The 131336-nt window shown below is 33.6% G+C and overlaps 14 protein-coding genes, 1 non-coding gene and 4 pseudogenes across 67 annotated transcripts; 5 read left to right on the forward strand and 14 right to left on the reverse strand.

The window, feature by feature from the left end:
- Window positions 1–1034: 1034 nt before the first annotated feature.
- On the reverse strand, window positions 1035–4397 carry LOC146932097 (thioredoxin M3, chloroplastic-like). Its single transcript, XM_085703753.1, has 2 exons — window positions 4084–4397; window positions 1035–1712 (listed from the first exon to the last, which is right to left on the reverse strand). Exons 1-2 carry the CDS (start codon window positions 4277–4279, stop codon window positions 1393–1395), a joined length of 516 nt encoding a protein of 171 aa, XP_085559879.1. The 5' UTR covers window positions 4280–4397; the 3' UTR covers window positions 1035–1392.
- Window positions 4398–4434: 37 nt separating this feature from the next.
- On the reverse strand, window positions 4435–4507 carry TRNAR-UCU (transfer RNA arginine (anticodon UCU)). Its single transcript has one exon. It is a non-coding gene; the product is annotated as a tRNA-Arg (tRNA).
- A 211-nt stretch (window positions 4508–4718) lies between these two features.
- MCCB (3-methylcrotonyl-CoA carboxylase) lies at window positions 4719–8921 on the reverse strand. The gene is made up of 9 exons (XM_085703751.1): window positions 8553–8921; window positions 7140–7574; window positions 6882–6972; window positions 6538–6779; window positions 6148–6312; window positions 5707–5781; window positions 5355–5486; window positions 5214–5270; window positions 4719–5117 (listed from the first exon to the last, which is right to left on the reverse strand). The coding sequence occupies exons 1-9, from the start codon at window positions 8808–8810 to the stop codon at window positions 4914–4916; spliced, it is 1659 nt and encodes a 552-aa protein (XP_085559877.1). The 5' UTR covers window positions 8811–8921; the 3' UTR covers window positions 4719–4913.
- A 5891-nt stretch (window positions 8922–14812) lies between these two features.
- Window positions 14813–15865, reverse strand: LOC146932100 (uncharacterized). The gene has a single exon (XM_085707725.1). The coding sequence runs from the start codon at window positions 15848–15850 to the stop codon at window positions 14813–14815; it is 1038 nt and encodes a 345-aa protein (XP_085563851.1). The 5' UTR covers window positions 15851–15865.
- Window positions 15866–17287: 1422 nt separating this feature from the next.
- Window positions 17288–20927, forward strand: DJ1C (Class I glutamine amidotransferase-like superfamily protein). Its single transcript, XM_085703754.1, has 6 exons — window positions 17288–17904; window positions 18117–18296; window positions 19206–19286; window positions 19377–19577; window positions 20173–20310; window positions 20393–20927. Exons 1-6 carry the CDS (start codon window positions 17359–17361, stop codon window positions 20603–20605), a joined length of 1359 nt encoding a protein of 452 aa, XP_085559880.1. The 5' UTR covers window positions 17288–17358; the 3' UTR covers window positions 20606–20927.
- Window positions 20928–21666: 739 nt separating this feature from the next.
- ABF3 (abscisic acid responsive elements-binding factor 3) lies at window positions 21667–24894 on the reverse strand. 3 transcript variants are annotated; one of them, XM_085703755.1, is made up of 4 exons: window positions 24801–24894; window positions 22415–23509; window positions 22101–22172; window positions 21667–22004 (listed from the first exon to the last, which is right to left on the reverse strand). In XM_085703755.1, exons 2-4 carry the CDS (start codon window positions 23378–23380, stop codon window positions 21912–21914), a joined length of 1131 nt encoding a protein of 376 aa, XP_085559881.1. In that variant the 5' UTR covers window positions 23381–23509; window positions 24801–24894; the 3' UTR covers window positions 21667–21911. The 3 variants fall into 3 exon arrangements, with proteins under 3 accessions (XP_085559881.1, XP_085559882.1, XP_085559883.1); XM_085703756.1 differs by having other exon boundaries at window positions 22415–24116; XM_085703757.1 differs by having other exon boundaries at window positions 22415–24126.
- Window positions 24895–43269: 18375 nt separating this feature from the next.
- LOC146932103 (membrane insertase, putative (DUF1685)) lies at window positions 43270–44566 on the forward strand. Its single transcript, XM_085708359.1, has 2 exons — window positions 43270–43957; window positions 44322–44566. Exons 1-2 carry the CDS (start codon window positions 43579–43581, stop codon window positions 44435–44437), a joined length of 495 nt encoding a protein of 164 aa, XP_085564485.1. The 5' UTR covers window positions 43270–43578; the 3' UTR covers window positions 44438–44566.
- A 7839-nt stretch (window positions 44567–52405) lies between these two features.
- On the reverse strand, window positions 52406–56231 carry LOC146932104 (F-box/LRR-repeat protein At3g59190-like). The gene is made up of 5 exons (XM_085708360.1): window positions 56173–56231; window positions 54792–55730; window positions 54487–54687; window positions 54061–54327; window positions 52406–52744 (listed from the first exon to the last, which is right to left on the reverse strand). Exons 2-5 carry the CDS (start codon window positions 55692–55694, stop codon window positions 52727–52729), a joined length of 1389 nt encoding a protein of 462 aa, XP_085564486.1. The 5' UTR covers window positions 55695–55730; window positions 56173–56231; the 3' UTR covers window positions 52406–52726.
- A 2948-nt stretch (window positions 56232–59179) lies between these two features.
- Window positions 59180–60643, reverse strand: LOC146932105 (UDP-glycosyltransferase 73C5 pseudogene; annotated as a pseudogene).
- Window positions 60644–64590: 3947 nt separating this feature from the next.
- On the reverse strand, window positions 64591–71940 carry LOC146932106 (uncharacterized; annotated as a pseudogene). Its single transcript, XR_015006927.1, has 14 exons — window positions 71710–71940; window positions 71539–71562; window positions 70959–71055; window positions 70635–70726; window positions 70116–70556; window positions 69849–70015; window positions 69651–69797; window positions 69357–69482; window positions 69015–69136; window positions 68333–68723; window positions 67760–68246; window positions 67237–67513; window positions 66163–67162; window positions 64591–66036 (listed from the first exon to the last, which is right to left on the reverse strand). The product of XR_015006927.1 is annotated as an uncharacterized LOC146932106 (transcript).
- A 3959-nt stretch (window positions 71941–75899) lies between these two features.
- Window positions 75900–79286, reverse strand: LOC146932107 (mediator of RNA polymerase II transcription subunit 14-like). Its single transcript, XM_085703690.1, has 2 exons — window positions 79064–79286; window positions 75900–77136 (listed from the first exon to the last, which is right to left on the reverse strand). Exons 1-2 carry the CDS (start codon window positions 79096–79098, stop codon window positions 76335–76337), a joined length of 837 nt encoding a protein of 278 aa, XP_085559816.1. The 5' UTR covers window positions 79099–79286; the 3' UTR covers window positions 75900–76334.
- Window positions 79287–79979: 693 nt separating this feature from the next.
- LOC146932108 (mediator of RNA polymerase II transcription subunit 14-like) lies at window positions 79980–83798 on the reverse strand (annotated as a pseudogene). The gene is made up of 6 exons (XR_015006921.1): window positions 83448–83798; window positions 82083–83160; window positions 81412–81506; window positions 81149–81323; window positions 80137–81014; window positions 79980–80038 (listed from the first exon to the last, which is right to left on the reverse strand). The product of XR_015006921.1 is annotated as a mediator of RNA polymerase II transcription subunit 14-like (transcript).
- Window positions 83799–86303: 2505 nt separating this feature from the next.
- On the reverse strand, window positions 86304–86906 carry LOC146932109 (uncharacterized). Its single transcript, XM_085707726.1, has one exon. It carries the CDS (start codon window positions 86904–86906, stop codon window positions 86304–86306), a length of 603 nt encoding a protein of 200 aa, XP_085563852.1.
- Window positions 86907–87673: 767 nt separating this feature from the next.
- On the reverse strand, window positions 87674–89402 carry LOC146932110 (putative protein FAR1-RELATED SEQUENCE 10; annotated as a pseudogene).
- Window positions 89403–89950: 548 nt separating this feature from the next.
- LOC146932111 (uncharacterized) lies at window positions 89951–93505 on the forward strand. 2 transcript variants are annotated; one of them, XM_085703758.1, is made up of 5 exons: window positions 89951–90186; window positions 91165–91341; window positions 91443–91725; window positions 92783–92886; window positions 92973–93505. In XM_085703758.1, exons 1-5 carry the CDS (start codon window positions 90046–90048, stop codon window positions 93120–93122), a joined length of 855 nt encoding a protein of 284 aa, XP_085559884.1. In that variant the 5' UTR covers window positions 89951–90045; the 3' UTR covers window positions 93123–93505. The 2 variants fall into 2 exon arrangements, with proteins under 2 accessions (XP_085559884.1, XP_085559885.1); XM_085703759.1 differs by having other exon boundaries at window positions 91171–91341.
- Window positions 93506–96669: 3164 nt separating this feature from the next.
- LOC146932112 (putative protein disulfide-isomerase A6) lies at window positions 96670–98142 on the reverse strand. Of its 3 annotated transcripts, XR_015006922.1 has the most exons (6): window positions 98049–98142; window positions 97837–97864; window positions 97588–97727; window positions 97248–97486; window positions 97120–97164; window positions 96670–96977 (listed from the first exon to the last, which is right to left on the reverse strand). XR_015006922.1 is itself a non-coding variant. In XM_085703691.1 (5 exons), the coding sequence occupies exons 1-3, from the start codon at window positions 98126–98128 to the stop codon at window positions 97366–97368; spliced, it is 333 nt and encodes a 110-aa protein (XP_085559817.1). In that variant the 5' UTR covers window positions 98129–98136; the 3' UTR covers window positions 96670–96977; window positions 97120–97164; window positions 97248–97365. The 3 variants fall into 3 exon arrangements, 1 of the variants encoding a protein (XP_085559817.1); XR_015006923.1 differs by lacking the exon at window positions 97837–97864 and having other exon boundaries at window positions 98049–98136; XM_085703691.1 differs by lacking the exon at window positions 97837–97864 and having other exon boundaries at window positions 97248–97478; window positions 98049–98136.
- Window positions 98143–100221: 2079 nt separating this feature from the next.
- On the reverse strand, window positions 100222–106014 carry LOC146932113 (SH3 domain-containing protein 2-like). 46 transcript variants are annotated; one of them, XM_085703706.1, is made up of 16 exons: window positions 105832–106014; window positions 105250–105413; window positions 104873–105028; window positions 104536–104648; window positions 104151–104363; window positions 104016–104065; window positions 103644–103848; window positions 103466–103528; window positions 103002–103336; window positions 102739–102776; window positions 102587–102609; window positions 102310–102515; window positions 101741–101846; window positions 101183–101298; window positions 100851–100978; window positions 100222–100411 (listed from the first exon to the last, which is right to left on the reverse strand). In XM_085703706.1, the coding sequence occupies exons 5-9, from the start codon at window positions 104250–104252 to the stop codon at window positions 103037–103039; spliced, it is 720 nt and encodes a 239-aa protein (XP_085559832.1). In that variant the 5' UTR covers window positions 104253–104363; window positions 104536–104648; window positions 104873–105028; window positions 105250–105413; window positions 105832–106014; the 3' UTR covers window positions 100222–100411; window positions 100851–100978; window positions 101183–101298; window positions 101741–101846; window positions 102310–102515; window positions 102587–102609; window positions 102739–102776; window positions 103002–103036. The 46 variants fall into 46 exon arrangements, with proteins under 46 accessions (XP_085559832.1, XP_085559836.1, XP_085559847.1 ...); XM_085703710.1 differs by having other exon boundaries at window positions 101183–101210; window positions 101741–101899; window positions 103644–103844; window positions 104016–104083; XM_085703721.1 differs by having other exon boundaries at window positions 101166–101210; window positions 101741–101899; window positions 103644–103844; window positions 104016–104083.
- A 4349-nt stretch (window positions 106015–110363) lies between these two features.
- FUT11 (fucosyltransferase 11) lies at window positions 110364–116353 on the forward strand. Its single transcript, XM_085703761.1, has 7 exons — window positions 110364–111119; window positions 111672–111832; window positions 112364–112605; window positions 113564–113668; window positions 114446–114602; window positions 114854–115081; window positions 115817–116353. The coding sequence occupies exons 1-7, from the start codon at window positions 110751–110753 to the stop codon at window positions 116070–116072; spliced, it is 1518 nt and encodes a 505-aa protein (XP_085559887.1). The 5' UTR covers window positions 110364–110750; the 3' UTR covers window positions 116073–116353.
- Window positions 116354–117635: 1282 nt separating this feature from the next.
- NIR1 (nitrite reductase 1) lies at window positions 117636–120384 on the forward strand. Its single transcript, XM_085703760.1, has 4 exons — window positions 117636–118040; window positions 118507–118861; window positions 118984–119272; window positions 119447–120384. The coding sequence occupies exons 1-4, from the start codon at window positions 117674–117676 to the stop codon at window positions 120185–120187; spliced, it is 1752 nt and encodes a 583-aa protein (XP_085559886.1). The 5' UTR covers window positions 117636–117673; the 3' UTR covers window positions 120188–120384.
- The last annotated feature ends 10952 nt before the right edge of the window (window positions 120385–131336 follow it).

Consider the following 131336-nt stretch of genomic DNA (forward strand, 5'->3'; position numbering starts at 1 on the left):
CATGTAAATAACTTTTAACACAATAGCTAAAAAACAATATTTTTACTGATTTTTTTTTACTAAAACTAAAAAGGAATGGAGCTATTATGTCAACCAAATCAAATTCATAATAATGGAATTAAAATCCTTGAGGGACCCAGTGAGTACTTTATCATCCGTGTGATTTTAATCTCTATAATTTACGTGAACATAACTGATGTATATAAAAAAGTAAAAAACACAGACACATCAAATTGAAACAGATATCTTTTTGGTTACTAAGTTAGAAAATCCATCCTAGTCTCTTTGAATGAATCCATCCTAGTATCTTTTTAGTTATAATTGTCAGTAATAAAGTTCACTTATTAGCTAATTAATCACCGTTAAACTAGTAGGAAGTTATGATAGTAATTTCGTAACCATCAGTTGTGGATTCTCTAATTAAGCTTAGTTAAATAGTAATTAAGCTTACTCAAGTGGCAGGAGATGGTATTATATCAGTTTCTTTGCAAGGTATTTGTTAGTTGCCCCTTCTAAATCGAGTTTCTGCCAGGTTGTTCAATTGGATAAGGATTTTTAATCTTAAACAGTCGCAATAACTAGTAATCTGACCAAAATTAATCCCACAAGTTTCACAAAATGAATGTTTTGATGCATATATTCAGATATTTAGGACAACCATGGCTGTTGGATTGAGATCCGACGGTTCATATTTTAAACTCGGTATTTTTAAATAAAAACAAAACAAATTTTGTATTGAAATGTAGACCGTCTTATATCAATACAACGACCACAATTGTTGCACGCGTGAATGCGACAAATTTTGGCAGTAAGCTGTCACATCGCTGTATATGGGTTTTGTTGCATTCTCTAGACAATCACTTTAGTCCCCGATGTTAAGATACTAGCAACCGTATATTCCAAAACGCTACAATTTGTTGTTTTGTTATGTTTAAATCATCGTTATTCATAATAGTTGCTCAATTGAACATGATAATTTGAATGAATTCATTTTATTACATTACTTGAACACACATGCTTGATCAAGACAAGAGTCAATAAACAAGGGAAACATGGTTGAATAAGGGAAATAAGAAGAACATGGTAATCAAATTGTACTTTCAGAACAACAGATGCTGTTGAAATCAGGTACCAAAGAAGCAAACAAATTCAAAATGTATCTAAACAATACTTTTCAAAAGAGAACAGTTAAACAGGGCGGGATATTCATCACTAAAGTAGACTCTCAAGATCACATCTATTGTGTGAAAAAAAATACACCAAGTATATACAAGAACTCGGTAATGTTGAGCAGCCTGACAAAATAACCTAAAAATTTAACTAAAATTCAACATGACCTGTAAGCACAAAAGTTTATCCCTTTACTGAGATTTTGTCCACACGGATCCATGTTTAAGACTTGAGCATCCTCTCAATTGCAGTCACATAAAATTCCTTTGGCATGGTACCAACTACAGCATCGCATTTTTTGCCATTTTTAAACAATACAACCACCGGTACTGCCTTAATTCCATATTCTTCAGCAATTTGCATATCGGCATCTGTGTTGAGTACAAAGCACTTGAGTCTCCCAGCATACTCTGTTGCAATCTCGTCAATAACCCGGTGTACCATCTTGCATGGACCACACCAATTTGCATAGAACTCAACAAGGACTGGAGTTTCACTTTTCAGAATCGATTTTTCCCACAGATCTTTGTTAACTGGTGTAGCTGCCAAGTGACAAACTCAAATAAATTAAAAGGCCATCCAATGTTTAAAACTATAATACACATTGATATTTGCAAAGTTCGAAAATCCAAAACAAGAGGACTGGCTAAAAGTAAGAAACACCAGAGAAAAAGGCACGGGCCTTGCACTTGAGTGAAATATTTCCCATAATTCCACAAGTGAGGAATATAGTTCACATAGACAGAAAAACTGTCTACTCATTAAAAAATACAAACTATTTCAGATGCCGCTTCCATGTGGTTGGCTCTAAGCTTTTGCTTTTGCGGCAGAATGGTGAAATGTTATCTCAGAACTAATGTTAGATTGCATCTTCATGGACAAGCTGAAGTTTGTAAAAGAAACATTTATACTTAAATATACATCATGGAGGTCATTTTGCGTAAGCATCCAAACCTATGCATGAAACAAAAGAACCAAAAGAAAGAGAAAAATAGGAGGGGAAGAGCACACAAAGTAAGGAAAAAAATTGAGAGCTTCTCCCCATGTTTTCATTTCTTCATACACACAAAAAAAAAAATGACAATTCGAAAATATCAAATTGTAGTCAAAGTCGTAAAAGGATACAGAAGAAAAAATATTATTGCAATGCAGCTAGGAACTCAAACCAAGAATCAGTACAATGATCAACTAGGCCTTGCAACTTCCAGAAAATTATTATTTCATTAAGCAAGAGATAAAAAGATAAAACTGATCCTAAGGTTTACAACGATCATAATCTATAGTTAATTGAGTCTGGGTATGCTCCATTTAGTTAGAAAAATACATCATTACAGTGGGTCATATTCCGGGGTTTTAGGTTTGAGCAAAATAATTATAGGCCACAGACCATACAAGCTATTTGGGCAAACACAATTTACAGCAATCAAGTTTTGCATAACTCAACTCAAATGATTAAATCTTTTATAACAGCAATTTCAATGAATATAAATTTTCATTTATGCGAACACTTCTCTGGAAGAAAAAGAAAAAACAGAAAGACTGAGAGACAAGTAAAGGAAACCCTCAGTTCTTACTGTAAACATACCACTGGCACTGACCTCATAATGAATGTCCATGATCCAAAATGACAGTCTCATCACATTCATAAAATTTACCCAATTTTTTTAAGCAGAAATATTTCAAGAAAGTTGTTTGATCTTAGCTCTTCAAATTATAAACAAGTATTTGAGTGACACCTAATGACACTTAAAAGCTCTCTGTGCTAAAATCACAAAGCAATGTATTTCAAACACCTTAAAAACTAACAGAAATTGGAGAATGCGATAAAGTATGAAAGTCAAACAAAAAGTTTGAGTGGAAATAAAAAGGGAAAATACATAAATTAAAAACTTTTCGGGTCATGCTAACCGGTGCCTTTAAGCCATGCGTTAAGGAACTAAAAAAGGAATTAAAAGAAAAGTTTTGTATTAAAAAGATAAATTTTTAACTTTCAAGATGTTAAATGCACAATTTCCAAAATTATATTATTATACCAACATAGGGCACAAGGTAGCATTTCCCAAATCTTTCAAACATTACCAACACAGGTTATATGTACCAAAATAAGGCACATACTAGGGGCCTGTTTGGATTTGCTTATTCGGTTATTTGAGCTTATCTCCTGCCAAAAGTTTTGTGTGACTGTTTTGTAGAACTTTTGAAAACAGCTTAAGACAGTATTCATAAGCTTCTCTTAACTTATTTTCATAAGTTCTCCAATATAGCTTATAAAAACAACCTATAGCATATACAAAAACAATTTAACGTTATTTTATCTTTTGCTATAAAAATAGCTCATGCAAGCTTATACACAAGTGCTTATCATGATAAGCACTTGTGCTATAAGCTGCAAATAAGCTGATTATCCAAACAGGCCCTAGGTCTAATCTATAATCATCCAAAAAATCAAAAGCAAGAAAGCATTATGAATGCAATTCAACCAATCCTATATTTTTCAAATCTATAACCTGACAAAATGAAATGATCTGCTAGAAATTGTTACTGTAACTAGATACTCTAAAGCATTGGATCTCGAATGCACCCTAAAACTATAGGCAACGGATTAGATGCAACAACACAAACACAATTTTGATCTTGATCCTGCCTCTAAATAAAACCTAATCAGTTCAAATCTCGTGTTTAACCCTTTTTGGACCAAAACAAGAAATCCCACAACCAAAAATAGAAAATAAAAGAAACCATCAATGAAAATGCGTAAAATCATGAATAAAAGATATAAACTTTCTCAGTAAAATCAATAAATTAATCATATCACTTTCTATTACCTTACTATTATTATTTTTTCATAAGAATCGGCTAAAAGAAGAAATAGAAAGTATAAATAAGTGAATAGATAGATAGATAGATAGATACCTTTGATTTCTTGACGCAGAGAGCGAATCTTGGTAAAAAGAAGAGGGTTTTGATTTTGAAGGTGAATGGGTTTGTGGGTGATTCGGGGATGGAAGGGAAATGAGGGAAGAGGATTGAGACGTGAAGGGGAAGAAGAGAATGTGGGTGTGTGAAGGTGAGAAGAAGAGGTGAGAGAAAGGGAAGTTGAGGAAGCCATTGGTGATTGATGAGAGTGAGAGTGACGAGTGAGAAGAAGACAAATGAAAACAAAACGATGGGATGGGACCGCACAAAACTAGCAAGAAGAATACTGCTCCTATTTAATGAAACTGAACCTTAAACAAAAAAATAATTAGTCAAACAAAAAAAAAACACACCCGGTGGGACTCGAACCCACAATCGCTTGATTAGAAGTCAAACGCCTTATCCATTAGGCCACGGGTGCTGTTTGATGACAACGAAGCATGTGAAAATTATATTAAATTAAATAACCAAACTCATCATAAATGCATATGTTATTTTTTAGGGAACTTTATATATATGTTATGTTATTCGTTGTCTCGTATACATATATAGGTGCAATGCTTAAACAAAAGTCAAAAGGTGAGTGAATATTGAACGAGAACAAAATTTTGGAGTAAATGCAATGTGTCTTGGCAAGAAGCATTTTTATTATAGATGTTGCTAGTTGACATGATCAGGAAGGAATTACTTTTCACTCATTCCTTTTACATATTTTTGTCTGTCTTGCCATTCAACCCCTCCCCCCTCTCTTCCTATGTAAACAAATCTACATCAGACTTTAGGCTTTAACAACATTTAGTGAACAACAAAGTTTTATCATCACATATTCACATTCTAAATACACCATATTTGGTATTTTCTGTCGCACGGTTCAAGGAAGCAGAGACACATAGACCAATCACTTTTCTTGTATCAGCTGGATCGATGATTCCATCATCCCAAAGCCTCGCCGTTGAGTAATAAGGACTTCCTTCTCTCTCATACGCCTCAACTACTTTCGCTTTGAACTTCTCCTCTTCTTCCTTGTTCCACTGTATTATAACCATGATATACATTGAGACAAATGAGACAAACCATTAATTTATCACAAGATAAAATAACCTTGCTCCCAATAACAATATTTTTACCTGAATTCCTTGCTTTTTCTTATTGCCTTTCTCTATTTGAGACAGAACACCAGCAGCCTGATGAATATTATCAACTAATGATCAATCAAATGTTCCAAGTCCAGTAATTTGTAAGGAATCATGACTTGATAGATAAACTACCTGAGCACCACCCATCACAGATATTCTAGCATTAGGCCAAAGGAACATGAAGTTCGGACTATAGGCGCGACCACACATTGCATAGTTTCCAGCACCAAAGCTTCCACCAACAATTATAGTGATTTTAGGTACCTGTAGCAGATATTTATGCGAAGCAAAAATGATCATTAATCCTTTATAAATATACTACAATTTGTTTCATTTCTCTTCTAGTATCTTGTAGTCTTCTGAATGAATGGATTTAAGTTAACAGCCTCACCGTCACTGCCCCAAAACAACACATGCAGCGAACAAAAATGCAATGCAAGTAACTGTAACGAATGTTATAAATAGTGTGCTGGAATCCACTAACCTTTGCGCAAGATACAGCCATCACCATTTTTGCACCTGACTTTGCTATGCCATTTGCCTCGGATTTTGAGCCCACCTACCAAATAGACATGTGTTATAGTTTCATTTTTCATCAAACTACTAGCAGGGTAGTTTTCCAACATCTTAGCTCAAATTTGTTTATAGAAAGAATATCTAGGTTTAACAATTCTTGATTTGAGGGAATTAGACACAAACTAATTGTTAACATTTTCCTTCACCATTCTAATCATTTCCAGACAACAACTATGACTGTAATTAGGACACCAAATGATGGATGACATTAACTGTATTTGTCAATCACTTAAGAAAACCAATCCAATGATGTTCTGAGGAGAGAAGGAACCAATCTTCTCTGAAGTCAGAATATAATCAAGCAATACATCATAGTCAGAGAAACCAAACAAATTTTTTTAATTCATACCATGAATCCGGTGATGTTCTGAAGAAAGACCAAGGGAATGTTACGTTGAGTACATAGTTCAATGAAATGAGCCCCTTTCAGAGCCGATTCATTGAATAAAATTCCATTGTTTCCAATAATTCCTACAGGCTGTCCAAAGATCTTTGCAAAACCTGTTACAAGAGTCTGCACATAGATTTCAAATAAGGATATATTTTGTGAAACATTTACAGGTTGCTGCATATACTTGGTGTACTCCAAATATTCATTGTGAAACCCGAAAACCAACAACCGATAAAGGTCTGTCAACTCATCAAGCTTCAGGCAAATATAAAAATAAAGTTCCATGGCAACACATTCACATAAATACAATGATTAAAACGGTAGAAAGTGAAGTGAATAAGCCCTCACAGTGCCATACAGTTTCTTGAATTCATCAAATTCACTTCCGTCAACAATGCGAGAAATCACTTCTCGGATATCAAACTGCTGCTTAAGATCGGTAGGGGCAATAGAACGAAGTTCATTGACATCATATAGTGGCTCCTTATACTCATAACTTGTATTTTGCAATCCATTTGTCGAGACATCTCTCCCAGCCATATGCAAATTCTTGACGATGTCCCTCCCAAGTGCAAGAGCATGAAATTCATCTACAGGAAACAAAACATGTACAATGTCACTAATACAGACTGGTTTGATTATTAGCTGTCACGTTTTCTATCCACTTAGATGTGCATATCCACCACAAATACCTTGAGCAAAATAGTCTGAAACACCCGAAGTCTTGCAGTGTACTGCAGCACCTCCCAAATCCTCCGCAGAGACTTCTTCTCCAGTAGCAGCCTATAATGTCAATCAATTAATGTTAATTTAAGTCATAGAAACGCAGAAAATACATTATCACAAACGGAGACACTGTTTAAATCTACAGAAATTTATGAGAAAAATAGTAGCCAGATAGTTTCACATAAAGGATATTGGAGCATAAGATAAGAGTGTCTGGAGCTGACCTTAACAAGAGGGGGCCCTGCTAAAAAAATAGTGCCATTTCCCTTGACCATCACACTTTCATCGGCCATAGCAGGTATATAGGCACCACCAGCAGTGCAAGAGCCTAACACCAATGCAATTTGGGGAATCCCTTGAGCAGACATTATAGCCTGGTTATAGAATATTCTACCAAAATTTTCCTTATCCGGAAAGACATCAGCCTGCTTGGGAAGGAAAGCACCACCACTGTCAACAAGATACACACACGGCAATTTGCATTGAGCCGCAATCTCCTGTGCTCTGAGATGTTTCTTAACTGTAATAGGATAATAAGTCCCCCCTTTAACAGTAGGGTCATTTGCCACAAACATACAAAGTCGGCCATGCACTGGACCGATCCCAGTCACAACCCCACCAGAAGGCAAAGGCTCTTCATACAACTCGTGTCCTGCAAGCTTCATATTCACTCAAAAGTTCAGACCTTTCTTGAGATAAACACACAATCCATTTTTGTATTTCTCATTTCTAATTGTCTACTTCATTCAAGTTATGAGCTTTCCACAAACCCAAATGAATGGTAAATACAAAGAGTATGTTTGGAAGTGCTTGTTTCAGTTTATCATAAAATATAGGCACATAATTAAGTCTTTAAAAAAAAACCATAAAAAGAATTTGATGTATTATAAGCTGTTTGCAGCTTATTTTATAAGCTCCTAAACAGTTATGTGTAGCAATATTTAGACAAACAAATTTGTTGGGTCATGAGGGGAGCTCAGGGGATCATCCACATTAGGCCATGAGCAACCACACAAGTTAGTTTAACACCACATCTTTACCTAAAACCTTGAGACATTGGGTTCGCGAGTCCTCTCACTTATATATTGGTCAACTGTCAACATTCATTTTTCCTCCAATGTAGGACTTCAAACTCACCTCACACTTGCAACAACAAAATTGACTAAGCACTTATAGCATAAGCACTTCTTATATATGATATAAGTGTCTATGGATAAGCTTTTTCTATAATAAAAGATAAAATAAAGTCAAAATGTTTTCCGTAAGTTATAAGTTGTTTTCATAAGTTATCTAACATAATTTTATGGAAATAAGCTGAAAAGCTTTGAAGCATGAGCACCTCTAGGATTATGAGTGTCCCTGCGTACATCTCAGACAAATGTTCCAAAAACACTTTTTTTCGACATACCTTAGATATTAAGGCAATGTCAGTGCCATGTCAAATGTTTGTTGGATTCTATGCTTCATAGCTGAAAATAGCTTATGGACATGCCATAAGGTGTTTTTGAGAGCTTTCCAACTAGTCTAATAGTTACTTGCGCAAGTAAATAATCTCAAATAAATCAATTCAAACACTTAATTAAGCCATAAAGTTAATAAAAACATAAAAAGTAGTAGTAATGGAAATGAATAAGAACCTGTGAAAGCTCAAGGAAAGAAGAACCAGGATCAAGTAGACGATCAATTCTTTCTCTTGGTAAAAGCTTATTTCTACTACTATTCCTTTTCACAGCTTCGGGTCCACCACCAGCAAGAACCTTATGAACATGAGATTGGAGTTGAGTGATCAAGTGTTCCATAGCTCCGCCATTAGGAAGGGCACCCAAACACAATTCTCTTCTTGACGGTAAATTGGAGGGTATCCAACTTGATTTTCTTCCAATTAGTTTAAACATGTTTTCTCTTCTATGGTTCAGTGTTCACCTTTCTTCTTCTAAGTAAAGGCAAGAATTAATAATAATGCCGTGGAGTCATCGAACTCTGCTAGACACGTTCCAGCTAAGTATGTCTATCGGATCGGAGGGATGGAGATTATAAAATAAGTTGATAAAAGTCATTGGATAATCTTGCCACGTACTTTCTTATTTTTTAGAATTTATTTCCATATACAAACTATTTGGATAAATTAAATGGAGCCATGAAATTATAAAATCTTGTAATTACTCTTCGAAATTTGAAAAAAGGGTAAAAATATGTTTTAAATTGTCAAACTAATTTGTCCCTTCTATATCAATTAAACGTGGCAGTTAACTACCTACGTGGTATTGCTATATCATGCCACATATTCAAATATCATAGTAAAAAGTAACATAAAAATCAACTTAACTAATAAAAATATGGTTATGGCATCAAAACTTAATACAAAAAATGGTATAGAAATAAAATGAAACTAAAAATGAGTTGGGACAGCAATGTAATTTAGCAATTTTGTTCTTCCTTAATATCAAGTGAGAAGTGGTGAGAGTGAGAGAAAATAACTTCTTGTTAAAGATTTAGATATTTAAATACTTATTTTATGATATTAGTGAACTAATAAGATGATATAAGTTACTACTTTATAATCAAGAGAGAAAGAAGTAGGATGATATATTTTGATTTCTCAAAAATGGTGTATTTTTACATGAACCAAAGTGTGGTATTTATACTACTAAATTTACCACTATTACATGTGTGAAATTATTTGTTTCACTATTCTAATTTGACATTTACCTAGGCAATGGATAATTATCACTTACTATTGTAAGTTGACAATTTGGATAGATATTTCAACTATAATAATTATGTCTATATTTCAACTATAATAATTATGTCTATATAATTTATTATAACACTCCCCCTTTGAAATATCTATCATGGTGCTCCATTGAAGTCTTGTTGAGGATAATTTGATTGAAACATATGTTGCCTCGTTAAAAACCTTATTAGGAAAAACCCATTGGGATAAAAACCTTAATAAGGGAAAAAGAGTACAACAGTATGCTCCCCCTCAACTAAACACATGTTGTTCTTTTTTAAAGAACTAGAAAATGACGCATTCCAATATTTCGTATGTGCTTCTTGAAAACTGATGTAGGGAGTGCCTTTGTGAAGAGGTCTGCCACATTATCACTCGAACGAATATATTGAATATCCACTTCTTTGTTTCTTTCAAGTTTTTGTGTGAATGAGAAGAACTTAGGAGGGATATGTTTGGTTCTATCACTTTTGATGTAACCTTCTTTCATTTGAGCAACACATGCAACATTGTCTTCATACAAGATTGTTGGATTTTTATCAACTGTTAAACCAGACGCTCCTTGGATATGTTGCGAAACCGAACGTAACCATCTACACTCTTTGCTTGTTTCATGAAGGGCTATTACTTCAGCATGATTTGAAGAAGTTGCTACAAGCGTTTGCTTTTGAGATCTCCATGATATTGCAGTGCCACCATATGTGAACACATATCCTGTTTGTGATCTAGCATTATGTGGATCTGACAAATATCCTGCATCTGCATAGCCAAGCAAAACTGGTTTTGTATTGTTAGAATAAAACAAACAAGATCAGATGTACCTCGTATATATCGAAATATATGTTTTATTCCTTTCCAATGTCTATTTGTAGGACATGAACTGAATCTCGCCAGTAAATTTACTGCAAAAGCTATATCAGGTCTTGTATAGTTAGCAAGGTACATGAGTGCCCCAATGGCACTTAGATATGGCACTTCAGAGCCAAGATCCTTTTCATTATCTTCCTTAGGTCTAAAAGGATCCTTTTCAATGTTAAGTGTTCTTCCCATCTTTGGAGTACTCAAAGGGTTTGACTTGTCCATGTTAAACCTTTTTAACACTCTTTCTGTATAATTTGATTGATGTACCAATATACCATTTTTAGTATACTCAATTTGTAAACCAAGGCAGAACCTAGTTTTCCCCATATCTTTCATTTCAAATTCTTTCTTTAAGTACTCTCTTGTTTCTTTAATTTCTTTAGTAGTTCCAATGATATTTAAATCATCAACATAAACAGCAATTATTACAAAACCGGATATTGTTTTTCTTATAAAAACACAAGGGCAAATTGGATTATTCTCGTATCCTTCTTTAAGCAAATATTCACTTAGCCTATTGTACCACATACGCCCGGATTGTTTTAATCCATATAATGATCTTTGCAACTTAATTGCATACATTTCTCTTGGTTTTGATGTATCATGCATCTTAAGTCCTTCTGGTATTTTCATGTATATATCATTATCAAGTGAGCCATATAAATAAGCAGTAACAACATCCATAAGATACATATCAAGATTATTAAATACTGATAAACCAATTAAATAACGAAAAGTAATGGTATCCATAACAGGAGAATATGTTACCTCATAATCAATACCTGGTCGTTGGGAAAAACCTTGTGCAACAAGACGGGCCTTGTATCTTACAATTTCATTTTTCTCGTTTCGTTTTCTTACAAAAACCCACTTATACCCAACAGGTTTCATACCTTCAGGTATAGCCACAATAGGTCCAAATACTTTTCGATTTTTAAGAGACTTTAATTCAGTATCTATTGCATCTTTCCAGTTTTTCCAATTATGTCTATTTTGACATTCATTGACAGATCTGGGTTCGGGATCATCATTTTCATTTGTAATTTCACATGCAATGGAAAATGAAAATATTTCATCAATATTTATGTCTTTTCGGCTCCACAAATTTCCCGTATTAACATAATTAATTGAAATCTCGAGATCAGTCTTATTTTCAGTTTCATTATCAATGATCTCATTATCATCATCTTGTACTTTTTCGAGAGCACACTTTTCATTGTCAGCTTTATCACTATCAAGTGTCTTTTCAAGATCACTTTCGATCATATTCACCTTTTCTGTTCCTTTTCTTTTTCGGGGAATTTTGTCTTTGGAACCTACAGGTCGACCACGCTTTAAGTGTGCCTTAGATGTACTTGCTACATCATTTAGTTTTGATATATCAATCCGAGATGGGACATTTACAGCTGGTACATGTGACTTTGTCACCTTTTTCAAATCAGTAAATGAATATGGCAGTTGATTTGCTAAATCTTGTAAGTGTACTATTTTCTTTACATTTTCTTCCCATGATTTATTATATGGGTCCAAATGTAATAAATGTGGTACGTGCCATGATATTTCATTTTCCAATGGTTTATTTTCTCCCCCTAGTGTTGGAAATTTTGTTTCATCAAAATGACAATCTGCAAATCTTGCCTAAAAAACATCACCTGTTAAAGGTTCAAGATATCTAATAATTGATGGTGATTCATACCCCACATATATTCCTAACCTTCTTTGAGGACCCATTTTTGTCCTTTGTGGTGGAGCTATTGGTACATATACTGCACAACCAAAATTTTCTAAATGAGAGATATTTGGTTCCTTACCAATAGCAAGTTGATAAGGGGTATGTTTATGATCAGCACTTGGCCTTAGACGTATGAGTGCTGCAGCATGTAAAATTGCATGACCCCAAACTGTAACTGATAGCTTAGTTCTCATTATTAAAGGTCTAGCAATATATTGAAGACGTTTGATTAATGACTCAGCTAAACCATTTTGTGTATGTACATGAGGAACAGGATGCTCAACATTAATTCCAATTGACATGCAATAATTATTAAATGATTCAGATGAAAATTCACCAGCATTGTCAAGTCTAATTTTCTTTATAGTATAATCAGGAAATTGTGCCCTTAATTTAATTATTTGTGCAAGAAATTTTGCAAATGTCATATCACGACTTGACAGTAAACAGACACGTGACCATCTACTAGATGCATCAATTAATACCATAAAGTACCTGAATGGTCCCAACGGTGGATGGATGGGTCCACATATATCTCCTTGGATTCTTTCAAGAAATGCGGGTGATTCTGTCTGAATCTTGCCTGGTGAATGTTTTGTTATTAATTTTCCAAGAGAACAAGATTCACATGGTCTATCTTCTTTTGTAAGCTTTAAACCTTTCAATGAATGACCATGAGTACTTTCAACTATTTTACGCATCATTGTTGAGCCAGGGTGACCTAAGCGGTCATGCCATAAAGTCATAGTTTTGGGATCTTCTTTTACCATTAAATTACATTCAATTTCATGTATATATGTATAATGTAATCCAGAAGGTAATTTTGGTAGTTTTTCTAAAATTTTCTTCTTTCCCAAAATATTAGTAGTAATATTAATGTATTTCATATTACCTTCGGTTGTAGTTTCAGTATCATATCCTTGACTATATATGTCATTAAAACTCAACAAATTTCTCTTTGATTTCGGAGAGTATAGAGCATTATTAATGACAAACTTCGTCCCATTTGGTAATATGAACATAGCATTACCTGTTCCTTCAATTAAATCTGCTGGACCTGAGATTGTGTTTATTACACCTTTAGTAGGAAATATTTTGGTGAAATATTTCTTACTTTTGAGGATCGTATGGGTAGTTCCACTGTCTGGAATGCAAATGTCTTTGTCATGATCCATTTCTATCCTTCTTAAAATAAAAATAAGATTAAATAAAAGAGAGGGTAAGATAATACAACATATTCAACAATATTATTTTATTTAGATCATGAAAATATTACATAGTCACACAACATGCAAATTCTTAAAAATATACACAACACACATTACATATATATATATATATATATATATATATATATATATATATATATGATGACACCTTGTCATCTTAGTTTTTCTAGGCTTTTTGATGACATTTTGGATCATTTTCACTGTAATTCTGGGAGCTAAGAGCCACAAAAGAGCAAAAGAGAAGGTTTCATGGAAATCAGAAATCGGTTACCGAATTTACTATATCGGTGACCGATTTTGCTGCTGATTTTAATGTTGCCATTGCTGGAACTTTCGGCCACCGAAGCTTGAGGATCGGCCACCGATTTTGCGATTTGCTGGAGCGCGTCTGGGCCTTAATTGTGGATCGGTTACCGATTGGATGCCATCGGTAACCGATTTTGACTATGTCTATTTAAAGGAACTCAGTCTCAGACTTGAGGATATACGATTTTTGGAGATCAAAAGACCTAGAAACACAGAGGAGAGCGATCTGGAGCGTCTTGGAACACCATTGAAGGAGTTTTAACAAGGTTTATTCATGAATTCATCTTGTAATTCTTCTTCTTTTGTTTATTGCTCAATTATGTGTAACTAAACCCTCCTTTGTTGGGGATGAGTAGACCTAGATGAACATCATTGTTATGACCTAGTTTAATATTATTGATTGAAATTCATATGATTGTTTCTCTTATTTCCGTTCTTAATGCTTTTTATTGATTGATCACCTTTAAATTGATTTACGGTTTATTTTGTGAAACGGAAGTGGAATTGATAAACGCTTTGAAATAAGAGATCCTTGCCTTTGTAATCTAGGAATAGATACAAACCCTTGGAATCATTAAAAGAATTCTTGTTCGTAATGCTTAACCCTAATATTCAAATTCACTAAGGAATTAGGTTTTTATTTTAGGTTTAAAGTTTTTGTCACTAAGGAATTAGGGCAAGAATAAATTAGATGATTCGATAACAATCATACGCGTCGATTCAATAGTTAAAACTAGGTTATTAGCTTTTCATGGTCATCTAGCGAAACTCATCCCTGACATCTTTCTCTCATTAATCTTCATCACTTTAATTTCCGTTATTTCCAATATTGCGATAAAACAAACAACTTAACCTTTTGTTCAATTAAGTCATAAATACAATTCAACTGTATAACGCGATCCTCGAGTTCGACACTCGGTCTTACCGTTTTATTTACTACTTGAACGATTTCGTACACTTGCGAAATACGCCATCAATATATATATATATATATATATATATATATATATATATATATATATATTAATTCATTATTTAATCCATATTAATATCTTCTCCTATGAAATCAGCAGCCTCAAGACAGGTAGTATCATTCTTGGGTTCAATTTCATTAAAATTAACCTCCTTTTCCTTTCCATCAACAGATTCTTTGTATCTTTTACACAGATACTCTGGTGTCCTACATGCTTTAGACCAATGACCTTTCTTTCCGCATCTATAACAACGATCATCATGATTTCTAGAGGGACCTTCCTGGATGCTTTTACCTTTGCCTTGATGATTCTTGTTGGTTTGGTCATATTTGAGAGGCCTATAATTCATATAACCTCTTCCACGGCCTCCACCACGAAAATGGTTTCGACCATGACTTCTGCCTCGACCACGACCACCAAAACGAGCATAGCCACCACGTCCTCTTTGGCGATTATAACCACCACGCCCTTGATTAAAAGTTGTAGCGTTTATTTCAGGATATGCCATTGTTCCTGTAGGACGCAACTGGTGGTTTTTAATGAGCAGCTCATTATTTTGTTCAGCCACTAGAAGAGCTGTAACCAAATCAGAGTATTCAGTAAATTCCCTCATTCTATATTGTTGTTGCAATATCACTTGAGATGCATGGAAAGTTGAGAATGTTTTCTCCAACTTTTCCTTTTCAGTTATAGTTTTGCCACAAAATTCTAATTGTGCAATAATTTGATGCATAGCAGAGTTATATGCAACAACAGTTTTATAATCTTGGAACCTTAATTTGTTCCATTGATCCATTAATGAGGGCAATAAGACTTTCTTCTGATGCCCAAATCTTGCCTTAATTTTGTCCCATAAAATCTTGGGATCTTTTGCATTCGAATACTCTGTTTGTAATCCATCATCAATGTGGTGCTTGATTATACGATTTACTTTTGATTTTTTCTTTGCCAATTCCTCTGGGACATCTCCCAAATCGTCTCCCTCAAGAATCTTGTCGAGTCCCTCACATGCAAGATACTCAATTAAGTTGTTGTTCCAGGTTATGTAGTTGTCTCCAGTTATGTTTAAAATTTTGAATTGGTGTTTAACATTTGACATGATTATATCTAAAATACAGAAGAACATAATCAACATTTAATATATATATATATATTATGACGAAAATAGAAATATCATTTTATTTAATAGCAACGATTACAAGAACATGATAATATTTTAATCTAAGCCTCCACGAAAACAAAAAGTAATCACACAAGCTAAGACTAATAATGGTAAAACGCTAATTATAGCTAATCCTACAAAATCTTTTCCTAATTCTTCAATATGGGTGAAAAAGAAGAAGAACACAATAACCACAAGTAGAGTGATGCATAGTAAAAGGATTTTAGCCATTTTGTAAGTATGGGTAAATATTTTGAGATGTAAAAATTATGAATGAAGGTGATGTATTTATAGAATGAGTTTTGTAAAAATGACCGTTACTATTACCGTTAAATACATTGTTCATAGCCGTTGAAATCACTGTTCATGACCGTTGAAATCACTGTTCATGACCGTTGATTTTACTATTCATTAACGTTGGATAATGAGAAAAATATTTTAAGTGTTTAAATATCATCTAAGTTAGGACACATGAGTAGTATAGAAAATCACAAGACAACATATAAGGTAAATGAATATATATGATAATCATATTAAATTTATTTATTTATATTTAATAATGTCTCATGAATCAATATTATAAATGGGGTTTTAGACCTCCATTAAATATAAAAGTTAGATGAGGTTTTAGACCTCCATTAAGCATGAAAGTAAAAATTATATTAGATGGGGTTTTTAGACCTCCATTAAGCATGAAAGTAAAAATTAGATTAGATGGGGTTTTTAGACCTCCATTAAGCATGAAAGTAAAAAATAGAATAGATGGGGTTTTTAGACCTCCATAATAATAATAATAATAGTCAATCTAGTTATAAATCACTTGACAGATTGCCAGTTTTCTATAACCGGGGCAGATAATAATAATATTAAGATGATAAAGATAAATGATATACATAGCAATATTAAGTAATGATTTTAAAGTGATCAGAATAGATAACATACCTAGCAGTAGTGTAAACTTCCGGTAGAAACGATCGTGCTGATAACGTGTTAAAGATTTAGATATTTAAATACTTATTTTATGATATTAATGAACTAATAAGATGATATAAGTTACTACTTTATAATCAAGAGAGAAAGAAGTAGGATGATATATTTTGATTTCTCAAAAATGGTGTATTTTTACATGAACCAAAGTGTGGTATTTATACTACTAAATTTACCACTATTACATGTGTGAAATTATTTGTTTCACCATTCTAATTTGACATTTACCTAGATAATAGGTAATTATCACTTGCTATTGTAAGTTGACAATTTGGATAGATATTTAAACTATAATAATTATGTCTATATTTCAACTATAATAATTATGTCTATATAATTTATTATAACACTTCTGAAGTTATTTTCACTTTTCACTTCACTTCATAGTTCATAACTTCATTTCACTGCTGAAAGAAAACCATTATCCTAACCGGAATTGTGTTGCGGTAACAGACTCCATGTCGTTGCTGCTACTTCTTCTGCCTCAACCTTCCACCGCCACAACAAGACTCTCTCCATTCACCATCCCCACCTCCACTCTCACCCTAAAACCCTCACCCACCCTTTCACCTCCACGCTCCACTCCAAACTCCACCCTCTCCATTTCCACCTCTCCACCACCACCACCCACAAATGCACCCCCTCCAAAGAAAGTCCTTCTTCCCATCGGTTTCGGCACCGAGGAAATGGAAGCAGTTATCTTAATCCACGTCCTCCGTCGTGCTGGTGCTCATGTCACCGTAGCTTCCGTTGAGCCTCAGCTTCAAGTTGTAGCTGCTGGAGGCACTAAATTAGTTGCTGATGCTTCTATCTCCGAGTGCTCTGATCAAATATTTGATCTTATTGCTTTACCTGGAGGAATGCCTGGTTCAGCAAGATTGAGAGATTGTGATGTGTTGAGAAGAATCACATGTAAACAAGCTGAGGAAAATAGGTTATTTGGTGCTATTAATGCTGCTCCTGCTGTTACTCTTTTGCCTTGGGGTCTTTTGAAGAGAAAGAAGGTGTATTACCTTTTTGTTTCGTGCATGTTTGAATTGACAGTGAGTTTGACGAAATCACGCTGACATTGTGATTTTGTTGAAGCTCGGAAGTAAACTTGCGGTGGTCCACTGTGATTCTGACAAACTTAATGTCAATCCAAACACTCGCTATATTGTTTGTTTATTATTTTGGTATTTGGATGAGGCTGATTTTTTCCAGTTTGTCTTGCAAGATAACATGTCACCCTGCATTTTTCCACAAGCTTCCAACGTTTTGGGCTGTTAAGTCCAACATTCAGGTTTCAAACGGGCTTACAACAAGCCGTGGCCCGGGAACTGCTTACATGTTTGCTTTAACCTTGGCTGAGCAGCTGTTTGGGGAGTCTGTTGCAAGGGAGGTTGCTGAATTCTTGGTAATTTGCTTTGTTATAATTGAATTTTATGCATTTTTGCGATTAGGGAAGAAATGAATATTTAGGAATCACTTGAAGTCAACATTATAACTGGATTCACTTGCTGTTATTATGTATTGCTAAATATTCATGTGGTCAATTTGTAAGCCCTGAATTGGTGTGATAACGCATAAACCGGAAGCCATAGTCTAGCTGGTCAAACAGAAGAGTCAAATAACTAACTACTTACTGTTACATACTGAATTAGTTGAACTGGAGAGTTTACGAAGGGTGGAAAACAAAAATCCAAAGGATTGATGCAAAATGATGAATTTTGCTTGGAATCTAAAAGGCCTGTTTACTTTTAATAACATTTTAAGTTTTCTAAAATCTGTTCATTTTAAATTAGTGGCAAGGAGATGAAAGACTAGTGTAGTAAATAATTGTGTTCGAGAGAAATGGAAGGCAGGTTAGGAAGAATGCATTTCAAAAAACAATGAAAACGGTGTTTTGACATTTTCACTGTTAAATGGGATTGGATCCCATCCAAAAGCTAGCTCAAAGAATGAGCATGCTCAAGCACATTATACATCTAACAGCTTGGGAACCTGATCAATATGGGATTCCAATACATCTTCAATGTTCAAAATTTAGGAAAATGTTAGATCTATTTTCAGAAACTGTAAAAGAAAATGGTGCGGGAAAAATTGGTTTATATTGTCATTTGTTTATTAGTTGAAATGAAAATGAAAACAGGAAATATGGAAAATAAACAGACCCTGAAATTTTGAAATCTGGATCCTGGGTTTTGGTGTTGATTTATGTCTGCAAGAATCAATCTCTTCTACCATTCTTTGTGATATCTGATGCATGTTGGAAAATCAGTTACACTATACATCTGATCTAATGCCCTTCCTTCTTTTATGATAGTTGATGAGAACTGATGATGATAATGTATCTAAGAAGGAGTTCAATGAAATTGATTGGTCTGTTGGCCACCATCCCCCCAGTGTAGGTTACTGTCTTATATGTATAATTTGTTAAAACATCATTGTCCATGCTTCTGCAACGAGGATCTTACATGTATGTTATGCTAACCAGGTTCTCATCCCAATCGCGCATGGTTCTGAAGAGATTGAAGTAGTGACACTGATAGATATTCTAAGGCGAGCAAAAGCTAATGTCGTAGTTGCTTCTGTTGAGAAAACTCTTGGAGTCTTGGCTTCTCAAGGAACCAAAATTGTTGCTGATAAATTAATTAGTGATATTCAAGAGTCAGCACATGATTTGATTATTCTCCCGGTAATATGAATTCATGAAAATAAATAAGTTGCTGCATTTTTTTTGTCTGTGGCGCTATTTTATTTTTTCTTTTGTTTCATTAATTTTGTATTCCATCAAAAAAGTCAGTTCTCATGTTCACAATCTAGTCTTTCAAGCTGCTGCATTTCTGTGTGGTGATATAGCAGATCTTACAACTAAATGTCTTTATGTTTGTATATTATGATATGAGTTGATGTAAACACCAACTCTCATGTTTGAAGCCACATTGCAGAAGTATATGATTTTAGTTGATTTGTAAATTGTTATGCGTAGAACACCTTAAAAATAAATAATATAGAGCATATATGGATAAATTTCTCATCAAACATTTGTAGGAAAAGAAAAGTGAAAAGATATAGTAATGACTGAGAATCTCTTATTGTATCTCACTTAAATTGAAATTAACGTCATCTCAACTTTTTTCAAAAACTCTTTCATCTAACCTCTTCATAAGCACCTATAAACTTATATTTATGGGGCCCTTCAAATTGTAGTCCTTATCTGAAGAATTAAACGATTCTTATTATTGTTCCACCCATCGTTCTTTGTTGCTAAGATTGTCATGAAATTTCAGGGAGGAACTGCTGGCGCTCAAAGGCTAAGCAAATCAAGAATTCTGAAGAAGCTTCTCAAAGAACAAAATTCAGCTGGAAGAATATACGGAGCCGTCTGCTCCTCACCTGCTATTCTACACAAACAAGGTTTACTAAAGGTATATGACACCCTTTTGTTACCATTGTGATTCTTGATCCAATTCTTTAGTGAAGCCTTACTAAAATCCTTTTCTGTTAAAGGATAAGAAGGCTACAGCTCATCCCTCTTCCATGGACAATCTTAAAGACGGAGCAGTAAATGATGCCGTAGTAGTTATTGATGGCAAAGTGATCACTTGTGAGGGACTTGCCACTGTAACGGAGTTTGCATTGGCTATTGTGAGCAAGTTATTTGGTAATGGAAGAGCAAGAAGTGTAGCAGAAGGCCTTGTTTTTGAGTATCCTAGGAAATAGACTACTAGAGCATGTGGTTTCAAGTACTTGTAGGTGTGATAGAAAATTTATAGGTAGTGTACCCCAGCCCAAGCCTGATTTGTTTTCAGGTGGTGTTAAATTCATACCCCCTTTAACGCATTGTTTTGATTAGTTGAACGATGCCAATCACCATGTCCTCTGAATCTCATTTTTCGAGGGATGGTTGCATAGGAAAAAGTTACCTGCAGGGTGTGCAAAATATAACAAAACTCGAATCATAGTTTCAGCTTAGTTGAACATTGGATGTAATTTCCATATTCTGCAGAGTTGAAAATATGCTGGGATCAATGTTGTGTGAAAATATCCATAACTCCAGTTGTTAAAAGGGACTGAGACTTGAGTTCAACGTTTGAACAATTAAAAATTACTCGAAAATAGCACACACCTGACACTGAAAATATGATTCAGGCTTACCAATTCACTCATACCTGATTTACGTTCAGATCACTGGCCAGTTAGATTGAATCTAACGTCAAGGTCTACAACTTTCTTCAAATCCTTCAAGCCAGTTAACAGTAAGTGTCTACAACTTTTTTCATCCATTGTAAACACTTTTTTTTTTACTTTTTGATTGTTGGACCAACTTTCTAATTTGTCGTTTTCAATGATTGATATATAATTGCTGGGTTCACTTCATTTTGTAAGTATCCATTTTTTCTTTGGTGTTTATCACAACACAGCAATTTCTGTCTTGTTTTTGTTCCCTTATTCGACTCCTTATCTTCTATCCCCCCACTCCCCAAATATACTTTTTAATTTTGTAAAAAGTTTAGACAGAAAAGTTAGTTTAAATTTTGTTATTATATAAAGTAAGATGCAGAGGAAGTATCAAAGAGAAACTTCAAGATTTGGAACTTTAATCATACTAGCTGTCTAAAGTTTGTTAAGCAAATGATATCAATTATCGTTAATCATGTTTAGCGTGTAAAACAGAAAATACATGGGAACTCAAGTCCATTGATGAATATATGTAAAAACACAAACTTTAATTGGCCAGAGAGGTGAGAAACATAGACAGTCTAACAGGGGCACAGGCAGGCTGGTCTAATCATCATTAGTATATACTTAAATACAAGAAAATGACATTCAAGAAAATGAAATAGTTAATTACACAAGATGGAAGTTTAATACTTTAATTTACAACTAAAGCTTCTAGTACCTAATACCTATACATATTAGCTACTATCCTGTCTGTAAAATTGTAATTACTTCACACCTTACATACAATACTCCTGTCCTTGTGACATAATGGCTTCATTTCTTCAATTTTAACAACTCACATAATCTACCATGGACCTGTAAGTGTCCTTCTCAAGTATTTTATTTTATTTGTCCGCACCAGATCCTCCTTACTTTTCTGCATTTCCATAAACTCTGCCTGTATCATACCAAATGTAGTCAGAAACTGTAAAAAAAAAACCTTAGTGAACATATTACTGATGAGAATGCAGCGCAAAATGACAATCTAACATACCTGTTTTCTTTGTAATTCCTCGTTTACTTCCTTAAGTTTTGCAACTTCAGCCTCCAGTTCAACAGTGTAGGCCTTTCCATTCAAAAGAAACAAATATTTAGAAGTTATGTACATTATAAGCCAATGCTTACATCATTTTAATACTTTGAATAATTTCCTTAAGCTTATGATCTTGTTATACATTATATGTGTATTGAAGGACAATAACGAATGAACTTAACAAGCTTAATCATTCTGATCAGAGAAACAAAACAGATGGTTAAATTTTCTTCATATTGACAAGAATGCATAAATGACTAAAATGAAATGCTAACCTGTTTGCGAGCCCGTGACCTCGCAGCTGATTCTCTATTCTTTATCATTCTCTTCTGTCTCCTTTCAACACCTTTTTCTACAGGAACACACTTCCTCCCTCTGTTGATTGCATAAGGAACTGGTGACAGTAAAGTAGGGTCTAAATTACGCTTTGTAATCAAATCCGGCGACATTTTACTTCCTGGAGAAGTAACAGGAGCTGTGACATTTGAGGCAGATAAACCATGCATTCCAACACCAGGAACTACACTTCTGCCATTGTTACCAAGTTGAGCATTGTTTAGCAAATGAATAGGAGAAGAAAATGCTACAGTTGTAGGTTTCGGGAAAAGTGGTGGCGGCCGTTGAGAGTGATTCAAGTTAATTGATGAAGGAGGAAGAGGAACATGTTTAGGAACTAAGTTATTGTTGTCACTCATATCCCCATTATTTCCATTTGGTTGTTGAAAGCCAAGTAGATTGGTGTTATTGTTTGATCTAGAGAAGTCACTAAACCATTCATTATTATTTGGTCTTTCAATTTGTTGAGCATGATTAGGCGTATCTTCTTTCACAACACCAGCTCTCACCAAAAACTCCTCCAAAGTCACTTCACCTAATGTTGGTTGTCTTTGAGGCATAGATGAACCACTATCTTTCATCAAATCCCTCCAAACTTCATCAACTTTTCTCTGACTAAGTGTCCTTGGCAATGTCAATGAACCTTGTTTTTGCAAACTACCACCATTTGGGTTGTTAGGTCCTTCTCCTACTCCTCCACCAGTTAGAGATGTCAATGCTTGAGTCTCTTCAACATTCCATATGTTTTTCAAGAGTTCATCCATGTTCATTGATCCAAAATCTTTTCCAACTCCCCCAATGGTGCTTTGTAACTCATCAAAAGTGAGGGAGTATATTGAAGACTGGCTTGCTAGATTAACACTTCCAGGTGTCTTCACACTCATTGCATCCCAAGCGAAGTTCATTTTGACCCCACTTTTAAAGACTTAAAGCAGAAGTAAGATCTTTACTTAAGCAATCTCTGTCTTAAATATTAATCTTGCTAAAGTAGATCATGTGGTATTTTCAGTCAGGGTCCTTTGGAATGATTACCCCTGTATTTAGATTTATAAACTTCAAATTATGGACAAATACGATAAATTAATTAATAAAGCTACTGAAACAGATAACTAATTGACTCCTTGAAATTCCACACGCCACAAGTTATAGGCACCAGTGTGTGTTGAGGTGTCTACTGACATATGTAACATGATAAGCATCTTTGAGAATGTTTGAGTGAGCTTATGGAAACAGTTTATAATATGTCTTTAAGCTGTTTTCAACTTATATCCATAATTTTTTTAGGATAGCTCATGACAACAACTTACAATTTACTTAAAAATATTTGGATTTTATTTTATCGTTTTTTCTTTCTATAAACGCTTAATTAAACTGTTTATCCAAAGAGGCCCACAACTTCACAGTTCTATTGATATTATCTTGATAGATTAGAAAATTTGTAAGCCTCTCAAAATAGATGGTACAAGAAGAAACAAAAGTGCAACCCCCTCTAACAGCATTGGAGGGGAACAGATACACAAGAACCAATATAGTAAGTTTTCAACTGGCTTGGATCTCATCCCAAAAGTTAGTTCAAACGGTAAGGGCGCTCCAACACATCTAACTACCCAGGAACCTGAGCAATGTGAGACTCCGAACAAACTGCAAACAACTTCAATAGCGAAGAATAAAAACGAAAATGCTAACAAATGCTCTTTAGACATTGTTTAAAGAATCAAAAGAGGTAATTTTGTCTTAAAAAGTGATATTTATTACTTGACAGTTGTTTGACTTATATTTCTAAAACTAGAACAGAATTTCTATTTTTAGAAACTTTAAACAATGCTCTTAAAAGCATCTGTTAGCTTTACCATGATAAAAAAAACTTGGCATAACATTCCAAAATAGTTATGCAGAATTAATTGAATCCACCAGCAACAGCAGCAGTCCCAATAGTAAAAGTGTATAGTCAACAACAACCACCCCATAGAGACAAGTGAGATCAAAACCTCATTTATCTGTTATTATGCCTAACTATAAGATTCACGAATGAATTCACCCAAAAACACATATAGAAATTGAAAAAACGTTATATACAAATTTGGTAAATTAGAAATCTGATGTAGACATAGCATAATTTATCATCACCTTATCTGTTTAATGCTTTTTGATTTAATAATCACATAAACTAAAAATCTTCCCCGATGTGACACGATCGCTAATAAATTATCACTAGAACTAGAAGAGCGAGTGAATTATAAAAACTTTGTAAGATAAATAAATAATTAGAGACATAAAAGGAAAGAAAAAAAAACGGCGGTGAGAATGAAAGAACAGAACAATTACCTTAACTCACTCGTGTATGTTCGGTTCGGCAAAAACGTTGTTGTTGGACTTAGAAGAGTGTCGTGTCTGAACGATCTTCAGATTTGGGGTGTATGGTGGAATCGACAAGTGTCTTTGAGTTTATAAGGAGAGACTCAGCAACCATATGAAGATATTTATTTTATTAAAAATTAATTAAAATTATTTTGAACCAATCATGTTTCACAACGTGGAGTGAGATGAATCGTTGATGTGATGTGTGGCCAATCAAATTTCAAAATGTGGAGTAATCTAGAGCAACTACATTTTGATGCTTCTTTCCGACAACATTACATTGGTTTAGATTTTTATTTGTACGTTTTTATTTTGTGACTGAATTTTAGTTTTATAGGTTTCCATTTTTCACCTCAATTGCAGGAACCAAGGGCCAGTCCCACTTTTTATGGGATGAGGTAGGATAACATATTTTATTTGGTGATGGGACAGAATTGACGTAAGTTTAGGGTCACTTTTTCTTGTCTCCTTTTTGCAATTTTTGAAGATGTGCATTTTTGGTAATTTTGTTTTTGCCTTATATTCTCATTATCATCTGTCACATGCCTTATATTCTCATTATCATCTGCTTCAAAAAAAGTTAAAAAGATGAAACGTATTTGGTCTTCATTTTGTATTACATTAAACTTCTTAATTTCTTTTTAAAATACAAAGTAACAATTATGGAGTTCAAATTTTTGTTTTTAACTATAAATGTTGGAGTATTAGTTAAAATTGTTTAAAAATATTTTTCAATCACCAATTTTTTTTTGGGATGAATCATAAACTAAGTCACTCTCTTTAAAACTATTTGTGACATTGTATAAAATTAGTCACTCTTTAAAACTATTTGTGACATTGTATAAAATTGTGCAAACAAAATATCAATCACGAGCACAGATGGCAAAACGGGCCCGGCCCGTCGGACCAGCTCGTTTAACCCGTCATTTTAGGCGGGCTGGGGTGAAATTTTGAGCCCATCTCTCTAGTTGGCCCGCCCCTGTTCAGCCCGCTGAAAAAGCGGGTCATAGCGGGGTGGGGCGGGCTGGCCCGCGGGCTTATTAACCTTTCTTTTTTTACTATTAGTGACCGAATTTTTAATTTACACACCCCATAAACATTTGGGCCAAATGATACCCAACCCAACCTCAATTTGTCCCACACTCTCTGATAAGTGATAACTGATTCACCACTAGTCCACTACCCCTAGAAAAAACCGATTCACCAATGCATTATAAAACTTTCATCCCAGACTCAAACTTGTCCTCTCTCTCTTTCGCTCTCTACTCTTGGTCTGATTTACTCTGACTCACTTGGGATTAAGGTAAGCTTTGTTGCTCATTTATCTTAGTTGTTGTTTGTGTTAAGTGAACTTATGTTTGCGTTGATCTTTTAATTTCTTCCTTTCTTCTTTTCTGAAGCCATGATATGTTATATTACCTAAACGATGATTAACTTAGGGACGTTGAACAAATTATGTAGAATTTTTATGGTTGATTTTTTTTAGACTTATTTCATGGTGTTGGATTTATTTTGTAATTTGTTTTATGTTGGATGTATCATGTATGGTGGATTTATTTAATGTTAGAGTCATTATATTGAATTTATTGTTTTTGTAACATCAATGTATTTGTTAATAACAATCGACAAAAAAATATTTTAAAAAATAGACGGGCCAACCCGCCAGCCCGCTAGTCCGCCTTTAGGCGGGGCGGGGTGTGAGTTTGAGCCCACCCCCTCAAGTTGGCCCACCCCGCCCCACCCCGTTTTTGGCGGGCTAATAGTGGGCTGGGCCTAAACGGGGCGGGCTGGCCCGTATTGCCATCCCTAATCACGAGTTTCTTGGATAAAACAATCCATCTACAAAGGAAGAACAGAGAAAACTTAGAAATGCTTCGAGTCTTGGTGTATGTTGGAAGGAGACGCAAACACCCTTTATATGTGCGAAAACCAAAATGGAAATAAAAAGGACGGCTAAGATCGCATGACCGTTGGGAAACAAACGTCCTGGTCAAAGCGACAATTAAATGGACGGGAAATGTGTTGGATCGTGGAGCACACACACGGACGTGTGTTCGATGTGCATAGGTGTGTATCAAGCGCACGTTGATGCGTGCTAAAGGTGTCGTGGAGATGATGTATAGTGAAACCAAAAATTCTAAAAAATAATTAATAAATTATGGTTGTGCTTTTTTTTTTGAAAGAATGGTTTTGTGTTCTTAAACAATAATACACCACATAGCTCAGGCCCAACCGACGACAATGGCATGCTCGCGCGTGTGGGGGTCGTATTGATTGCCTCATCTCTCGTTTACAAAACTAGATACCCCTTGGGACACATCCCGAGGAAACATACTTCCACGGTATAAACACTAATATTGTGTGCAGTCTCCCATATGTGGAACTTCTAGGATTTTTTTTTTTTTTCAATTCACACACACATGCATTGTGTTCCAACAATCAAACCTAAACATTTGGTCCTTTAGTTACAAACGACCTAAATGACTAAGGTGTCTAACATTTATAAGTGTCCAAAGTGTATGTGTAATGTTTGTAATTAAGGGACTAAAAAAGAACGAAAAAAATTGACCAAAATTTGTAGTGATGTTACTTAAGGATCAAAATGAAACGAAAAAATTTAGATAACCAAAGGGAAATCTAAACATAACTTAAAGGACAAAAAAACCAAAATAACAAAATTTAAAAAATTATTTTGAATTATTTAGTAAGTAAATAATATGAAAGATGATGATAGAGAAAATCACACCAAAAAACGAAAACCTATTTTAGGGTTCGTATAAAAATTACTACTTTTGTGTAGGATTAGGACTGATTCAACATATAATAGACTACTATTCAGTATTATGTAATCTCTTAATACATATCCTAGACAATCTACGAAAACTTTAAGAGATGTTTATACAGGAAAATCTAAGCCTATAGATTTAAATGACATCAGGGGCGGTGAACGGTCGCCCGGGCTCGATCGATAGTTTTTGCGCATTAGACCAAATCCAAAAGCTCATTAACACACTTACAAAAAGAAAAATTTTGGCAAAATCTAAAAATTCTTACACGCAAATAGGCTTGGAAAAAGACATTTACGTCATAGTTTTATTTAGCACACTATTAACGGGTTCATCTCTCTTATTTTAACAGGTTAATTGTTCAAATTGACCCTGTAATATACATTATGTCTAAAAAATGACCCTGTAAAATACAAAACATATTTCTAGCATTGTAACTTGCATTTCTTCTTATTTTTGACCACCCTATAATATACGCGTAGTCTAAAAATGTGACCCACAGGTTGAATTTTTTCACTATTTTTTTTAAAACATGTTTAGCACGTTAAAATATAGCTTTACACAAAAAATTAAATTTCTTTGACCAGGGATAAATTAATTATGAATTTTTATTCCCTCATGATTATGAATTTCTTAAACAATTTATAATTAGTTTGTATCTCGTTTAAAAACTACAAAATTTCATTGTGAAGGTTCTTATCATGTTCTAGTCATGCCTACAAAATTTGGGAACTAAATTTGACTTGTGAGTATACGCTTACGCGGAACAAAATTTCAATTTTGCACGTTTTGGTTGAAAAATCAAAATTAATTTAAACGACTTCGAAATGCTATGAAATTTTACAGATCCTTTTTATGTATTTTTATAGATGTCTCTGCAAATAATGAGCTCAAAATTCGATTTATAGGTCGAGATTTCCGTTGTTTTCTTTTTTGACTTTTTGACACTTTAAAAAATCATAATTAATTTGTCATTTATCGAAAAATTATAATTTTTTCTGTGTAAAGCCATATTTTAACGTTCTTAACTCGCCTCTAAGAAATCATGAAAAAATTCAATCTCTTGGTTGCTTTTTTGGACTTCGCGTATATTACAGGGTTATAAATAATAAAAATCTCGAATTACATGTTCAGAATACATGTTATTTAATTACATGGTCAATTTTTCAGACTCACGTATATTACATGGTCAATTTCAATTAATAACCCTATTTTAAATTGTACTTTTGTTGACAAAATGAGGAACCTTTTTTATTTTGATTTATGACTGTTTATATATTATGTCACATGTAAATTTGCGATAAATTTTTTGCCCGAGCTCCATAAATTTTCAGGCTCCGCCATTGAATGACATCGTCTTTTAGGTTAATTGACGCTTCTTGACTTCTATATTTTATTGAAAGTTGTCTTAATCCCTTCGAATTGAAACATGCTATTAGAGAAATGGTATTTGAACAACCATTTTTTGACAATTTTTGTGACAACTTTCTCTTTCATACTCACACCGTGTTTCTATTTTATCTCTCTGTTGCTTTGATTTTTGTATCATTACCTAAATTTCTTTGTATAATTTGGTTGTCCAACAAGTTGTCGCAAAAAAAGATTGTTCAAATAACATTCCTCAGTGACATGAGTATAGGGTGAAAATATTTTGTTATCGATTCAAGTATTTCATATTTTCATTTAACTTCTTTAAAAAAAATCATTTAACTTTTGAATATTTTAATTAGTTCTTATTAAACCATATACAAAAGCACCAAAACTCTAAGAGTTTAATTAGTTTAGTTGTAAAAAACAGTTCTTAAATCCAGAGATCCCAAGCTAGAGTCACATTATTATTTTTGGAGAGAGATAAATGCAAATTTATTTGTAGGTAAATAAAGTGTTTTATTCAACTTTTGAATGTTATAATATAAGAGTATTATAATATGGTGAAAAGTTTTTTATTATCCATAAAAAAGAGTGCTAAATTTAATCTAGTAGTAAAAAGACAATTGAACTTAGATGCATGGATTTGAGCTTTGTTGGTGTCTTTGGATGGTTTGAATGTTATAATATAAGAGTATTATAATATGGTGAAAAGTTTTTTATTATCCATAAAAAAGAGTGCTAAATTTAATCTAGTAGTAAAAAGACAATTGAACTTAGATGCATGGATTTGAGCTTTGTTGGTGTCTTTGGATGGAGTAAAATGTAATTTTATTTGAAGATATTTTCTTCACATAAAAAAATTGACCCTTACAATTTTCGAAGTCATCTTAGTTATGTTTTTTTAATTATACCATCTAATTAATACTACATATATACATTACTCCAAATTCAATATCTTATACTTTATGTTTTTGATAATGATAAATATATCAATGTTTGATTAACATAATATAGCAAAATATTATTTATTCTCTTTCTTGACAAAAAAAATATATATATTTTTTTGTATAATGTTTGTTCTCTTTCTTTTAAACCATCCTCAATGAGGGAGACTTAACTTCATAAGCATTGGTATCTCCGTTGGGAAGAAAAATAGAAGAGGGCTCATTGAGTAGAGGCAAGACATATGTATGTGTTAGCTTGTGTGGACTTGTACCTGCACAAAGCATTTAGAAGTTTTTTTTGTAGTGTAATATAGTAATAGTTGATATTTTGACCAAGTGGTTCACACATCTCACACAACCTTTCTCTCTTTGTCCACCCTTATTTTCACCAAATGAGAAAATCATTTAATGTTCACAAAATATGGACAATCGTTGACGACAATTATGATGTATATGTCTCACGGGACAGTAAGAAGTACAATTAAGTATGGTAGAAGATTGCACAAATTCGTACCAAAAAAAATTATATATGGTGTCCTTTTTTCAAAATTTCTAAATTCATCACTAAGTAGAGGTGTTACTTCAAGCATCTTATCTCTTCGTGAGTTCCACATCATTTTAATGTTAAAATATTAAATATAATGATATCAGATTATTGATAAATGATATCAAATTTTTGGTAGTTTTCATTTAAGAAATTTTTTGAGGTGCTATAGAGCGATTGAGTGTTTATAAAATATTATTATTAAGAAATTATAAATATGCAATGTCTATCCTTTAAAGTGATTTCTCCATTATATATGTTGTTATAGATCATGTATTATTATGTGAGAGATGGGGCAGTATACGTGTCAATGGATACAATTATTCATAAAATAAAGATGGACAGAACTGGAAAGTAAATTGCAAACTCCTTTATTGAAAGACTTAATTGTAAATTTGTATCTAATTAATCATTATCATACTATCATATATATATATATATATATATATATATATATATATTTGTGCGTGTGTGTGTTTGTGTGTAAACTAGTAATTTTTTTTTCATTAAACCTATGCCTGCCTGCATAAAAGTATCATATGCTGCCAAGAAACATGTGACTAGGTTGAGAATATGCGAACCTGCTAGTGCTAAATCATCTGCAGGCTGCAGCAATTCAGAAAGAGCTGTGCTAGAGGCAGGAAGATAATGAAAATGGAAAGTGAAGTGAAACCTCTAAGCCCTGCAAGAATCAGAGAGTCTATTAGCGTGGAATGAGGCCGTATGTGCATTGTTGTTGTATGGTGATTGGTTAAATTTACTTCATTGTTGTATGGTGATTGGTTAAATTTACTTCATATAGGTCTCAAGAGCCGTTACTACAAGTTTGGAGGCTCGACTCTGGAAGTGAAAAGAGATCCGTAATAAAATAAAAATGTATTTTTTTTAAAAAAGAATAATGTTCTATTTAAATTTTTTAAAAGATAAATACAAGGTGTCGTATATATGTTGTAGACCCAAAGGTGAAAATCACTACCGTATACATGAGGAACCTCAAACCATCATCCCAAAAGACATCCACCTAACACCAAAAGTAAAAGGACCCAATTCTAATAGGGCCTAAAACAAGACAACGGAAAAGGAAAATGGAAACCTGGTGAGTAGTGGGGTAGTACTTAGTAGTATTACTGAGCTATAATTTTTTTTTTCTAGGCTCATACCTTGGGAAAGCTCAGCTCCATTGAGCGGTTTGCACATCCCAAGATCCAACCATGTAGGTCTCCACAGTTTAACCATGTTTTAGATTATCAATCCCAATTATAGATAGTTTTGTATGTGGCTGTTAATACATATGATTTTTTTTTGGGGGGGGGGGGGGGGGGCTTGATGTAAATAGAATTAAAATAAATATTTTTAAAGGTTAAATATGTTTTTTGCCACAACAAATTTAAATTTTGTTTTTCATTTCTATAAAAACAAATGGCGCATTTTAGTCCGTAAAACATTATCCTACAATCAATTTTAATCATCTTTACTTTTAAGTCAACATATACTTTTGAATGATTTTATGCAAACATATTTAGAATACTATAACAAGTTTTTATCAAAATTTTATCATTATCTATTCAATTAAATAATTGAGTTTTTAAAGTAGCTATACCTATACATAAAATTATATCATTTTTTTGTCCAATTTTACTTGTTATTTAAAATATTTTATGTATTATTGTAACATTTGTTACCAATCAAATAACAAAATTTATTAAATGATCGTATAAACTTTCATTACTTATATTATTTTTATTGAGAAAAGGAGACATACTAGCATGTACAAGTTTTAATAATATCTTTTCCGTTCTCAAGTCCACAACGCCTTCTTTTTGAAGCATTCTCCATTGTAGACCTTGTATGATTCCTTATGGTTTTATCACAAAATATATCTTGTTAGATTGAGGAGTGTAGATGTTTTTATAAACATTTCTTAATCTTTAATTCTAAACAATGTAAGATTTTTTTGGTGTATACTAACGATAACATTCAACGTGTAATTAAAATGTGAGAAGAAATTGTTTAACATATATTGCAACTATGAAATTAATAAATAAAAAATTACGCAGTTGATTAAACATGATCATTATATCATAAAAATATTTAATTTTAATCATAACTATGGCTAAAATTATACATGTGAATGTTTATGATTTCTTAACGGGTACAATTTTTTGCTTTTCTTTTTTGCTTCGACGACATAATTTTTTACTTTAGCAACATGCTAAAATTAAACTTTTACATTGTACCAAAAGACATTAAACTTTGTCAATGAATATAGGTTCCGTCGGTCATAAGAAACTGACTCATAATAAAGGTTTGAGTTCAACTTATATTGTCACCGTGATGATCTTTTTTTTAGTACTTCCCTCGTTCCGAATTAACTGAGTCATTTGCTCATTTTACACATATTAAGAAAAAAGTATAAATAAAGGAGAGAGAAAAATGGTTTTAAGTGATCTTGTTAAGTATTGGTGCAAAGTGGAATATATTGAATTGGGAATGATGAAAGTAGTTAATATTGTATTGAAAATTGAAATGACTCAGTTATTTTGGAACATTTTTTTTTGATAAATGGCTCAGTTATTAAGGGACGGAGGGAGTAATATGTTTTAGTTTGTTGAATTTTGAGGTCTGCTTTAATCATTATGAGTCTATGGAGTTTAACCCACTTATATTTTTTATCATAATTATTTTTTTGAGGTAATAACTATTTTGGTCCTCGAATTGTAACAAGTAGTCACGATATTCTTTCAATGTATTGAAATTCAAAATAAACTCTGATTGTGCATTTCATTCGTCAAAATAATCTCTGACATTAAAATATTTCGTTAACATTGTCATATTAGTCCTTCAATATACTTACTTATTGTCAGTGCCAGAAATTATTTTGACTAACAAAATCAACGACTATTTCAAAATTTTGATACATTAATGGACTATTGTGACTACTTCTTATACATTCAGGGACCAAAATAATTATTACTCCTTATTTTTTTATTAACTTTTGTCAATAACAAAGATTCTTAAATGCAAAATTTATTTATGAATACATTTTAAAAAGGGATAAATTTATCGACCCTACAACATAAAATATACTACCTTTCCAATTACTATTTCCCACCAAGCCATAAGCATCACGTGGAACGGTCTCCTCATTTGTAAGATTTTTTTGTGGGATGATATTTTAGGGTAATTGGAGAAATACTTGGAATTAGTTCTAAAAGAGGAATTAGTTCTAAAAGAGGAATTGAGGTTCCTAGTGAGTGGGTGCCGTACTATCACGGAGGTGATGAATAAAGTGACTCACAGGTGAATATTCGGTTATGGTGGTTCTCATCTCAGTGGGGACCAAATACAGATGTTTTGAGCTGCTGACACAAAAATCGTCTATAATGCGTTTACACCCACAAGAAATTCACCTGCGATTCTCAAATAGTACATGAACAATGCAAGGAATTCAGCAAGACTACTTATATAGCACAAGAAAATCTTATATACAAATAATATTGCAAGGACTTTGGGTTAATATTTGTTGATCCTGTAGGCTAAGAATGGGCAAAATAACAACAAATTGGTTACAACACTAATGTGTGATATGGGCTGGCACTAATAAGGCGATAGTCTAGAAAAATAGTAGTTTTAGCAATCTTTGTTGGTCTAACATGCCACTATAAGCAATCTTTGTTGGTCTAACATGCCACTATAAATTTGAGGGCGTCAATAATTGTCAATTTTATTTGAAATTATAAATTTTAATACGACGCTAATGTACTAAACTTTAATGCGAATTTACCTCTAAATGTTGGTTGGTGTAAATACTCTAGTTAGATCAATTTGGTTTTTGGATTTTGAGGTTTTTTCTCTCTTTTCTATTTTGCATAGAATGGATATGGATGGAGAAAGTTGGGAAATATTTGAGCTGGGTGTGTTTTTAGAATTCGCTAATGCGAAAATACAAATACTTGTGCCAAGAGAATCTTGTATCTTCAATATTAGGGATTTAACCTTTGCTTACCAATTAAATATAAAAATATTTAATTATATGATAGCCTTTAATTGATAGCCTAAAAATATTTAAATATTTAATACTTGTGACAATATAAAAATATTTACACGGTAATGCATACCAATTAATTAAATCCTCTGACACTCTTATGATAATGCATACCAATTAATTAAATCCTCTGACACTCTTATGATAAAAATAGTGGATGACTGATAAGTTATATGATAGCCTATAATTGATATTCCCTCCGTCCCGGAATATATGACTCATTTACTAAAAAAAAGTGCACCAAAATAACTGATCCATTTCAATTTTCAATACAACTTTCATCATTCCCAATACAATATATTCCACTTTCCCCTTTATTTATACATTTTTCTTAATCTGTGTGAAAAACCAAATTGGACCAGATATTCTGGGACGGAGGGAGTAGCTGATATCTGATACTGATATATGATAATCTAATCAATGTGTTTGGTAAAAGTAGTGATTCAACTAACTGATAAATGCAAAAAAGACATAAAAGAATATTCTTAAGTCATAATAAAATTTAAATCAATTAATATTTAAAATATTTAAAATTTATTAATTTAATGTATCATATTTATAATTTATTAAATTAATTTCTATTCTCTAAAATTCTGTTTTAAAATTATTTCCATTTCAGTTTTTATACTTTATATAAATTAACCAAAATTAGACATAGCAATCAAATATATGAAAACTAAACGTAACGAAACATTATTTTTTTCCTTAAACCTAACAATACATATATGACCAAAAAAAATATAAAGAGTTAAAATGGGTTTTAATTAAAATGATGAGGGTAACAATGAGACAAAAAAAATGATAAGTTATAAGTTTAACGTTACTTTTTTGTGTGAATTGAGTATCCTCTGCATGCAAGCTAAGAGACTAATCCTCGAGTCAGGTTGGGCGGCAATGGGTAAACTCTCCCTCAAGAGATTTAACAATGTTACATTTTTAGGTTCGTATTTAAACTCAAGACCTCCGGTTAAACTGAAAAGAGATCCTTTATCATATCATCAAAGTGCTATTGGATTAAACGCTATTTGAAATATCATCTAAAAAATAAGTTATAAGCTAGTAAAATAAAATAAGTTCGCGATGAAATGTCACTCGTTAAACAGGTTTTTCAATCATGTAAACTTATCTTTATATAATACAAAAGGATACTTCTATGAGCATAAGTACACGTGGCGCCTCATTTTGCATCTAGCATTTAATGCTCCTCAAACAAATTTTTTGCAATGCATTAGACTTTGATCTCCCTAAAAAAAAAAAAAGACCTTTTGATCAAGAAAGTTGACTTAATTATGTATTATGTATTATGTATCCATTGCATTTAATATTTTTATCAACCAATTAGAATGGATCATGACTCATAATTTTTTTTCTTAACCAATCAAAATAGATCATGTCTCATTTATTTTTTATGAGCCAATCAAAATTGATCTTGACATGATTTTTTTCCTATATATAGACAATTTGTTTTTCATTATCTTCATCTACCATCTTCCTCTCATAAAATAAAAGACATTTTGTGTCCATAATTTAGGTTTCGAGTATACTTTTTATGATTGTTTTTCATTGTGGTTGCATTTATGTGCTTTTTGTTATAGCATGTAGGTGTGAAAATTCTGTATTTAGTTTTCCTTCATTTTTTTTATCCAGTTCCTTTTTTTTTCTTCTTCCAATTAACTATTTGCATTTTCAGGGTAATAAAATTCATGCTATTGTATGAAGAAATATGATCTATAAATTTGAGAAGGATTTGAAGGAAGGAAAGGTCTACTTTGGTGTTGCGCTACAAATCTTGGATCTTATCAAACAACGAAACATGACTACAAACAAAATTTTTAGTTTAACACAAAAATGAAATTATGCGGAGTGAATAGTGTACCTTCAGATATTTCAGTTCAGATATTGATTTGGTGTTTCTTATTATGTCATTTATATGTATAATACTTTTATTTTGTTCGGATTAGTTTTTTCATCACAACATTATTTTCGATCTTAAAGAGGCAGTACAATCTATTTGGAGGCTTTGATAAACTTTTTTTTTTTTTAAAGAACGAGGCTTTGATAAACTTGATCATTTGTTATTTACACAAGTACAAAAAAGCAACCATTTTTAGAAAACTCCAATATTGTTTTAAACAATTGTAAATTTGAAACAATTAATTGGACTCAAAGTGGTTAATGAGTTCTACTAAAAGATGAATTATTTAAGAAAAATAATTTTTGTTAAGACTTTAATTTCCTCTTTGCTCGAATTACCCGGGTCCTTTTCCTTTGGGACCGGAGGGTTAACCCCAACAACAAAAAAACATATTAGATTTTTTCCACTATATTTTTAAACAAGTCTATGAATAACAAGATAAATGATACACATAAATGTATCAATCATGCAAGATAAATGTCTTTTGTTACTAAATGATTAATGATACACATAAATGCATCAATCATGCAAGATAAATATGGAAGCTATTTGTTTGACCAAATAAATGAAGGATATTATTATGAATGTGTTATGAATAATTGAAAAAGACATTTGTACACCCTCCGGTCACTAATATAAGCTAAAGTTTGATTTTTAGATTCATTCATTAAATGATGTATGTAGTCTTTATTATAGACTACATACGTCATTTAATGAATGAATCTAAAAATTAAACCTTTGCTTATATTAGTGACCGGAGGGTGTACTTTATATGTGTCATCACTTATATTATAAGTCATTCAAATGTTAACATATGTCAATGATAATTTCCAAGCCAAACAGATTCAATCACTTTAAAAAGGAGCAAGATGTAAAAAAAAAAAATTAGCGTTTATCTACAATATTCTTTTTTTTTTCCGGAATATTACAAGTTTTTTTTATAGTATATCAATGTATGCAACAAAATAATAGTAAATGCAAAAAAAAGTTATATATATAATCAAAACCGTGTATATTAATGTATATGCTCTTTGCTAAAACCATTTATTATTATTGAATGAATATGCATGTTTTTTTTTTGCTAACGAAATTTTTATTTTGTTTTTTGTTACTGCTAACGAATGAATATGCATGTTTGAACGCAAAAAAGTAGTATAGAATATGAAAGGTCTAGACATTTAAGAAAAAAATCTTATACTATCTATAAAAATGAATGAAATGAAGAGAAATGATAGCAACATACACTTTTCAACATACATTTTTTATTGGTTGCAATTCGCACGGGTTCTACCAAATCATGTGAGACCCATATAAATTTGGTGGAACTCAAGTGAGTTTTAACCAATCAAAAGAGTGTGTTAAAAAATGTATATTAAAAGGTGTGTTACTAGCATTCCTCATTATGCAAAAGAAATGAAATTATTTTCCATGAAAACCAGTAAAGGTTATTGTCCCCTTTTTCTTATTTGATTTCTTCAATTTAATTGCAATCAACATTTGGTCTTCACTGTTTTTTTTGCCAATCATAGACATTGATAAAATCAAGTGTACGTATTTTTCAAATGGAAAGGAATTATTTAGGAAAAACCTTGCATTGAATTATATCATCAGAATAAAAGTTGGAAATTAATATATTTTAATGTTTTTATAACAATAAAAAATAGCACAAGAAAAAAGCGCACCATACAAGTATGTTCCTTTTTTTACTCATATAAACATACTATCTTTTCCCCTAAAAAAACATATTCGTTTTTTTTTAATAATTTTATTTAGGTGAGATTTTTTTTTGGTCAATATCTCTCTTTATTTAGGTGAGTTGAGTCCAAAGATAAAACCTCAAGAATCAAAAAGAGATTACAATGTACTATCCATCGAGGATGTCCTAACACTGGTATTGAGAATTGTACTCATACTTTAATGGGGGCTGGAGTCAATTTATTATCAACTAAATCAACATATATCGACAATATAAGCACATTCTCAATCACGCTACAGATCTTTATATTTTTATCTTTATCTTTATAATAAACATTTGTCTTACATTACATATAAAGTACACATGACGGTCTCTCATTTCCTACCTCATTTCATGCTATGATATTTCATTTTTATAAAACAAAATATTCAAATTCTAAATTAAATGTTTTTATATCAGCATTTACACAAAAAATCAATTATGTCTATATTTGTTTTTTTTGGGTCAAGTTATACCGATATATGTTAATTGTGGGTGTTTACTAATTTGTTAAATAAATGTCTTTCAAGTGGTACTAACATGTTTTCCTAATTCAACTTTCAATTTATGGATTTCTCCCATTTAGTATCAAAAACATATATTCTTGCTCAATGAAGATTTGGTTCAATTGTCGTGAGTTTAACTTTTACTGCTAACGTGAAAACTTCTTGATGGGTGGTACGTAAGTATCTCGATTAGAGTTCGATAAATCTCAAAATCTATCCTAATTCAGATGAACCCTTGGAGTCTGACTCACTAAACTTTCACTTATAAAAAATAAATAAATTAAAAATAACAAGTTTTCTTTGCAAAATATATTCTTTTATTTTTTTTCAAATGTATTTGGTAGTTTTGAATATGTCCACCAACAAATTTTTCTTTTGGTGAATTTTAATGGAATGCTTACTAACAAGTATATATACATCATCGTTCATAAAAAAATAAATAATACACATCATCGTAAATATAGATATTTTCTTCAGTTTGATGTAAATATGATTTATTTTCAATTTAAATGACTGAATAAGTATACCACTTCTTTTTACGATCACACCCCTTAATTAAGGGAATGTTTAATATGACGTTTATTTTTACCATTTCTTTTTTACTTAATTAAAAAAATATCACATCATTTAAAATGTTAAATAAATATGTAATTTATCAGCTCAAGTAACACATCAATATTTTTCCATGGTTACTTTCCAGCAAATACCAAAAGTCTTCTCATCGATAATCACATTAGGCTAAGAGTAACCACAAAGATGAAATTGCACCACATCTCCATCCTAGTCTTTAACGCACTAGGTATATAAGTAATCTCATTTATATGTTTCTCACCACATACTCTTGCATCCAATATGAAGTTTTAACTCATATATGACATATTAACATATCTCCTTTACGTGTGAGACTTTGTACATTTGTAATATGGTAACATAACCAAATAAGATTAGAGAAAACATAACATGCTATAAAAGTGGGTTGGTGGTGATTTAATGGATGAATGTTTTTATTCTTTTCATTCACGAGAAGAGAGAAAGTAAATTAGAAAAAGATAGAAGACAAAAAAGCAATTCAAACATGAGAGAGATGATAAGAAAAAAACAAATGTTTGTGCTTTGTCTATGAGAGTATATAGAATAGAGTGAATTCCTGGTGATTTACGAGTTTGTTGAAGGAGTTCGAAATTTTTTAGTATATATTTTACCAAAACATTAAACTAAATAAAAAATGTCACATTGTTTTAATAATAAATACAACAACCCTTTATTTTGTCAAATTAGCAAAACATATGCAATATTTTTTCAAAAAAAAGCAAAACACATGCAATTTTTCATTGTCAAATCCAACCAAAGATTAGAAGTGAATGAATTTGAAATAATAGAGGTTAAATAAAAGATATAGCATGAAAGTGAATAACAACCAATAACTAAAATTTAAGATAAAAAATCAACAAATGTCATCCAATACCTAACAAAGTAGTTTATCATAATTTTGGGATAATGTTCAGACTTTCAGATGAGCCTACATTGAGTTAGATCACCATATTAGGTCAAAAGCAACCATATAAGTGAGATTGCCACACCACATCTTCACAAAAAATCTTAAGTCATTAAGCATATGTGTCATCTCACTTATATGTTGTTCAAAATTTACTATTTTATCCAATGTAGAACGTCAACTCACACTTGATACATTAACATATGTTAATCAAGTGTGTGACTATCCACATCCGTAAATATGTGACATAGTCAAATAAGGTCATGTTCAAAAAGGTAGTTTGATAGTGATTTCATGAAGGCAAATTTATGTTTATTCATTTCATGATAATAGAGAAAGGAAATTAAAAACAAAAAATAGAATACGAAAAAAGAATTTTAACATGATAAAAATGATTAGGGAAAAAAATATATGTAGCATGCTTTATCCGAAAAATTATTGGGAATAAACTGAGTTGCCGGTAATTATATGGGTTTGTTGAAGGGGTTGAAGATTTTTGGGTAATTATTTTACCAAAAAATTAGACTTAATTAATAAAGCGTCACGTCATTTTCAAATGTCTAATAAGCATGTGCTTTGTCAACTAACATAACACATCTGCATTTTTCCATTGTAACATCCCATTAAAGACGAAATGTAAAGTAATATTAAATGATAAAGGTTGAATAAAAAATGGCATGAGAGCGAATGACATCCAAAAACTATATTTAAGTTAAAAAAATAAATAAACAAATGACATCTAAACACCAGCAAAATAGTTCATCTTAATGTTGGGACGACATAGGGAGCCTATATTGTGTTTGATCCTCATATTATGCAAAGAACAATCGCACAATGGAGATTGACACCACATATCGACTTAAAATATCTAATGAGCTTATGAGCATGCATTTTTTTCAACTCAGCATGACACTTCTACATTTTTCAATTCTTAGATCCCACCAAAGACTAAGAGTAAAATGGTTTGAAATAATAGATAGAATAAAAAAACAGCATCAAAGCAAATGACATCCCTAAACTATAAATTTTAAGATGAAAAAAATTTAATAAATGATATCCAAAACTAACTAAATAGTTCATCATAATATTGTGTCTTTTGAGGGAGCCTATTTTTTTTATATATAATCAGTTTAGGCTAAGATCAACCACAAAAGTAAGATTCACACCACATCTTCATCTAAAATCTTAAGACATTATGTGCATAAGTTATCTCACTTATATTTTCCTTACCATCTACCATTGAATTCAATGTGAAACTATACCTCACATATGACACATTAACATCTCTCTTAAATGTGAGACTTTTTGCATGTGTAATATGGTGACATATCCAAATTATAAGGACAAACTGAGACCTAATATGAAAAAGGAATTTTTTACATGAGATAGATGGTAAGGAAAACAAGTAAGGGGTGTGTGCTTTAACCTTTAAAGTATAGCAAATGGATTGAGTTGCTTGCAATTTTGTAGGTATGTTGAAGGATTAGGAGATTTTGGGGTAATTGCTTTACGTAAAAAATAGACTCAATTAAAAAACGTCACATCATTTTAAAATTTCTAATAAGTATATATTTTTGTAAACTCAAAATAATACATTTATCTTTTTTCATTATCAGAATTCACAAAAGACCAAAGTTAAAGAATTTGAAATAAGGAATGCTGAATAAAAAAACAATGAATGTGAATGAAATTCAATAACTAAAATTTAAGATAAAAAAGTTAAACAAATGACATATAAAAACTAACAAAACAGTTCATCATGATTTTGGGACTTCTAGGGGATTATGCATAGAGTTTGATTACCATCTTAGATTACGAGAAACCTCACAAGTGAGATTGATATCATATCTTCGTCCAAAATCTTTAGGCATCAGGAGTCATCTCACTTATATGATGTTCAAAATCTATTATTCCATCCAATACAGAACTTTAATACACACTTGATAAATTATCATTCAACTATCCACCTCCGTAATTACATTACGTATTTAAATATGGTCAATTGAAATCACAAAATGTTCAAAAAATTTGGTTGGCGGTGGTTTCATGGAGAGGGGTTTATGTTTCTTTCTTCCATGAGAAGAAATAAAGAAAATTAAAAGAAAAAAAATCAAAAAAGAATTAAAACACAAGGGAAGATAGGCGAAAGAAAATAAGTATTGTGCATTTTTTTTTGTGAGAGTATAGAGAATAGTGTGAGTTGCTGGTTATTTTATGGGTTGGTCGAAGGAGTCCGAGATTTTTGGGTAATTATTTTACCAAAAAATTAGATTCAATTAAACAAACGTCACATGATTTTTTTTAAGGAAAACGTTACATGATTTTAAATTGTCTAATAAATATATATTTTTGTCAACTCAACATAACACATCGACAATTTACCATTTTCACCTGCCACAAAAGTCCAAAAGTGAATAAATTGAAATAATAGACGTTGAATAAAAAAAAAACATATGGAAGAGAATGCCATATAAAAACTAAACTTTAAGATGAAAATAAACAAATGACATCCAAAAACTAAAAAACCGGTTGATAACAATATTGTGATTTTCGCATAATCCTACATTGAGTTTGATCATCTCAACATACAAAGATAATCCACACACGTGAGTTTGACACCACATCTTAACCTAAACCTTAAGAAATTATGTATATGGATCATATCACTTATATGTTGCTCAACATCTACTCTCACATCCAATGTGAAACTCTAGCTCACAGTCAACACATCAACATATCTCACTTAAGTATAAGACTCTCCGCAGCCGACATTTGTCACTGGGATTCACCCATGCTTCATTCGCAAAACCGAGTTATAATATCATCATTGGACCTTATGGAAAGAGCCAGCACTGGTATTAATCTACTCATTAGACATAGAGCAACCACATAAATGAGAATAATACATCTTCATCCAATATTTTAATTACGACGAAATTCTAGCCCGTGCTTGGCACGGGTGTCCATACTAGTAAGCTATAAACTAATTGATGAGTCTTGCCAAACAACTCATGTATATAAATTTTTTCAATTATCCTCTTTTATAACTCCTAACAAAAAAAAGTCATCGTATATAAAAATTCAACTTTATTTTCAACTGTATATATACAGTATCGGTAAAATATTTAAAACTCAGATACACTTTCCTTTATAGATTTTTTTTTTTGACAAAACTTTCCTTTATAGATTGTTTAGCAAAAAAATAAGTCCATTCCTTTTTAAAAAATTCCTTCCAAAAATATCCAATTAACAATTACAATTTCGTAAAAAAAAAAAAACCACTAATTGCCAACCACAGATGCACCAATGAAAAATATGATTTTAGATAACAAAATCCAAACATAATTCGACAAAACAAAAAAAACATAATCCTAGTAACCAAATCTTCTAAATTTCTAATCATTATGTCAAAAAAACCACCAAATGCGCCACTACCTCCACGACGGCTCTACAAACACGTGTCATGGTCGCCTGACATGCTTCGGGAAGAAGCATGGCAAAGACGAAAGGAAAATCACCGCAAAAGCAGCAAAGACGGTCACCGTCACGTAAGCAAGAGTCTCTCGGAGTATGACTTGCAGGAACTCAAGGCTTGTTTTGAACTAGGGTTTGGGTTTGATTCACCGGAAATTGACCCGAAGCTATCAGATACTTTCCCAGCTTTGGAGTTGTACCATGCTGTTAATAAACAATATCATAATCATAGCATGTCACGATCTTCATCCTCATCTTCTATTGTTTCTGATAGCGATATTGCTAACACCACAACCATATTTAATCTAGGTAACTCAATCGTCGTAATTTGAATTTTTCATTAAATTAGAGTTATGTATTTTTTTAATTTTGATTAATTAATAGTTTTGTCGTTAATTCCTTAATATCAAAATTATAAATGCTTAAATTTAATCAAACAATAAACCAAATGTTGAACTCGGGTGGTTAATTAACTCGAGTTAGGATTAACGGTTCAAGATAATCAAATTCAAATTTTAGATATAAGAATCCTTGTTACCAGACTCCTGAGGGTTAAGACGACAAATTTCAATAAATAAATTTAATTGGAATAAGAATTGGGGCCTTTATTCGATGTATTTGTTGCACTTAGAATTGAATTTTGAGTGAAATTGGTTTTCAATTTGTTATGTAGCTGATGATTTGCCTGCAAAGAAGACTCGTTTGAAACAATGGGCAAAGATGGTTGCTTGTATGGTGCGACAAACTTCTCCATCATCTGCTGCAGGATCTTCTAACCCAGCTGATTGATACTACTTTATGGCATCTTTGCACACATATGAAGCTCATAGGGAAAAAGAGTGTTTGGATTGAACTGTGTTTTAATTTATTCATACATAGTCATGGATGTTCTCTTTCTAGTTTTTTTACTAGTTTATTTTAGGCTTAATTGCATGTTTGGTCCTTATGTTTATTTTAGTTTTCAAGTTGGTCCCTTACGTTTTGAAAGTTTTAAGTTGGTCCCTTACGTTTTAAAAGTTTTCAAGTTGGTCCCTTACGTTTTGAAAGTTTCAAGTTGGTCCCTTATGTTTATTTTAGTTTTCAAGTTGGTCCTTTATGTTTATTTTAGTTTTCAAGTCGGTCCAAAACATAAGGGACCAACTTGAAAACTAAAATAAACATAAGGGACCAACTTGAAAACTAAAATAAACATAAGGGACCAACTTGAAAACTAAAATAAACATAAGGGACTAACTTGAAACTTTCAAACGTAAGGGACCAACTTGAAAACTAAAATAAACGTATGGGACCAACTTGAAACTTTCAAAACATAAGGGACTAACTTGAAAACTAAAATAAACATAAGGGACCAAACATGCAATTAAGCCTTTATTTTATTTTATTTTGTGTTTTGTTATTTGGTTACTGGATTGGTTCTAAGTTTACTATACAAACATAATGTGCGTTTTCAAACTCAAAAAACATTAAATTAAGGTGTTGATTTTAGTTCTCTTGCTAGTGGTTGGATGCAAATTATTGCAAAGGGACTGGATGTTTATGATGGTTTGTTTGGTAGTAATTTTCATTGCACGTAATGATGGATTTTATTGGTCATGAATCCGACTCTTCACATTTGGTTAAAGTTACGCTCTATGAAACCCGGATACGAGATACGATACGGATACGACACTGCATCGATACGCCGATACGGAAAAATTTCAAAAATCAAGATACGATACGGCTGAGATACGTTAATAAAAAATTATATAATTAAATGTACAATATAAATTATAGACCCTAAGTGGTAACAAAATTAGGCATAGTCAACATAAATATATTAAGAAACAAAAGAAACTAGTCATAGGCTCGTAGCACATCAACATAAATATAAATAATATTGACGATTAAGAGAGTAATAATTAGTCAATTACATACACAATGTATCCCAAAAAGAGCACCATCAGTGTTATACTATATCCAAAAGGAACATTGTTAGTGCTATACTATATCGATCCAAAAAAGAAGCACTATATCCAAAAAAGAACAAATCATTGGTGCAGGATAATTATTGGATACTCTCCTGATACGTATCGGGAAGTATCGGATAATTATTTTTAAAAAAAATAAAATTTAATCTTCGGATACTCTCCTGACACGTATCGGGAAGTATCGGGCAGGTATCGGTGCAGGATACGCAGGGGATACGATACGTCATCCATTTTGAAGTATCGGGAATTCACATGTTACGCTTTTACATTCAACTGATGCTAAAATTATTTTAAATCGAAGCACATTGGGTTATGAAATATATTTTGGTCTATTTTATATGTGTGTTCAAATTTTAGTTTGGAACAGATCATAGAACATAAAATATTTCAAATTTTCAACACACATGTGACAACCTATTTCACAAATATTTGTATACTAAATGAAAACAATTTTCAAATACATGTATACTAAACGGTTGTTGTTAATTACAACGTGAAACTATGTGTATTTCTACAACAACAAATTTAGGCTCAGTGATTTGTGAGCTACAAAGTGTTTTCAAGAATGGTGAAAATGAAATTTTTCTGTCAAGAATGGTGAAAATGGAATTTTTCTGTTGTAAATACAGATTTTTAGAAATGTTGAAGATGTTAGCAAAAATTGATAATGGAAACAGTAAGGACAACATTTTTTAATCTCATGCTCTATTTAAGTGAAAATGGAAACATAAAATAAAACAGGCAAACTAAATTAGGTCTAGGCATATTGAGAAAAATCGATTGAACCCGTGTTATCCATTTTTTATTTTGAATGTCACGATCGGGTTGTGATGGTTGTTGAGAACAAAATCCTCTATTTGATGTTTTAAAGATCACAAACATTCTATAGTTTTTAACTTATTATCTACTAATATGTTTTGTGAGAAATGTTTCATGAAGAATGTTCTTGTTAAAGAGAAGAACATTCTAAGCTTATAAATAATCTCATCAAAGCAAAAGAGCAAAAAGTCACACATACACTTTCTGCATCATCATTGAAAGGAAGAACAAAATATTCCCCTTTGTCTCACCAAAAGAGGATAAAGAGCTACACTGATAATTGCCGCTAAAAGGAAGCAATCCTGTTTCATGGCAAGGCTTTACAACAAAAAGAATATTCATTGTCAAAAGGGCAAAGGCTCACGTGAGTCTTAAAAGAAAGAAGAAAATCCAAGTTTACACAGGAAGAACATTCTCAAGAATGGTATGCTGAAGTAACAACAAGATAAGGATGTCATCCTAATGCCACCATATCACAGCTGGCCTACAGTCACGCATGTGCTCTTTCCAAAACAACAGGAATTCAAAGAATGTCCTCCAGAAAGTTCTGCAACTCACAAAGGTTTCCTTTGAGCACTCTTGTTCGCCAAGCAATAAACAACATACGCACATGGGATGTTTTCAAGAGGACAACACAACTGTCTTTGTCTATGAAGCTTTAAGACATAAGCTTCTATAAATACAAGCACACATCCTTGTTAATTCTTAAGAGCTTTCAACAAGATTATATACTCTCTCAAAGCAAAATCTTATTTCTCTCTCTCACGTGAATATTTATCAAAATATTCAAAAGCTCTTCAAACTACAACAACAAACAAACTTCTACTCTTACACTAGATTTGGATCATAATCTTTTAAGTTTGTTTTATCATAATCTCAAACAAGTGTTGAGACAATCGGATCCACAACATAAATCTCTTACAAACACAAAGTGTATTTAGATCTCAAGTCTATTGGGCTTAATAGTTTGAGATAGAACTTTTATTGTGTGATCAAGAATTGTAGAAACCTGCTGAGGTTAACAATACAGGGTGTAATAAACTGATCTGGCATGATCAAGAACTGTAGTGCTACTAAGGACGATTTGGTGGCTTGAAACTATAGTGGAAAATCGCACACAAAGTGTGGGGACTAGACGTAGCCCACGTTGGGTGAACTAGGATAAATATCCTGTGTCATCTTCTAACCTTCTCTCTTTATTTGTTTAAACAATAAACACACACTATCACTATAACTAATTAACCATCGAGAACATTCTGGTCCTTAACTAACGGCTAACATATATCCAGAGTTCTCTGGTCCTTAATTAATAATTAATATTAACTACTTCATATTAATCCAGAGTTCTCTGGTCCTTAATTAAATATTAACACTTTATTATTCAGCTCTTATATTAATTGTTCTCCAGAATATTCTGGTCCAAATATAAACTGCTATATATATATATAGTTTCCAGAGTTCTCTGGTCCACAATAATTATTAATACTGCTTTAATATTTTCATTTAAATATTAATTAAAGAATTATTCTCCAGAACATTCTGGTCCTTCATAAAACAATTATTATACTAATCTCTTTATCTAACTTTACCAAGAAATTTTCTTGAGTATATTTACTTACTTTTCTTTTCAGAATTAAAATTTAAAAAGGGCCACAATTCAAACCCCTCTTTCTTGTGACGTTTATTGCTACTTCAATGGTCTGATGGATAAAGTTGGGGTGGATTGAAGGAAACAGTTATGAATAGAATTTTGCTCTCCGCCCAGCACTTTTCACTCGCGCCCTGCAGCCATTCCAAAAATACCCCTGCGCTAGTTAACTAGCGCAAGTGTAAAAAAAGGGGACTTAAATTTTACACTTGCGTGACTTAAGTCACGCTGCGTGAGTTAACTCACGCAGAAATTAACACTTACGTGAGTTAACTCACGCAGCAATTAACACTTACGTGAGTTAACTCACGTAGGTATTGTTTTTCATATTCAGTAACCATCATCTTCTTCATCTTGTTTTATTTATTTTTCTTCATCTTCTTCCCTCATATCTTCTTTATCTTCTTCATGAACCAACTGCTCAATCAATGAATGGAGGGCTGAAACATGAGGTGCCTCCGGGTACTTCTAAATTGGAAAAATAAAATAAAATTTCCACAAGCTCACATACGTATCTTTAAGGAAAATGTATGAATTTATTTTTTCTTTCTGGTATCCAAAAGTAACTATGTAAAAGCCCATGCTTAACATTTCAGAACTATTTAGTAAATAAACATTTCAACTCTTTTTTTTTTTTGTGACAATTCAATTCTAATACTCTACTGACTTTCTTTTTTGAGATAAATATTTGTTGATTGCTTTCTTTCTCTTTTGTGTGGATATTTGCTAAATAGATATGAGGGAAGAAGATAAAGAAGATATGAGGGAAGAAGATGAAGAAAAACAAATAAAACAAGATGAAGAAGATGATGGTTACTATGTGAATATGCTAAATACCTACGTGAGTTAACTCACGTAAGTGTTAATTGCTGCGTGAGTTAACTCACGTAAGTGTTAATTTCTGCGTGAGTTAACTCACGCAGCGTGACTTAAGTCACGCAAGTGTAAAATTTAAGTCCCTTTTTTTTTTACACTTGCGCTAGTTAACTAGCGCAGGGGTATTTTCGGAATGACTGCAGGGCGCGAGTGAAAAGTGCTGGGCGGAGAGCAAAATTCTATTATGTGTGACTTAACATGCGCAGCGTGAGTTAACTCACGCAGGAATTAACACCTGCGTGAGTTAACTCACGCATGTTCTGTTTTTGCATTTTCACAATGTTAAGAACTAACCAACAAATATGTATACTATATTTTCTAGTGTACTTCCAATTGCAGTGTCCTTTTCATTACACGTCGTGAACAGTACTTGTCATGAATTAATAGAAACATTGTTATGTCCAACTTTGCATCCGTGATGATGATGTTTCATATACCCAAATAAAATAGAAACATTGTTATGTCCAACATGTATAAGAATAAAACCAGGACATGGTGTACTTTGCATACGTGATGATGATGTTCATGTACCCAACTAAATCTAGTACTTGCATTGTGAAAATGCAAAATCAGAACATGCGTGAGTTAACTCACGCATGTGTTAATTCCTGCGTGAGTTAACTCACGCTGCGCATGTTAAGTCACGCATAATATATAACTTGCGCAAGTTAAAGTGCGCAGCGTGACTTAACTTGCACAGGGGTAAAAATGGCTACGCTGCAGAGTGCGAGTGATTTGTGTTGGGTGGAGAGCAAAATTCTTATGAATAGGTTCAACCAATTGGTTTTGGGTTCGGAAATATGAACCCACAGAGGATGGTAAACAAACCAACTAGTATAAATATAATTTTTTCCACTTATTCCTCTCACCCGCCCACAATTTCACGCAGTTTAGTTCCATTTTATCTCTTTCGATCTTCAGGGAGGATGAACTCAAAGTCTCTCTCACAGACATATTGATTTATTGTTTATTGTTTAATTTCAACTATTTTTTTATGCCGAGACATAAGCTTTTATGTTGAATTAAAAAATATATTTTTTCATTAAAAAAAGACCATGAAAAATGGTCAATTACGTGTCCACTAACGGATCTAGCTCATATGTCTAACACGCTAAATCAATGTACCCCCCAACTCGCTCAAAAAAATGTCAAACCAGTCGAATTTGAATCACAACATACCACAATCAGCTTAGTTTGGGTTGAGATTTTTGCGCCTAAATCAATCCATACCGATGCTCAAGCCTAATGAACCCTAAAGTCCTAAACCAAATATGTTAAAAAAATGGTTTTGGATCGACCCATTTCGGTTGACACCTTAATCAAGATGGGTTCGTTTATGAATTAAATTTCAATACTGTGAATTAATAAGAAATAAAAAAAATGAAATTTTAAAACAGGTTTTACGTCACATGGGTTGCCAAATAATAATAATTATTTTTAGGTAAACTAATATAAACATGGATTACATGCATGGTTTTAAAATTCATTAATTTTATCTTTTAAAGTAAACATCTTCACATATATTATTGAAAAAATATTAGTTTTTGACTAATGAAAAGATATCGGATGAAGAAGTTCAACTTCAATGTCTTGTATTGACATCAATTATTTCAATTGTGTGCATATGATTTCTTGATTTTCCAACAACTACAACAACAATAATAATAATAATAATAAAAGTCTTCAAATATTGTGCAACGTAAATTTGGATCCTTTGCAATAGTATAATCACTAAAGTCATTGAATTTAGAATGCATCAATAATTTACATTCTCTAAACATATATTGAACGACTTTACATAGCCGCTAAAAATTATATGATCTAAAAAACATTTAAAAAGTTGGCCCCACCTCAAGACAAATTAAGTAAGGACTTTAAATCTCTGATTTTATTTGATTAATCAACCTCTAAATTTTAGTCCAATTATTTTACATCAAACTTTCTCTTTTCTTTGACAAATAAAAGTTTAGATGAAACGAGTTATATAAATTCACCAAAAACATAATAGGTTTTGCTCTTGTCTATTGAAGGTGGGGTAAAGCAACCGCTGTGGTGGTTAGAGTAGATCCTCCAGCAACGTGGAAAGATGTACATGCAAAGACTCTCGATGCTTAAGTGAGTGAGGTTTCAATGAGTTTTGAGGAGAATTCTCAAAATGAGAGTGTGTACCTTGATTTCAGAGAGGTACACCCTTTTATAGACCATAATAAATTGATATGATGATTTTACCCTTGTGGCGTGTTGGTCGGGTGATCGTTTGGTCGAGTGAATGTCTCAAAAGTGCTTTGAGTATGGTCTTCGATGTGGCACAATCCTTTGTTGGTGCATGTAGTCATTAACTGTCTGTGGATGCCTTAACAGCCAAATTGGTATTGTCCAATATATCCAACTTTTACACTATCCAAGACATCATTTGCATTGCTCACCCCAACGAGTATTTTCAGCCAAATTTCCTTTAAGTTGGTTGGTGAGATACTTTGAAAATTCCCCGAGGGAATTTATGTTCTTGTGGGACTAACTGGGTCCTTTATGTCTAGAAATACATCTGAGAGTTAGTTAGTGCATGTCTGGTAGTTGTTTGTATTTTCTAGTTCTCCTTGATGTTCGTGGTTTACTGTCTCTTTCATGTTTTATAGAGAAAATTGTTGGTGTGCAATATTACTGAGAGGTGCAGACCTGTGTCTCTACTCAACAGGGGGTTAACTTCTTGTTCCTCTCAGGGTGGCGAGAAGTCCAAACTCCTTCCTCAACCCCCAAGAGATGGAACTAACTCTCATGCTACCTCTCTGTTGGATGCTTTGCTTCTTTCTCACGGATTGATCGGAAAGGGTGCTTCTCCTTCCAATTACGGGTTCAAAATTCAAGAACGGTCAATAAAAAAGTGTAAGGTGAAAAAGGACCAGTCTCCCCCCACGTTTGGACTTATTGTGGTGGTCGATTTGCCTACACCTAAAAAGAATTATCCTCTTAGCCAACATTGAAAATAAAGCGATTAAAGGTTTAGTTGAGAAAACTCCTAACCGATGGAAGGTTAGGTGAAGGCTAGGACAACCGAGTAAGAAAAAATTGATTCAAAATTGCTCGTTTAAAATTATGGGGTGCAAAATCGCTCGTTTAAAATTATGGGGTGCAAAATCGCACAATTGGCAAAATATAGGGGGCAAAAGTGCAATTAAGTCTTGATTCTTTATCAAATAACTGACTAAGTACGTGGTTCTCGACGATCTCAAACTAATCCAAAAGTTTAGCAGAACTGGACAATGATGTTTAAAATCCACACTCTATATTTATACCACCACTAACTACAAAGAACAATGAAAGAGGAAACACGTTTGCGAGAATTGCATATAAAATATCTTGTCAATAGATCACGATGTGACCAAAGACGATGAACGTGGGCTACATACAATTTGTAGATTTTGACTACAAACATTATGCTCATAAATATAAAACAACATAAAAATATATTTAATTTAGCTCAAACACTACTTTTTTATCAAACAACTTTACTATGATCATACGAGTTTATACGTTATATGTTAATAAGCTAACAATTTGACATTGTCAATCTGATCTAAATAAAGAAGTTAAAAAGAACAAAGAAATTATGCCGAACATCTAACTTCCCTTCAAAAAACAAAAATCTAACATCTAATTCTTGTTCTTCGTTATTAGAAATGGATTATGCCCAATATAAGTAAGTTTTGATAACTAGATCAAGAGTGTCGAGGAGTCTTGATTGAATCCTTGAAGGCATCCAAATGATCTTCAAATTGAATTAATATCCTGGAACAAAATATTGAATAATTAGTTGTAAGATTATAAGCATAAATGTTATATATCTCTATAAGTTTGTAGTAAATGCCTAGTTGTGTTGATGGTTGGAGTAAATGCCTAGAACAGTATGGGAGGATGAAAGTTCTATGGAGAATTTACATTGAACTCCTTCAAGATTTGTTAAAATGTCACACACCCCTCTATTTACTAACCTGACACAAACCTCCCTTAATTTTCAATGTGATGAACACCTACCCACTACAAGGTAACACTGTCAACAACAACCAAGCTCTATTCCACGGGTAATACTTAGGTGACATTGTGGTTGGTGACATTGTGACATTGACCAACCACAATGTCACAAGTGTCTTTCTTCTTTCTCTTTCACAATATTTTTTGGTTTCGTTGTACACTTGTGACATTGTGGTTGGCCAATGTCACCAATGTCATCAACCACAATGTCACCCAATTATTATCCCTATTCCACTAAGTTGAGTCAGCCACAATGATCAAATTACGCTATAATGTTCTATCATAATCCATATTTTGATTCAACTCACAAACCCACCCTTTATAGAGTAACAATCTCATTGCTCTGTTAGAACACAAATTGTTGGATCCACTCACAAAAAATTACGACCTAGGCCTCCTCCATATTTTTGAAACAGACATTGTTAATTCTTTCCTTTCCTTTGTTCAACTCACTATGTTCCTTTCGGTTCCCTTTTATTTCTCCTTATATTTTTATGTATTTCAAATTAATAGATGTTCAATTTTAAATTGGTATATGAACAAAATGTTTTGGAATGCATCTTAAACAAGTTGTTGTCGTCACAACAGGAACACGATAGCAAAGCTATTGGCGATGCTCAAAAAATAACAACACCTATATTAATAATGGCAATCAACAGAAAATGGATTCATTCCCTCAAAAAAAAAAAAAAAAACAGAAAATGGATTCATCTTTGCTCAAATTACCGTCAACTTATCGAAATTACACAAACTAGCAAGAATAAAAAACTTGTCGACAAGGTGGCCATACAAAACTAAGAACTTCGAGGAAAAAATGTAGAGGTGTGTTTTTCCCACTAACATTGCTAACATCGTTAAGTTAAAGGTGTTTTTTCAAAATTAAAGGTGTTTGTGTTGTTTAATGTAACTGATCAATGCAATTTTTCCAAGTTATATCACCACTCCATAACATCATACTAACAGATACTAACATACCACTTGTCAAAAAAACAAAATGAACATACTCACTTTTTTCATTAAAAAAAAGTATAATTAAACTCAGTATTGAAAAAAAGAAAGTGTATACTTCATACCCATACTAGTATCGAAGATTTCTTTGACCCCTTGAGTAAACTTCTTTCTACTATTTTCTCTGAATCGGGTGTGAAAATCTTTACCTTCTCTAACTTCCTTGATTGATTTATAATATATAGCGCAAAGTCCAACTCAGTTTTTATGTTTTGAATTCCTTTAAATTCAAATGCAATGAGACTTGTTGAAAGACATGATGGAGTTACTGATGGTCCCACCCAACTCGAGTTTACAACCTCCTTTCTTTGAGAATTTTTTTCAATTTCTTTCTGCATGTAAACAATATTAAAATTTGTCTTTAGAATCTTCCAAACTTCGTGTATCTTTTACTCAATCTTTGCATTTCTTGTGCTAGATTTTAAGCTTATTAATATATTTTACCTTTTCAAAAATTTGTGCAAATATAGTTAAAAAAACATCATACACACCTCAATGGCGAGATCCTTGAGTTTTGGAGCATTATGTAGAACCTCAATGGCGAGATCCTTGAGTTTTGGAGCATTATGTAAAAAGGTAACAAGCATACTCCAATTGCAATTCTCGGATATTTCAACCGATAGAGATAATAAATTGTGAAAAGTGAGAAGAAGTACTTTGTCATTGTCAAGTTTGTTCTTCATGCTGAGAAACTGCAAAAGAAAATTAAAAAAATGAAAAGAGATTTGCATATGGGTAGCAAAATATGGAACTTATCATTAAAAAAGAAAGAAAAGAAAAAGATTATGAAACTTACATGTTTGGAACCGAGAGTCAATGATTTGACATTAGATAGTCCTTTCATGAATGTATAAAAGTTGTTAAATGAATAATTAATGAAAAGAGCAGCTTCATCAATATTGGAGAAGTTTACAACCTCATATGTTATGGGAGTAGTCAATGGATAATGATCAATAACAGAAAGAACTTTAAGAGATGGGGCATTAATTTGGACTGGACCAACGTTAGATGCAACCCTATGTATAAATAAAGATAGGTGTAATCTCCTCAATAAGAGAGAAGAGATATTGACGGGTTGTTTAAGGCTGTCGTATAAAAATAATTCCTCCACATGTGGACATCCAGATAGAAATTTATCAAGATCATACTCGATATGATCATCAGAGATAGAACAAAAAACAGTGCCTTCGAGATGAAGAATCTTTAGGGACGGTAAATATACATCAAAAGAAGTTAGTTGAATTCTGCCGCACAATTTTAAGACCACAAGTGACTCACACCTGGAAAGCTTAAGCGGCAATAAGGTTTTTTCATGGAGTATCAAAGACAAGTCAAGTTCTTGGACCTTGAGATCTAATGCCTTTGAAACCCATGTGTGTGCATCCTGTGGTTGACAGCCTTGAACACTATCAATACTTAGATTTCTGATATTTTCAGTGCGTCTTAGGAAAACAGCATGTACAAATTGAATTTCTTTGGACGACGCAGGGTCTGGAATCTCTGGTAATACAAAATCAAGGTCGAGGATCTTGGTGCAGATCAACCTCCATCTTGTTGATAGAACACATGTTCTATAAGATTCTTCTGTTGATAGGAAGGACAAAATATGCAAAATCAAATCGTCTGAGAGATTGCTTAATCGATCATGTTCTTCGTAAGAGCATGCCACTGTTTCGAGATTCTTGCCGGCTTCCTCCATATGAAGAAAAATTGCTTTTATAGAACTATTCAAAGTCTGATCAAAAAACAAACACAAATTACATTACTCAAAAAAGAAAACTTAATCATATAATAGAAAGTCCACGTACGTTACATCGCATGCATCCATAAAAAGATCGATGCCTTCATAAAAAACAAATAAACTACTGAATCATAAACAATAAACGATTACCACACCATCTGTTTTCAGTTTTAGAATTGCGATTAAACATGCACGTAGGTTGTTCCAGCCAAATTCAAATCGAATAACCAATCAAAAAAAACAAAACGAGAAACAAGTTGATCTAATTATAATCACAGATTCACAATTCACACTTGAAACATTCCTTAATTTTATTTATCTACCCTACTTGATGAATCCTATCTAAGTTCACACACCATTATTTCATCTCATCTCTAAACTATCTATGGTGGTGCTTAATTAGGGTTAAAACAAAATTAATATTGAGAAAAAAAACCTGGCTCGTCTGTAACTTCTGCTTGTCGATGGCGGACTTGTGAGGCACGAAGAATGAATGTTCTTCAATTGCTTTGCATAGAGCTTAATAATATATATATATATATATATATATATATATATATATATATATATATATATATATATATGGTTAGGATCAAATAACACCAAAGTGTCAAACTAAATATGACACCAAATCTCATCCATTCAATTTGTTTAATCTAAAGGCTTAAAACAATCACTAAAACAATTAAAGTGATTAAATATTTCTTGATTTGTTTTGTTGTATCTTTCCTTTAATAGTTGATTTTGCACTCAATTCTGAATATATTTTCTCATGTTCATTTCAATTTCAAAATACTCATGTATTTCTCTTTCCAGATCACTTCTCTATTGCTACCACTCTTATTAATTTTTTAAAAAACTAATGCTTAGTGGACGACACTTGACGTCGTCAAATGTACATGACCTGTGTATTCCACAAAACACTATTACAGTTTTTAAATTTGATTTTAATTAAAATTTAATATAAATAAATTCAGTGATGACACGGACATAGTCGTGCAATGTCGTGCTAAAATATGTCAATTTTCGTGAACTATAGTATTGCTCTTTTTTAAATTGATATTTTGTGCAAACTTTATTTGCAACAATGCTAATGTTCTTTTTGAATAACGAAAGTTTTTTTCGGATAAATTTGTTGAAATTTTTTCGTGAACTATTACTATCCGTCGGTTTGCATTCACATAAAAAGTGGACTAAGTTTCAGACCTTTACAACTATACAGGAATTGAGAAAATCATACGATACAAAAAAATTGACAAGAAATCCATAAGTGATGGACGGAAGAGAACATAAGTTTTTTGAAATTGAAATGAAGGGCATACATAAGAAAATAAATTCAAACTTGAGTGCAAAATAAACTATTAAAGGAAAGATATAGCAAGACAAATCAAGAAATATTTGATCACTTTAATTGTTGTAGTGATTGTTTTAAGCCTTTGGATTAAACAAATTGAATGGATAAGATTTGGTGTCATATTTAGTTTGACACCTTGGTGTCATTTGATCCTAACCCTATATATATGTATGATACTAGGGAGCTGAATCCTATATATGCAAAATCAAAGGATGGGAGCTGGATCCTAACCCTATATATATATATATATATATATATATATATATATATATATATATATATATGAAGAAAGCTTAATCGTAATTTTTTATTAGGGAGCTGAATTATAATATTTATAAAAAAATTGTAATATAAAATATATATATATATATTGAATAAAATATAAAATATATTTCTAAACAATATCTTTATTTAATACTAGCCAAAAAAAGACTTTTTATTTCGCTAATATTTGAAAATTATGAATGTGTTTTTTTTTATGAAATTTGATTTTGATTAAAACTAAAAATATAAATGTTTGTTATTTTCAAGTTATAACAAATCTTCCTTCAAAAAAAAAGTTATAACAAATCAAACTAATCATGATTATCTATTTCAACGACACCAACAATGTAACAAAAAATATAATATAATTTTTTTTTAACAACACTAACAACAATCTTTATTATATCTTTCTTCAAAAGAGTTGGTATATTTATAGGGATCAAAAACATATTTAACCCTTTAATAATTGATTACATATGTTGTGTAATCGGTTACGTAATAACAGCTATGTTTGCTTCCTTTCCTTTTTTTTTTTTTGTGGTGTTCGGAGTTTGAACTCCGAACCTTGCATATATTTATGCATTGTCTCTACCAGCTAAGCTAAGCTCACGATGACTGCTTCCTTTCCTTTCTTAAAACTGAGTAATGATTATAGGAAATAAAAGCTTTTAAAATATATTTTCTTTCTCAAAATAAATCAAAACTATCCACATATTAAACATAGATTTAGGTAACAAATCATGGTCAAATATTATCAAAAACATAAAACACATAATTTATACGTTGAATATAAAATAAATCAATTAAGCATAATAAGAATTTGCACAAGAAAAAAATAATAGAAATATCACTCTAACAAATGAACCGAAGAATATTAATGTACTAGTCTTTGCCCCGTGCAACGCATGGGCAAAAAGTGGTATATTGTAGTGCGTTGTATTGTTGACACTTAACACAATAACAAAATATATAAGATACATTGTCATTCATATATATTTGAATATATAGTTATTATCTTACAATAACTAACAAATAAGCCACATCCACCACACTATTTTAGTTCGGTACGTCATTAATGTTTTTTAATCATCAAATAAACAAAACAATGACTCAAAACAATTATATAGATAAATAGATGTGTAAGGGATGCCATCCTCATCCAAAATTAACATTTTCAATCCTTTCTTAGTAATTACTCTTGACATGACAACATTCAAATGTCCATGTGTGAAAAATATTGCAAGATGATTTTCAATCCTTCAATTTGGCTCTCAAACTTGATGGTTTTATATTGCAAGCTGATTTCTCATTTATCAATATCACTCTAACAAATAAGGACTTGGTGTTCAAGAAAACTTCTTTAATGATTGTTAAAAATGAACAAAGTTTTTCTATGTCAAGAGAATGGAAGTGATATTGAAAATTCACAATTGAGATTGAAAGTTGTAACAATTGTTATGTGTTGCAAAAGAGAGCTTCACTTTCAAAGAATGCACCACGTTCTTCTTAACTCACTTAAGTCTTCAACCTCGAGTCCTCCAGGCTCCGTTAGACTTACTAGGATATCACTGAGTTTATCTCTAAGGATTGTGTTTAGCTTAAGAAGATTTACTTTATTCTTTTTTCATTTTCACATACACATGTACAAATGTTTAAAAACATAAAATACAATACAAATATAAAGCAATTTTGCAATTAAAAATTGAAAACGTTGTTTCATTTTCATCTAATCAAACATTTGTTAATATTTCCCAAACAAATCTACAATAGAACTAATCAACTGTCAACACATGAGATGAAATAGTGAAAGCTACAATAGAACTACTTATGAGCTTTGCTCTACAATTTCTTGTATAAACAATTTGCAATTTGAATCAGAAGATCCACCATCTTCAACAGCCTTATAAGCCATATCTTATACTTTAGCTCTGCTTCTTCTCTGTTCTCCTTCCACACCATAAGCTTTTCAATAGCCTTCTTCACATCCTCTTTCTTCACCAACACTTTCTCACCTTTAAATGTCTCCATTGGATCAACAACAGCTTCAACACCAATCCTCACACCAATCTTAAGCACTTGCACAATCAACTTCTCATTTTAGTATTGCTCAGCAAACATTGGCCAAGTTATCATTGGTACACCACCTGAAATTGCTTCCATTGTTGAATTCCAACCACAATGAGATAAAAATCCACCAGTTGAAGGATATGACAATATTTCAACTTGTGGATCCCATCCTTTAACTATAACTCCTTTTCCTTTATTCCTCTCTTCAAAATTCTCTTCTTTTAACCACTTCTCTAATTCAACGGAACAATCATTTTTTCCAATCACCCAAATGAATGGATGGTTTGATGCTTCCAATCCTAAAGCAAGTTCCTTTAGTTGTGAAGAAGGAGTGAAAGACAAACTACCAGAACATGCATAGATGACAGAACAAGCTTTGTTTGAAATAAAAAACTTTAGACATTTGGTTTCAGAATCATCCATGCATCCCTTATCGTTTTTACCAAACTTGTTGAAGGTTAACTTGTCATGCAAGGAAAGTGGTCCTATTCACCAAACCTTTTTAGCAACTTTCTCATAACCTCGAACATAAACCTTCTCCAACTCCTCAAAAGTATTCACCAATATTCCTTGTGCTGAGAGTTTAGATTCTTTGAATTGATCAATAGCTTCTTTCCATGCCTTTGAATCCTGCTTCATCACCTCAGGTAACTGCGCTTTCGTAAATTCAATTGTGTCAGGCAAATCTGGCACAACAAACGGTGTCAACATTGAGTCGACTTTTTCGTGAACTTTGGAGAGACTAATGTTATGTGAACACAGGAGTGTGAAGCAAGAAATTGCATGGAACACAACTCTTGGAATGTCGAATTTTGATGCAACATTTGAAGTCCAAGGAAGACATATATCAGAAACAATGCAACAAGGTAGTTTTTCCAACTCTGAAAGCCAATTTTCAAGAGGTTCTTTAAGCATATTGCAAGCTGCAAAAAACAAAGGTTGGTATTTAGGAGAAGGAAGTGTGTCCATATTTTCACATACTTTAGGTAAACCTGCTTCTACACAAGGAAAAGGTAGTAATTGAAATTGGATTTTGAGGTTTGATGCTTTTGCCTTGATCAACGACCATGTTGAACCTTGCAGCATTAAGGGGGGGTGAGAACAATGGTAACAGTGACACCATTTGATGCAAACAATTTGGCCATTTCTGTGAAAGGAATGAGATGGCTTTGAGACATTAATGGAATGAGAAGGAAGTCTGTTGGTTAGTTTGGGAAGCCATGGGAAAATAAACTGATGTTAAGGGTGAGATGATGAAAAAAAGTGAAGTTTTAGTTGGCTCAATTTAAGTACTATGTTCCTGAGTTAAAAAACAACTTGATTAGCATTGGACAATTGATAAAGAAGGGAATATATCTATGTTATTCAAGTGCAAAAGAGTAGCTATTTAATATAGCCTTACAGAGGGATAAACCAACTAAACAAAAAGCTGAATATTCTTGTTATTTCTGTTATATCAGCTGCATGTGTGACAAGTTTGATGATATCTGTTCCTGTAGCCTGCATGAGTGCAACAAGTTGAAGAAATTCTTCTGTCGAAGGAGTGATACCATCCACAAAGCAGGACGTAATAATTTTTCCGTGAATATTATGATTTCTCTTATGTTCCACACTGGCCGTAAGGTGAGACGCTGCCTGAACAAACATGAAAACAATGTTTGTCAAGCAGATTTACATAATAATTCAAAAATATTATAACTACAGTTATATGTTGAATAATAGATAATCAATTGTCAAATCTCTCTCTCTGAATGCCAAGGTCAGTCTTGTTAGAATAATAGGCCTTGTCTTTCCATTCCTTTTGGTTTGTATATATACAATCAGAGTTTGACCAATACTAATCAATATTGATCCTATACATTCATTACTAATCAATGCTAATCAATTTACACTTAATTTACAAGAATGATATTCTAATACTTTTATATACCCCAATGGGTATATAGACTAATACACCCCTATAGTCGAAACTGGAGGTTGACGAATGTTGAAACTATCACGAAAGTCATGAAAGAGTTGCAACGGAAGACCTTTGGTGAAGATGTCAGCAATTTGATAACGTGAATGAACATGTAGAACTCTTACTTGTCCACGGGCCACCTTTTCACGCACAAAATGAATATCCATCTCGATGTGTTTGGTGCGCTGATGTTGAACAGGGTTGCCAGAAAGGTAAACCGCACTCACATTATCACTATAGACCAAAGTAGCTGTTGTGATGGGGCAATGTAGTTCCAATAATAAATTTCTGATCCAACAAAATTCAGATGCTACATTTGCGACTCCGTGGTATTCAGCTTCTGCACTTGACCGAGAAAGTGTGGGTTGGCGCTTGGCAGACTAAGAGATTAGATTATCACCAAGGTAGACACAGTAGCCAGAAGTGGATCTTCTAGTGTCTGGACAGCCAGCCCAATCTGCATCAGTGTAAGATACTAGTTTGCTGACAGAAGAGGGATATAAATGAAGACCGAAATCAAGAGTGCCCTGAATATACCGAATGATACATTTCAAAGCCGACATATGTTGTGTTTGCATATGAGATATCAGGTCTTGTGAATGTTAAGTATTGCAAAGCACCTGCAAGACTCCGATATTCCGTCGGGTCATGATATGAATTCCCAGAAGAAGCACTAAGTTTTGCCTTGATATCAACTGGTGTAGGTGATGACTTGCAAGAGGACATGCCAACTCGTTCTACAATCTCCTCTGCATATTTCTTTTGGGATAAGAAAAGACCACATGTATGTTTAGTGACATATATTCCTAGAAAATAACTCAGAGGACCCAAATCCTTCATGGCAAACTCAACACTAAGTTTAGACATAATAGAGTTACGTAGAGCATCAGAAGAAGCAGTGAGAATGATGTCATCAACGTAAAGGAGAATATAAGATGTATCATTACCATGATGGTAAATGAATAAAGAATGATCAGAGATGCTGTGAGAGAAACCCAATGTGGCAACATAGTCAGTGAATCTTTGGTACCAAGCACGAGGTGCTTGTTTGAGACCATAAAGTGATTTTTTGAGGAGACAAACATGCTCAAGATGTTGGGAGTCACGAAAGCCAGAAGGCTGGTGCATATATACTGTTTCATCAAGATTTCCATGCAAGAAAGCGTTCTTGACATCTAGTTGATGAAGACATCACGACTTGGATAAAGCAATGCTAAGAACCATGCGAATAGTGGTCGGTTTAACAACGGGGCTGAATGTTTCACCACAATCAATACCAGATTGTTGATTTGCACCATTACCTACAAGACGAGCTTTGTAACTCTCAAATGAACGATCAGATTTCTTCTTGTGCCTGAAAATCCACAAACTTCGAATAAAATTAGCATTAGAGGGACGACGAACTAAGTCCCTCGTCTTATTATCAATAAGAGCATCATATTCGTCTTTCATGGCCATCTTCCGATTGTGATCTTTTAATGCATCAATTGGGTTTGTGGGTAAAGGAGAAATGGATTGAGAGGTTGATGTGTGTAGTTTGAAAAGTTGACGAGGTTTAAAAATACCATGTTGAGAGCGGGTTTTCATTTGAGGAACAATGGTTCTTTCGTAGTGAGATTTGATCATCCGATGGATAATGTAATAAGAAATAAACATAGATGGGAATGGAATAAATAGTACTACTATAAAAGAGATGTGGAAGAAAGGGATGGTGATAAAAGTAAATCTAGTTTGATCTTCAAAAACATCATTTTAATTGGTCATCATTTATCAATCTCCGACAGGACCTATGATGCTGATACATTTTCTTAATGCTATTAGTGACAAAGATTGGTAGAATGAAAGCTATCTTTCACACAACTAGTGCAAATAGAGCATTGTACTGGACTATTTCATGTAAATTTTGTGAGTACTGTCTGTAATATTATACCTTGAACTCCACTTCTATAAAATCAGCCCTCAATTCCAAAGCAAGCATTAATGCTTCCAACCGTGTGTTCTCATCGTCGTCATATAAACCCCCTTCCCACTTTGGCCTTTAATCAAATAAAAACACATATATTGAAGGCAAAAAAATCATAGATACTTGAATATAATCATAATGGTTCAGAAATCACAAGTTTTTAAACCTCACCTCACCTATAAACAATAAGGATGGGCAACACGGTTTATTAGTGATCAAGATGGTTTGAAGGTCACGGGGAGGTTGAAAATCTGTGATGTGGTCAAGCCTAACCTCCACTACATCAGCACCCTGTGCCTTTGCCTGAACCATGTCACTGAGAATGAGCTCCACGACAGATTGTTGAACTGTGAGTTGAGCCCAAACCACAGTAGAACGATTTGATACTGATCCATAACTTTCCATATGTCTGAAAAGAAGATTTGTATCGGCCACAAATAAATTATTGAAGTTGAATTTATCTGTATGATGATTATATGTTGGTAGTGAAGTGAGAGCTCAAGTTTAACTTATAGGAGGATGAATATAGGGTCTAAGTCAGATAAGTTGAAAATAGAATTTGAAAACACCAACAACTACAAGTGTCTACAAGTTAAATATGACTATCATGGACATGATCAAGACATCAAGTTGGTAGACCAAATGGAATTTTTCTTCATAAATGAACTGAATTTATCATTTCAAGGAAATAATTGCACCAATTAGAAAAGTCGCAGCTACAGATCCATTAGGAATATCAAGCCGGCGTTTGGAAGAGCTTAGCAGAAACATTTGATTGTAAAAACATCTTAAATGGACAAGGTTCATATATAATAAACACTTGTTTTATAACATGTTGTAGATATCGAGTATTCATCATCATTTAAAAATGACTAATCTTTTTTACTAACCATATACGAATTTCTTACCATTAAAACCAATTACATGTTCGCAACAAACACTTTAGTAAGGCTTGTGTGTTTCTCAACTAATACAATTGTTATTTTTGAATTGTTGAATGAAGAAAATGTTATATATAATTGACATTTAATAATAAATATGAACATTTATAACAATATTTTTTAGTAAACTAAAGTAGTGTGTGTGTCATAAGTTAATTCACTTTTATTATCAAACCAAAAGGTTTCTTGAAGAATAAACATCATATTAAGTTCGTCCTAATAAAATATTTCTGATATATAAATTTAAGCTAATCCTCCAGACAAAAAGAAAAGAAAAAAAAAATCATCCTATAAAGAAACACAAGTAACAAAAAGTTTTCAAATTAAGTGCAGCATTCGTTCCATACAAGAGGGATATAACATTACAATGACTGAAATTCCCATTGTCTTTCAACAGTGCACCATAGTATGTGAGCAACAGACCAATTATCGTAATCTCCATGAAATCTGCAGCCAAAAGAACCAAGTCCTAATTTATCAAAACACTTCATTTGGAGCTCTTTCTATACAACCAAGTCAATAGTATTTGATAGTTTAAAATATGATAAACAAACATTCCCCACTCCAGCAAATCTGGGACAAAAGAGCACAGTCGCAGACATCAAATGATCGTTGAGAACAATGTTGATGCTTCCCCTCACATCAGTAATACAAATGAACTTATCAAGCTTTTATACCAAAGATTATTTGCAATTTGGCCCATTAAATGGCTCAGAAGACACCATCATTTCTCAATTTATTTGTCAATCAAATGCTATATACAGGTATAGCAGTCATGGTAGATAATTATTTTTGTAGATGGAAAGCAGTCTTGGTTTTGCATTTATCAATTCAAGTTTTTAACAAAGTTGGTCCTTGATATTGTTTCACAACCTCTTTGGCCAGGTGATAAGGAGTTTGAGCTTTTGCCTTTTGGTGTTCATTTGATTGCTTTAACTCTAAGAATTTCATTTTTCCCCGATTCATTTGACAAGTTCAAGGAAATTATAATAAAGACAGTTTCAACCATTTGGGGAATAATAATATTACCAATGAGTGCATCTTCAATTGCTGTTATTGAAGCCTCGCAATCTGTATTATAACCAACATGCTTGCCATCTCTTGGTTCCCTTATAATAGTACTAACAGATCCTATAGACTGGTAGAGTGTGATGGGAAACAAATTGAACAAGTATTACTGAAAAATCATTACATGGAAGAACAACCACATCTCAAGGCCGTTTTAAATTTTATGCACCAATTTTTGTCAACATTATGTGAGCAGAAAAATATTCCTTTGGAACATCTTCGGTTATCGATGATCAAAGAAAGATATTACGTCAATTCTTATAGGAAAAAAACATGCAAAAATACAAACTTTCCCATGACAGATACATACCGCCAAATTATACGGTCATATAACTGTGTTATCATTTTGCAAATAATTCATCTATTTCATATAATCAATTTTTTCTTCACTATATAAAACTAGACTAAATTATCTAACAAACATGAGATCATATACAGTTTAGAAAACAAAATAAAGCTCAGCAATTTCACATATATACAAACTAAAAAAGACTTGGGCCTTTTTTTCCTCAATATGTATTTATAGGAGAGAAGAACTATTATGGAAATTCAGATCAAGCCATAATGTGGGATAACCACCATGGAACACTTCCAAATGTTACATGGAAGGACAGTTAACCTGAGCAAGTGGATGGACTTCATCACAAAACCTTAGAACTTCTTCCTTATATGGAATCCCAACACTGCAATTCATAATAAAGAAGAAATAAATACAAACATTTAAATGGATGATTTGATAACAAATTGAATAAAACGCCATGGTTGCAGGAAACGTAACTTCTTGTCTTAGAAGATAACATTTGACATACCTAAAACCAGTAAAATCAGGACTTGAATAGGTGCTAAAGAACTTTTTAAGATCATCAACAAACATTGGGACATGGATTCCATCACAGTTTACATGTCTGAAGGAAGGATTATGCAATATAGGGCCTTTGCTGTGGCTAACTGGTTTTGAGATGAGTCCAAAAACTTTGGTATTCGCATTTACATGTTCCAATTTATAGGCTTCCCATAGACTATCAAGAGAAGGCAGGCCAGGGATTGGATTTCTTGCCAAAGATCCACAGACAAAGAAACCGCCAAACTTTGGACACAGAATAAGCGATTAATGGTACCTGCAAATCGTTACCGGTGCAGGCATATCACCAAGTCCTCATACAGTTATACTTTATGATTGAATCAATGAATTAAGTTTTTTTTTTTTTTTTCCTCTAAAGAAATGTTCATGCCTGACAATAAGGAAACAATGACTCCACTAACTAAACCTGAAAGGTGGAACAACTAAGTCAATCCCACTATCCCTTCCTAACAAATAGGAACTATTAACTACATGATAGGAACAAATACTAACAGATATGACAGCTAATTAAAACACGTTCAACAATCTAAGGTAATTACAGAGCATGAGATTTATTATGTTTATTCTTATTCCTAATAATATCCATGGAAACAAGCATCCATCCTCCTAAGATGATGCCTAATTACACTAATTTCTCCTCCATATCATCCATCCTCCTAAGATGATGCCTAATTACGCTAATTTCTCCTCCATATCTTTGATTAAAGTATGTCCATACAATCTGAGCTGCCTTATAACAAATATCTATGCTGTCGTCAAACTGGAGTAGCTCCAACTTTTTCAATCCTTTGCATTCTCTAACTCTTGAAGCATTGGAATTTTCTTGATCCAAGTCTGAGACATTGAGAATTTTCTCAATAGCACATAAGCAGCTCATCACCAAATCCATATCTTCATTTTGTAGAAGATTGCATAGCGCCTCTATGCAACCTTTACCAACCAATGACCTGTAATTATCAGAAAAACAGCATGATTAAAATCTAACTATAAATAAAACCAAATCTAATTAAAAACAACATACCTAATCTGACCGCTGGATCCTCTTGACACGGCATTACTGATGATATATCCAGCCTCCTTCATGACATGTTCTTCTTTTGTAAGTTTAATGAGGCACTCGATCATACCCTGTATGTGATAAATGTTTCCAACTATGATGTCGGCAATATTCCGACAAACAATCTTTCGGATACTTTCATCATAATACTTCAAAAATATTGAAAGAAACTGAAGAAGAAGAGGCATATTTGCTATTATTTGTTTTACACTTTCATCATCCAATGTATTCTTCCTTTGTGCTGCAGAATAAGTCAAAAAATAACCATTTAGAAATATCATAATATAAGAATGATAAACTTAAACTGACATAACTTGAATATTCTGTTATTTTAAAGCAACATGATTGGTGACTACAGTTTGATACCGGACAATCATTAGACTGGCTATTAAATGTTCCATTTTAAAAGAAAGTTGTCTCTCACATCTTTCTTCCCATGTACCCGTAAATATATTAATTTAACATAAAGCAGAGGTAGATATAATACCTGGAGAAGGCTGTTTCTGTAGCATTTTATCAATCATATCAATTATTTTTGCAATGCTTTCTAAGTAGTACTTTTTTTCATTACTCAATCTCTTTCTAGTGGCCTCCTTCATCAGCTCTTTCCATCGCCCTTCTTCTGTATCTTCAACCATCTGTTCCACATTTCCCTCTTCAACCATATTTTCCATTAGTTTTAAAGATTGAATTATTTTCTCTACCTTTGTAATTCTCTCCAATGTTTCTTTACGTTTTGCTGCTAACTTATGTTGTTCAGCCCATAACTCCTTAATCAATCTCTGATTATCAGATGCACCTTTCTCTAATTCGTTCACTATTCTTGAAATCTCTGCATGAGCAGCGTCTTGGGCTTCATGTATATCCTTCTTATGAACATCCTTGTATTGCCCCCTTGCTTTTTTACGGTGTGAAGCGGTTTTTCTTCCACAAAGTACTTTGTCCTGATTGTACAACTTATTTATCAGTTTATCCTGTGATCATTGAAGAAAGTAAGCAACCATAATATAAGCAATTACTTGAAAAGTTAACTATTTATTGGAATATTAACTAAACTTACTGTATTTGTGTTTCGATCCTTTCTGATATCTTCTTCTAAATTATGCAAATCACTTCTGTACCTCTCAAGTAAATCTTCTTCTTGTTGCAATACCGGTCTGATTAAATCGATTTGTTCAATAATGTGATGCTCCTTATCCTCTGCTTCTTTATGAGCTTCTTTTAATTTTTGAGACAATGACACTAAAATTTTCAAAGCTTTCTCCAGAAATAATTGTGTCATCTCAATAATGTCTATCGAAGAAACAAGTTGTTCAACTTGCTGATCTTCATGTTCCATCTTATTGTTAGCCCACTTAGACCATATTTTCAGCTCATTATATAAACTTTGTGCTTGAGATGATAATTTCAAAATATTTTCCTCCTCCTCCACTTCTTCTTCTTCTTTATCTCTAGAGCAATGTTAATCGTACACTAAGTCAGTCATAAGTTTTCATCACAAGAAAAAATGCAGACCAAATTATTAATAAACCACAATCCCAACTCAAGTATCAAATATTTTCCACACTTCAAGGGACACAAACAAAACAGTATATCCAACTACATGCCCTTCTTTTTAAGGTATTGTTTATTATTTATACTGTTTTTTCTTAAAAGTTAAAACTTTTTTTTTCACCCCGGAAGAATGATAATGGCGGAAAAAAATCATGATAAAGGAATTAAAATGCAATGGTAGAAGTTACCGAATATGCTTATGAGTTCCCTCGGTGACATTAGAAATGGCCCACACAGCTTCCTTCCTAATGTCAAAGTCAGCCTTTGTGAGACGGATAAGAAAACTAATAAGATCGGCATCAATGACATCCTGCAGAAATATGATCCTAATAATATTAGATGTGACAATAAAGGTTTAGCTAGTCTTTCCAGATTAGCATAACTTCAGATTTGTTGAGCCTATAACCTTCACAAATGGACCACCATTCCTTTCAAAAATGAGTTGACTAGCATTTTCAACAAACAGTCAATAAGAAACTACTCGATAGAAAAATCATAACTAAATAAAGCAGGGCCAAATCATTTCTTACCTGTTTTGCAGCACTATCCCCACCTGCGATATTTGCAATTACTGAAAACGCTTTTTCAAGTATGACTTTATCACTTTGTGTAAGAAGAGCTTTAAGACAACGAAGAGCTCCACTGTTAATTAGAACCTGAAAAGACGTAGTTAAATTAGTAGAAATATGTGATAAAATACATCAGTTTGATTCAGAATTCCAAAAAGAACTATGTGACACCAGTGTGACATGTTCAACAACCTTAATGACAATATCATTAGAGGTTCCTAAAATCAATAGATAGTTACACATCTTTATTTTTACCTGAGTCTGAGCATCATCACCAGAAGCAATATCTCCTAGGATCTCCAAAGCAGGCACACCAACTTTTGACTCCGGATACCTGTATCAGGGCACAAGAAGAAAAAAGAAAAAAAAAACATGGATGAAGTCACCCCAAGAATATCAGTGCTACCGAAAAAAACACAAAGTATTGTAATCACTAATCAGTCAAGGACTTACAGTAGTAACTCTACAAGTCGCGGGCAAAAATTTCCCTCAATGATAGCTTGAACCATCTTGTCTGAACCATCCTGAGTAAGCCAGTCGAGAATAGAGCATGCATATATTATAAATTCTTCTTCATGCATCAATAAGAGTTCCCGAAGACCAGGCAATGCTGGTAGCATCTGAAAAAGATAACAGGAGAGCTAAATTCATTATATTTATTAAATTATATAGGATATGCTAAATTTACTGCACATGATATCCTTGCAAACTTTTCCCAACCTTATCCTCAAAAGTTAGAACAGACTTTTCACGAATAATGTTGACAAAAGCCCATATAGCAATCCTCCATGTAGATTTTGTTGTTGTAGAAGGATTCCACAACAGAGACAATAATGGAGGAAGTGCGCCATGTTTTAAAACAAGATCACTTGCGATCACAGAATCACCAGCAATATTACTTAATGCCCATAATGCCTGTTTAATACATGAGACATTGAAATTGTGTAAGCGACCAACAGATACATAGATACATGCATACACAATGGTTAGCTCAATGCAATTATGCCACCAGATTGAGGAAGACATCACCTGTTGTTTGCCGTCATCACAACCAGAGCGCAGAAGCTGCACAAGCAGAGGAACAGCACCATGTTCAATCACAGTATTTGTATGCTCAGAAAATCCCGCAGCGATATTGGTCAGTGTCCATGCTGCCATGGACTGCAGATATATATAATACTTGTGAGTGAGGTCAAAATCATCTCATTCAGGAATTACTTGATAGAAAAAGATTCATACCTGCAGTTGGGGCATATCATCCCTTGTCAAAAACTGCACAAACCGCGGGACAACATCTGCCTGCTTCACCTTATCAATCAGATAGATGTGGCCTGAACACAGATGTGTCAATAAATGTTCAAAATTAGTTAACAATTAAGAACTTATGTGTACTACATCATGATTTAGGAAAACACATACACCTATAGATTACATAATGTGTAACACTTTGTTTTATTAAAAGTAATCTAGATGAGGACATTACACATTGCCATCATATAGTTTAGGCATAACATAAGAAACGAGTAAAACACCCCAGGTAAAATACAACGACTCCATTCATACCCCCTGACAGTAGCTTTCCAAACTGAGTAGTTGCTTCCAGTTGTGCAACAGGGTCGTCCGACAGTAAGCCCTCTTTCATAGCAGGAATGGTTTTCGCCTGTTAAACAACATTAAGAGTAAACAACATTAAGGGTTGTCCAACATGCATTATATGTAGCTCTAACTCTAAAATGGACCTTTTTTTCTTTCAATAGAATTTTGTTAAAGCCTCTTATATTGGCAATTGGTATCGCTCCTTAATCATGGCTATGCTCTTGATATGGAACAATTATCATAGTTACCCTAAATTCTAAAACATGAAAGTATTAATTACAACTTGCCAACAATACAACAAATTTTTGGTATCTTAACATATCATAGAATAATTAGTTCTTCTACTCTATCTGTCTAACATTAAGTGTCAAGGTTGGCATATTTCGTTAGAGTCATATTATTAACCATTTTCAATTACTAATGGAGTATTAACTACCCTTCTTTTTCACTAATATCTCCATTTATTATATCACAATGATTTTGTTAAGAAGTATGCATAAACTACAGAGAGAGTACATAAACATAACTAATGAAAAAAAGATTTTACCTTGGCCATTATAACATCATATTCCTGCACGTTGAAATCCAAGTCACCACCAATTGTATGGACATGTCAGAAAAAGCTTGAATCATGAGAATATTGTAAAGTTGAGAATAAAAAACTGTTTCTTGATCAAGTAATCTTGAATTTGAAAGAAAAGGTGTAAACGTTACATACTGCATTTGAGATATCGACGGGGAAAGGAGGATCCTCAGTGGGCATTGGAGAAGAAGTATCGGCACGAAAGAGCTTCCGCTTCTTGGAAAAAGATGGTTTTCCAGGAAGTATCATGTTAAGGCCGCCATCTCTCCTCCTCCGATGATCATCTTCGACATCAATTCCGGTAGCGGCGACATTCTTCCTCTGAGACGAGGAGGATGATGAAGAAGTATCAGCTCTCAGAGACATTCTTTCTTTCTTTCTATGGTTTCCTAGCAGAGAATTAGAGAAGAAAACGTGGAGTTCAAGTTTCAGTGAAGATGTAACAGAATCAATGAACGAGTGTTTTTTTTTCTCTCTTCTATTTAAGCTTTATATAACAGTTTAAACTGCTTCTTTCTTTAGAATCTTGATCACGTGGCATTAAGACTTAATTGCAACAGATTCAACAAAAAGGAATGATTTTTAAAAAGGGTTTCTAAACACACAAAAAGTTCATGAAAGAAAGAAACAATTTTTACTACCAACTAACAAATAAAAGAAGAATTTTTCATGAAAAAGGACAGAGGCAAGAAAAAAAAAACCTAAACGACACAACAACACGTTCTTGGCTTCTTGCTTTTCTTTGCTTTGCTTTGCTTTGTGAAGTAATGAAGAAGGAAGTGTATTTTTGAGAAGCAATGGAGGAAGGAGGAAGAGAAAAGGAGAAAATTTTGAAATGTTTGTATGGATGGTGTGAGTGACAGTGTAGAGAGTTTGTTTGTTTGAGTGAGAAGCAACAACTGTATTTGATTTCTTGAAAACTAATAAGCAATGGGCTTTTGAACACGCGGAGACAAAGTCGGTCTATTTTCATTTTTATTTTTATTTTTAGAGGATTTTTTTTATTGTTGAAAATAACCTTTTTTATTTTATTTTCACCATATTTTTTTATCTCAACGATTTTTTTCAAATTTTCATAATTTTTTCTAATATATTTATTATTAAAGATATTTAATATCAAAATTATAATCAGAGTCACCTGTGTCATATAATATGGTAGAGAATGAGTATATTTTATCTTTAACTATTATTGATTATCCAGCTTTTATGCATTGACATATGTGACAGAGTCAATTTGACGTATAATATAGGAGAGAATGAGTATATTTTATCTTTAGTTAGAATCGACCATCAAGCTTAACATTCTATTTTATAGCATTGGTGTATTATGATTTTTTTTATTGTTGGTGCATTAGTATATATTTAAGTTGCTAAGGGCTCGTTTGGTGCAACATTATTTATTGATTTTTTTTTGTTTTTAAAAGTAACATTTTTTATTTATTTATTTATTTAAGTTGCTTAATATTGACATTTAAGTTGCTTGGTCTTATTTTGTTGCACTCATTTTTACTGCAATACTTTGAAAGTTTATCTTTAGGTGGTTCTTTTCTCTTTCCATGCGTGATCAGATATTAGCCGTTGGATTATATAATAGCTTCCCTTTCTTCGTGTGCATATTAATGACTTGCATGATCCCCAATTCACTTCTATTTCTATTCTTATTTTTTGACAAAAGAAAACTTGGTATGAATTTCTCAATTTTCTTTGCAACATCACAAGGATAGGACCCTAAGAAATGCTTCAATTTTACAGTAATATAAGTATGCCCCTTGTTTTTTTACAAAAGTATGCCCCTGTTATGCTTCCCTTTGATCAATTTCATATATATTAAAAAAGTTGATAGAGGTTATATGTCCATTTGATGCGAGAATATTACAAAACTATCATTCGTTTACAAACGTATTTAATTTGATTTTTCATATTGCAATACGAGTAAGTATTATTAATTACTAATGTTATGTTTAGTAAGAGATAATAAATGCAATTGGTAATTTGTATAAGACTTATATTCAGGGACACAATTTTTTTTTCTTTCAAATAGTTCTTATAATTAGGGTGGATGGAGTATATAATAATTTTGGGCTAATACATTTTTCAAATGATTTGGAGATTTGTTAAACCTTTTTCTTTGGTCTATGAATGTGTAAAGTGTAGCCACAATAGTCATTCAATGTAGCAAAAATTTAAAATAGTTTCCGATTGTTCACTTTGTTAGTCAAAATAGTCTTTGATATTGAAATATTTTATTAATCTTGTCATACTAATCTTTCAATATACTTACTTATTGTCATTTTAGTCTCTATATGAAAAAAGTTATTGTGAATATTGAGAGATTATTTTAGCGTTAGAGACTATTTTGACTAACATAGTATACAATCAGAGACTGTTGTGAAATTTTGATACAATGATGGACTATTGTGACTATTTATTACGCATTCAGGGACCAAAACGACTATTATCCATATTTATTTACCATAGTACTTTTTATTTTTGTTACAAAACCAACCTAAGTATTGCTAATTCAATGGATAATAACATGTCAACGATTATATTTTTTAAAGAAAGTTTAGAAAGGGAAATTATTATTTTTTTAAATTGACACTAATGACTATTTTTAAAATTGTATCCCTCTAAGTGGATTTGAACCCCTTCTCTTGAAGTAACAAGTTCGAATTTCTATTTATTTTTTAAGAGGGTTCGAATTTCTATTGTTGAGCTAACACATCATAGACCAACTAAGACCATTAGCAATGGTGTTGAATGGTGGTGTTGAAAGCAAGGTTCAACACTTGGATGCAATGCAATGGTGTGTTGAAGTTGGGGGAAGATGATGCAGAGGAGAGGAGTTGAATTGGTTCAATTGTGTTGAATTCTGCCATGCGGGACCCGTAGCCGCCACGTAGCGTTTTTTTATTTTCCTGCCGCGCGAGTAAGTGCACGCGTAGACAGGGGCGCGTGTGGGAAGTTGTTACGCAGAGAGAGAAAGTGGAAAAAGATAAGCTTTAACACGTGGCAAATTCTGATTGGCTGTTTGGATTTTACTCATTTTAATAATTTGAACTCAATTATTTCATTGCAAATTATTATTATTTTTTTAATTTTTTTTACCAAAATTCATATTTTTTTTTTGTCTATAAATAGAGACTTGGTTCATTTGATTTGAACACAGAAAAAAAAAACGAAATTTTCCACTCTCTTAATATTATTTTCTTTCTATTAGCAAGTTAAGTGAAGTTTTAATCTTGTTTTTAGTGAAATGGATCTCAATTATAACCATTTCAACACTCATAATTCTTCTAATTACCCATTTAGCTACCAAAATCCCAACAATTATCAAAATTCAAATCAATTTTCCAACCAACGTACTCATTTCTAATTGAAGATGATTTGTATTGTACTAATTATGTTACTTGTGTGTTGTGTGCTTAGTTTGTTGTCTTGCATTTTAAGTTATTTGTGTGCCGCGTGCTTAGTTTATTTTATTGCATTGCATTTGAAGTTAAGAAAATAAAAATAAATTATTTAAATAAATTTTGTTTTTACAAAAAATTAAATTTTTTTGTTAAGTGTTTATTATTTTAATTTAATTTTAATCGATAATTGTAATTTTATGTAATCATAAAAACAAAAATATAAAATTAAATAAGAATATGAAATAAAAAATGGTGGGGTAGAGTGTTAAATGAAAAACCATTGGAGAGAGTAAAAGTTGAATGGGTGTTAAATTATTAGGTGGAAGAGAGAGGAAATAATGTGGAGTGTTGGAAATTGAAAAAATGGTTGTTAAAATGTTTTGCCATCGTAAATGGTCTAACTCTAACTCAATATCATTTCCATCATTACCCTACTCAATAATAGCTTTTGTCAATGTCAAGAGCCATTGTGCAACTCTAATTACTTTAGCTAGCCACCTAGATGGACTCCGAGATGAGTTGAGTGAGTTAAAGTTAACTTAAGAGTAGTGATATTTGTACATCCATTTGATTGAAATTAATGGACTCCGAGATGAGTTGAGTGAGTTAAAGTTAATTTTAAGTTTTTGTTGAAATTAATGGTTTGATGTTTCCTTCAATGAGAGTAAGGTTCTTTCTACTAAACAAGTATAACATTTTTTTTTAAGAAAAAAAACATATCCACAGGTGACACACAGCTGGTTCAATGGCTAGAACCACGATACACAATTGAAGACATGGCCGGTAGTATACGTTGGGGTATACTACAATTTTTGTGTTCATGTGTTAAACAATGGCACGGTCACAGGGCCAGATGGATTTAAAATTAAATAAACCAAATCTTTCAACAGCTTGGAAGAGCAAGTTTGGGTATAGAAGTCGAGCATAACAAATTGCTTTAACTAATCTATTCATTTGAGATGTCATATGTACACGAAAATCCACCAACATTATAACAACAACAATAAAATCCACCAACCAGAAGTTAAAACTTACATGCTACACTACAGCAAAATATTGTACAACCTATGTCGAATCTTTTGATCTGAGAACCGTCAAATGCTCATTTTAAAGTTCAGTAATCTAAAATTGGTGCCCTCAAATCTAAGCTCGAATTTCAAATGCCAATCTTATGAGTTCTATCAAAATCATTTGTAATCACCAGTGCTTCTTCTCCATTATTACAGCAAAAACCATGCTTTGCTTAACAGAGCATGGCATGGTTTCCATACCATACTAAACTATGTATATTGACCGCACTAACCCGACATAAATACAAAGATATAACCACTACCAAAATTAACAAAATCATGTTGCTCCAGAGCTGGACGTGGCCCCACTACCATCTCTAAGCCCTTGAATGCACATATGCAAATTTCTTTGCACACTATCTGCAACCAGTTTCAACCTACCTTGACTTACATCGGCTGCGGAGCTTGCACTAACCTCTACTGTCCGTGCCACCCTCTGTTTGCATTTCTCCCAATCATCAACACGCGACCAACACGCCCTACCACCATGGCTACCACTCATACCAAGAAAGGATACATTAAGACTTTCACCAAATGAATATCTCAACCTTACTGAAACACATAAAGGCAACCAGGCAGCACCACCAGCAGCATTGACGTGCGGGATGTGAGCAGAATCAAGAACAACAGTAAGTGCAAAATCAACAGAATTATGCAGACGATCATAATGGATGTTGCTTCTAAATGCAGATGAGCTCTGTGAATTCTCGTCCGCGTTCAACCCAGCATGATTTTCAAGACATAATTCAATTCGCGGTTTTTGAGCTGAAACAACATCTCCAACTTGTGCCTGAGATAATCCCTTCTTCCAAGCAATTAGTTTCAAGAATTCTCTCAAAACCGGTATAGGTAAGGTGAGCATGGTTATGAACGAAGCAACACGTGAAGCATCATAGGGCTCGGATGCCACCCGACGACTAAAGTAGTTGCATATTTCACTTATTTCAGATGGACTAAGTTCCTTTCGTGCAGGATTGGAATTTTGCTGCTGCTGCTGCTGTTGGTGGTGAAAGCGTTTTACACTTAACACCTGCAGAAGAAGCTGAACTCTGTGGACACTAACAGCAAATACATATCCCCTGCAGAAAGATGAAAAGACAGCATTCCTATTTAGAGTATGATAACTGGAATAAGAGGGACACTGAAACAACTTAAATAGACAAACACTCTTAATAATTGGTAGGCAAGAGGGGTGCTGAAAACTGGACATGTTGTAATCAAAACTAAGGGGACAAGATCGAACTTGTACAAATAATAAAGGATCAAAATTATTATTTTTGGCCAACTATAACTTTATAAGTCATAAAGTATCAATATGAACAACCATTGACATGGAAAAGTTAATTTGATGTATCATGTTCAAACTAAAGTTAACGAAAAAAGGACTTACCCAACAAAAAAAACGCAATGCAGGCTGCTCAGGGTCCAAGTTCAAAGGGCACCTTCATTGTCCTTCAAGATGGATCCTAGGATCTCTTTCAAAAGATCTGGTAACTGGGCAAATAGCCATAGCACTCCAAGATACTTGAGAATGCCTCTCAAAACCTTTTTGAGGGCAACAACAGGAACCCAACCACCTCCATATCCTCCGTCGTCACCGAGGCCGATAATGGCTGTGTTCAACTCACCTCTGACATGTGCCGGGACAACTGTTCCAGGTGGCCCTCGAAGAGGTACCGCTGATGTCATCAAAGCTAAGTTTGAAGAGCCTGCTAAAGCGTTTCCCATACGGTTTAAACTAGCTACTTGGTTTCCTGTCCTAGACAATGCAGCAGAGTTTATTCTGTTCCCGTTTGCAGCCATTGACTGGGTCCCTAAATTTGGGTTTGGACTGTTTGAACTGGTTAGCCCACCTGCCTGTTGTCCTGTGAAACTAGGATCTAATCCATTCAATTCCTGGCCACATGTTCCATGATAAAAGGCCGAAACTGGGGGCATGGTAATGATCCTCCAGAAGGACGGCCTTCTTTAGGAGGTGTGGCAGGTTGCAACCACACCTGATCTCCTGCAAAGCAACGCATATCAAGTGCAAACTGTTTCCGGTGCATAATTCGTATCCAGTAAGGACCACGGAGCACGACAGAGACATCAAAGGGCAAAAGTGAACTTGGAACAATGCCTGGGCCAGCAGCAGCCAGCAGCCATCAAAGAGTTTGGTTACAGATACCACTAGCATTAGAAACGGAGGTATTTGCTTCAAAACCAGATAAAGTTGAACTACCAAGAAGAAGTCCTTGTGATGATGCATAACCACCCTGTTTGGGGAAAGAAGATAAAGTGGCTGTGACACCCGGAACAGGACCAGCTCGTGCTGGCCTAGTTGCTGCTGCAAGAGCATGCAATGGCCCTGCAGTCAGCCGAATGCAATCCAGAAGCGATGAAACTTCAGCTCCATTTATGAAGTCTTCTAGAAACTGTACAGAATACAAGCAATGGAGTAAATATATAGGCCTGGGATTTTTTTGGGATTGGTCGGGAATCACATTGGACAATAATTCATAAACCTATTCTATACAAAAGACAACTTTCCATAAAATGGCTGGTTTCTTATTACTATATCAGTTATTACCATTTACCACTGAAATATCACGAATAAATTTGTATCAAGCTGATATCAGCCAACATAACCATAAAAAACTGATGTACTGCACATTCTAGTTTATACTGCATAAACAGGTCAACAGGTGAAAAAGGTAGTATAAATACGGAGAGTAAGCATGAAACGGGTAAAATACAGTCAAAGGAGAACAATACCTTGCAGGATCATGGATATTGAATCTGGTGAAAGGGGGGGAACACAAGAAAAATGGGGTAGGGTGGGTTGGGAGGGAAGAAACAATCATGAAGGATTATTGTGACATTCATAAACTCTTATAATTTAACATAATCTGAAGCATGACAAACGAATATGAGTATCTATTACTGGCACAAGGAACAAAATGTTTTTGGGGGAAACTGGGGACAGCAGCGATCAAATAGCAATCAGTTGAAGCAAAATTAACCAACCTTGGTATGAGGCCAAAGTTGATCAGGAGATACATGCATTGTGCAACCCTCTTTACCGGATTCCCACTCAACAAAACGAGCAAGAACACCTGAACCAAAGCTAAACCACAAGCTCATCAGTCCAACTGCCTCAATTCTAAATGCCCTTCTCATCTGTAGTTTGTCTGCAGTATCTGAAGCAGTCTTGACACCGGATATTTTGACATCAGAATTTGTAAGGAACTCTTCTGACTTCTCATCTGCTCGTATGCCAAGCAATTTCCGCATGCCAATGGAAAATGTTCTAGCATTGGCAAGCCTTTGGATATCAGCCACTAATTTCTTTATGCTATCTTCCTCAACAGATTGATAACTCAAAACAACGCCATCTGGATCATAATGTATATGTGAATCTATATCAGATGTATTAGCAATTTGAACTCCAGAACCCAATGGTGTGTTACTATTACATTTCTGAAGCTCTTATAAATCCCTGAAATGCTGATCATCAATTTTTACATCCCAATACATACAACCAGGTTTGCCAAGCCGCAAAAATATATGTTGCCATGAATCACCTCTGGCAAATGGAAGTCGAAACCAAATGTTAGAGGATACCCTTCGTAAACCCACTTCTTCAACATACGATATCTCTAATGCATCCATCTGGCTGGTTAACCTAGCATGCTTAATGCATAGTGAACTATGCCTGACCACATGAAGAAGAGCCGCTACATAAATGCTAGAAGGAGCATTTCCCTTATTTGCTTCTGCAATTAAACTTCCATAACTGCACCCTTCAGCTTTAGGAATTATTTCTGGGGTTATACTGCCTTGTGGCAAAGCCAATTGAGAGCCACATGCATCTGAAATCTTTCTTCTCTTGCAGATTCCTTGATTTTTGACAAACTCTTGAAGAGATGGAATCAAATTCAACATATTGTTTGGAGATAACATCTTCGCTAGTGCTAAAGTTAACTGCGTCCGGTCCCTGGGCTGCAAACATTCAATTTTCTAGAGTCATATGGTTTAAAGAAAGGTAGAAAAATTTAACAGCATGGGTATACTAGATGAAGACACAGAAAGTATCTTACATACGGGAGTTGTGGCACATGAACTAGATCCATTAGGTCTGGAACTAGGTGCGGACATTCGAGAGTTAATCGGCCGAGGAGGAGATAATAGAGATGAACGACTTCCAGATAAAGCATCATTAGCAGTGTCTTCATCCATTGCAGTGGAGGAACTAATGTCAACTGAATGCGGAGATTTAACAGAAGCCAAATCCTATTCAGACTTTGAGGCAGATAGCTTTTTCCCAACAGCGCTCCTTCCATGTCCAGTGGGAATTGAGCCAACTGAACTGGACCCTTCACATTGCCTGATGAGAACAAGGAACTATTATAGTGGATATTTCCAGCCTTTAAACTCTGACTGTTCATTGGGAGAGAGAACCATAATGAGAAGGAAGTGATGAATTCAACGGTGAAGAAATATTTTGAACAGGGAATGGTGGCACAGAAGACCCTTTCTCAAGTCCAAAAACATCGTTAACCAGTGATGAAAAACCTGATGGATGATGGCCTCTAGCAGTGTGCATGGAATTCTGAAGGAGGATATCAGAATAGAGCCCATGCCCAGACATTTGATTTGAACAGGCAGCATTGGGCAAAATGGAATGTAACTTTTCCCAGTCCACCAGGCTTAAATTCATTTCATCTTCAAGCACCTGCATCTGTGCTATATCAATTTTCTTGAACCGCAACACCTGATTAAGGTCACCAAATATATTGTTTTTTCCAGATGGATATGGTTCAGTCTCTAACAACTTAAACAAGGGTTTAAATTTTTTATCAAGTTGCATAAGCAGGAAGTAAGAGCTTCCACAGTCTGGAAATCCCATCATCAGCACAGTTGAACCATTCAACAAGATTTTGGGTGTTTTGACTGTGTTCAATCCATGCTCATAAACCTGCAAGGGTGGCCCATAATCCATAAGTCTTAGGGAAGCTGGTGATCTGAATAAAAGTAAGCTCAAAGACAGTCCAAACTGATTTAGAGATTTTTCTTTGAAACACGAATGGAGAGAGTAACAAGAAAATATACCTCAAGGCCCAAAACCCTTCCAATAGATGCAAATAAGTGCAACATACTTTTGCTTCTCAAGCTTAGGAAGACTTCAGCTGCAGTCATAGATCCCTGATTTAAAGCTTCTTCACATTCTAACAAGGCAGAAGAAACAACTATATTTTGTGATGATTGAAGAAGGAATCGGCCATTCCTGAATAAAAAAACGGAAATTGGTTTGAAAATGCCTAGATTAAAATGCAAGAGATTAGGGGAAAAAACAAGTGAGTGAAATAAGGTACCTGATACTAATTCCAAGAGTAAAAAAAGAAGAGCCATAAGCACGCACGTGCAGTACCTCGTTCCCCTCAGAATCCTTATCGCATCTCTTATTATCCTTCTACAGACAGAACATATCTTTATTTTAAAACCCATCAAGATTAAATAAAGGTATGCATAAGATTACCCACAGAAAATCCATAAGGTGCCATAAATGAAAACATAAAATTGCAACAGCAGTTAGCATGGCATAGATTATTGGTCAAGTGGTGAACAGTGTTGCACTGAAAAACACGTGCATATCAACAAAATAAACCCCAAACCATTGGCTGGTAATGCAGAAATAAGATTAGTATAATTTTAGCCAGGACTGGTAGAACCTGTTTTCTTTAAGCCACACAGATACAAGATACCAGATTCACAATTCACAAAACTACAAACATTTCCTGCATGAGCAATTATGAAGCAAAGTAATTGCAATGCTAGTATGCTATAATGCTAAACAAGAAAGAAAATAACAATGATCAGAACTTTCAGAATTAGAACTCTAGTAGAGTTCTATGAAACGAAAAGAATGTGAAGTAAAACCTCTAAAACTGTGACAACAAACAAGGACATTAAAAAACCCTCAAGAGTCGTATAACAGAAAGCCCAATGCAAATTACCGCTTTAAAATTTCTTCAATAAATCTAACCTGCTTATATTCAATATCAGGTTCACCCATATGAGACTGGAGCACAATGTCATCTGCTGTTCTAAAGACCTGAACATTTTTTTATCAGTTCTGTTTTAATTTCTAATAGCCGAGTATATCTATTGCAACAAATAGCTCTTAATAGCAGCCTCTCTACATCAATACAATTCTGGTCTAAGTAAAACTCTGCCTCCTTGCCGGTTAACGGATCTATGACAAAGATACTGTGGGTGCACTTTATCTGAAGGTCTGGTCCAGGTTCAATTTTAATAAATGGACAAGCACCTGAATCAGACACACCAGCATTTTTGGCAAAATCTAACCAGTATATAATTTTTAACCCCGGAGTTCGTAGACCAGACAAATCAGATTCCCCATCAGGATTCTGCACAGAGCTTGAACTTGCCTCATGACCAGAGCCACCATCGGATATGAGCTCAAACCGAATTGCATCTTTCCATCTTCCCTGTCGAAGGAATTGCACTTGCCTTATTACTGTGTCCATGACAAGTGCAACACACAGCTCGTGAAGAACTGTGTACAATATTGAAAACGGGTTTTCGGCCGCTGCCATTCGTCTCTCTAGATCATCTCCAAGCACGTGTCGCCGTAGTTCTTCCAATTTCACGGTCTTATTTTTTTCACCCACAAGCAGCTCCAAATGCAATATTCTCCACAAGGACATGTGTCCTCGGTACCCAAGTGTCAATAAAACCTGAAACTCTCCATTCACCCTAACCATTGCAGTGCCATCGGACACTTTTATATCAGAAATTTCTTTGGGAAGAGAAACTTCAAGCAATTTGGACCGAACAAGCATGTCCAACTTCTTCAGAGCAGGCTTTTGCTTATCTTCAGTCAAAGCATACTGAGAACCAACATCTTCAATACACTTTGGCAAACGCTCGTAGCTCCCCGTGAGAAGAATTTCAATGGCGGATGGAACATCATAAACCGGAGCCCGAGCTTGCTGAAGCCCCTCGTGCATGAAAAACAACGAATCCGCAGCCTGAGTAAAACACATGTCGTGATTTGAAACAGTTGAAGACAATTGCTGACAGTGCTGTATCAAAGGAACCTGAAAAGCCACAAATTATTAGCAAATCATCACATATACAAACTTTCTTTCTCTTACTCTAACACTAATTGTTATCATTATCATAATCCTATCATACATGACCAACACAATTTTATTTTTAATTTTTAATAACAAATATTATTAAAAGAAGATTAGGACTCGTAAGAGCCCACCAACACGATCATCATATCATACATAACATAACAATTAATAACATAATAAACAATAACAAAGATGAAATTCAATAACATTGGGATTGAAAATTGAAATGAGATGAAAAATTTGACCTGTTAGCACCATTTGGAGAGGACATTGAGACGGATCATATGTTGCTGAGTCTTGGTAAGAAATTTGAGCATGCTAATCTTCTTATCGGAATCGGATAATTCGGTGGACCTGCATTTATCAACAAGTTCTTTAAGCGAATTGTATGAATCTTGAGCGGCACGAGTAACGAGGGTGGATAACTCCACCGTCTGTTGCCCTAACTCCGCCGTAGCCATTGATTTCGATTGTTCAATTCTAGGGTTCTTCTTGATCTGTTAATGCATCGAAATCAAATTAGGGTTTTAGGTCAAAACGACAACGGTTAATTTTTGAACCGTTGTCAATTAGGAGCAAAATAGAAAGACGAAGAAGAAGAAGAAGAACGCGCTCTTTCGTGATTCCGCGCTCTCGCTTTGTAAGTTTTTAATTTCATTTTCCTATTTCCTATATGCGTTTGCTTGTCTTCGTAGTTATTTGCTTACAACGGTGGGTTACAAATCACGTGTTAGAGGGATTTATCTTTTTTAAATAGACGAAATGACAAAGTCATTATAAACTCACACATACATACAAGTGGAAATAGCCCTATCTCGTCTAGTTTTACTTTTATTTCAGATAGTTTATAGGTTTACACAAACAAACATTTTAAACTCAAACACTTAATATGATAAATTATGTTGAAATCCTTAAAATATACGCAACTCCCCGTGGAAACGATCTTATATTATACTCATGTGTAAATAGTTTTATGAGATGTAGAAATCTTACATCTTCAATAAAAAAGTGTAAGGTGAAAAAGGACCAGTCACCCCCACGCCTGGACTTATTGTGGTGGTCGATTTGCTTACACCTAAAAAGAATTATCCTCTTAGCCAACATTGAAAATAAGCGATTAAGGTTTAGTTGAGAAAACTCCTAGCCGATGGAAGGTTAGGTGAAGGTTAGGACAACCGAGTAAGAAAAATTGATTCTTTTTCAAATACACTGATTAAGTACGTGGTTCTCGACGATCTCAAACTGATCCAAAAGTTTAGCAGAAATGGACAATGATGTTTAAAACCCACACTCTATATTTATACCACCACTAACTACTAAGAACAATGAAAGAGGAAACACGTTTGCGAGAATTGCATATAAAATATCTTGTCAATAGATCATGTTGTGACCAAGGACGATGAACGTGGGCTACATACAATTTGTAGATTTTGACTACAAACATTATGTTGGAACACATGAAGTGTTAGAATGTGAATTAAAAAAAAAATCTCATGTCAACTATCCCATTGAGTGTTCATTTATGAGGTGAGATCTTGCCGTTGATTCTGTAACGGTCAACTAATCATAGCTGTTGGATTTGTAACTTATCTAATTTGTCTCCTCACTTATAAATAGAGCTCTGATTTCGTCACTTCTACTCACCCCAAAAGTTCTCTTGAGTTGTCAAAGAACTTTTCTTCCTTCTCACTCATTTGGCTTGTGTTGACTAACTATTATTTTCTTCTCCCTCTTTTTCTGTCCCGTCGGATTTAAAGAGTGTTCTTAAGACCATAGTCATTTCGAAAAATAATGTCCCTTCGGAATTAAGAATGATCATAAGAGCATAGTCCCCTCGGTAAATTTTGTCCTTTTGAAAATAAGAGTATTCTTAAGATCATAATCCCTTTTGAAATAAAGCGTCCTTTCGAAAAATAAGAATGATCTTAAGAATATAGTCTCTTTTTATGTTTTATGCCCTTGGAGAAGTTAAAAGGTTAGAGTGGTGGAAACACCATATTAGAGTGGTCTTAGTACCATGTAAGAGTAGTCTTAGTACCATAACAGAGTGATATGAATACCATATTGGAATGGTCTTAGCACCATATTTGAAAGTGTATTTCTAGAACTGATACAGTTGCAGCTGTGTTGTTTTATCTTGGGGGCTCGTGATTGATAGTCTGTTTACACAATTTTGAATAGTGTCACGAAACGTCTTAAAGATAGCAACCTAGTCCACGACCTGGCATAGTAATCTCTTCGGTGACAAAGAATAATTTAAACTATTTTTTACTATTGATCCAACACATTATTTTTACACTAACTTATGTATGAAAAAAATGTGTAACAGGCTAGTTATCGTGTTCCAATACAATTTTCACGTTAAAAATGAGAATTTTTCAAGGTCTTACTTTGAATTTCCATCATGAAATGGTCTTAAGAATTCATAATTATTGTTGAATCCACTCTTACCGAATAAATAATAATTAATCAATATTTAATAATACTTTAATAGAACTCAAAATAAGAAGACTCGGCAGCGAAGGCGTGGTAAATGGGCAACGAAAATTGCTTTTTTAGACAAAGAATACTTCCAATTGACACAAGTAAATGACATTAATGCCCCTGACGGTAGTTAACTACCGCTGGGAAACACGCCGGTAGTTAACTGCCGCTAGGACCCAGCGGTTGTTAACAACCGCTCACACCAGTTCCAGAACCAGTGCAGTCTGCACTTGGTTTTTCCCAAAAAAACGTGTCCTGTTTTACCTGTAATTTCAAACGGCAATTCTGGAGGAAATCAAACTGAAACAACAGCATCCAGCAATCATAAACATCAACATTTCATAGTTTATCAATTATTCGGTTACATTACACCAAACCGATAATGCGTTAACGTTTAACAATTGTTTGAAATTCATCAAATTTTCCACAATATGCAAAACATTACACGTAATGTACATTAATTACTAATAAATGCGAAACTCAAATATATTGATATACATATAAATAGTTAAAGGTTAGTAACATATCACCCAAAAAATTGGTCATTACATTATATATCCAAAAAAATACGTCGGCGCGTATCAACCAAAAAACAGATTAACACCGACCAAAAAGTGTCACATTTCATCTAATAAAAGCAAATCATCTAAATGTTCCAGAACATCTTCAAATTCGGTGTTTTCTTTAACCGGAGTGTCATCAAACATAATTGGATTGTCTTCATTTGTTGGCTTTTTTGGTGGAACCGGTCTCTCTTTGAGCTCAATGTCCATGAGTGTTCGGAAACGATCGTGTTGATCCAAGAATTCATCCTCCCATGTTGCCGCCTCTTCGCTCCTGTGATTTCTCCACTCCAGGGATGTTGGAGGTAGTGGGCAACCATCTTTCAATGAAAGAAGGACAAAATGATTTGGGATTAGACCAAGGTAAATCATGTTTCTTTTCGGGTTAACCGGAGGCCGTCCTCTAAGTGGGAAAAAAGTCTCGGAGATGTAGTCTTTCCATGTAGTCATCTCTAACACCGGCCTATTGTAACATGATGCAACGATGTGTCCCATATCCGGCAATGTCAACCATTTGTCGGGAGGTGCAAAGCTACTAGGATTTTTGGGAGGATACAATCCATCCAAGATGTAGTTATAACGGTCCTCGCTCGCATATATCTCGATGTATTTGCTCCTATGCTCTTTCAACTCTTGAATAAGTGCTCTCCGCACCATAACATGACTTTCTTGCGTCAAACCCAAGGCTTCCGCTATAGCCCTAAACCCATAATGCCCGTCACCAATAACATATGATTGGATGGATCATAACTTGTTGAAACCAAGCTAAGCTTAGGAACCGGAACCGGAGAAATGCCAATGCGAGCACCTTTTCTTTTAGTTTGTGAAGATTTTTTCTGTGTTGAAGATTGACTTTCCGGATGTTGAGAATCAATAGTATCCCACGAAGATAGGATCCTACCACGTGTGGTTTTGATTTTTTTGGGAGCTCCTTTGGTTGCCACCTTTCTTGGAGGTGGTGACAACAATGTGGTCTCCGGAAACGCTAACAACCGCAAAGCCTCTTTGATTTCTAGTTTAATTTGGAACGGAACTCTTTAGAGACGTTCTTGGATACCATGCCACTCCTCCGCGACCGAAAACAAATCTTCAATACTTTGTTTTTCACCCATGTACAACTTATGCCAATGCGGGTGTATCTCATCCAATCGAATGGGCATGTTGTGATGGATTTTCATAGCAATGAAGCATGCACAAGGTAGGCCATACGACGTCCTTTGAACACAACCACACGTTTTCTTCTCAATGCACAAGGTTTTCCTAGCACGCTCTTCTTCCACAAAAATAAAGTTCATGGCTTGTCTAGACACGTGACCCCCCCAACCCGGAGTACAAAGTGACATCTTTGTACCTATGTTCCAAGACCGTAACACTCCTACCAAACGATGATTGTATCTCCCCAAATTGGTTTGCCAACATCTCATCTATTTTTTGTCAACAAGTACCCAAATCACCCTTGGAGGTGGACAAATATTCTTCACCACACCATGAGCTCCTTCAACTCTATTCGTGGTCCTACACCCAAGATGTAACACAAGGTCCGTCCATGCCCTCACTAGTTTGTCCTTAAAAGAGTTCAATATGGTTTCTTGAACATAGTGAAGAAACTTTGGATGATCCTTACAAGCATCTTGGAATTCCACTAGATTGCCCGCATATAACTCTTGAGTAGGAGATTCAACCAATTTTTCCCATGCATCAAATATGGTATCAACCAACTTACTATGCTTCTCCTCGTCGACAATCTTCTTTTGCCCATCCACCACAACAACATTTTGTTTAACTTTGCAATCGGTGATGATTCTTGATCTAACATTTTTGCCAACGTGAAAATAACAAAGTATTGCACTACCACCTTAGGCATATCACTATTTGGTCCAAGCAGTTTAAGCAACATTTGCAAAGCCCAAGTAAAGTTATGCTCCTTCTCGGACGTCATAAATGCAATACCAACCGAATATGTCAAATAGGTTGAGGTGACTCCAACTATTTCAAACAATGACATCCTATACAAGTTGATTTTGTACGTGGAATCCATTATCAAAAGAGTAGGAAAATTGTTAAACAACTTTACCGAAGTTGGGTGAGTCCAAAATATGTCTTGAACTGTTTGACTTTCCTTTTTTTTCTCTTACGTAATAAACATATCCTTTCTCTTCCAACTTTGTGATTAGATATTGCATCTCCGTCAAGTCACCCTTTTTTGCCTTTTTGAATTTATGACGTTCATTGTAGACTTGCTTGATATTTGTCATGGACTCTTTCCTTTTATTCCTCAAATTTGTCAAAATATTTTTTGGTTTCTCCGAAGAATCGGTCAAGTCATGTACAATCTTCTTGTCGTCCTCCGTTAATCTTCCGGCAAGAAGGTGCCCTGCTACATACAGCATCATCTCATGGTTGTGAACGCCATTAAGAATAGCCAATTTCCAAGCATTGTCTTCCCTAACGACATATCCACGCACCTTGAACAAACACCCACATTTTCTTGATCCCATTCCTTCATGCTTTTCTTTTGTCTTCGGTACTTTGTGATCGCCGCTCCGTTCACAAACCAACTCCAACATAGCATTTCTTCCTTCACAAGATCTTCTAATGATAACCGTAAATCCAGCCCTATTTGCTTGTCGACGGACCCAACCGAGCAATTCATCTTTATCTTTCCATGTGTCCCGGGTTGAAAAGAAATGAGCCGTGTCCACTTCGTTGTCACGAAGTTTCCACACATCGGAATTGACGCTTGAAGCCTGAACTTTAACTGAGACTTCGACCTTAGCAGGAGCTTCAACCTTAATGGAATCGACAACTCTAGGTTTTCGATCACCCGGATCATCACCCGCATTCTCAACATTATCTATAAATAAACAACATACAATTACTAAACTAATTAATAAACATGTATCTAATATCATATAATAACATAAACAAACAAAAAAAAAACAAAAGAAAAAAAAATTGTGGAAAAAAAAATTGGCAGTAGCACTGCCATTTGAATTTTTTTTAAAATTTCTAAGTCACCAGCGGCAGTTAACAGCCGCTCACTCCCAGCGGTAGTTAACTGCCGCTACAACGCGTTCCCATGCAAAAAAAAAACCAGAAAAATGCATCAAATGTAATGGATTTTAACGTTGTAATACTTGTTCTTTGATGCATTTTGTGTGTAGAAACGTCTTAGCAATCGACCAGCAATGATTTTGAGGCAAGATTTTGACACAATTTTTTTTTTTTGTTGGTGTTTTTTGGGTTATGGTATAGCTGTGTTAGGTGGTGTGTAAGGTGATGAATGAATAGGTGAGGTAAGGGTTGCTGGTTTTGGGGGGGAAACACTGGAGCGATAGTTAACAACCGTTGGGTCCCAACAGCAGTTAACTGCCGGCGTGTTTTCCAACGGTAGTTAACTACCGTAGGAGCATTAATGTCATTTACTTATGTCAATTGGAAGTATTCTTTGTCAAAAAAGCAATTTTCATGGGCAACGGGATCTGATCTGACTGCAGAAGAAGCCATATATATCCATGTGACAATTTCCGCATACGAGAAAACTACGGTTGAGCTACACGCGCCAATTCCCTCTTTCCAAAAAAATATCTGGCTCACGTTAGCTCAAGATATTTTCTCCATGATGATGTGGCACTCACTGACACGTGGAAAAGCGACGCCATCTGGAACTCTTTTTCTTCTTCTTCTTCTTCTTCTTCTTCAACCGAACAATGTACCAACACAACAAGGGTTTCTTCTTCTTCTTATTCTCTCATTTCTAATTCTAAAATCAAATTTCGATCAATTCTCGCGTACAATGGAACAAGATCTCCCTCTCCGTCGTAATCTCCATTCGCCGACGTTCCCCTCCGATCTCGAGTTGACTCGCTCCGCTTCTTTTTCCGACTCCTCCGCCACCACCGCCGACAACACCTCCGGCGACGCCGCTCCGTTTAAGGTAACTTCACACTCATTTTACGTAACTGATGTTAGATTTTTCAATTTTATTTTTCGTTTTTCTTTTATGCTTCGATTTTTTTTTTATGGTGAAAAAATTGCGAGTTTTTGTGGTTGATCCAGCCGTGTGAATGAGACTGTTGTTCCTGTAAACAGCTGCTTGGGTTTTAAGTATTTTAAGCGCGCTTGTATGTTGCTTTTATAGTATTTATTTATTAATCTCGAAATTGTGCTTTGCATGGCGATTAAGCTTCCGTGGTTTAGAGTTTATGTTTTGTAAATCTTGTAATTAGATAGATTCTGATATCTATTCGCTAATTTTAGAAGATCTGAAATTGCTAAGGATTGAGGTTTAACTGTGGATGCTTTCATGCTAAGTATAATTTATACATCTGTATGGTGTAATAATGTATGTATATTATGTTATGCATAACGATTTTAGTATCATTTTAGTAAATTGTTTCGGTTGCACTGATTTTGAGTTATATCCATGAGCTTGTTTTGGATTTGAGAAAGTTGTTATGATTCCATTTTCTGTTAACAATCAGAGATAGCTCTTATCTTCATGACTCAACTCATGAAAGGAATGTAAAAAGAACAAATAAGGAAAATCATTTTGAAAAGGATATAAATTATAGTTCTTGAAGAAGTATTGATCAGTTTAATGTGAAGTTTGAAGATTACAAGAGATTTCGTACCATTGTTGGCTCATAGTCTTGGATATATCTAATATCTAATATTGGTTTTTCATATTATAATTACATTAGTTGACTGTATAGACTAACTAACTTTAGTTCCTATAATATCTCAATATCTCTGGTAGCTTGACATAACTTATTTTTGAAAAAGATCATTTTTACATTTTCTGTTACTCCCCAAGAGTTTGAAATTGACAATAATAAAGAGTGTCTATCATGGGACTTTGTTTTTGATTGCTTGTAAATTTGGAAGCGTTTCTTAATTCTAAATTTTGTACCAGGACCAGTCTAGACGCTGGACAGATCAACTGCACAAGTCATATCTTAGTTCTTTAGAGGCATCATTTGTGAATGAGCTGCATCGTTCTATACATTTACGTGGTTGGAGCTTTCACAGTAGGGCTGATGAAGCATATAAATGTACAACTCTGCAAAATACTCCTAGTATGCATAGGCAGGTCAGAGTTAAATTCCAGTTTAGAGTCTCCATTGTGTTTATGTGTGATAATTTTTTTCCCAGTATAATCAAAGCCTTTTTATCCCTTTTTTTTCCTTTCAGTCTCTAGCTCTACAAGATGGCTGCCAGAAGAAGATCAAGCTTGAAAAAATTACCCCTATGTTAGAGAGCGCAGCTGATTCTCATGTTGTTGCAGGAAGTGAACCAGGACCTGCAATGGTAGATAAAGCTTGTAGTCTGAGAGAGCCTAATACCTATGGCCATGGTTTACTTTGCGACAAGGAGATTCATGCCAGCGGGAGTTCAGCATTTGCCAACATGTCAGCCGCAAGTTGTGTGGAGAAGCAATGTTCATTCCATGCAGAGTCGGATTGCAGTACTATAGGTAACTTGAACTACTTTTTCTTTTTGCATGTTGGTTACTCTGTTGACTAGATAATGATACTTTCTAAGAACCTGTCTTTTCTTGCACCTTGTACACAAGATGTTGTTTTTCATGCTCACCCTCAAGGTATATGCATATAGTCTCACTAGCACTTACAGTATGAAATTCTGTATTCAGTGATTTAAGTTTCTCTAAACATTGGTTTACTCAGTTTTTATTTAGTTTAAATGACCACTGGCTTAAACAATGCCATAGACATTGCATATCAGTTAATTCTGTATTTTCCTGCAGTAAAAGCTTTTGGAATAATTGTAATGATGTTGTAATGTATGCTGCAATGGATTAAGGGGGTTAAATTTTGGACATGACTAGTTCTTTGAATATTAACATTTAAAGGACAACAATTCCAGCCAGTGTACGTCAATCAGCAGGGGAGCCAAGAGAGTTTTTATTTATGGGACTAGAGTATGATGCATGGCCTTTATAGATTTACATTTGGGTTTCTTTTTATGCTTTGACAGTGGGTTTTTTAATGTGGATGGTTTATTGACTCTTCCACAAGGCTTTATACATAACTACCATGATACCTGAGCCTTTGTTCTCTTGCTCTAATTGAGTCAAGAATACATTGAATAAAATGTATGACATAAATTTGTTGGAACATTATAATTTTACATGTTTTATGCCTTTCTATGAGAAGTGAATCAATACCTCAAGTAAACTGAACTATTAGATCATCCAGGGACAGAAGGAACAATCTTTACTAATGCTATGCTTGTAATTTTAAGAAGCTGTATAATGTCATGAGATGCATATCAATATCTGAAATCTGTATTTAAATGAGTTTTATGGTCCTTTAAATAAGTGGTTTTCAAGAACAAAGATTTATTTATTCTGTTCTTCCCCACTATGCTTTTAAACTATTTTTGCAAGACTATTCCACGTGGGCGATACTAATTCTATGACTTATTTGAACATGAAATGATTGTGATAGTTTTTTGCCCAGGAATAAGGTTGTGATATTTATAATATATATTTTTTTTATTTGTCATATTAGAGGTCAGTGATCAGAACTTCAAGGATGAAGTAGCCAGTTCAAGCAGCATGCCCATGGCTAAAAGGTTGAAGACTGATGCAGCTGATGGTTCAAGCACCGATCAAGTACTGTGGAATTTATTCTTTACCTGAAACAATCTCAAGTAAATTTGAATGGGTTGCTTAGCTTTTCATGTTCCTTTTATGAGCAGGTTGTCCCATTTGGAAAGTTTCAGACTGCTGGCGTTTCAACTGTTAGTAATTCAACACCAGAGAATGAAGGCCATGAATTGCTATCTCAACTCCCAGAGAGTTTCCGTGTCCCAAAATCTGTTCGTCGTTGCATTCTCAGGGATAGGTAAGTATATGCAACTTAGATTAAAACTCAAATTCTACAGTGAACGATCATATAGCACAAGAGAATAGAAAATTTACTTGGTGCCCTTTCAAGAAACTTGTCGGGCTTATGTAAAGGAAAATCAGATGGGGCAACCCTATTCTTGTTGAATTTAGTGCTGGTTAGGTTACCCATAGAGTTTAATGTAATATAGTGAGGAAGAATCCTTTGATAGCAATATGCTTCTACGTAGTACAATTGATTTGTATGATTTTTTGTTAGATGAAATTTTGGGTGGTTAACCAGCTGTTTAGGTGTCGAAGTAAGTGATTCATTTCTTTAGCTGGCTTCCTCAAGTTTTCCCGCTGTAATTGCACTTTCTAATAGAGAAATCCGTATTTACAGAAATCCAATGCACATGTCTTTATGATTAATTTTATTTATAAGTTGGAGTTGTGCAGTGCTGCAATAGCACGGGGTGTTTGAACGTACATACTTCAAAGTGATTCTGCAGTTCAATGATTTTGAACGTTTCTTTTGGGGCACATAAGGTTTTACAATGAAGGTTCCGGCGTCTGTCAGTTGAACTATGGTTTACTGTCTTTTTACTCCTCCCCATTGTTAGTTGTTTGTTCCCCATGGGGTGTATTTGACCTGGTATTGGTACGTTTTGAGGTTGCGTGATTTGGTATTACTTTCCTCGTGTACTCCAATGTATTTCTTTTATGTGTTGTAATATGTTGTATACATGGGGTTGGACCTGCTCCATCGACACTTTCTACATCTCCCTCTACACTCATAATTGATGAAGGTTTTGAGTGGTGGAAGCAATGGAAGGTGGTGATCTGTGATTGTGGTGATGCGGAGTTTGCTAACAATGATGGTGAGGGTGGAGAAAGACGATGTGGATGCCTATATGGAAAGAGCAAATACACATCAGCAAAAGCATTCTAGTGTCACATTTCAAAAACTAAAACAACCCATCAAACCTTAAAACTAAAACCTGAAAACTTGGGGGTACCTAAATATATTTTTAATTTATTTGGATCGAAGGTCCCTTGATCAACAGATCAAGTGCATGTACTGCCACGTTTTTGACAGCAAATCTCATCAAATTTAGCTGTACGATAGCTTTAAGATGGCCAAATCCTTTTCCTATATGTTTTTTTAATAAACTAGTTACAAACCCGTGCTTCGCACGGGGGTTAGCTACTTTTTTGACAAAATATTATATCGGAAGGATAGATTGCGAAATGACAGATAATTATAAACTATAACACAATATTTAGAGTACTCCTGCATCACGGATTAGAAAATGAAATGTTCAAAACGGCTTGATCACGAGTAACAAATGAAAACATATTTAGTTAGCGGTAGAATCACTTTTCTATTAATAATTGATATCTATCTATAAACCAATGAAAACCCTATTATCAAAGCTACCTGATTTATATCATTTTGACTTTCAGCTTCAACGTATATAAATCCTTTCACATGATCTACAACAAAGGCAGATATTAACTGCAATTTAGTATCCAGTTCTTTTAGGTGAACAAACTTCTGCATCAAACAGATAGCTGAAAGCCTCTCTACATGATTTATATCATTTTGTGCTTTAGCTTCAACGTATATAAATCTTTTCACATGATCTACAGGAAAGGCTAGGGATGTCAATGGATACCCATGGGTACGGATAATATGATACTCGTCCTCGCCCCGTTGGATAAATATGATACCCGTGCCCAGCCCGTATCCTCGTGGGTGCCCACTATACGGGTACCCATGGGTATTGATGTATCCATGGGTATCCATGGGTACCCATGGAGTTTTGAATTTATTTATTTTTTGGTACAAATAATAACTTTTTTTAATTACCAAAAAACTTCAACTTTTAAACATCCATACATAATCCATTCAAAATTTCATAAATCATACATAATCCATAGAAAATTCATGATTCTTATATAATCTATATGTTTTATGATGTGAATAAAGTGGAAACGGTGAATTTAATAAGATGAATTAAAAAATTTAAAATAAAAATAGGTTATTATTGAGGATTTTTAGGTGGGCGGTAAAATTTTCTTCAATAAGGTAACAACTTTAAGTAATAAGATATGATATATAAAGATATTTTAGTAATTTACTTAATTTTGTATTGGGTATGTGTACCCGTAGGTATGGATACAATCAAATCCGTGTCTGTGTCCATATAATAATGGGTAGTCAAATACCCGTTTAGCTACCCGCTCCAGGCCCGTGACGGATTTTACCCACGGGTACCCGTGGGTATGGGTATTTTTGCCACCCAAAGCAAAGGCAGATATTAACTGCAATTTAGTACCACGTATATAAATCCTTTCACATGATCTAACCTTATTATCCATATGGTCAATCCTAACTTGTTTAACGGATTATTCTTACTTCGAATTTTCAGGCTGGTGATGCTCTGATACATTTATATAACAATTTCATCAGACTTTGAAACCAAAATCAACCATCCCAAGCTTCCACACTTTGCTGTGATGGTTTCTCGACTGTATTCTGAGAAAGATGCTGCCATTAGAGATCATTGCATAGAAGAGCCTATCCTATACATTAAGATACAAATTGCCTTATTCAAGCTTGAGCAAGATGTTCAAATTACGGAACATTGCTATTCTTTGTAAATTTGAGAACAAAAGTCGCATAATCCGAATATTTGTGATGCATGGTCTAAGGCATAACATAAAAGATAACATAACAACCATTGCCATTACATACATAGTGTACTGCAGCAGAAATATAGTTGTTGCCATGTATGTAGTGTACAACCAATTTAAGGTTGATTACAAAAAAAGGGTTGTATTACTAAATCCAAACCTTATTTAAAACATATTGTCATTGAAATATTATACATAATACACATGCCAGCATACAACTTCCAAATCGAATAGCAGCTTGTCGTCTTCTTGTAGGTGATTGTCCCTAACAAACTGGAACCAACCTCCTCCCAAGGATTTTTCGGCCTTGTTACGCTCAGCGGTAATGAGGCGGCAATCATATTCTTGACCGGTAAGCACATAGTTGTATTTTTCAAAGAAGTAGCTGCATTTTTCACATTCTAGCAAATTAATGGAAAGAGCAGAACATGAGTGAAAATGCAAACTTCATATTCATAAAAAAAAAAAAAGATCAAAAACAAAATCTAAGGGAAAAAAAATTTAATCTAATATAACAATAAAAAAAAGGGTTCTTAAACGCATGGTTATTTGATTTTTTTTCAAAAATGATATAATGATATAAAAGATGGAAAAAACCAAGAATAAAAGAAAATTGTCAAAGAATGGATGATAATTACTATAGCCACTTTTGAACATCTAAATTTATTTGAATCTTGAAATAAAGGGGAATGGAGAGAAGTTTCTTTGTAACACTATTTATGGTTCTCACGCAAATTTTTTTTTTTATGGTTCAAGCAAACATTATAGTTCGAGTATCTGCTAATAAATACTGTTACAAACTAAGATATATGATGACCAAGGTTTTTCTATATGTCCCGGCAGTCAACGTCATTTTTTCTTTACCTTAAATAACAGTCCAAATTGTGTAATTTGCATTTTTAGAACTTCAATAGACTTGAATTTGTACATAGTATTGTTGCTAAAAAGGTACAAATTCAATGGAACCTAATCTCGTGCTTCCAATAAGGTATTAGTCATAGTATTGTTGCTAAAGGTGTCCTTCTCACTCTATACTCATGAAACTCTCTCTTTTGAAAAGAAACCAGGCTACTTTGGTTGTGCAAGTGCAATACTTTCATCGTAATTAGTTTAATCTTCATTGGTTCCAATCGAGGATCATTCGTCGATCCCAATTTAAGAAGCTGCAGCCATAAATCCTGTGTGACAAGAAAACCATAATATTAAAAGAGAGGAACAAATAAAATGGAAAAAAAAAAAAGAGATACATTTTTGCAATTGAGCTCGCAAACACAAACACACAGAGGGAACATATTTAATTTAAAACATCAAAGAAGCTACCTGCAGCTTAACCTTAGTGTCCAGCACCATAAGCTCTCTTCCAGCCTAAAATCACAAAGTTAATAATGTTAGGAGCCATATGCATCAATTGATGCACAAGTAGCACTATCCCGGGGATGTTAACTTACAGCTCTCTCGAGTGGGCTAAGATTGTCTGCTAAAGGATCCTTGCTGGTCAACACAGGTAAGATAGAGATAGAAAGTACAAATAAATTCCAATGTGATAGGACAGAAAAGATGGGGATATCAGTCAAGCCTTGCAGCAGAACCCTTAAGCGTATTAACTTCCTCTCCAAGTCGTGAAAAGACAACCTTCTTCTCATCGTCGTCAACATTCACAAACTCCTTCACCAAGCCATCTAGAGACCTAAAGCATGAATAATTAGTTCACTCAGCTATCAAGTATATTATTCTAGTCTCTTTTGATGCTAAACATATATTTTAAACTAACTTTAGAAGTAAGCTTACCATGTTCATCACAGTTGGTGCCACATCTCGCATTAATTAAAACTACAAAATTGTCCAAATCGCGACCACCAACATAATCTTCACCGGTTTTATTGTTCTTTGGGGAAAAATTAAATGTGGGATAGGAATGAACATCATATCTGAAGAAATTTGTAAAAACAGTATCATGATCAACCTTGATATATTCATAATCAGGGGAAACTCATCAAACTATGATAAAAGTAGTCTTAGACATGAGAACATCCTTACATAAGCAAGGTCCTTGCAATGACCACACCTAAAGATAATAGCAGTGAATTTGTTAAGACAAAAGTGTAAAGTAATCATTCCTTTTTACTCCAAACACACAGCTATTATTAGAAATTGTTTTAGAGAAAACCAAAGCAAATTTTTTGTTAAAAATAAACACCAAACTAAAATCAAAATCAAAGTTACGCAAACAGAACAAAGTATATGCTGACCTTTTTCTGAGGTCTTTTTGATGGTTCATCCTCACTCTCCTTCTCACTCTCATTAGAGTCGGAACTATCCTTGTCAACATTCATCTTGTAACATCCCATTATTTTATATATGTATTTTTAAATGATTTTTTTTGACTTGTCACTTAGTTGTTCAATAATTTATTTTATGTGTGAGAAATTTCACAAAATCCTGGCATTCCTTACTTTGGTTTATTAATTAGGTTTTCTTTCATATAGTTCATTTTTATTAATCAATTTGGTGTGACAAAGATAGGATAATCATTCCTTACATAATTTATTTTTATTCAAATAATTTAATCCTGTATTTTTATTTATAATCTATTTTAGAGTTAATAATTTATATTATATTAACTATTTTATTTTTGGTTCTTTATTTTGACATGGTCATCCACATTCTTTTTGGGGCCTAATTGCCAAGCCATACACATTGCAACTACCTCCTAAGTTTTAGGTTAGTGGCATCGCTGGGAGAAAACAAAAAGAAAGATAACAACCCATGTTCTTTTATTGTGGCATAATAATAGTAGTTACTAGAGATTTAGCTTGTACAATTTACGTGTATAGTTCCTCTCTCTAAACGCCATTTTATTCCTAGAATTGTGGAGTCAATGAAATATTTAATAGTCAAATTCTTCCACAATCAGATTAGCTTCCACTCATTCAATTACACGAGCCACTGCAATCCTCACTAATTCCTTGCATCCATTTCCTTTCGGTTAGACAAACTCTCTCTTTGGTTTCACGACACCACACAGTTTCCCAACCATATTCATTCTCAAGATACACAATTATCACCTCAATTCAATATTACTTAATTACTAGGTTACCCTTTTTCTTTCATGCCCAAATTTTGAAGATCACGACATCTTCATTTGGAACCAAAAATCTGAATTATAATTTGAAGTTCTCTTCATATTATATTTGTGAAGACTTCGGATCATCCTCCCGCATCCTTGTTTGGCTAGACTTAACGGAGCAAGAGCAAGTGTGCGTTGATTTATAGTTAACCTGTTAGGAAGAAAAGCATCTAAGGTAAGGGCTCTAGTCTTGACCATGATTTAACTGAAAATGATAGATTATGATGTTGAATTTGATATGCTTCTTGATTTAATGGATAAGTGAAAATATTTATTGTGTTTTATTATTTTTCTTGTAGCTGCTATTATAAGAATTTGTGAGTTGCAATTTTATTAGAGTATGTGATTTGATGGATATGATTTATTATTTGTGAAATGAGAAATGTTGATTTATTATTTGTGAAATGAGAAATGTTGTTGAATTAAAGTGATTTTTGTTGTGTATGTGGTTTAGTGTTTGTTTTAAAGCTTACTGATTATGAAGTATAGTGATAATGTGAAATTCATAAATTATGTGGTTCAAGAGTCGGAAAAGTTTGTAATTTACAGAAAGAGTGCATAGCATGCATATCATTGCATTTGATGGATTCTTAAGTGCCAAATGGGGCGATTCAATGGAATATTAAGTGCCAAGGAGGGCGATTATTATATTATTTTATCAAGTGCCAAATGGGGCGATTCAATGGATTTTTAAGTGCCAAGAAGGGCGATTATTATTATTATTTCAATGGATTTTAAGTGCCAAATGGGGCGATTATTATTATATGCCAAATGGGGCGATTCATTATTAAATGCCAAATGGGGCGATTAAAACTATTATGCCAATTGGGGCGATATCCGGATCATTGTCTATTTGCATTTCATGCATTTGCATTTCATGCATTTGCATCAACATTGAGTATTGAGTCTTGTGTTTGTTCTTATAGTATATTTTAGAGTGATGAATATTTTAAATTAAAAAGAAGTGTTTTAGCACGACTCCTAGATGATGGTTGTATATTCTTATTTGATGTCTTAATTTATTATTGATTTTATTTCATGGGTGTTGAAGACTAACCCTTACAACCAACATTTTAGGTACCAAAGAAGAGATGATGTGTGCTTGATGTTTTGCTTGAAGCGTGTTCGCGGGGAAACAAATTTGGGTTTTTCTGAATTGTAATTTAAATTAGTTTAACTATTCTTGTAAAAGAAAGAAATATAAGTAATGTTCTGGATTAAAAATCCAGGACGTTACACATCTTATCCTGTCAATTACGGAAAGTTTTATATATAAATAGTTTTACACATATAAATATATAAACTGAATATATATATAATTGAAACCGGAATATAAATAGTTCCCAACATATCATTCATCTTGCACCAACACTCACAAATTTTACAGTCTTTGTGATAATATAATTCCCAACATATAAATATATCCACGAGAATCTTTCATCACATTCTCCTGTCTGTTCAGTGCTGAATTTGACCCCAAATGATCTATAAGAATCATCCACGTAACAAAACACTCAGAAATCTTCAAAAATAAAATCCTACATTAAGAAATAAAGCTAGACTACTTGCATACAAAACAATGATCCAAATTGACATAAAACAATGAAGAAACTCACATTTTCATTTTTGCGGAAAGTAACCTCCTTTGCAAAGGTACTCTAATTATAATCTCACATAATTCCAATTTTAATGCATGTTTGAATTGAAATCGAGTTTAGTAAAATCACTGTGACACTATCATTTCACTGAAGCTCTAAATTGTGTCAAAATCACAGTGTCGCGTATGATTTTATCAAACTTAGCACTAAATCAGATCTCCATGATTTTACAATCTTAACAGAAACTCGTTTTAAAATGCCAAGACTCTTTCAAAGCTCAATGTAACTGCTACAAAAGTATTACACAGTATATCAGAAAATCACACCTTTAGGTATGTGACATACGCAGATTTCACGTGTCCTCCCTTATTCAGCTCTGACATCATTGACAACAAATGTAACTTCGGGCAATTCTTCGTAATGATCAAGTCCAGATAAGATAACCATCGGAGAACTGCATTTACCAAATTATAATAGAATAATGATCAGTTTTAGCCCCACTCCAAGAAGAAAAACATTAAGAATATATCAATGAACAAAATATGCATCACAATATAGCTGAATCAAAGTGCAATATGAATAGATATTTGATTCAGCTATATAAGATAAAAAAGAGAGGAAAATGTTGATATATTACTTACAGTAAAGATGAGCTTACCTCATTTCATACTTGAGCCTTGTTTTACCTACAGAATCAGATTAAAAGAGAAAGGAACATTTCAGTATATACTTTACTTCCACCATTCTGGTGTGGTTAACCTGCAACTGGTTAACCTGCGGTATGACAACTTTTTGATTAAATCGCATATCATTGAACATTAGCGGTTATAGTGTAACGGAATTTGTACAAATAACTATTTTAAGGTTGGAGTTAAAAGGTCCTACAAAGAGCACATTCATCTAGAGTCAGGCCAGGACCACTAAACATTTATTTAAGTCTCTGGCTAATCAAATTGTGTTTTTTACAAAAAAAAAAAAAGATAAATAATAATAGGTACATTGAGCTTTTTACACATTATATGGTTCAGTTAAGTACTTTAGTTTTTTTTTTTTAAAAGAGTTAGGTATTTAGTTATTACGGTTAATGTATAATTTAAGCTTTTCATTCATAACTTTTTTACTTAATAGTTCTAAAAAATATTAATTACTGTAATAAAAAATATTAGTTCTAAAAAATATAGCAAATAACAATTGAAGTTTGTCAAGGCATACATACCAGTGGCATATAAAGGAGTTTTAGTGTCTTTAAATCCTCGAAAAACTCCCTGCATTGCTAATGAAAGAAGAACCGCAGGATCACCAAGAGATCTCAATTTCAAGTACTGCTGTGCAGGATGTAGCATAGGAGAATCCCGTACAAATGATTCATATTAGCCTATAAGTCTCGTAATGTTTAAACAAAAGTAATTACAGAAGTCACACTTATTAAAGTTAAATACTCAAAGATACAGGACATGCCATGAGAAAGGTTTACAGAAAAAGTACCAATTACATTTACACTTGTACATAAAAAGAATTTAATCCATAGATACCATCACACCTACTTATACCAATTCTTAACCACGATGTTATACTTTCCCACAGATTATACTTTGAGCAATTCTTGTCATTTCAGTCCAACAGAAAACATATAGAAACATAGAAAATCAAATAATAACAATAAAAAATCAATGCATTCATTTGGGGGAATTTCTAATCATGCAAAACAACCTAATTTTTTTACGTCATCTCACTCAATTTCACAAAATTAAATCCAAGGGAAGTATTACACTAACAGGAACTCACATGTTTTGAGTTGATTCCCTTCAAAAGCTCCAAGCTGCTATCAGACCCCAAGCTTCTACCTTAGTTCATAATTCCTTTTCTTGCATCTAACACCAAAATAGAATCAAAACAGCTCCAACTAACACACATGCAATCAGAGGCTAATCAATTAGCATGTGATAAAAACCAGATTTTTTACAACAGGGACATCAATTTTCAGCACTTTCCTGCAGTAAAAAATACAATTAAAAAAGACAGTTTTCTACACAAATTTTCTACACAAATTTTCAGTACTAACCATCACTTTAATCTTATTGTTCACTTGAAAAGATATACATTACATGAAATTAATACAATGCAGAGGTCAGTAAGGACTAAAAATAACGAATCAAAAAGAACTCTTATTCATATTTGGAAGGATTTTCGGCCCAAAATGATTTGCGTGCGTACCTTCTTTCATCTTCTCTACAGCTTCAAGCAAAGGTTTTCTATTAATTTTCCGCAACCACAGAAAAAAAAATATAACCACATATCAGAATTCATACCAAAGGAACAGTTTATTCACAAACCCATACAAAAGGGAAAGTTTGGTCCCGTAAGACTTATAAATGATTAAGATAGAATCAAGCTCAATACATCAAATTAAAAAAGGTAGATTTATATATATGGCTGCAATTGCATTAAGAGAAGATAATTTTGATGTAACTACAGACCTTTCGAATGACAATATAATCCCCAACTGATAGATTCAGCTCCACTTCAGACACAGCAGAGTATGGGAATAAAACATGCAAAAAGAGTAAATAAAAGTTACAAAGGAGAAAACAACCACTTGTTTAACAATTTGTAATATGTGTGTGGCCCCGTGTATAAGAAAAGATCTCTTAATAACCTCTCCTAAGAAGTAACCCATGCTGTCTGTCGATCCGTTATGTGTCGTCTGTGAAGCATAAACACCATTCACTTCTTCATATGGTGGGGGTGGTGGCATGCTGTTATCCATACTGGGAGTAGGAGGGGCTTCAATTCGTTGTCTTTCTGATATCATCTATATAAATATACATATAGCACATAATCATACATTTATAACTTAAGAAAATTACAGATATATTAATCAGCTTATTGTACTTCTCAAAAACAAATAAAACAACAAAATGATAAAAGGATGAGTGCTTACCTTCCCCTCAAGCTGATCAAGAATTTGTAGGACTACTTGGTGATAAGAACGCTCCGCTTCAACCTTCATTAGAAGAAATAAAATGCGCGATTAATTAAAAGTTACAATTTGTTATTAACTAAGATCCAAATTTTCATTAAACTGAAGAACTACAAAATCATAAGAAAAAACTGCATACCATTGCTATAAGACGTTGAAGGGTTAACCTCTGCTGCTGTGCTTCAACAGCAGCCAATGCTGCAGTTGCTTCCCTCCCCAATATGTTCATGTTTGACTTCAGGTCTTGCAGCTTTGCTTCTGCTGCTTCTAATTTCATAGCAATCTCAGAATTGCCTGGCAATTCTCTTACTTTTGCCTGACGTTTAGAAACTTCAATAGTCTGTCTAGGTTCAAAAGACAAAGTAATTACAAGTCAATATAGGTAAATGCAATTGATGATAAAACATGTACTGAAACACTGGAGAAGACAAAGATTATAAAGAGTAGATGAGAAATTTAAATGGAAGCAACAGGTTTTGAAAAGTCAAGTGAAAGATAAACCCCGTAATACCTGGGCTTCAGCATCCTGTCGCATTCTATCATGAAACAAACTTCCAATTCCTACCATGAAAATTTTCCCTGCAACTACATAGATTAACATAAAAGACTAACAAAGCTCAACAATAAGATTTCAAGCAATACTTACATTGCTTAAACGATTAATTGAGCGCTCCACAAGCAAAGAGACAACAACAGGCCAGGTAGGAGTCAAGGCCAATGACCTTGGTTCTTTTACAGTTTCTGCCATCTTGAACTATCCAAAACCAAAGTCCAAACCTTATATATGGAGGGCCTTTCAGTTCATGTTATCTGCAGATCAAGTTCTTCCTCCACTTTACTGAGGTCTTCCTCCACTTTTCTGTATATAAAGGTCATTCAGATTGTGTCATTGTGTATCAAAAGTAAAGAAATTACAGGCAATGAATCGAAATCTTATGAATCAAAGAGAAACGGGTTTAACAGACGAAATGAAAGTTTGCAAGGAGGAAAATTACACACACAGACTATATAGAATCAGAATGATACCATACCTGTCCTTATTCTTTTGACCCTTCTTCTTATTTGTAATCCCACCACTGCGCTCAAGCTCCAACGCCTTTAGTTTATTTTTATAAGCAGATGTCTTCTTCACCATGGCCACAGCCTTAATTAACAAAAAAAAAAAAGTCAGTGCAATAAATCTGGATGTTTTAATCTTCTGAAAACATTTCACAAATAACAAATAGAGCAAGTTTCGATTAAGCCGTAGCCAATATGTCATGAGCCCAATTTTTACAACTGTGGCTGTCACCATAATTCCTAGCACTCAAGGACCATGAAATGAACAAATAATATAAATAACAAAATTGCAATAGTGAAATATTATACCAAGAATCAGGCTAGATAACCTCCCTATAGAATCAGGCAACCAATCAACTTGGTCCATCAACTTGTCCTGGAGCTTGAGATCACGAGTTCCTTTCTTTGCAGAAACCTCAATTATGCTAGCAAGTTTAATCAAACTCAACATATCACCATCTTGACCTACAAAACAACATCCCATCAGCACAACATTCCATCAAAGTCTAATTCGACAGCAATTTAGGCAACATCAACAACATTAGAGACCGCAATTCTCAACGATATCAAGAATAGCGACACAACCGATCGTTATCATTACTACTACCATGGTTTAAAACCTTGAATATGGCTATCCAAACAAACAAAAACATAAATAACAAAATTGCAATAGTCAAATATTATACCTGTAGCAGTTGTGAATTTTAATGATGAATCCAAACCCATTATGGTAGAATGTAGACTTGGACTTGCTCACATAACTATCATCTCTTGTAAACAATTCAGAACCCTTGGCAGAAACATCTTTCTCAACACGAACCAAGGTAGAAGAACCAACACTTGAAGGAACCTGCTTATCAAAACCACTTTTAGAACCAAAACCAGAAGCCAAATTCTTCGAAAAATTCGTCGAAACCGTTGAAGAAGAACCATTAGAATAACCAATTTTCCTAGAATTTGAACCATTAGAACCACCACTTGGATTTGAAACACAATTAGAAGCTCTCTGAATCAATTCATCAAACAGTGAATGAACATTCTCAAAAACTAATATGGCCCTTCATAATGTTTAACACAAACAAAAACCCAGTAACATTAGGCACAAACAAAAACAAAACACCAGGCCAAAACAAAAACATGCAACAACAAATCAAAACCTCAATCGATTAACACCAAACAATCTCAATCGCACAAAAGAAAAAGGAAAACAAAGAAACTAAAAATCACAAAAAAGAAACATGCATGCCGATCAAAAATCAAAAACCCACCTTTGATCGATGATGAAGAAAAACTGAAGAAGAAGGTGGGTTTCTCAGTTTCTCCTTTCTCAATTTCTCAGAATCCCGCAACCGTGAGAGCTAAGCATGCACGACGGTCGTTTTTGGAGAGAACGGTTTTAGGGAGAAGAGGAGAAAACACGTTTTTTTAGAGAGAGAAATGAAGAATGAAATGGGGAAAATTCTGTTAAATGACCATATATATATAGGGGAAAGACAACAATTACCAAAATGCCCCAGAAGGGCAAAATGGTAAAAAAAACAGCCAACTATTTTTATATTTAGTTTAGTAGAAGGTTAGAATACTAACAAAAAGTCAACAACAATAACAACTCCGCTCGATATGCACTAAACAACTTGACTACCTACCATCAAAGATTTGGTATATCATATTCCCAGTGTTTTTCGTTGATGTATATTGAACATTAGCGTCACCTAATCATATCTACTCATATAAATAAATTAGAGAAATGATATTCTAACAACCATTTTGTGACAACCTATGTGACAACTTTATCTCTCATACTCACATTATCTTTTTATTTTCTCTCTCTATTGCTTTGGTTTCCGTGTCACTATCTACTTTTCCTTTGAAAATTGATGGTTGTCACAAAAGTTGTTGATTTTTGGTTGTTAGAATATCATTGCTCAATAAATTATTATAAAAAGTTGAAGAGTACTCGTTACCACTCCTACTTCAGTTTCGATGTCAAATGATCTATCGACAAGATAACATTTCAATTCCCATTAGCGAAAGGGAAACTAGAAAATAAATTGTTAGTCTCACTTATATTAAATATAGAATGAGATTTTTTTTTTTGACAAGGCAAATATAGAATGAGATGTACTTTTTTTTATTTGTTTCGTATATGAAAAATGAAAGGATTGCACAAAAAAAAAAAAAAACTAACTAGAAAGGTGCACCAGTCTAACAATAAAAGATACCCCTACAAAAACAATAAAAGATAGATGCGCCCGTTTATTTAAAAAGACAATTTCCTTCAATTAGAAGTTCTTGAAAAACTACTTTTTTTTTTTGAACAGCAAATTTTATTAAACACCAGATCCTTGCAAAAACTACTTAAAAAAACAAATCTTGCAAAAACTTGATTAAAAAAATGTTCTTGCCAAAATATATCATAATTAGTAAAAAATGAATAAATTACTTAGATATCATATAGATCGGATAAAATTCAAAATTGAATTAATTTTTTTCTTCATGAATTTGAAATTGATTATCTTCAAATAAAGATCAGATTTATTATAATCAAATTAAATATATTAATAAGACACTTAAATTTCACATTTCACTTACACTTTATCATATGATAGTTTGAAGTATTATGATTATGTATGTGTGTAGGGTGGGAATAGGCCAGACCGTCCGTCAGGGGTCTATGGCTTGGCCTACTAAAAGCCCGGTTCGGCCTAACTCGTTTAATAAATGAGTCAAGCTTGAGCTTTTTAAAAAGCCTATTAATTTAGTTAGGTCGGGCTAAGGCTTATAAAAAAGCCTATCAAGCCTATCAGGCAGGCCCGTACATGAGTATATTACATTTTTCCATATTTATTATTTATATTTATATATATCTAAAAAGAAATACTATCCTTCAAATTCTCATACCACAATTATTATTATTTCAGTTTATTTTATTTTGTATTTTAGATACAACACAACTCTTGGTATTTCCCTCATATATCAGATGAACTTCATCTAATGAGGCAAGAGTTACTCACACCAATTACCAACCACCAAAAAGATAACACACGGTACCTACAAATTTTTAATTTAATTTGTATCTAATTAATGTTTATCATATATTAAGTATGTTGCATAAATTGAAAGGAAATTTTTATTTTTGATGAATAGACTCTGTTTAAAATTTGTAACACAAACTAGGCTTTTAGACAAGCTAATAGGTCAGGCCAGACTTTTAAAAAGGTCAGGTCAGGCTTAAAATAAAGTCTTTGACAGGTAAAAAGCCAAGGCTTAGGCTTTAGTTTTTTCAGCTAGGCCTAGCCTATTTAACAAAAGCCCGGCTCGGCCCGGCTCATTCCCACCCCTATGTGAAAGAATGTATAATGAATATATGCATTTGTACAAAAAGTAACATTATGATTTTTTTTTATAGAATTTTTTAATACACCAGTCATATCTATTTCATGAAATAAAATTAATCAAATTTGACTAATATATATTTTAAAACCAAAAAAAATGAAAAAAAATTGTTGAATAAGTTTGACTTATCTTAATAGAAAAAAGAATAAGTTTGACTTAGGAAACGTGATTAGTTGCGTAAATCATAGTAGTATTTTATGTGAGTGCCTTTTGTTCACTTGCATACCAAAAAAATATTGTAAATAAGCTATAATTTCTTTTTTGACTGGAGGTTTTATATTGATTAACAAATGTAATAAAGTGACTAATTTTCTAACACCTTTTTTTTTGAAGAGGCCAAAACGAATTATATAACTAAAAATGGGCATTCTCAAGTGTGCCAGAAGAGAATACCAAAAAGTTAATTACAACATAGTAACAAAAAAGAATCATCAGAAACTAATAAGATTAAGCAAACACAACAAGGGACTTAACCATCAACTATGGTACTGACAAGCCAAAAAAGCAAAATTAGTCGTAGCCCATGAAAAAGAGAACAACTTAACATTCTCCAGAAGCTGTAGAATTGAGCTTTCTTTTTTCTTTCTTTCTTAAAGATCATGTTGTTCCGTTCCTTCCAAATAATCCAAGTGCTCGCAAACCAAAACAAAAGCGTAATGGAATGCCTAACATTAAAGAAACCTGATAAATTACCAAACTATGTAATTTGATCCGAAATAACAAAAGGATTAACAGAAGAAAAACCAATCCGCTTTCGAGCAAGATGCCACAACGAACCAAAGAAGTGACACTCTAAGAATAAGTGATTCACGGTCTCTAAATCACCGCAGCCACCAACACAAGATCGAGAACCCGGAGGAATAATGCCTCTACGAAATAAATTGTCTTTTGTAGGTAATCTATTTCGAAAAAGCCGCAATGCAAACACACTCACCTTCAAATGAACATATTTGTGCAAAGTAAGATTTGGGACTGCTAAATATTGATCAGAGGCCATACTAGTAAGTAAACGGTAAGCACCACAAACAATACACCCATCGCCTGCTCAGGAAACCACACCCAGCCATCCTCTAAATCATTATGCAAAGACGCAGTGAGAAGTAAAGTCTTACACTCCTCTAACAACTCCTTCCCCCACGCCAACAACCTCCGTCTCCACTTCCAAGTTTCACCTCCTTCACCCCAATCTAAAGCAACACCTCTCTTGATTTGTAAATAAAGGTATTGAATTGCTACACCAAAAAAAAAAAAAAAGGTATTGAATTGATTACTTTTATAACAATAAAATTTAGATGAGTTGGGTTCGAGAGCTCATCTGAGTTCGAGAATGTTTTAAAACTCAAAGAAAACTTACAAAAAATACTTATAAAAAATATCTATCAATCCTGTACGGTGTATGAATCAATTCTTTATCAATTGAATCCCCGATTTATAAATATTGCATTAATTTAAATTAATTGTTAGTTATTACTCTCATATACTTTTTTTTTTTGTCAGGTAGCCTAGTGACTAGAATTCACCTTATAAGGTGAATAAGTGGGGTGTCCGGGGTTCGAACCCCGACATCTGCATATAATAATACATTGTCCTACCAACTGAGCTATGCTCACGGGACATTACTCTCATATACTATTATAGTATATATATATATATATTACAAAGTGCGTTATTTGAACAACCATTTACATAACAACTTATAAAACAACCATAAATTTATAAAAAAAGATAAATATTAACACAAAAACAAAATAATAAAAAAAGAAAGTAAAATCATAATCTAAATTCAAGAGAAAAAAATTAGGCTTAATTAATGATTTGGTCCCTTAAGTTATTTGTTGGTTACATTTTGGTCCCATAAGTTATTAACGTTACAATTTGGTCCCTTAAGTTACTTTTTGGTTTCGTTTTGGTCCCTTAACTATTAAAAGTTTCGTTTTGGTCCCTTAACTTATTTTTTGGTTTCGTTTTGGTCCCTTAACTTATTTTTTGGTTTCGTTTTGGTCCCTCCAAAAAATAAGTTAAGGGACCAAAACGAAACCAAAAAATAAGTTAATGGACCAAAAGGAAACCAAAAAATAAGTTAAGGGACCAAAACGAAACCAAAAAATAAGTTAAGGGACCAAAACGAAACTTTTAATAGTTAAGGGACCAAAACGAAACCAAAAAGTAACTTAAGAGACCAAATTGTAACGTTAATAACTTATGGGACCAAAATGTAACCAACAAATAACTTAAGGGACCAAAAGAGTAATTAAGCCAAAAAATTATCACAAAGTCATAAATTGATCGCGCAAATATCATTTCTTTAACTTTAAACCAAAGAAAAGACAGTTGATGTGCACCTGATAGGAACCCATCTCAAAAGCCCAAATATAAATTGAACATTGCCAAAGTAAATCATTTCACAAAGGATAAGTGTTAGAAAAACCCTCTTCTTAATTTTACGTCGTTTTGTTTTTGTTGTTTATTGCTTGTGCTTATTGGTTTCAGTAGTTTCACTGAATAAATAATTCAGCAAAACCACTCCGTAGACTTTGAACATTGAAAAATCTTTGCCCCATTGACGACTAAAGTGCAATCTTTGCATTTCTTTTCGTCGACGGAGGCACAATTACTAAAACCTTTTTCAACCGTCGACTTTTCTCTCTCTTCAATGGAATCGTGCTTGTAACGCAACGCAGCCCATTTCAACTACCTCCACAAGCTTCATTTTTTCCATCTTCAATCCAAGTTTTTGGGTGAAAAAATAGTGGGAAATCAAGGAATTGAAGATTGGAGGTAGAATTAATTGATGGGTCTCGTTTCAAGAACAACAACAACAACAACAACCCAAGAAGGTTTACCAGTTTCAGTTTCAACAACGGTTCCGAAGAAGAAATGGTCGAATTTAATGCCTTTATTTGTAGCACTTGTGGTTATTGCGGAGATCGCGTTTTTGGGTAGGTTGGATATGGCTAAGAACGCAGCTATGGTTGCTGACTTGTTCTACCGGTCACGTGCGGTGGTTGAAGGTGATGATTTTGGGTTAGAGACAGTTGGTGGTGGTAAGAATTTGGAATTAGAGAGAGAAACTTGTGAGGAGTGGTTGGAGAGAGAGGATGCTGTTACATATTCAAGGAACTTTAATAAGGAACCTGTTTTTGTTTCTGGAGCTGAACAGGTTTATCTTCTTTTTCTTCTTCTTCTTTAATGTTCTTTTAAGATTAGTGTTGATTGCTGTTATCTTTTTAGAAAAACTATGTAGTTGTAGCAAATTTGTGTTTGGTGTCTGGAGCTGAGAAGTTTAGTTGACTTTCACTGTGATTTTTTATGCCATGTGAATTATTTGTATCAAGGATTGTGATGAGTTTGTTTTTCCTTTTTGATGAAATTTATTCACAAGCTAGATGATTATGGTACTTTAAGCATATTCAAACTCAACCAGGTTAAGCTGTTCTTAATCTGTTCTGTGGTTTATTTCCTGATGGTGAGCTATAGACTTTGCAGTCACGCGTTTTTTATCTGCAGGGTTTGAACTTGTATCGTATATGACACACTTTATCTGAAAAATGTTGTTTTTGGCAGCCAAAATATTGATATTTTGATTTTCAGTGACAAGATTAATCATGGTTTTTTACTTTCTAGCAAAGTGTATTCACATATGTTACCTCCTGATTATTGTTCTTATGAAGTCTTGTTTTCTGCCTAAAGTTATTAGTTCATTCAAATGCAGGAATGGAAGTCATGTTCAGTGGGATGTAAATTTGGGTTTAATGGGGACCGGAAACCTGAGGCTGCATTTGGCTTACCTCAGCAAGCTGGAACAGCAAGTGTTCTGAGATCAATGGAGTCGGCACAATACTATGCAGAGAACAATCTTGCCATGGCACGACGGTGGGTAAGCACTTGTATAAAGTGTTGATTCATTACATTTGATTGGATCATTTGTTTCGTATATGTTACTTAATATTGCATGACATTTTAGAGAAACCATTAGAAAAGGTTTAGAGGTCAATGAGTTGGATCCAAATATGGTTTTTGATAGAACATTATGGCGTCATTTGATCCATGTAGCCGACCCCACTTAGTGGGATAAGGCTTGGTTGTTGTTGTTGTTGTATTTTAGTATGGTTCTATAGTTCCATGGAAATGTGAGGGGTAATGCAGAAACTTTTGTGGTTTAATGTGGTACTATGTTTTGATTTGCAGCAATATGAATATCTTCTCTCATTTTTGACTGGATTTAAAACCAGGTGTACCTTTCATTGCGAGTGCTAATCAGTGCATAATGCTTACCTTTGTTTTTAGTTTTCATCAATTGAACTTCGTTTTTCTTGTTTTCTAAGGAGAGCATTTCCTATTTCAATTTTTTTTAGAAAAAAGTGTTGATAATCAAACTGATGTTTCTTTGTCATTGTCTACTAGGAGGGGATATCACATTGTAATGACAACCAGTCTATCATCTGACGTCCCTGTTGGATATTTTTCATGGGCTGAGTATGACATCATGGCACCGATAAAGCCAAAAACTGAAAAAGCTCTTGCAGCTGCTTTTATTTCCAATTGTGGTGCTCGAAATTTCCGATTGCAAGCTCTTGAAGCCCTAGAAAAAACAAACATCTCGATCGACTCTTATGGTAGTTGTCATAGGAATCGTGATGGAAGAGGTAAGTTGTAAATCTTTTGACGTTTTCAAAATGCCAATGTCTGATTATGATGTTTTCAAAATTGAAGTTGCATTATCCCCACTTTTGCTGCATTATCTTGTTTGGAATACGGAGGAACAAAGTCACTGGGTTGTAGATCGTAACATGGTTGCAAATGCTTCCTAGTTTTTGAAAATAACTTCTCTATCCATGTATAAAATGCTTTCTGATGAGTGCCACTGGACCTAAAGCATGGTAGGAGCACACATGACTTATTGCTTCTGCTACAAACATTTGATCCATAGATCTTGGCATCAAGATTTATAAATGAGAGGCTCTTACAACTTTTTTAAACTGAGAAAAACCTGTAAACTTAATGCCTAATCCTGTCAGATGAAGAATTTTAAAAGGGTCTTACTCTAAACTTTAACTCAGTGATTTGGATAATACTGTATTATCAGTATGTTCCCTTTGATTTCTCTATTTTCCCATTTTTTGTTTCTTCCTTTCCTTCTTGGGTTCCTGCATCAGTAGTCCAGATTTTCTGTTGGTGCAGAACATTAAAACTTTATGACGAAAGAAGAAACTTTATTTAAAAGAATGAAGGAGTTGGAAGTAGAAGTGTCCTTCCACTTTCTTGAACTTTTGTTTCTAATAATGCTTTTTGAAAGAATTGGTGGGGTTGGTTGTCTGCACAAAACACAAAATTATCCTTGAAGATCTATATTGGTGTTAAACCCAAACAATCATCCTTGAAGATTTATACTGGCGTTGAACACAAACAAACGCAAGATACGCCAACAATTCGATATGAAAAGTCTGCATGATTATGTTTATTATAAATGTGCAAAATCCAGTATGGACTTGAAATTGTTCCCATTGTTTATGTATGACAATTAACTTCCAAACTTCCAATGAATTTTTGTTGTTCGTATTTGTGAATGTATATTTGTATGATTATTATTCTATTTTGTCGCAGTGGACAAACTGGAAACCCTGACGCGCTACAAATTTAGCTTAGCATTTGAAAATTCTAACGAGGAGGATTATGTAACTGAAAAGTTTTTTCAGTCGCTTGTTGCTGGTATGGAATATATTTGAGAATCCTCTCTTACTTTCATTTACCAGTTATTCAAATTCAACACATGTGGAATAGTTGTTCAAGGGATTTAGAACTGCTTTATTTTGTCTATCCAAAAACAAATTAAAAGTTATTTTGGTTCTTGCTTCCATTTGGTTTTTTCTCCATCAGTTGTGAAAATTTTATGTTTCCGCAATGCAATTGCCAAAGTTTATTTAGAGTTGAAGCTCAATTTTGGATAACTTGGACAAAATTAAGAGTGATAAATTGTTCACAATTGAATTTTTAGTCGTTTTTATAATTGCAGGATAAAGTAGACATTATTTTGTTATAATTAACCATCTTAGACAATGCTGCTTTAATTCTCTACCCATCTGAATCTGATCTAGTATCAGTGTCTATTGGCAATGCCTGCATTAATACTTTGCATTCTGTGAATGAGCTTTGAGGTGATGAACCAAACAAAAATTATGGTACATTGGGTAGTAAATGGTACTCTAAGTACAAATTGTAGCAATTTTATTGCAAATGAAGTGGACTTTTACAGTAATCTCCTGAAAGACAATTTTTTCTCTAATACGTGATAAATGATCTTATATTAATATACCAATATACCATTGCGTCATATTCTACTATAGTAGAGAAAAGTGAATTTCCATGTATAATGGTGGAAAATTTTATAGCGGGGGTTGGATTCTTAAAAGTTAAAAGTTTCACACTTGAAATATCAACGATACACCTCTTACAAAACTTCTTCTGCAAATCAATCTCTTGTTGTAGGAACTATCCCTGTGGTTGTTGGTCCTCCAAATATTCAAGATTTTGCTCCTTCTCCTGATTCATTTTTATATATCAAAGAACTAGAGGATGTTGAGTCTGTTGCCAAGTCCATGAGATACCTAGCAGAAAACCCTGAAGCATATAATCATTCATTGAGGTAAAATTACATGATGAAAACAAACAAGTTTCTTCGGTTGCTCTTCCTTTTCTGCATCCCTCTCGTATTAAGTCATTATGTTATTTATTTACATTGCACCCAAGGACTTAACACCATAATTGGATCCTAGAATATTGCAGTATATAATCTGGGCATCTTGAGCTTATTTGGTTTTAAAATGTGAATGGATTTGTTATGTTCTTTTTGTATTTTGTGATTTGTGGATTCATGCTGAGTTATCTTCTTAATAGGTGGAAGTATGAAGGGCCATCTGATTCTTTCAAAGCCCTTGTGGATATGGCAGCTGTACATTCATCTTGCCGCCTTTGCATTCACTTGGCCACAAAGAGTAGAGAGAAGGAAGAGAAGAGCCCAGACTTCAAGAAGCGACCTTGCAAGTGCACTCGAGGGTCAGAAACTGTATATCATATCTATGTGAGAGAAAGGGGAACATTTGAGATGGAGTCCATTTACTTGAGGTATACTTATTATTTTGATCAATAAATTTGTATACTTCTTATTTAGATCAATAAATTTGTCATTAAGCTATAATCCAAAATAAATTACGATCAAATATGCAAATGTTAGCCAGTACTTGTGTTAAACTTGATGGCATCTCTTGGTTTCTTTGGCAATCACATGCCTAAGAAATAAATACTATCATATGATTGTGTTTGGTCAGACTTCAGAGTCAGATGACTCTGTTTGGATAAACAGCTTAATTAAGCGCTTATAGAATATCATATGATTGTGTTTGGTCAGACTTCAGAGCATCTCTTGGTTTCTCTGGCAATCATATGCCTAAGAAATAAATAGTATCATATGATTGTGTTTGGTCAGACTTCAGAGTCAGATGACCCTGTTTGGGTAAACAGCTTAATTAAGTGCTTATAGAATAAGCGCTTATCATATAAGTGCTTTTGTACAGTTATTTCTATAAAAGTAGAAGAAATAGTCATATTGTTTTAATATAAGCTATCCTGGAGAGCTTGTGGAAATAACCAGAAAAGAACTTATGGACATGTCATGAGCTGTTTCCATAAGATCTCCCTAACAGTCTCAAAAGTGTTTATGCCAGTAGATAAATTCAAATAAGTCAATCTAAACAGACCCTAAATCCATTATGGTACCTATCATTTTAGCTTATTCCATCTTTATTAAGAATGTCATGAGATAACATAATGATAACACATTATTTTGACACAAATGGGCAGATCTAGCAATTTAACTCTGGAGTCCTTCAAGACTGCTGTTCTTACGAAGTTCACGTCCCTGAATCATGTTCCTGTATGGAAGCCTGAAAGACCTCAAATTCTAAAAGGTGGCGATAAATTGAAGGTTTACAAAATATACCCTGCGGGCTTGACACAGAGGCAAGCTCTTTATACCTTCCAGTTCAACGGGGATGTTGATTTCAGAAGTCACTTGGAAAGCAATCCTTGTGCCAAGTTTGAAGTAATTTTTGTGTAGCATATGTTGAGCTACCTACAATTTACATGATCACCTAGCATTAGCTCTTTCACTTAACTGAGAGAATGAAGTTTTAGGAATGAGTATGACCATGGAGTCGGCATGGCTTTGTAATGCCTACCCTACTTTGGCCAACTCATCAGGGATTTACATTCAGAAAATATACATGACTTCAACCATACTTAAACCCCTTTTTGTAAGATAACTGAATGTTCATATTTAATGTTGGGTTATAGTGTTTTTACTTGATTATATCCAGACAGTTACTAGTTGGACAACAAGATTGTGGGTTTGTACTGTTATTTTTTTTTTAGCAGAAACACCTTATCTTTTGTTTCGTTTGAATGTAGAATGAAAATAAAAGAAAGAAAATATAACATCATCGGCCGCGCTTGTCTAATTTCGGGCAGTTAGGATCCTCTCCGGTCACCGGAAAGTTTCAGTAGAAGAAACAAAACACCGTGACTAAAATGATACTATTATTTTATTTATTGTGTTTTTCTTTTTTCTACCGGAACTTTTTAGAACGGATCCCAACTCGTTCCGGGGCAGCTACAACTGAAACAAAAGATAATATTTTCTCTCTCTTCAGAAATGTAAGTTTTCCTTTACAGATACCCATTCACCATTTGATTCAGATGTGGTGACTAGAGATAAAGCATACTAATTTGACTCTTGGAAACCCATAAAGTTTATGTTATCCGTGTTCTGGACCAATCCACTTGGGGGCATAACCTGTGTCTATGTGTGGTTTGGTTTCCATTCTGATTTATGCGGCGACTTGTAATTTAAAATCTAAGAGGGGCAGACATTGAACAATCCCAATATTTTAATAACTTATGCAAGATTTTTTTTATTAATGATGATATGTTTGTGACTGAGATTGAGTCATACATTTCACTAAGAAATGGTTCCAAGTACCAAACAATCATGACCCAGTTGCAAACATGACGTTCGGGAGTGGTCACTTTGATAGTTCAATTTCATCTTGGCTTCTTATTCCTTTTATAATTCTAATTCTTCTTGTGTAAACTATTTCATGTCATTTATTTTGCCTCACTAACTCAATTTTGCATATAACAATGATAAGTGATATTTTGACTCACAAAATTTACATCAAATTTCGACATCGTTTATTATGTTCATTGGATGATTAACAAATATAACAAACTTTGCAACTAATTAACCACCAACTGAATAGAATTAACTATAACTATGAAAGTCGTTAACCATATTTTTTAGATGTATATATCATCCGTTGAATGTAATTAATCATATATTTGAACTAAGTTATCCTACAACTTAAAGAACTCGGTTCGAGACCCGGGGATAAAAATGTAATGAAACTTTAATGTTGACTTTGACACCGCACCACATGTGCCTTTTACATATAGTTTATATGACAAGTAATGACAATCCTTGCTCTATTATAAGGCGACCCTTAGCTCCAACCAAAGGACGATGGAGTTAAGAAAGAAACTCTTGCTTACTTGTAAGGTCCACACTTCTTCACTCACCTCTCAATTTCATCCTACAAAAATGTCCAAACTTCTCTTTCTCACAATCACAAACTCATTCCAAACACACTCTCTTCTCCAAAAATGTCTTCCTTCTCAGTACGTTTCCTCACTCCACCATCCATCACTCGTCCCAACAAAACATGGCTACTATCTGCTGCAACTCCATCAGTTGCACCTGTTTCAACACCGCAAGTTGATGCATCAAGGTTGGAGCCTAGAGTTGAGGAAAAAGATGGTTACTGGGTTTTGAAGGAAGAGTATAGAGGAGGTATTAATCCTCAGGAGAAAGTTAAGATTCAGAAAGAACCTATGAAGCTTTTTATGGAAGGTGGGATTAATGATTTGGCTAATATGTCTCTTGAAGAGATTGAAAGCTCTAAGCTTACTAAAGATGATATTGATGTTAGACTTAAATGGCTTGGTCTTTTTCATAGAAGGAAACATCATTGTAAGTTTTTTTACTTTCTTTTTATACTTCAAAGTTCTCTCATACTCTGTATTTGTTTATTAGTTTTTGTAGACTTAAATATTCTCTTTGATTTACATAGTGAAACTCCATTTTTGTTTCCGAAATTGTAGTGTGTATAGTCTAGAAAATTAAGAAGTAGACAAAATGATTTATGAGATTGTAAATTGTAGGCTTTTTATCAATTTATTAATTTTAGAGACCAAAATTTGCCTATCTTATTTGGACCAATTTATTGTATGTTAGGATCGACATGAGTTTAGCAAAATCATGACGGCACCATGACTGTGTTGAAGCTTCTTTGTGTAACTTTAACCAAAATTATACGGCACACCATGATTATGCAAACTCACCGTCAATCCAAACATAGAAATTCAGTGTTAATCTTTGTGACAATAAAAAACTATTGAGTTATGTTGTACTAATTTATTTCCATTGTGAAACTCAGATGGTAGATTTATGATGAGACTAAAACTCCCAAATGGGGGAACAACAAGTGCTCAAACAAGATACTTGGCGAGTGTGATAAAAAAATATGGCAAAGACGGATGTGCTGATGTGACAACGAGGCAGAATTGGCAAATTCGAGGTGTAACGTTACCTGATGTCCCTGAAATTCTTAAGGGCCTTGCAGAGGTCGGCTTGACAAGTCTGCAGAGTGGAATGGACAATGTTCGAAACCCAGTTGGTAACCCTCTTGCTGGTATTGACCCTGATGAGATTGTTGATACAAGACCTTACACCAATTTGCTGTCCCAATTCATCACTGCTAATTCACTTGGTAATCCAACCATTACAAACTTGTAAGTCTAAACTATCTCATCTTTATATTTCACTCATTATATCATATTAGTAGTTAGTTACTTGCATTGCAAGCATTACGTGACCGTGTGTAGCCTCTAAATCCTTTTGATAATATGTGCAGGCCAAGGAAGTGGAATGTATGTGTGATAGGTTCCCATGATCTTTTCGAGCATCCGCATATTAACGATCTTGCTTATATGCCTGCTAATAAGGATGGTCGATTTGGATTCAACTTATTGGTGGGTGGTTTCTTTAGTCCCAAGCGATGTGCTGAAGCAGTTCCACTTGATGCATGGGTCTCTGCAGATGATGTTATCCCACTTTGTAAAGCTGTCCTTGAGACCTATAGGGACCTCGGCACAAGAGGGAATAGACAGAAAACCAGAATGATGTGGTTGATCGATGAACTTGTAAGTTACCACTTTTTTTCTTCACATATTATTAACTAAAGTGACTTTAACGACCATTTTACAATTGAAATTTAAGTGGATTTTAGCCCTATCATTACAAGAACAAATTTGTTAATTCACTAGCAAGAGCAATTCCACTTTGGCTTGGACATGACAAGTGTTTGTGAAATGCAGGGGATAGAAGTATTCAGATCAGAGGTGGAAAAAAGAATGCCAGAGAAGAAGCTAGAGAGAGCATCCAAAGAAGAACTTGTCCAAAAACAATGGGAAAGAAGAGACATCTTAGGTGTTCATCCACAAAAACAAGAAGGTTTAAGCTATGTTGGAATTCACATTCCAGTTGGTAGAATCCAAGCAGATGAGATGGATGAGCTAGCTCGTATTGCCGACGAATACGGAACCGGCGAACTAAGGCTAACCGTAGAGCAAAACATAATAATTCCAAATGTGGAAAACTCAAAACTTGATGCATTGCTAAATGAACCTCTCTTGAAAGACAAATTCTCACCAGAACCTTCCATCCTAATGAAAACACTTGTGGCATGCACTGGTAACCAATTTTGTGGCCAAGCAATAATTGAAACAAAACAAAGAGCTTTAAAAGTAACTGAAGAAGTTGAGAGATATGTGGCTGTGAGCAAACCAGTGAGAATGCATTGGACTGGTTGTCCTAACACATGTGGTCAAGTTCAGGTTGCTGATATTGGTTTTATGGGTTGTATGGCTAGGGATGAAAATGGTAAGGCTACTGAAGGTGTTGATATTTTCCTTGGTGGGAGAATTGGAAGTGATTCTCATTTAGCTGAGGTGTATAAGAAAGGTGTCCCTTGCAAGGACTTGGTGCCTATTGTAGCTGACATTTTGGTTAAATATTTTGGAGCTGTCCAAAGGAATAGAGAAGAAGGGGATGATTAAAGTATATAGGTATTTGGTGATTTTAATTGCCTCTACACAAAATTATTATGTTCTGTCCAAAATATAAAGTCACAAGGGATAATTGAGATTGAGATGCAGCACGCCACACATGAACTTGTACATTTGGACAAGTCATTTTTCATTGCTATTTTATAAGTTACACTTTGAATTTTATAATAAATTTTATTTTATTTCAAGGACCAGATTTTATAAGGAAACCGCTAATCTAACTATCTTTACTCGTAATTTGTCATTTGAGAGCTATGGAGATCGTTGAGTTTACGTATGAGTATTTAGTCTCACATTAATTATGAATGGTCAAAATGTTAAATTTATAAGAGATGTAATCCATATACCTAATGCATTAAAAATTTGGATGGAGATGCGACGCCCCCCTTTTTTGTGGTCCTGACGTATAGACTTGTTGTCGCTTCTGGTGCACTCTCATACTTCCCAACAAGGAGAAAAAACTACCATAACAATTAACAAACTAACATTTGTTATTTAAAAAAACATACAGATACTGTTTTTTCCCATTTATTAGGAAGATGATGGCTTGAATTTTAATGGCTGAGTTTATTTTTTCTTTGGTCAGGAGTGCAAGTATCGTGAAAACTAAATATGCTATGACTTTAAACATTGTGTTGATATATGATTAGTTTTCAAGTTACTTAAAAAGTGGCAAACTAGTCTAGTGGTTCTCTCCCTTCCTTGTAGTTCAAGGAACATGGGTTTGAACTCTGTCCAAATTTCTGTACTTTTAATTATCCATACATTTAAAAGCTATATACCACATCATTATATTCAAGTCAATGACCATGCGGCCTGCCACATTAGCATCGATGTACACATTAATTTTAAGTGGCATGAACACATTAACATTTCATAAAAGTTATATGCCACATCATCATTCAAGTCTATGCACACATGGTCAACACATTAGTACCAATCAATTTGAAGTGGCACGAACACATCATTATTTCAATTTGAAACGTTTTGGACACAATAACAAAAACTAATTGTTGTTTAAAATTAAGTAGTGTTAACGTCATTTTAACTAGGTTTTCTCAACAATAAAACGTCATTTTTTTTGAGAGAAAAACGTCATTTTAAATAGGTTATAACTCATTAAATAGAGTGCTTATAAAACTACCGATCTCTATAGGCTCTCTGACATCACATTGAGGCGTTTGTTTAGCAAAAGGACCTATTGTGGATGCTATTAAACACCTACTTAAGTTTTTTATTTTTATTTTTATTGTTGATCAGATTAGATTGGATGTAGGTATTGTTGTGATGCTACAAACTCAAACAATCTCCAGCTGTTAGAGAACTTCGAAAATGAATGCATCACGGGTGCACACTTAGATATCCAGGTCAACTTGGTTGGGATAAACGGTTGGATATTGGACTTTAATTACTTGTTGTTGGGCTATATGATTGAGCATGACTTAATTGTGTGAAAACTGCTATTTTCCCTTTTATTTTCCTCATTTCCACCTCGAACTTCTAAAATTAACCCCAACACAAGTTAATTCATGTTGGCTATCGAACGTGAGTTAACTTACACTGCCTACAACTAGCGGCAGAATAAAATAAATTCCCAAACAGGAATTAAGTCCCGTTGATCCACTCTTTTGATTTTTCTCAACACAAATATGATGTGTGCTGGCTTCAAGAATCTATATCAACACTTGTCCCATCAAGGGACACCAACTCTACAATTACATCAAGTTTCTAATGCAATTGTAGAGTTGGTGTCCCTTGATAGGACAGGTGTTGATATAGATTCTTAAAGCCAACACACATCATATTCTAGTGTTGAGAAAAATTAAAAGAGAGGATCAACGAGACTTAAGTTCCATGGGGATTTTTTTTAGCAACAGTTAACTGCCGCTAGTTGTAGGCACCACAAGTGAAATCATGTTTGGTAGCCAACGTGAGTTTTGCGTTGGGTTAATTTTGGATGTTTGGGGTGGGATGAGCAAAAATGAAAGGGAAAAGAGCGGTTTTCTGATGGTGTTGGTTGATTCCATGTTGGTTCAAATCACATGGTATTGGATTTGGCCCAATGGACCATGTTGAACGTAAAAGTTACTTGATGATTCGCCTAATAGTTTTCAACATTGATTCTCTTATTTTCTCCAACCGATTATATCGAGGAAGAAACTTTGCTCCTCAATTGAGTTTCTTAGCTCCTCCAAAGAGTGTTAGGTCCGCACTGTTGGATTTTGTGAACTAGTAAGCTAATGAAAACATAAGTAAAATTGAACCATGATAAATTGCAATAAAAGGATAGTTTGATTGATTTATGTGCGTCAAAATGATATTTACGATGGATATTTAAAGACAAAACTCGTATCTTATCGATCAATCATCACGGCCTACAAAATCTAACCCTAACTGTCTTAGTCAACTAAACTCGCGAGTAGTGTGTGTATTTGTGTCCGTTACTGGGTGTGCGAAATCTCTCCCTTCTAGTCCGCTTATTAAAGTTAACGTGGATGTGACTAGATCCGTGAACAATAAATAGGGTACTAAAGTTGTTACTCGTGATATTAATGAATTGGCGATGACTGCGGCTACTTGGTGTTTTCAGGCTCTTCATGATTCGGATGTTGTCGAAGCCATGAGTTTGAGACTAGCTCTCCAATTAATCTTGACATAGGATTTCGATGTGTTGTTTTTGAAGAAGACTCTCTTAATGTTGACACAGGAATGCATACAAAATTCAAAGACTTCCCCTAATGTTTATGCTCATCATTTAGCTATTTCGAATTCCATAGACTCATTTAGAATGAGGATTGACGTCCTTGTATTGTCTCTTTTATTTGGGCTGATTTAGTTGCTTAATGAAATTTCTTTTTTTGTGAAAACATAGGAAGAGAAAAACAACCCACTTACAAACGAAACACGTTAACTAACGGGAATGGGAGGGAGTCTCTAACATCACATAATCATTTTTTTTTTGAATGGCAAAATATATATTATATATAGGGGATTAAATCCCAAGTATTACACCGATAAGAGCATTACACCAATAAAAAAATAAAAGCCCCCAAAACACCAAAACGAAAAATCTACAACATAACTAATAACCAACATCACATAATCATTATCGTGAGGGCATCTCTTTACAATGTCAACAACCATTCGCCGCATGTATCCATAAATGGAATATACATCATCTACTACTTGATAGATTTTCTTTGTCCTCTTTGGTGACAATATTCATAATGGACCATACACTTGGAGCACCCTCTTTTCTGTTTTATTCCCTTTGTGATATTTTCTTTAACAATATAATTCACTATATCATCATCTTTTTCTTTTTCATCTTCTTTCCGTCTTATTTGACTTTGATAAAGAGAAGAGTAGACCTTACAATAAAATCAATGAACTCCTTCCTATCCATTATTATCAAATTGTTAAAAGTGATTCCATTTGTTTGATGTGAGGAAGCAAGGCTGCTATTATATCGAGCATTCAATAAAGGAGGGGTACATTTTCGATTTAGATAGATATTAAGTGTTATGGACAGAGAGTTGTGTTAAATCCACATTTCTTTTCTACTTGATTCACACAATCTGATGCAGGTCTTCTATATATGCATGTTTAGACTTTAGTTTAGAGAAAGACGGCTCAAAAATGTGGATAAGCACGGTTACAGCTCACTTGGATATATATTAAGTCAAAAGAAGAAGAAATGTGCCACTAGGTCTATACTTTGACAATAAAACATTGAAGTAATTGAGTAAATACTCATAGAGCTCAAAAGTAGACTTGTGAAGCAGTTTAAAGGAACATTTGGTGTAGACATACATGTTACACTTTCTGGTGATATTTATAATAGTAGTGCTAGCAACACTCTCCCTAATACTTATTCTCTAATTGGCTTAAATCAATGCGGGTTCTACGTTTTGACAATGGAACCTACATAATTAAAGTGGTGCGACATACATTGATTTCAGTCAATAAAAGAGTGAGTGTTTGAGAGAGTGTTGCTAGCATTCCTCTATTTATAAACAAATTTTTTCAGGTTCATTTAATAACTCATGTATCTAGATTATATATAATTTAGATACACAAATTATTCAATAAAAGGAATATTTGTTTATAAATGTGATTGAAGAGAGTACAGTTTAATTATTCATTAATGGTCGAATAAGATGAAAATAAATAAAAATGAAAAGTGTATTTAAAAAGTAAAAAGTAAGAGCAATATGAATTGCTATTGGTTCAACATGAGTTTAATTTGGTTCAATCAAACTAAGGTACTTTTTAGTTTCTAATTTTGACCGGTTGCACTGATTAGCTCAGTTCAATTTTTAAATAAACCGATATATACCATTTTGTGTAGGTAAAAGTGGGTTTTTGATCCCCTACAATGAAATTTAGATCCTTATAGCAGCTGCACGGTGTAGCTGCGATAGGAGCCATTGAATTTAGTTTGCAACGGCTACAGAGAATCCTTGTCTGTAAAAGTGTCAATATTCCAAACAAGGAATGAATTGGGTTCCTTGCAGTGCCATTTACGATACAGCGGCGGCAAGCCATCAAATCGAAGATAAATAAATTTTGAACTTTGATCAAACAGTCTTGCAACGCTCTAGGTTTTATTCACACACACAACCCGCATTCCGATTTTTTCTAACGGCGAAACTTCCACACATGCACTACATGCATAGAAATGTAAATTTGCAGGTTCAGGGTTGAAACCCCACCTAACATATTAAATATCGCTACAAGCTTTTAACATGGGACCTGCACTCTTACGGTACTATATATTCTAAAATTTAAAGGAGAAAATTGGGGCCGAGCCGTATTACATGCTTTGACATATATCTATTGCAATCTCTTCACATATCTAACAAGAAGATTCATTGGGCCTCTTTGGATTTGGCTCGTACCCTAGCTAGCTCAGCTATTGCAAGCGTGGAGGAAGAATATTGCTGTAGTTATAGTACTTGGATAAGTACTGATCTTTTATTATTACCTAGATCTTTTTTGAAAGAGATGATTCATTAGGCTCCTATTTTTTTTTTCTTTTTCACTTTTAGCACGGTGGGATGATATGTATCATTGAATTTATCTTGTTCCATTCCTCTTTTTCTTCTTCTTTGAGGCAATAATAGTCACCTGCATGAAAATTGACAAAGGAACGTCTTATGATCGATAATTTCCAACTCATAAAGGAATGGTACCTAATAACTAGAATAACAAGAGCACTAGATATATTCCTTACATGCCACTTCCTTTTGTTTCCCCTCGTACGAATAAAGATATTTTTATTTTTTTTAAGGATAATCGATATCTTATTCTTAAAAATGATTCGTTGTTACAGAGAGATTGATTATTGATTATTTTCTTTTTTAGTTGAAGTCTTTTCCTCTGCTTAAATTATTCCCAACAATCATTAGTAAGGAATGACTAAGGATAATATATATCTTTATTATATATATATATATATATAATTAAATACTCCCTCCGTTTCAAAATGAGTGTCGCTTTAGCCAAAAAAATTTGTTTCAAAATGAATGTCACTTTCGGTTTTCAATGCAATAATAACTTTTTCTTTTCAATTGTACCCTTCAATTAATACTATGTTACACTACTTCCAAAGTATTATTTTTTTCTTTAATGAAAAACAAACCAATAGTTGATTAGGATAATTTGGTAAAATTGCTATGACATTTGACTACTTTATTTCATTCCTTAATCTGTGTGCAATTGGCTAAAGCGACACTCATTTTGAAACGGAGGGAGTATAACATAGAGATGGGACATGAAAGAAAAGGAGTAAATAGGCAATTACCCCCCTGAAATTGTAAGTTTCGTTAATTACCCCCTGAAATTAACAAAACGTCAATTACCCCCTGAAATTGCACAACGTTAATCAATTTACCCCCTCCGTCAAATTTTTCTGTAAGTCAACATGACGTTTTGCAAATACCCCCCTGAAGTTTTGCACTTATGTGCAAAATGCCCCCCAAACTTAAAAATTTATGTTTTTTTCTTATCCTTGACTCAAAAGATATTAAAGACAAACAATTAACGGTTATCTTTAATATTTAAGGTTACATTAATAATATATCCTCTAAAAATAATGCATAATTAATAACTTCATATTACTTTGGCAAAATGCATGTTTAGTTCAATTTTTAAGATAGAATAATTTTATTCAAACCTATCTTAAGAAACTCCTAGAATTAATTATTCATGAGGAATGAGTGTCTCTAGCTTACTTTGTTGTGAATCGGCATGTCTCTATTTAAATAAGTCATAAGTTATGGAGAATTGAACACCCAAATGGCATAACAGAGACAAAATAAAATAACAGACCCCTTTAAGAATGAAAGAGCATGTAAAGTATTAAAGTTAACTGTTAATTGCTTCTCTTTAATATCTTTTGAGTTAAGGATAAGAAAAAAAAATATAAATTTTTCAAGTTCAAAACTTTGACGGAGGGGGTAAATTGATTAACGTTGTGCAATTTCAGGGGGTAATTGACGTTTTGTTAATTTCAGGAGGGTAATTGACGAAACTTACAATTTCAGGGGGGTAATTGCCTAGTTACTCGAAAGAAAAGGTTCCATTGGCTGTTTCTTTTTTCTTTTTCGAGAGGAACATATATCATGGCTGCTTTCTTATTTCTGACTAGTTGAGACTCGACCAAAAACTTGCATTGTTAGGAAACAACGTTATCAATTGATGCGTCTCAAAGAAACATATTTGATTCAAAGCTAATGCTCTCCTTATATGAGGGCAACCTTTTTTTTGAGAGCATTTCATTTTTTATTTTTTACAAATTGAGAGCATTTCATTGTTATTATTAAGATATTACCTCTAAACAATTTCGTCAAATAATGATTATTTAAATTTTTTGGTCAACATTTTTGTCTCTGTTTTTAAGTCAAGTTATGTACATCCTTCAAACTTTTGAATATTTTGGTGCCATCATGTTTAAGAGTTTAAGACATTATTAAAATATCTAACAAAATTTTAGAATTTTTTAACAACTGATGAAATAAATATGAATTTTTAAGCTATAGGTGATAAAATATTCATATTTAATTCATCTTTTGTTTAAAATTCGAAAATTTTACGGGTAGATTCTTATAATATTATAAACATACCTGAAAAAATAATTAAAAATATGAAAGGTACACATAAGTTGACTTAAAATTAGAGACAAAATAAAGATGCTGGCAAAAAAATTTTGGTGGGCTAATATATAAAAAATTAGAGACTAAAATTTTAGTCTATATAAATAGGGGGTTGTTAACTTGCACCCACCTAAAAACACTAAGGTGCAAGTTAACAAGCTGCACCTACTAGTTATTTACCAAAACACCCATGTTTTTCTATTATAAACAAATATTATTTATGCTATTTACAAAAATGTCCTTTTAATTAAAATAAAGTTTAATAGAGACAAAAGGGTGTTTTAGTAAAGTACAAGTAGGTGCAACTTGTTAACTTGCACCTTAGTGTTTTTAGGTGGGTGCAAGTTAACAGCCCCCACTGTTAACTTGCACCCACCTAAAAACACTAAGGTGAAAGTTAACAAGCTGCACCTACTAGTTATTTACCAAAACACCCATGTTTTTCTATTATAAACAAATATTATTTATGCTATTTACAAAAATGTCATTTTAATTAAAATAAAGTTTAATAGAGACAAAAGGGTGTTTTAGTAAAGTACAAGTAGGTGCAGCTTGTTAACTTGCACCTTAGTGTTTTTAGGTGGGTGCAAGTTAACAGCCCCCATATAAATATATCTTTTTTTTTTTTTGCAAGCATCTTTTTGTCTCTAATTTTAAGTCAAAACATGATATATTTATATGGACTAAAATTTTATTAGAGAAAAAAAATCATAACCATGCCATTGGCTAGCCGAGTATGTTTTTCATGCTATTTAGTAGGGATGTAATTATGAATATGCTTTAAGATAAGAGCCCGTTTGGTGCGCATGATATGATAGAAACATGATATAATAAGAAGTGGGATAAGGATATGATATGATAGTGACAGGATATACACTTATCATATCATGTGTTTGGTACACAAAATATGAAAGATGATAGCATTGTTTTATCATATCATATGTTTGGTGTACACTTGTTATTGATGATGAAGATACAAAATCTTGATTTAACATTACTACCAAAATTAAATTAAAAGGAACAGAACAAATCTTGTGGGTATTTCAATTAACGTGATGTTTTTTTCCTTCGTAATATGGATTAGGATACATGGAAAGTAACAAAAATAGAGAAGCACAAAAGCAAAGGAACAAACAGTATTTGTACCGATTGAAGCTATAGTGAATAAGCGATTGAAAAAAAATTGAATTTGTTGATCAAAAAAAGGTCATGATGATGAGCGATTGAAAAAAAAAATGGGAATCGAAGGAAGAAGAAGGTTAGACGAGAGATGAGGAGGCTGGATTGGGAATCGAAGGAGGTAAAGAAAATAATACGCGCCTGATGATTAGCATATGCTATCAGGTTGTTAACCCAACAAAATTACAAAGGGTGAATAGGATAGGATTAGTAATAGGTTTAATTTATCATATCCTATTGGTGCACCAAACAATGGATTTAAACAGGATGGGATAATTTTATCATATCTTGTCTCCCTATCATGTGCACCAAACGGACCGTAAGAGTTTAATTGATATAACAAAAAGTTTTTGACATGCATCCAATAATTGTCATGCCATTTAATGAGTTAAAATCACATGACTTATCATATATTATTTATTGATGTGGTCACACATTATTGAATGCGCAAGTGTAAGTTTTTTTTACACTAACCGCGTTAAACTCTTAAAATAATAGCAAAAACGTTGGACGAGGAATTATAGAGACAATTTTCCCTGAAGAATAAATTAGAGACCTAGAATATATCTAGAGTAAGTTATAACATAATGTTAAAACTTGTGTTTGAGGATGTTAGCTATAGATATTTCAGATAGTTTAGGGGAGCGTCGGGAGCAACAAAGACTAATGATCTTGAATAAACAAGAGACATGGCACCTCATTCCATCCAAAACTTTAGGACATTGAATTTATGAATCACTTATCTTATATATTTAATGTATATTCATTTCTTTTATAGTATATTAGAGACTAACAACCAACACTTGAACTCAACAAGCTGCAACAATGAAAGAATATGATGATAATGATTGAACACATTTCCTAAAGCTTCCATGAGTACACTAATTAGCGTCTACGACATACAATATACACTCATGATTCATGAAAATGATGAAATCAACTCATTCATAGGAAATATGGAGCTCTTGGGTGTCCATATGATAGGAAGAAGTTCACTTGGTTTGGCTTCGATGGAAGCACATCGAGTAGAATTGATAAATGACCGATATGTGTCGGATACGGCTAACTTGTACTCCGACACGGCTAATTTATACTCCGACACCGATACTTTTGTCTTACATATTTTCTTTTAAAAAAAAGAAAAAGAAAATAATAAGAAATAAAACTACAAGTTTGGCAGCGCTATCAAAAACATATTGTCTCTTCTAACCCAAAAAAATAGGGTTTCTCGTCACCACATAGCGATAGTTATTCCCTCTTCTAACCATTACCACCGATTGAATTCTACTCTGTTTCTCTTCTCTCTAATGCTATGTTTCTTCTGTTCTTCTCTCTAATTGGGAAAAAACTGTTTGTTTTCGATATAAATTAGTGTTAACTATTAAGTAGTCAACATTAGACAAAGGTGTTTTTTTTTATAGTACTTATGATGTTCTCTTTGGATGGTACTAATGATGTTTAGCTATATTCTATCTAATTTGTGCGGAAAAAATATGTAATTGTCACTTGTTTTGATCATTTTCATTAATGTGAATGTTTGTTTATTATCATTTTTAGTTATGTTTATACACTGTGCACTTATAATATTAATTTTAAATTTAATTTTTTAATAACGTATCGAGGCCATATCGTATCGGGAATTTTGAAAAATTTCCCGTATCGCCGTATTGGTATCGTATCGTATCGGTATCGTGTCAGGTATCGGGGCTTCATAGCTTTTTATGATAGTACTTAACTTAAGATATGTAATTGTCACTTGTTTGCTCATTTTGAGTAATTTGAATGTTAATTTATCATCAATTTTAGTAATGTTTATATATTGTGCATTTATATATTTAATTTTAAATTTAATATTTTAAACGTATCTCAGCCGTATCATATCGAGAATTTGGCAAATTTTTCCGTATCGCCGTATTGGTATCGTGTCAGGTATTAGGGCTTCATTCACCGAGGGGCTATATCAAATTGGAATATCACTGCTCAAAGGGTTGGTAATAGAGACATCTTATATCATTATCCGATATGGATTATGTTCTCTAGTGTGAATCAGGGCCGCCCAAACCATTTTGCTAAAATAATTGTTTCCGGGATCGTGACGGGTTTCTTATTTTTGTGGAAGAAAAAACTAAGGCTGCTGAAAGAAAAACTAAGAACATGGAATAAAGAAGTATTTAATGTGAAGAGATAATCATGATCTCCGTAGATGAAAGAATAAAGAACTAATATAAACAAAATATTGAATGAAGAGAAAATTGGTATTCACAGATCTAAGTTGTACATGGTGATCACCCACTTACTTATACTAATCATAGTCCTATACAAACAATTAGCTAATTATCTAATTAGTCAGTTACTTGTGAAGCAAGCAACTGTCTAATATATTACATTTTCACATTTAACATTTGAACTTGTGAATCTACAAATTGACAAATCAGTAAATGATTTGAACCAGTTTGATCAAGTTGACCGCAAATGTTGGATGGTTGAGTCCGATAATAAAAGGCTTACGCAGTTCTAATTTTTCAGTGGCGGAGCCAGAAAAAGAAGTTGGAGTGGGCCACTAAAATTAACCGTTGAAAAATTGTTTAAAGTCTCGCAAAATAGACCTATAATTGAATTATTTAAATTTTTCGGGTGGGCCACTACTTCACTTTGCGGGAATTTGGATCAACCGAAACCTAAAACCGACATAAAATTGTATAAAATCTCACAAAATAGACATATAATTGAATTATTTAAATTTTTCAGGTGGGCCACTACACCACTTTGCGGGAATTTGGATCAACCGAAACCTAAAACCGACA

Source organism: Medicago sativa, chromosome 4 (assembly GCF_051527215.1).
Source record: "Medicago sativa cultivar Bolivia chromosome 4, Bolivia_mono, whole genome shotgun sequence".
NCBI classification, from domain to species: Eukaryota; Viridiplantae; Streptophyta; class Magnoliopsida; order Fabales; family Fabaceae; genus Medicago; species Medicago sativa.

Bases quoted from the DNA above. Each gene is read 5' to 3' on its own strand.
- ABF3 (XM_085703755.1), bottom strand. From the start codon at position 23,380: ATGAACTTCGCTTGGGATGCAATGAGTGTGAAGACACCTGGAAGTGTT. The intron at 22,173-22,414 runs GTTAGCATTTCA...TTGAATGGAAAG, and splicing joins GGTCACGGGCTCGCAAACAG to GCCTACACTGTTGAACTGGA. The intron at 22,005-22,100 runs GTATGTTAGATT...GGTATGATACAG, and splicing joins AGGAATTACAAAGAAAACAG to GCAGAGTTTATGGAAATGCA.
- LOC146932100 (XM_085707725.1), bottom strand. From the start codon at position 15,850: ATGTCAAATGTTAAACACCAATTCAAAATTTTAAACATAACTGGAGAC.
- LOC146932112 (XM_085703691.1), bottom strand. From the start codon at position 98,128: ATGTTGACAAGGATAGTTCCGACTCTAATGAGAGTGAGAAGGAGAGTG. The intron at 97,728-98,048 runs GTCAGCATATAC...AAATTTCTTCAG, and splicing joins CAAAAAGACCTCAGAAAAAG to ATATGATGTTCATTCCTATC. The intron at 97,479-97,587 runs GTAAGCTTACTT...TTAGGTCTCTAG, and splicing joins CACCAACTGTGATGAACATG to ATGGCTTGGTGAAGGAGTTT.
- FUT11 (XM_085703761.1), top strand. From the start codon at position 110,751: ATGGGTCTCGTTTCAAGAACAACAACAACAACAACAACCCAAGAAGGT. The intron at 113,669-114,445 runs GTATGGAATATA...CTCTTGTTGTAG, and splicing joins TTTTCAGTCGCTTGTTGCTG to GAACTATCCCTGTGGTTGTT. The intron at 115,082-115,816 runs GTATACTTATTA...ACAAATGGGCAG, and splicing joins ATGGAGTCCATTTACTTGAG to ATCTAGCAATTTAACTCTGG.
- LOC146932111 (XM_085703758.1), top strand. From the start codon at position 90,046: ATGGAACAAGATCTCCCTCTCCGTCGTAATCTCCATTCGCCGACGTTC. The intron at 90,187-91,164 runs GTAACTTCACAC...ATTTTGTACCAG, and splicing joins GCGACGCCGCTCCGTTTAAG to GACCAGTCTAGACGCTGGAC. The intron at 91,726-92,782 runs GTAACTTGAACT...TTGTCATATTAG, and splicing joins GTCGGATTGCAGTACTATAG to AGGTCAGTGATCAGAACTTC.
- NIR1 (XM_085703760.1), top strand. From the start codon at position 117,674: ATGTCTTCCTTCTCAGTACGTTTCCTCACTCCACCATCCATCACTCGT. The intron at 118,862-118,983 runs GTAAGTCTAAAC...TAATATGTGCAG, and splicing joins AATCCAACCATTACAAACTT to GCCAAGGAAGTGGAATGTAT. The intron at 119,273-119,446 runs GTAAGTTACCAC...TGTGAAATGCAG, and splicing joins TGTGGTTGATCGATGAACTT to GGGATAGAAGTATTCAGATC.
- LOC146932107 (XM_085703690.1), bottom strand. From the start codon at position 79,098: ATGTATCTCCTGATCAACTTTGGCCTCATACCAAG. The intron at 77,137-79,063 runs GTTGGTTAATTT...ATCTTTCTGCAG, and splicing joins AACTTTGGCCTCATACCAAG to GGGATATGTATTTGCTGTTA.
- MCCB (XM_085703751.1), bottom strand. From the start codon at position 8,810: ATGTTTAAACTAATTGGAAGAAAATCAAGTTGGATACCCTCCAATTTA. The intron at 6,973-7,139 runs GTCAGCTCCAGA...TTGACATTATAG, and splicing joins CAGGGCCCCCTCTTGTTAAG to GCTGCTACTGGAGAAGAAGT. The intron at 5,782-6,147 runs GTATGAATTAAA...TCTATTTGGTAG, and splicing joins AGAACATCACCGGATTCATG to GTGGGCTCAAAATCCGAGGC.
- LOC146932113 (XM_085703703.1), bottom strand. From the start codon at position 104,252: ATGGCAGAAACTGTAAAAGAACCAAGGTCATTGGCCTTGACTCCTACC. The intron at 103,849-104,015 runs GTATTACGGGGT...TTTTGAACCTAG, and splicing joins GACAGGATGCTGAAGCCCAG to ACAGACTATTGAAGTTTCTA. The intron at 103,529-103,643 runs GTATGCAGTTTT...CTTCTAATGAAG, and splicing joins TTCAACGTCTTATAGCAATG to GTTGAAGCGGAGCGTTCTTA.
- LOC146932097 (XM_085703753.1), bottom strand. From the start codon at position 4,279: ATGGCTTCCTCAACTTCCCTTTCTCTCACCTCTTCTTCTCACCTTCAC. The intron at 1,713-4,083 runs GTATCTATCTAT...GTCACTTGGCAG, and splicing joins TCTGCGTCAAGAAATCAAAG to CTACACCAGTTAACAAAGAT.
- LOC146932109 (XM_085707726.1), bottom strand. From the start codon at position 86,906: ATGGTGCGGAGAGCACTTATTCAAGAGTTGAAAGAGCATAGGAGCAAA.
- LOC146932103 (XM_085708359.1), top strand. From the start codon at position 43,579: ATGTCAAAAAAACCACCAAATGCGCCACTACCTCCACGACGGCTCTAC. The intron at 43,958-44,321 runs GTAACTCAATCG...TTTGTTATGTAG, and splicing joins CACAACCATATTTAATCTAG to CTGATGATTTGCCTGCAAAG.
- LOC146932104 (XM_085708360.1), bottom strand. From the start codon at position 55,694: ATGGAGGAAGCCGGCAAGAATCTCGAAACAGTGGCATGCTCTTACGAA. The intron at 54,688-54,791 runs GTAAGTTTCATA...TTTCTTTTGCAG, and splicing joins TGACTCTCGGTTCCAAACAT to TTTCTCAGCATGAAGAACAA. The intron at 54,328-54,486 runs GTGTGTATGATG...GTTTACATGCAG, and splicing joins TCAAGGATCTCGCCATTGAG to AAAGAAATTGAAAAAAATTC.
- DJ1C (XM_085703754.1), top strand. From the start codon at position 17,359: ATGTCGTTGCTGCTACTTCTTCTGCCTCAACCTTCCACCGCCACAACA. The intron at 17,905-18,116 runs GTGTATTACCTT...TTGTCTTGCAAG, and splicing joins GTCTTTTGAAGAGAAAGAAG to ATAACATGTCACCCTGCATT. The intron at 18,297-19,205 runs GTAATTTGCTTT...CTTTTATGATAG, and splicing joins GGGAGGTTGCTGAATTCTTG to TTGATGAGAACTGATGATGA.